General features: G+C 33.1%; 10 protein-coding genes across 12 annotated transcripts; 6 read left to right on the forward strand and 4 right to left on the reverse strand.

Annotated features, from left to right (window-relative positions):
* Window positions 1-994: 994 nt before the first annotated feature.
* Window positions 995-13,955, forward strand: LOC134238217 (sodium/glucose cotransporter 4-like). The gene is made up of 14 exons (XM_062720332.1): window positions 995-1,216; window positions 1,394-1,465; window positions 7,928-8,032; window positions 8,231-8,290; window positions 8,396-8,500; window positions 9,281-9,386; window positions 9,562-9,642; window positions 10,010-10,224; window positions 10,501-10,636; window positions 10,907-11,014; window positions 11,180-11,499; window positions 11,581-11,802; window positions 11,886-12,060; window positions 12,722-13,955. The coding sequence occupies exons 1-14, from the start codon at window positions 1,139-1,141 to the stop codon at window positions 12,931-12,933; spliced, it is 1,995 nt and encodes a 664-aa protein (XP_062576316.1). The 5' UTR covers window positions 995-1,138; the 3' UTR covers window positions 12,934-13,955.
* A 17,828-nt stretch (window positions 13,956-31,783) lies between these two features.
* Window positions 31,784-44,398, forward strand: LOC134238218 (sodium/glucose cotransporter 4-like). The gene is made up of 15 exons (XM_062720333.1): window positions 31,784-31,853; window positions 32,000-32,089; window positions 32,224-32,295; window positions 32,636-32,740; window positions 33,715-33,774; window positions 33,848-33,952; window positions 36,123-36,228; window positions 36,388-36,468; window positions 38,753-38,967; window positions 39,193-39,328; window positions 39,413-39,520; window positions 41,383-41,702; window positions 41,814-42,035; window positions 42,141-42,294; window positions 44,075-44,398. The coding sequence occupies exons 2-15, from the start codon at window positions 32,012-32,014 to the stop codon at window positions 44,281-44,283; spliced, it is 1,971 nt and encodes a 656-aa protein (XP_062576317.1). The 5' UTR covers window positions 31,784-31,853; window positions 32,000-32,011; the 3' UTR covers window positions 44,284-44,398.
* Window positions 44,399-50,046: 5,648 nt separating this feature from the next.
* Window positions 50,047-84,592, reverse strand: LOC134238219 (uncharacterized). The gene is made up of 9 exons (XM_062720334.1): window positions 84,492-84,592; window positions 82,961-83,178; window positions 78,383-78,549; window positions 53,154-53,404; window positions 52,601-53,013; window positions 52,153-52,434; window positions 51,812-52,000; window positions 50,564-50,711; window positions 50,047-50,411 (listed from the first exon to the last, which is right to left on the reverse strand). Exons 1-9 carry the CDS (start codon window positions 84,559-84,561, stop codon window positions 50,164-50,166), a joined length of 1,986 nt encoding a protein of 661 aa, XP_062576318.1. The 5' UTR covers window positions 84,562-84,592; the 3' UTR covers window positions 50,047-50,163.
* On the forward strand, window positions 64,347-66,544 carry LOC134238240 (galaxin-like). The gene is made up of 2 exons (XM_062720360.1): window positions 64,347-64,413; window positions 65,728-66,544. The coding sequence occupies exons 1-2, from the start codon at window positions 64,347-64,349 to the stop codon at window positions 66,438-66,440; spliced, it is 780 nt and encodes a 259-aa protein (XP_062576344.1). The 3' UTR covers window positions 66,441-66,544.
* LOC134238220 (uncharacterized) lies at window positions 70,864-72,554 on the reverse strand. The gene is made up of 2 exons (XM_062720335.1): window positions 72,210-72,554; window positions 70,864-71,855 (listed from the first exon to the last, which is right to left on the reverse strand). Exons 1-2 carry the CDS (start codon window positions 72,379-72,381, stop codon window positions 71,614-71,616), a joined length of 414 nt encoding a protein of 137 aa, XP_062576319.1. The 5' UTR covers window positions 72,382-72,554; the 3' UTR covers window positions 70,864-71,613.
* A 2,890-nt stretch (window positions 84,593-87,482) lies between the features above and the next one.
* On the forward strand, window positions 87,483-90,385 carry LOC134238221 (toll-like receptor 13). The gene has a single exon (XM_062720336.1). It carries the CDS (start codon window positions 87,613-87,615, stop codon window positions 89,728-89,730), a length of 2,118 nt encoding a protein of 705 aa, XP_062576320.1. The 5' UTR covers window positions 87,483-87,612; the 3' UTR covers window positions 89,731-90,385.
* A 14,089-nt stretch (window positions 90,386-104,474) lies between these two features.
* Window positions 104,475-116,813, forward strand: LOC134238231 (probable protein phosphatase 2C T23F11.1). Of its 2 annotated transcripts, none has more exons than XM_062720356.1 (10): window positions 104,475-104,587; window positions 104,818-104,927; window positions 106,667-106,750; window positions 106,954-107,019; window positions 109,207-109,272; window positions 109,393-109,466; window positions 109,846-109,987; window positions 110,271-110,354; window positions 110,849-110,994; window positions 112,580-112,778. In XM_062720356.1, the coding sequence occupies exons 2-10, from the start codon at window positions 104,825-104,827 to the stop codon at window positions 112,634-112,636; spliced, it is 822 nt and encodes a 273-aa protein (XP_062576340.1). In that variant the 5' UTR covers window positions 104,475-104,587; window positions 104,818-104,824; the 3' UTR covers window positions 112,637-112,778. The 2 variants fall into 2 exon arrangements, with proteins under 2 accessions (XP_062576340.1, XP_062576339.1); XM_062720355.1 differs by lacking the exon at window positions 112,580-112,778 and adding an exon at window positions 112,785-116,813 and having other exon boundaries at window positions 104,476-104,587.
* A 1,176-nt stretch (window positions 116,814-117,989) lies between these two features.
* LOC134238223 (GH3 domain-containing protein-like) lies at window positions 117,990-125,458 on the reverse strand. 2 transcript variants are annotated; one of them, XM_062720337.1, is made up of 7 exons: window positions 125,324-125,458; window positions 123,385-123,532; window positions 120,628-121,841; window positions 120,386-120,513; window positions 120,030-120,172; window positions 119,675-119,757; window positions 117,990-118,878 (listed from the first exon to the last, which is right to left on the reverse strand). In XM_062720337.1, exons 2-7 carry the CDS (start codon window positions 123,506-123,508, stop codon window positions 118,651-118,653), a joined length of 1,920 nt encoding a protein of 639 aa, XP_062576321.1. In that variant the 5' UTR covers window positions 123,509-123,532; window positions 125,324-125,458; the 3' UTR covers window positions 117,990-118,650. The 2 variants fall into 2 exon arrangements, with proteins under 2 accessions (XP_062576321.1, XP_062576322.1); XM_062720338.1 differs by lacking the exon at window positions 123,385-123,532 and having other exon boundaries at window positions 125,324-125,417.
* A 160-nt stretch (window positions 125,459-125,618) lies between these two features.
* On the forward strand, window positions 125,619-131,466 carry LOC134238224 (membrane-associated progesterone receptor component 1-like). The gene is made up of 3 exons (XM_062720339.1): window positions 125,619-125,946; window positions 126,590-126,745; window positions 129,071-131,466. Exons 1-3 carry the CDS (start codon window positions 125,643-125,645, stop codon window positions 129,181-129,183), a joined length of 573 nt encoding a protein of 190 aa, XP_062576323.1. The 5' UTR covers window positions 125,619-125,642; the 3' UTR covers window positions 129,184-131,466.
* Window positions 131,467-132,580: 1,114 nt separating this feature from the next.
* LOC134238225 (electron transfer flavoprotein-ubiquinone oxidoreductase, mitochondrial-like) lies at window positions 132,581-141,376 on the reverse strand. Its single transcript, XM_062720341.1, has 14 exons — window positions 141,291-141,376; window positions 140,686-140,802; window positions 139,587-139,739; window positions 139,040-139,116; window positions 138,714-138,795; window positions 138,390-138,508; window positions 138,038-138,115; window positions 137,745-137,957; window positions 136,127-136,198; window positions 135,617-135,760; window positions 135,299-135,473; window positions 134,989-135,171; window positions 133,657-133,878; window positions 132,581-133,265 (listed from the first exon to the last, which is right to left on the reverse strand). Exons 1-14 carry the CDS (start codon window positions 141,358-141,360, stop codon window positions 133,102-133,104), a joined length of 1,869 nt encoding a protein of 622 aa, XP_062576325.1. The 5' UTR covers window positions 141,361-141,376; the 3' UTR covers window positions 132,581-133,101.
* Between the last annotated feature and the right edge of the window lie 2,803 nt (window positions 141,377-144,179).

Genomic DNA, 144,179 nt, shown 5'->3' on the forward strand with positions numbered 1-144,179 from the left:
GAGAATATATACAAAATATATATAAAACAAAACATGTGGGGCAATACGCTTCAGTACTTAGAATATGCAACTGTGCACTGAAATTGCTTTTTACACATAAATCACGTTTTAAAAAGTTTTCTCTATATATTTTATTCAAATAAATCATACGACAAAAAAAACAACTACACTCTTATTCTATTTTGAATGAACATAATAAAACTTGTCGAACATGTCAAGGAGCACACGTTGTGTGGGACCGGTTGGTAGGTTATGCTATCTTCTATCACCTGATATTTTGGAGGTTCATTTTTGCTCCAACCCTATTTTGTAATGTTTTGTGGACTTTTGAGCTCGAATTCTATGCGTTATCTCCACATATTTCATCTAAAGACATTTCATAACAAAAATATAAATCCTGTCTTGTATGGAATTTCATCATGTGTATTTAACTGATTATGATTTAATTCGCATTGTGAAATTTAAATTACTTTTAAAAGAAATAAAATGATACAATATTTTGGGACTTAAAGGTTTAGAAAAAAAAAATGTCATTTTGCAAACTTTGTGAACAGTAAATACCAAGCGGCAAATTCAACAGTTACAACATGACAAAAATATCTTCTTAAATGTTCAAGACCCAAGCTCCTTAGAATCTCTCATGACATATATTCATCAGAAAAGATAAAGTGGTTATAGAGGAAAAAATATTAAAAGAAATACAATCAAATTGAAAAGCAATAGACCACTGGTTATGATCTCACCCTTTTGGTGAGCTTAAAGAAATTTGTAATACAATGTCTCCCCTAGAGTGATGTATATTACAAATACTGGTTTATACATACGAATTTATACATAATTGAAATAAGGTCTTTAGTTTGAGTATATAATTCACGATCTAAAGGCTTGATGTCTAACTGATAGTAGGTCTCCTAAACAACATATATGTATAATTTTGAGATTGAATACTGTTCGTTATCTCCATATCCTTCTTTAAACGTCACTCCACCGCAGAAATCTTTCACATTGAGTTACCTGTGGGTTTTATTTACATATTCCGGAGATCTTACCTGTTCACTTCTACAACTTAACTATTAAGAGCGTATTTTTTTACTCGTGTTCCTATTCCTACTGATCGACATAACACTTAGAACAAAGCATGGCTGAAGAACTATTCCTTGAGGATTATATTACGATTGGTGTCTATTTTGTCATTGTTCTAGCAGTCGGATTATGGGTAAAATAACCTTTACGTTTTAAAATAAGCATTGGTCGGTCAGCTGTTTATTTTTCTGAGGAAATCAAAATATCAAACTATAAGTTCATTTATCTGTTTTTGAAATACTTCATGCTTATTCTTTAAAAAATAAGAATCTAGAGTGAGATTAATTCCAACTCTTCTTCAATGTTTTAGTCGACTTTTCGACCTAACAAGGGAAATGCCAAGGGATACTTTCTGGCGGGGAAAGACATGCACTGGATACCGGTAAGGTTTGCAATAACAGACAAACGTGAATGTAGCATGTGCAATGTTGTTATTAAAAATCAGTCAAGTGTAAAACTTGGTACACAGAAGGTAAACAATAAATACCACACTGTGACATGACGAGCTAGCCTTAAGACAAATTATTTAGGCCATCAGAGGAAAATATCTATATATACAATTAAAGTACCCCAGTAACAACTATGACTTCTAATTTCTTCTTTATAAACAAAACTCTTCCCTCTTTTCACTACCATGCTGTGCATTCAAATGTCAAACACACACCAATCATGCTAAGTTTCAAAAGAGGGAGTCATATAGTTATAACGAACAGTTATGAAAGTCCATTGAACAATGCATATAGGAGCAGAGTAAACACGGACCTCCAAAACTTAAAAGGTGGGTTCAGGTGCCATGGAGGAGTGAGCATCCCCTGCCGACCGGTCACACCCGCCTTGTGATCCTTGTCATGATCGGGAAATGACAGAAAAATACGTCGTCAATTCAGTGTATAAATAATGGACTAACAATTAGGATGAAAAAGTCAGTCAGCATTTGACTTAATGATAAATTGTATTTGCTGACAAGGTCATTGTTTCGACAACAGAGCTTCCTAAATGATGACTTTAAACGAGACAATGATGACTTTAAACGAGCTGATTTTTTGTGATATCAACAAGTAACCTCGTTTAAAAATACTGGCATCATTAGGTGTAAATGAACTTCTCAGCAACAAGGGTAATCTACTGTTAATATATAAAAGGAAGAAAAGTTAAAAGGATATCAACAATCTGGTTTAAAGCCAACATTTGTCAGATTCTATGCTCAATACAATAAATTTATTTGAAATAGCTCGCAAGATTAAGTCATTTATTACAAAATGTTATGTTTTTTATCGGACTCTCCACAAATTTAATCGTTAACCCGGTCAGTACGAGTAACAAATGGTGCGAATGTGACTGGTTGACAGGAGATGCTTACCTCTTTTTCAGGGGTTTCGTGTTGGTTTTGTCACATCTAAATACTTTGAATGATTTTTGGGCTTTCCAGCTTTTCGGTCATATCGGACTTTTACAGGTACTGGAATTTTCAAAACAACAGATTGCCGACACAATCATGCTTTGCTTTATGAGTTTGATATAAATGTATAGATATTCAAAATATTCAACTAATACATAATTTTCCCGTTCATAAAATATTTTTGTAAACTATAGCATTGCAAGATTTTTTTTTTTTTTGCTAAATTCCTATTCTCATATGAAACACGAAAACAAGAGTCTGAAAACTTATTTTATTAAATTTAATATTCAAGAATTAAAAAAAGAGAATTTTTTGGATATATATGTACTTTTTATGTTAATTCATCCGCATTTAATTCAATTGTATTTACACAATTGTTTCTTTACAAAAAGCACGTTGTTTAATATTCTTTTATTCCCTAGCTCTTGTGATGTTTGCAGTAAAAATGTTAATTTAATGAGTTACTTGTAAAAAAAAATCTGAGGTAAAGTCAAATAGGTGTTTCAAATACAATGTATATAAATGTATGTAAACTTATTTAACTATGTAGACTCTTTGCACAGGTCACACAGAATACCCGAATTCGACATGGTGATTTACGTTAAGGTTCATAGACATGTTCGGAATATTAAGCAGAGAGAATATAAGGAGTTTGTGACATTGAATACATGTACAACCTAACCATTCTATTGGATTATCATTTGAAGACAAAAGTAAAAATTCATACATATGCTGAAATCCTACATCATGGTAATCTTTCAATTGGCTTGCAATTTTTTTTAAAAAGACATTTTTACTTACTTTTTTCAATCACCTAACATAAACTGCATCAGAAGTTTTACATTTGTAGGGTAAATATTTATGTTCGTTTAAAAGAATTGCAACCCTATCAACTTGATATGAAAAAGAAAACAAATAATGATATACATAAGTAATTATAAGAATCTTATGTAGAAACCAAATATTTTTACAATCAATATCTCAACATACTACCCTTTAACAATTGAAACTTAAACAATACAGTGGCCGACATAATTATTTAAATTTCGCTTGGAATACAATTAATTGTGAGAGTGCCTTTATTTTGTGTACATTCGATTCATTGATGAGGGTAAAATAAGAATGCACATGTTTCAATTTAACAATATGATTATAAATATGCTCTTTTTAAAGATTATTTATTCAAACGATTACAAATTATAATATGACCTGACAGGAGTGATTGCAATTTCGGATTTTGAGTTAACATGAGAAATGTAATTTTTGGATATAAAAAATATGTGAAATCACCGATACATAATTAGGAAACATCCATGATACAGTGTACGACCAAATAGTTTTTGTATTTGTAATCAAAGTCATTATTTCTACCTTAGAATTTTTGCAATGCTGACCTTTAACGAAATTGTTGAAATCCCTGTAACATCAAACTATTTGCCATTAGCCAGAGTTGAGTTAAGAAATGAACAATTCTGGCATATCGAATAAGTTTTGAGACACAAGACTCATATACAGGTGATAGTGGAGTATTACTAGATAAAAAAAAAAGTTAATTTTTTTACACGATATATTCGACTTTGTCTGCATTTTATTGATAGTTTTTTAGTGTTATGGTTTTGAAATGTTTGCGTAAAGCTAAGTTGAGATTACTTTTGCTTTGACAATGTCATCTTAAAATAAAATTGTATTGAACTGTGAATTTTGGAGCCTCTACTGAGACAATATAATTACTGTAGAAGACGTGGTATTAATTTATGATTACCTTGGTACTTAATGTAAACGTAAGGCAAATGGACCGAACAAACTGAATTCCTTACGTGGAAAAAAAGTTACACCTTGGGAATGATGCTTGGGAATGATACTGAATTCCTTACAAAGTTGATACGTTATCATTAGAGTACACATCTTTCACAGCGGTATGTTTACTTATATAGTGCTTTTAAGTTTGAAAAATGTTCGTTATCTCCAAATATTTCCATTTCTAATTTAGTCTTTGAAAGTTAGCTGAGTTGATATCTTGATAATTCTACCGGAATGTAAATTAGGCAGGTCGATAGGTCAGGAGCTAAGGAGGTCTAATATGCATGCAAATCTCGTGCGCATCTGGATATGTGTCTGACGATAAGGAGGCCAAATATGCATGTAAATCTCGTGCGGCTGCCTCTCTGTTTGACTTCACTGGGCGAGGACTATTAATATTGGAATTTAAATCTATGTCTACATTTTTAAAATTTAAACCTACAATTTTATTTTACAATTAATGGAAGTATAATGAATTACTGTCTAATTAGTATGGGATGCCCGGGACATCAACGATAGTGGGAAACATGGGATAATTTATGCAAAATGGAATTCGCCCGTTATGCAAATTATCCCCTGTTTCCCTATATTTTTGATGCTCTGGCATACTGTACTATATAGACACTGATTCCTTTAATATTATCCAATTATCATTAATACAGTGTGAAAGTTGATCCCTTTATTACGGTTCAATGGAATTTTTTATCAGTGAAAAATATGGCAATAACGAACAGAATTCAAGATCAAAAGTCCATGAATTAATACAGAATAGGAGCAGAGCAAAATACGGACTTCAAATGTCAAACACACGCCCATTATGCTAAGCCCATCATGCTAAGTTTTAAAAGAGGGAGTCATATAGTGATAAAAATAGTTTTGAAAGTCCATTGAACAATGCATATAGGAGCAGCTTAAACATGGACCTCCAAATCATCAGAGGTGGGATAAGGTGCCATATAAGAGTAAGCATCCCCTGCTGACCGGTCACACCCGCCTTGGTCTTCTTGTCATGATCGGAGAATAACGGAAAAATCCATCGTCAGTTCAATGTATAAATACTCGTAATGGACTAACAATTAGTATGAAAACGTCTGTCAACATTTGACTCAATGATAAATTGTATTTGCAGACAATGCAAGGTCATTGTATCGACCCTGGAACTTACGAAATGATGACTTTAAACAAGACTGCTGTAAATCTTGATTCATCAACTTCTTTGTCCAAAATTTACCTCGGTTTAGAAATTGTTCATATACGATAATCAAATACGAATATCCAAATACGAAACAGATGTGTCAGACTCTGTGGTTTCTTTTATCTCAAGTTCATGACGATATATCGTATGGACATAAGAATGGAAATAACCATTGTTAGTTGACAATACGTCGTCGATATATCTAAATGTCGAGTTGAAGGCCAAGAATTTTTTTTCTTCCTTTCACGTATAAGATTTTGGACAAATTCTACTTCATATGATTTTCGAGTTCCATTTTTTATCGAAAAAGCAGCTATCAATTATATCAAAAAATCTGGACTCTAATTTATCGTTTGGGAATTGTTGTGTAAAAGTCATTTTTTTAAGTTGTTGAGTTTGGTAAAATCTTGTGATTTTACATTGTCCAAAAGTTCCTTGGAATTTTTAAGTATCTACATCTGATTTTCACCACTTCTTGAATATATTGTTGCACAATACTCTTTAAATTTATTTTTTCTCCTATACTTCTGTTAATATCTAAGTGAGCAGTAAAGAAAGAGGCTGGTTTGAACATTTACTGGAACCCGCTATGTATCTTTGTTTGTAAGAATTTTTAAGAAGTTTAGAAATCCAATATATATATGGTAATTCAATTTCATTTTGGTTCTTTGGGATGTTAAAAAAATAAAAATTGATATATGATTTTGAAGAATTTCTTCCTAAGAAGGGGAACTATGAGTACAAGTTGAATTACTACTTGTAGAATAAAATTCAAGTTCTTCCAAAATACAATTTATTTAATGAGCCTTACAAACGAAGACAATTTTGTTACCTGTTTTGTCAGCAGGGGCCAGGACGTACTGATCATGTAATCTATATAATTCCTTTTTTTCATTTCTGGATTATTGAATACAGAAGGACAGATGATTTTCATATTGTTCCTCAATCTTTTGATAAGCGGTTGTAAGATAGAATTGAAACAGTTAAATCTTTCTGACAATGTGTCAACGTCTTCTTTTTCATATCTCGCCCATCTATAATATATATGAAATTCAGACGCCAGTTAAAGAATCGAGGTTCCCTACATTTAGGACATTTTAGAATTAGTGATCTTAGGTCCTCATTATTAACTATATATACGTCACTGTAATAACGTGTCCAGCAGGACTATAGTGATAAGGTGAAGAAGAACATAAACACGATGGAGGATTATGTTTCAGATATTTGATATCTAGGCTCTGTACATTTTTTCTAGTTATTAAAAAGTTTGGAAGCAAAACTCGATGTATATTTATAAGAAAGACAAGGCCTAGTCTTTAACTTGAAATATGGTGGAATTCAAGACTTAACCATTTTCTTATTAAGGAGAATATGGAGATAACGAACAGTATTCAATCTCAAAGTCCATAAAACAATACAAAAAAAGAGTAGAGTAAACATGGACCCCTGAAACATCAGAGGTGGGATCAGGTGCCATGGAGGAGTGAGCATCCCCTGCCGACCGGTCACAGCCGCCGTGTGCTCCTTGTCATGATTAGGAAATAACGGAAAAAATCCGTCGTCAATTTAATTCAGTGTATAAATAATGGACTAACAATTGGTATGAAAAACGTCAGTCAGCATTTGACTCAATGATAAATTGTATTTGCTGACAAGGTCATTGTATCGACCATAGAACTTACGAATTGATGACTTTAAACGAGACTGTTGATATTCTTGTTTCATCAACTTGCTTGTCAATAATTTACCTCGGTTTAGAAATTGTTCATACGTAGAGCATGCTTTTGCGTATCGAATCAACTGAGATATATATACTCCGTATGCAGGTGATGAAGGTATATTGCTGCACAAGTAAAGGAAGTTGACGATAGAAAAGTGAAATTCATCACGTTTATCATTTATCTTGGTTGTTAGATTACCATTAGTGTCTTTTTCAAGTAAAATATCCAAGTATGAAACAGAAGTGTCGGACTCTGTGGTATCTTTTATCTCAAGTTCACCAGGATATATCGAATCGACGAAGAATAATACTTATTACCGTGTCAATTCATTTTTGGCATATTGAAATTTAAGGAAAAGACTGATCGATTTAGCTGTATTTTTTTTCAGTAAAACATGGATGTTTAATACAAGCAAGAAGAATATTTTAGTTTCCCACATATAATTAACAAACCTTGATTTTTCTTTGTCTTTTTAATCAACACGCCAACCCCTAACACAAAGAAGAAATAATTTAGTTTCCTACATATTAACAAACTGTTTACTTTTTAATCAACGCCCCAAACCTTTACACCCCCTTCTTTTTTCCACGTAAAGCAATCTTCTATGTTTTACAAATAAGGACTGGAGATCCGTTTTTCCCCCTTTTGTTAATTAACTGATGCCATTTTTTTTTCTTTTTTGTGAAGGAGGCCTTTTGTTGTCTAATACACTTGTTTATTTTTGGTTAGATTGGGGCCTCTATCTATGCTAGTAACATAGGAGCTCCGATGTTCATTGGACTGGCAGGAACTGCAGCAGGATCTGGTATCGCTGTCACTATATATGAGTGGCATGTGAGTTATTTTTATCTCTGATTAAAAAAAACCCACAATATTGTATTTTAGTCCCTTAAAAAATTTCCGTGAAGATGATATTGCACCAAAATGTGTTTGTATACACTCCTTTGCTTTACTTCTTCTACTCCTTTTACAAATTGTATCCATTTGCACAATATTGGCGTAAAATAATTCTTTTGATATGGCTTCTTTCAGGCCGTGTTTTTCCTGATTTTATTAGGTTGGGTGTTTCTTCCAGTGTATGTTGCATGTGGGGTATGTATATTATATCACTTAATCCTTACAATCTTTGCTTTTCTACAAAACAAAATGGAATATATGTATGATGGTATTGGTGTGACTCAATTTTCTTATCCACAGGCATACACAATACCGGAGTGGGTAAAGAAGCGCTTTGGAGGACGTCGACTGCGCATGTATGTGTCGTTCCTTGCGCTGATTGGCTACATCCTCTTCAACATATCGGTATGTTTTATTGACTCATCAAAATGTCACTTCACGATAAAGTTTCACGACATTCGACAAAGCAAGAGCGTTGGGGCTTTGGTGTTGTTTATTTTGAATTTCTCCTCGTTAATTTTCTAACCAATTGCAAACCAAAGTTTATGATTTCAATTGTTTTATTTTACATTTTGTGGGGATTTCATGTTCACATTTTACATCGTATCATTGCTTTTGTGGGAGTCAGTATATCTTTGAAAAAATTTTAGTTTTCAATGTTTTCTCTCTAATTGCAGCTGTTTTCAATTAACAGACATTTTCATTAAAGAAGTCGAAAGCGCACATTTTAAACAACCCCTATACATTTTTTCTGTACTTTTGAGTTATATCTTTTTTCCATTTGTATAACAATGAATCATATTTACGCAATGATGCTGTTTGGCAAGAATGAATTAGTTTTCCAACTGTTTCCACAAAAAGAAAAGACGAAAGGTCTTGTTTCATTCTCTTTATTTGATAATTTTTGAAGATAAAAAAATCCTCATTAAAAGTAAAGAACTATAATGTAAAGAAATTGTTTTTTTTAAAGATATCTGCAAGATTTCAGGAGATAAATACTGTAGAAGAACAAATTTTAGTGGGCATAAAATTTCGTTGTTTTGTCATCAAAAATTGTTTCGCAGGCATTTAATTCCGTTGTTTTGAAAGTAACCCTATTCAATACATAGTCATATAAAATTTTGTGTGGGATTTAATTTCGTTAAAGATTTAGTTTACTCCTGTTTCATTGGATACCATTTTTAGGCTGAAATATATACCGGAGCAATATTTCTTCAACAAATGTTAGAATGGAACATCTACCTGTGTGTGAGCATCATTCTAGGAATAACAGCAATATATACAACAGTTGGTACGTAGATTACCAAGTTTGATTATTTCATAAAAAGTCAATATAATCAAAAGTAAAAAATATATATTAACACTTTCTTATTTATGCTGTTTCCCAGATGACTTATTAATATTAAGGTATGATATTCATGTTTAAAGTTTTAAAAATGTTAAAATTTTGACTGATTTTCTTTCAGGTGGACTGGCCTCCGTCATCTACACGGATACTCTACAAGCTGTGGTTCTTGTTATCGGAGCTACGATACTGTTTTTCATTTGTATGTATACATGTAGAAAGTTTTGCAGAATAATACCATCAAATTGTTCATAATACGTGTATAAGTAGAGGTACATGTATTTTCAATACTTCAAATAATTCGTCTATTAGTACTTCTGAAGCAATTTTAGGCTTAATACATCACTGATCCTGAAGTAAGTTTGAACGTTTTAAAGGCTCACGGCCTCACACCTCAAGTTGGTCTTAACTACTTAAGAATTATCTTTTTGTGATATTTGATTGCATGGAACAAAAGCAACGCTAATCCAACAATTTTACAAAGGATTTTGTTTTTGTAACGGAATACTTAATTAAAATTAAGGTTTGAAATTAAAATAGCGGTTTAACTAATGACAATCATTGTTCAGCGATCATTAAGGTGGGAGGATACGAAGAAATGGAAACCAAGTTCATGGCTGCCATGTCAAATGAAACTCTTCACAATCAGACCTATTTCAAATGCGGGGTTCCGCCGGCGGATTCCCTCCACATCTTCAGAGACCCTGTGACAGGTGACATCCCCTGGACTGGGGCTTTGCTGGGACTGTCCACTCTTGGACTTTACACCTGGGACCAGGACCAGGTATTCCAAGATAAATCTCTTCGTCACAATGACACTTAAGGACTTGAGTAAGAGTACAACGTTCTTAGAAATCATGTATTAGGACTTTTGTAGTTCAATATATATATATATATATATATATATATATATATATATATATATAATTGATTAGCCGTACTTGGATGGAGCTTTCTTCCAATTAGCAGTAAAGTGCCCTGGCAAATAGCAATATATTTGTTTTGTCTGATTTTAAATTTCACTCTTAATAAACTATTAGCTTCCTTTCTTTTCTCTCAGATAATTGTTCAACGCACACTATCTGCCAAAAACATGGTTCACGCCAAGGCAGGAACATTGCTAGGGGCCGCGCTGAAACTGACTGGGTTCCTTCTCTTTGTTATTCCTGGAATGAACAGTCGCATACTATTTAAGGGTAAAGGTTGTCGTTCATAAACTGTTTAATGAAAGATGTGGAGATAACGAACGGTATTCAAGCTCAAAAATCCATTATACAAACAAAATTTGGAGCAAAGGAAACACCTTTTAAAGATCAGAGGTAGGATCAGGTGCAATTAAGGAGTGAGCATCCCCTTTCGACCGATTTAGTGAGGAGTAAAGAAAGAGGTTTGGTATAACATTTTAATAGTATTTATGAACTTGTACTATTATAAAACCTTATTTCTTTCGGTATATTATTTTTCAGAGGAAGTTGCTTGTGCAGATCCAGACAAATGCATGGAATATTGTAAAAACAAGAGTGGTTGTACAAATATAGCATATCCTCTGATGGTTCTCAGGTTGCTTCCTAAAGGTTTATAAATAATTTGATTCTTGTTGGTCCTTTACTTTTTGTAAATATCTATTTAACATTATGCCTATTTATACATTAAACATATTTAAATGAATAATACAGTAAGGATTGAACAACAGGCAAGGTCTATGTTCACCTTCACCTTATATGCATATTCTTATTTAGGTCTACGTGGACTAATGCTTGCTGCTCTGCTAGCTGCGTTAATGAGTTCTCTAACCTCAATCCTGAACAGTGCTAGCTCCATCATGACTCTAGATATCTGGCACCAGTTTCGGAAGAAGGCTTCTCAATACGAATTGATGATTGTTGGACGAGTTACTGTTCTTGTCCTGATTGGCTTCAGCATTCTTTGGTTACCTATTTTACAGTTGACACAGGGAGGTAGATTCTGGTTTTACATGCAGTCTGTAAAGTCATATCTCATCCCTCCCCTGTGTATGATGTTTTTGTTGGGGTTGTTCTGGAAAAGAACCACTGAACAGGTAAAACAACTTCGTTCATTTTAATTGCACGAAGGGTAAAATACTTATAACCCATAAACACTTATTTACTCTATATTTTAGGGTGTGTTTTGGGGCCTGATGCTTAGCCTCGTTATGGGAATTGTACGTATGGTTTTAGATTTCACTTTCCTCGCACCTGCCTGTGGCAGTAATGAAGTCGACACAAGGCCTGAAATTATCTCCAAGGTGGATTTTCTACATTTTGCAACACTCCTGGCATTGTTTGCAACAATTGCTATGGTTATTATCAGTTTGGTGACACAACCCCGTCCAGAAAACAAGGTATTACATTCTTTGGTCGACTGAAAGTAGAAGTACTATTTAGTTGCTAATCGACAATACCAATAAATTAGTTGTATTTTTAGCTCCATCGTTTGACATGGTGGACTAGAAATGATGAAGAAGAGCCAGAACTATCAGATTATGAGGATGAGGATGTTCACATTTCTGCCCACGTGAAGGGCAAAGATCCTAAATCCGCCCACATGAAGGGCGAGGATCCTAAAACAATGGACATTCAGGAACCGGTGGCAGAGGAAGGTAGATCGCAATTGATATCACAAAAACAGTTACAGTTTTGTATTGTAAGATGACGACATGTCTTTATGGTGATTTTGTTGATTGGCAATAATTCGCATGTTGTTGCCAATTTAATTTAATGAAAGAACAAAAATTAGCAATTTTAATTTATTATAAACTGTAAACCAAGTTTTATTAGCGATTTTCCCCGGGGGAACAATAGTTCACGACGATTATTTTCGCGATCAAGCCTTTATTTATCTTGTGTTGATTGACAGGTTAGCAGCGAAAAATATTCGCAATGATGAGGCTCTCACGAACTTCGCGAAAAATGTTCTCATACGAATTAAAGCTGGTTTAACGTATTAAGATCAAAAATCAAAGATACTCTTGATTGAAACTTTTCTTCAAGGGAAAATCAATGAAAAAAATTTTCAATGATATATATATGATATGAAAATGTATCCTTGTAGTAAAATTTTGTGGTTTTTTGTATTCGACAAAATATCTTTCAATTATCCTCAATATGTGATATCTCTTTAAGACATGCGAGAAGACACTACAAGTGTTGGTGTTAACTTCACTCCTTACTGTTATGTTACAATGTTACATATTAATCAAATAATTTCATATCTGTAGCTTAATTGGTAATTTATATGCATAAATCAATTCATTTTTGCAGCAAGTGGACTTCGGCGAATTAAGGTCCTTTGTAAGAACTGGGTTTGTGGAATAGATGAAGATGCTAAGCATGATATTACAGCTGCTGAATTCAAAGAATTAAGGAGGAAAATGACGTCATTAGATGAAGCCTCAAGATGGAGAAAGGTTCTTAACTTTTCAGCAATAGTCATTGGTGTATTCACAGTGTTTTTATTGGGATTTTTTCATTGATATCTATTGTATTATGCTTAGTTATATACCAATCAATTTATTTGTATTTAAACGGTTTTTAAGTAATCATAATGTTATTATAGTTATGCATGGAAATATAGAGTGTATCCTGTAGAATACAGTATAAAAATTGTGAAATTGAATATTGATTGACAGAACAAAATGTTAAAAAGTTGTTTATTACAATTCTTGACATATCACCACAATACAATAATGCTTAATGGCATTGAGGACCTTATAATGATTGTAATCTTTATTATATTATAATTTTTCTCCTTTTTCGGTACGATTTCAAAGAAATGAGATTGTCTAAAATATCCTGAACTATTTTGGAAAAAATCACTTCCAATTGTGTATTTTTATGCCATTAGAAAAGAATTTATCATTGCAAGGTGTCAAAAACAGTAAGAAAATGAGAGAGTAATACTGTAAAAGCACAAATATTCATGGGGGATTAAATTTCGTTTATTTTCTTGTTAACAAAATTCAACGAAATGAAATCCCACACGAAATCTTATATGACTATATATTGAATGGGGTTAGTTTTAAAACAACGAAATTAAATACACATAAAATTATTTTTGATTACAAAACAACGAAATTTTGTGCCCACGAAAATTTGTGCATCTACAGTATGTAGTTGTCCCCTGACTTCTGCTCAAATCTTCCTGTGTTTAACCCATGAATAATGGTAATCATTTTTTTAAAATTAGAAATGTAGGTCTAACTATCGTTTCTTATCCAAATGAGATGTATTTCATTTCCTCCGTTTTTGCAATTGTTCATGTATACGTTTCACTGGGTGTATTCACTTGTTAAACACTATACACAGCACTGCATGCGGACTTACAGAACTGATGAGTTGAATTTGACATCGCACATTTTCTGAATTACAATTTTAATATATTTCATTGATACAACAAAATTGCTATCTTTCTTAAGTATTACATATAAAGTTAGAATTAATGAAAGTGTAAGGATGTGTCAATAAAACACGTTCAGAAATTCGTCCAGAAAAATAAGATTTTTATTATATTTTCGTATGAAATGCTATAGCAACATTTATCCCATGTTTAACCCTTTATCCCGTTGATATAGCTCATGTGATATCGTTTTCATATCATACACTTGTGACGTCACAATGGATTTTGCGTTAGAGTGATGAAGTAAAATGAAATGAAGTCCTGTATAAAAACAGTGTCAAACATTGTTCGTGGTGTAAAAAACCACGATTGTGTGTTGTGTGTTTTTATCCCCTCGCCAAGGCTCGGGTATAAAATCCACACAACTCGGTGGATAAAAATCATATCCAACTACAAATCATGTGAGATCCTATATATAAGTCATGAAATTATACAGAAAATTAGAGAAAATATTACCATCAAATCTGTGTCCAAGCTACTTTAAGAAATTGTGTGACATTTCCCGGTGAGCTTGAAATAAAAGATACATGGACCACGGAGTTCGACACATCACTTTCAGATTTGGATATTTTACTAGAAAAAGACGTTAATGGTATCTAACAACCAAGCTATATGATAAACGTGATTCACTGACTTTCACTTTTCAATTGTCAACTTCCCTGAATTATATAGCAATAAAAGCCCTATCACCTGCATACGGCATTTATAAGTACATGTATCTTCCAGTTGATTCGCTACCCAGGAGCATGTTCTATACATACGATCAATTTTTAAAGCCAAGGAAACTTTTAATCAACAAGTTGATGAAACATGGATATAAAAGGAACGGTCTCATTCGAAGTAATCATTCTGCGAGTTTCTTGGTCGATGCAATGATCCTATGATCATGCATATGGTTAGTGACAATCAAGCCTTATCGGACATATAGTCACCACTATTCAATTTACGTTATAATGATTGTAAGTACAACCTATCCTTTATCCATCTAATTAAGATGGCTACAAGGTGTGGCCCGTCAAAAGGGGATGCTTATATCTCCTAGGTACCTGATCCCATTTGTTTCTTCCCAAAGGTTAGTGGTTTTTCACTATTCAAAATCGCACACTTCACTTAGTAAATAAGATTAATCACTGTTGTTGTCTTATTTTAGCTTAGTTATTCTCCCTTTTCTAACTTTATATATAATTTTTAATACACCGAGCACACACTTGTTTATTTTAATTGAAGCATATTTGATTTACGAATAATCTGTTTGATTTTCTAACGTTGTTGTGAGAGCAGATACACTAATCTTAACAAAACTTTCATCAAACAATTAAGGGGTACCGACCCTCTGATATGACAGATAACTCTCAGAGACAGTCAGAGTACAAAATATGAATACTACTCACAGTTTTCTAATTTAGACCTCTAAGTAGTCAATTCGATGAAACCTAACATGTGATGGAAACATTACTTTCTATTTGTTTTGCCAATCTCTTACTAATTGTTTTATCATAATTAACAATAAAACATTTAAATCCTACTTCAAAGGCATTTTTAATTGAATAAGTTGTATTTTTTAAAAGACCATTTTAATAATGGTTTAATGTTTCAAGTACTTAATACAGAACTTTTATAAGTATGACTTTTTTTTTCATATGAAGAAATCTTTAGAAGAAAGATAACTCCTCCTCACAGATGTATTTTTTCTTACAACCACATACAACATTGTAATTTTCTGACTTAGGAAGCATCGCTTCATGATGTTTTCTGACATGATTTTCATAGGTATTATACTAAGTATTATTTTCATATACACCTCATATTTCAAATTAAATGTTATGATAATAAATCGTTACTGTTTCTGTTCTCTATGTTGAAATTTCTTCATATCATGATCTGACATAAAAATCATTTCTGAAAAAATAAGCTGCGCTTCTTACACCAAACTATTTTCGATATGGCTCTAATGTTATTGTTGTTCATGAAAATCAACATTAGAAATATTAAATTTTCTGAGTGAAATTTGATAGCAGAGGGTCGGGACCCCTTAATGATTCCTTTGAATCTCTACTTTGACTTACACCTCAAATAAAAAACAAACCTTAGAAGAATGTTTGCAGCTTTTATTGAATATTTATATTTGATTCTATAAGTATGTATGAACACTTCAAGTTGATTATTTCTATGTTAGCATCTCTTCACCAGCTACCACATTTTGTTTGCTGGTGTCTGAAAGTTGGCCCTGATCAGTCTGTTTTGTTTGGAGATCAGGGCATTCTGCATGAACTAGTTCACGGGTATACCTACATCTACCAACTGACTTGGATTTGAGCTGAATCCATCTGTAAATTACGTACATTTAACAAAAAAAAATAACCCCCATCTCAGGTTTAAAGAAAAATAATTATCATCTCCACGCGTAAAAGACGCTGTGCAACAACCATATTCATGAATACAAATTAAGTACACTTTTCAATCTTTTCAGTGCGAAAGAATTCGTAAATCATTTAAAGTAGTTATTGCCCCTGAAAGTTTATGATGTTTACGAAGAACTAAAAACTTCTTAACGGCAATTCGTAAAGACATGGGGACAACTACATGAGAGCTTTTGACCTTTGACCTTGAAAATCAGTCAAGGTCAAGGAATGAATGTAAATTGCTTTTATATGTATTTAATGACCTTGACCTTTGACCTTGCTATTTGACCTTGTTCTATGACCTTGACACTTACTCAGCTAAAAAATAATCATTATATTTAGCTAGATTCAACTTTAAGTGTTGAATTCAAGTTTAGATTTATTTATTTGAATGACTTTGACCTTTGAACGTTGACCTTTTACCTTGACCTTTCACCCAAAGGTCACAATTAAACACACAAGTGTGTTAAGGAAGTTACAACTCTCACTTTAAAAAATGCTTAGAGTAAATCAGTTTACAATCCCCACCCCTTTTCCTTTAAAAAATTAATTTCTCTTAGACGCAAACAAAACCTCGGATCAACATAAAATCAATTCTCTTTAAAGCAAACGATTATACTGATATTAAATAGTATTTAAACACCAAGCACTCAAGAAAAATAAAAAGATTTAGGTCCTTAAAAGCAATTAAGAATTCTGTGTATGTACCGAATGACATATAGACCTCATGGACAGAGTGCAAAGTGTTTATTTTCATAAATTATGTATATCAAATGCTTTGTATGCACAATAACACTATAATAAACAAATATATACTTGCTAAGTTATTTTCAATCAACCAAAACGATTTTATTTCAATAGACAAGTGGTAATTAAAATTTTATATTAATGTGTAAAATTAAAACCGGATCCTAATCTGGTCATTGGTCATGTGCAAAATTATTTTATTAAAACACATTCTGATTGTACAAACAAGTACTCTGAAGTTGACATCAAAGATTTGCTTGAGTTTCTAAATTGACAATATCTATGTAGTTTTTGGAGACCAGGTGTTCCAACAATTTATTGGAATTCCAATGGGTACCAATTGCTTATTAGGAGACCTATTTTTGTATTCATTTGAAGCAGAATTTATGCAAAATCTTATGCGTGAAAAGAAGAAAACACTTGCTGTGGCCTTCAACTCGACTTTCAGATATATCGATGACGTATTGTCAATTAATAATGGTAATTTCCATTCCTACGTTGATACGATATATCCTGGTGAGCTTGAGATAAAAGATACCACAGAGTTTGACAGATCTGTTTCATACTTGGATATTTTACTTGAAAAGACATTAATGGTAATCTAACAACCAAGCTACATGATAAAATTAATATAACAAAAATGGGGGTATACATATTCAAAAGACTGTTGTAAAAATTCTCTGGTCAGCCATAATAAAGTATGTGTTTTTGTTAACTTTAAATATAATTCTTAAAAGTTTAAAGAAAAAATGGCATCTAAACAGTTCTGATTTTGAGAATTATAAAAATAAAGAGATTTTGAGATTTCTTTCTGAAATACATGGAAAGATTTAACATCAATTTGTTAATGTTTTGCAGTAAAGATTTCAAATATTCTCTTCGCAAATGAATATTCTTTTATCTTCATGAGTTTTAATATAGATTAAATTTGATGTGATTTTGTGCATAACTAAAAAAAATATATCGCATATCTTTATGGTCAATTTTGGCTGTTGAGTTTCTAGAAGAAGGATATGGAGATAACGAACAGTATTCAATCTCAAAGTCCATTAAACAATATACAAAATAAGAGCAGAGCAAACACGGACCTCCGAAATATCAGAGGTGGGATCAGGTGCCATGGAGGAGTGAGCATCCCCTTGCCGACCGGTCACACCCGCCGTGTGCTCGTTGTCATGATCAGGAAATAACGGAAAAAATCCGTCGTCAATTTAGTGTATAAATAATGGATTAACAAATCCGTCAGCATTTGACTCAATGATAAATTGTATTTGCTGACAAGGTCATTGTATTGACCATAAAACTTACGAAATGATGACTTTAAACGAGACTGTTGATATTCTTGTTTCATCAACTTGTTTGTTATTAATTTACCTCGTTTAAGAAATTGTTCATACGTAGATCATGCTCTTGCGTATCGAATCAACTGAGATATATATACTCCGTATGCAGGTGATGAAAGTATATTGCTGCATAAGTAAGGGAAGTTGACGATAGAAAAGTTAAAGTCATCACATTTATCATATAGCTTGGTTGTTAGATTACCATTAGTGTCTTTTTCAAGGAAAATATCCAAGTATGAAGCAAAAGTGTCGGACTGTGTGGTATCTTTTATCTCAAGCTCACCAGGATATATCGTATCGACGTAGGAATGGAAATTATCATTATTAATTGACAATACGTCGTCGATATATGTAAATGTCGAGTTGAAGGCCACATCAAGTGTTTTCTTCTTTTCATGCATAAGATTTTGCATAAATTCTGCTTTATATGAATATAAAAATAAGTCTGCTAATAACGGAGCGCAATTTGTACCCATGGGAATTCAAATTGATTGTTGGAATACCTGGCCTCCAAAAACCACATAGATATTGTCAATCAGAAACTCAAGCATCTTTTTGATGTCAACTTCAGAGTACTTATGTGTGCAATCAGAATCTGTTTTAACAAAATAATTTTGCAAATGACCAATAACGAGGTAGGTAAATTTACGAGTTCCATTTTTATTGAAGAAGCAGCTGTCAATTATATAAAAAAGCCTGGATTTTAATTTGTCATGGGGAATTGTTGTGTATAAAGTTGAAAAGTGGTAAGTTTTTAAGAGCCATTCTCTGTAATGATTTGAAATTTTAAATAGGAGCTGTGGCACGCATAGTCTCAGATTTTCTCCAAACTCTCTATGATAAAAGTCATTGATACCCTAAACTGAAATCAGGCAAAAATTGGTTGCTATGTTATATAGTTACCATGGCAACATGTCTTAAATTTCGAAAAATGGCATTTTTTAACATGTTTAGAGCCCCATAGTTAACATTTGCGGCAAAGCAAACGATTGGCAATGACTGTTTCCAAAAGTATAAGGTCAGATGTCTCAAATGCATGATAAACATGTTTGGTAAATCAACTATTACATACGTTACTATGGTAACAAAGTATTCAAAAGTAAAAAAGTATTCATTGAATTTTATAAAGTCATACAGGTAAAAATAAAAAGCAATTATAGGATGAAATGTGACCAAATAATAGAAAAAAAGAGCCTTGAAACATATGCTAAGAACAAAATATGATATTTCATTTTGGTTGGCAATGGTTGCCAAGGTTTTTATACCACAGAGAGCCTTCAAAGTAACACTCTGTATGTTTAAATCTAATCCTATCTTTTAAAAAAAGCACATTCCTTATAACTAATGATCAATTTTATAAGATGTTGATTTGCTCCAAGTTTTCCCATTTGAAAAAATTCAGATTAGATTTTTTAAATAGAGCGTTGCTATGGAAATAAGCAGAAAATATATGCTTAAAAAACCTGAAAAATATTTTCTTTCCTTGGATACGTACCCTTAAATGTAGATTCCCAAAACTTTTATGATTGATATTAATTAACAGCTAACTTGACTTTTAATTTTGGCTATCATCTAATCTCTAAGTGGATGCAAGAAGTTGGCACACAGGGTTCAATATTGATATAAAGTTCACAAAATCGAACATTTTCCCTTCTTGGTAACCATAGCAACAGTGTTGTTTTATTCATCAAATTTTAGCAATATATGATATTCAACTTCAGTTCTATCAGATAAGTACTATTCAAGCTGAGTCCTTTAATTTGTTTCTTGATTAAATGGCAATTTGATTCTTAATGCAGCGAAAAATAATTCACTTTTAAGCACTGGTACTTTGTTTCCATGGTAACACTGCAAAGTAGCAATTATACCCAATTTTTCTTATGGTTTTGGTGTTGCAAGTTCCTAAGGATGCATATTTGCCAGTCTTGAATTTTCATGTTTTTCCTCAAGACAGTAGCATTAACCCAATCTTAGTTACTGGTTTTGCATGGTTACACTGTGTTACCATGGCAACCATAAAAGTTATTTATAGAATAATATTGCTTATACTTATATATAAGGTAAAACATTTTCATTGTTTTTCTTAAGTGGAATATTTGAGCATGTAACACCTACCATTAGTGAATGAGTGTTTTTCAGCATATTTCAGCATTTTAAATGTATTCCAAATGTACCCTTGGTTACCACTTACTTAGAGATATATTCTAAACAGTTTCTTTGCAGTACAAGTGACATCAAGGTGTCATGTTTTTGTGAGAATGGTTTGTTTGCTTTTTATGAGCCTTACAAACGAAGACAATGTTGTTACCTGCTTTGTCGGCAGGAACCAGTACATACTGATCGTGTAATCTATCTAATTCTTTTTTTTCACTTCTGGTTTATTGAACACAGAAGGATAGATGGTTTTCATTTTGCCCCTCAATCTTTTAATACGTGACTTTAACATGGATCTGATACATTTAATCCATTCTGACAAGGTGTCAACGTCTTCTTTTTCATATCTAGCCCATCTTCTGGCGTAATTTTCAACAGAATCCATAATATTTATGAAATTCCGACGCCAGTTAAAGGATTGGGGTTCCCTATATTTAGGACCTTTTAAAATAAGTGATCTAAGGTCCTTATTATGAACTATATTTACGTCACCTGTAATAACGTGTCCAGCAGGACTATAGTTATAGGGCGAAGAAGAACATGAACACGAAGGGGGGTTATTTTTCAGATAGTCGATATCCAAGCCATGTAAAGTGTTTTTGTAATTGAAAAGTTTGGAAGCAATGGTCGATGTATATTTGTAGGAAATACAAGGTGTAGTCTTTAACTTGAAATATGGTGGAATACAAGACTGGACCCTTTTGTGATTAAGAATATTACTTATATTAACCGCGTCAATTCCTTTATTGGCATATTGAAGTTTAAGGAAAAGACGGGTTGTTTTAGCTGCATTTTCTTCCGTGAAACGTGCGGGTTTAAAAAGCCTATGATATGCAATATCCATAATCACAGATCCGAGCCTATATTCAGGTGACGAGGAATCTAAAATTGGATGTTCCTTGGCCTTTTCAAGAAGACTATTTAAAAGTTTCAAAGGGACAGAGTAAAGTTTTCTTCGAATATGATGTAGACCTAACTGTTGATTTACATAAGGTAGTTATGAATCAAAAGAGACGTCGTGTATTGCAGGTTTATTGTACGAACGATGTCCATGACTACGCTAACGTCTCTGAGTATTGTTAAAAAGTCCTAGACACGTTGTATGAAAATTAACCTGCAAAGATATGTCTTTTATGGTAGTTTTAGTTAGTTTAAGACTTATTCAAGGTATTGAAATAAAAAAAAAATATCAGTTTGACAGAAAATTCTGAAAGTACGGACCTACCTTAAGAAAAGTTTAATCTCCACTATGTTTCAAAAACACATCTTGTTGTGATTGCATTTGTATTTGTTGCATTATTATTCTAAATAAACGCTTTTGTGCATGTGTGTTGAGTTGATGTGATGTTTTGTTGATTTTTCGATGTGATTATCTCTTTTTAAACTTTTATACTACATAGTGAATGATAGCAATATTATTCTGGTTGAATTTTTCCTTGCTCTGAAACCTGTGGGTCGTCGTCAGTAATCTTCAATGTTAAGGACAAATAACACAAACAAACTTTTTTTCCCCAGAAATCAGCAATATTTCTCATAGATTATTATTCAAGTAGTCATCTGAATGATGTTTTCCAATTAAAGTGGGAGAATGTTTTAAAGATTTTGTCTCAATGTCAAAATTGTGCGCAGAATTTTGTATGGAACTAAATAAAAACGACACAAAATCGCATATCTAAAAAAAAATGTAATTTTTCTTATGTTTTAGGGATTGATTATTTGTGCCATTTCCATTCAAAATAAGAAAAAAAAAATACATGTCAATAAGCATAAAATTTTTTGGGTTACATTTTCTTTAGTTAACATTTGTTTAATTTCAAATAGGTCAATTGCAGAATCATTTCTATATTTCTGCTAAGAATTAAATTTAAAGAACTTTAACCATGATAGCTTAGCTAAGTACATTTCATGAAATGTAGTCCTGAAACACTTCCTTAAAGACTCGATCACCTGTTTCCTTGTATGGATCTCTCATCAAGCAAAATACTTCTCCTGAGTTGATTCATTTAGTTTATAACTCATTAAACTAAAATATATAAAGGAAGTTCAATTATTTTTAGATTATATCATATCCTGAAAAATGGTTGAAATATTGACGACTTTGTGTAAAATAACAATAATCAACAACCAAACAAAATATTTAATTGATATACTTAACAAACTTACAAGGCAGTATTGAGGTGGCCGGAGGGGGTGCAAACCCTGCCTTTTTTTGACAAAGTAGTTAATTTAGTGGGACATATCAAGGCAATTTTTACCCCCTCTCCACTTTTTTCTGCCGAAAAGAGAGAGGAACTGAACACCCTCTTTTTGAAGAAATGGATTTTTCTAGTTTGAAAATCATTTTTTTTTATATCTCCCTTCTTCTAATTTGAAAGCGATAATACGTTCCAGCCAATAAATAAATGAATATTCCTTTCGTTACAAATCCAAAAACTCTTAAAATCAGTTTTTTTTTAATAATTACAATTTCATCATGTATGCTTTACTTTCGGATTTTCATTCAGCTCCAATTAAGAAATGAATTTCATTTTGAAAATTCATGAGGATATGAACTACGACGCTTTACGCCAGCATATTTATCATGAAGCGCATTAGCGCTTCATGATAAATATGCCGGTGAGGAGCATTGTAGCTCAAATTCTCATGAATCTTCAAAAATTAAATTCATTTCTTATATTTACATTATTTTCTGATGAGTTACATGTACCACAAGTACGCCTTTTAACTGTCATTTTCATAGCAAAACAGCTTGCACTATAGTTTTGACATCAAGTACGGTATTATGACGTGACAATGGAGATTTTCATGCTCACTAATGGTAGTGCATGAGAAAATGAACAAAATTTTAATCTGTAAAGAATGTTTAAGACAAATACATTGAAATGTAAATATTAAGATATGAAGTATGCGTATACGAGTTTCTATCAAGAATGCTTTACAGTATCAAATAAGCAACACCGGAAATAACAAAAAGATTATTACTTTCACCTGACGGCAAAGCAAGGAGAATGAATACTTATCAGGACCAAAATCATTCCCTTTCAAGTAATGATATTGACAAAGATTTGTAAAAACAAAAGCAACAAATGTATTACTCTAAAATCATATAAATAAATAGGATCCAGTTTTCATGGTTTGAGGAAAAAAACTATGGGTTCATGAGGATCACATTTCGTGGATAAGGAATTGATGAGTAGCTAATACTAGCTATTTTGTATGATATTTTACATTTCATGGTGGACACGAATTTATGGGTCTCTTTAAATATCGAAATGAGCAAAAATAATCCCCCGAAAATTAGTGATTTTGTTACATTAAAGTTTTATCATTCAAAGAATTTAAATATTGTTATAGTTAGTTTTGAATTCTCTGAATTCTAAAACTCTAATTTCACAATTTCACAGTAACAATTTCACCGTAATCTGTTTTCATAAGAATAGCTAGACACACACACGCCCCATCAGAATATGAATATATGAATAGGAATACCCAGCAATCTGTTAATGTTAAATTTCGTCTGGACTATAAAATGATAAGGCCTATGCGACACATGAAGCTGTAAAGTAATTTAGCAACACAAGATAATTCCATTGAGGATATTATTAAAGAAATTCTTTTTTGATTTGCTAATAGATCTCAGAAACAATGATTCAAGACTTGTAATGTTGTATTTCAGCTATCATATTGAAATCTTATGAATAGACACAGGGTACCAAAACATAGTTAGTATTCCAAAAGTAGGATTTATACGAAAAATAATCATTTTAGTCTATGGTAATTAAAAGCAAATAAAGTTATAACCAGTCTGAAAAAAGAAAATCTATTTCTCATTTTCATGAAAGCATTATGCACTCGTTGCATTAATATGTTAAATAAACGCTATTGGGCATGTGTATTGAGTTGATATTGCGCATGTATCTTGAGTTGATGTAATGTTTTAATGATTCTCCGATGTGACTAACTCTTTTTTTTTAAATTATATTACGTGGTAAATTATATATGTAGCAATATTGGTTCACCGGGGTTTATCTTCTGGGGGTGTTTTCTCCAGATTTGAAACCTGTCAGTGGTCAGTATTTTTGTATTAATTTGTAGTATTAAATATCAATTCATAATAATAAGAATAAATAACACAAAGAATTTTTTTCAGAAAATCAGCAATATTCCTCATAGAAATGTATCTAGATATGTAACCCAAATGATATTAAAGTAGGAGAAATTTTAAAGATTTTTCACAATGTAAAAAAAATACGTTGTATAGGATTTTATAGAAATCGATACAAAGTGGCATATCTAAGAACTAAAAAAGCTAAAAATTCTTTATATTTTAGGAATTGATTATTTATGTCATTTCCATTCAATATCAGTAAACAATATACATGTATATCAATTCATGTATAAACTTTTTGTTTGTTTTATGTATCAAGTTTACAGACAAGTTTAGAAAATACAAACTTAAAAGCTGAACACTTCTAAACAAGTCATTGTCTATCATATTTTTTGTTCATCGCCGCTCTATAAAAGCCACAGTCCTCTTAAATAAAAATAAATAATACAACAAACTTTTACCTACTAAAATTCTTAAAATAACAGCATCAGTCATATATATATATATATATATATATATATATATATATATATATATATATATATATATATATATATATATATATATATATATATATATATATAAGTAAAATGAATGTTTCATTTTTCATTCAAAATTTCACAGTAATGGGATTTTAAGTGAAAAGAAAGATAAGAAATTGCATATGTTAAAAAGGTTGGTTCAAGGGGATTTTTTTTCTCTAATAAGAAATTTCGATAAAAAATTCAAATACTAAGTTGGTATTCATTTGACATAATTCATTAAAAATGATAATTGGATAGCGTGATGACATTTTTATAATAAGATATATAGAAATAACGAACAGTTTTCAAGCTCAAAGTCCAAAAAACAATACAAAATAGGAGCAGAGCATACATAGACCTCTAAAACATCAGAGGTGAGATCAGGTGACATGTGGGCACCCCCTGCCGGCCAGTGTAAAGACGAATAATGACCCCCATCGAATAATGACCGGGGGGTCATTTTTCAACGACAAAAAATGACCCCCACCCGTAGAAAAAAATCATTTTTTGTAGAAAAAGGGTCCTAGGGGGTCATTATTTTATATGTTAGTCCTATAAAATAATGACCCCCATTGAAAAACGACCCCCTTTAAAGTGATTCAAAATATACACTCTTTGATATCTTTTTTACAGCGAAACTTATTTTTACATTTTCTGTAACCAGAAAAATACAAAAAGTCGTATGAAATAATTAAGAGATTCACGTAGTCTTTCAATGCTAAAATTGTGTTTGAAAAGAGATTCTTTAATTGTCAAGTAAATAAAATTTCTTTTTAATATTCCTCCTTATAATGTTTGCTTAAAGAATGATATTCCACTTGTTTTTAGAAATCAAACCATGCAAAAATCAGGTTTAAATACTCTTTAATAGAAAAAAATTAAATTTTCCGTCATTTCAACTTTTAGTTTCTTTAAATTTGGCAAATTCTATTTGACAATGAAAGAGGAGAACCCCCCCCCCCCCCCCAAAAAAAAAAAAAAAGAACATTACGTTAAATCAAAACAAAAAAATAATAATAAATGAAAATCAAAAATACAAATAAAACTCTATACCTTTCAATAATTCTGAAAGAGGCTTTAGATAAAATATTGAAATGAAGTTAAGCCTTCACACAGTACTATCATATCATAATTTACTTCGCCATGATTAAAGCATACTTTAAATGTTGTTGGAGGTTTACTTGAAAGTATTGTGGCAAAGTAACAGTTAAAAATTAGTAGAATAGTAGATTATTTTTAGCTTATTTTTAATTCCTTCTTATAGAAAAATAAAGGTATGGTGGTTTTTTTTTGCTTTTGTTCAATATCGATTTCCTCCTAAATAAGAAAGGGGGTGGGGTAAGGATAAGCCCTAAAAATATGCTCTGTAAAGCTATGGGCTAGTGTAAAATACACAGTCATTCTAATGCAAAAACTATACATGTAGACATAAACTTTTGATTTAGCACACAGTATTCATTACATTTCTTTTAACGTAGAGCATTTTTCGTATGACATCATAACTGGTAAATGTGTTAAACCTGTGCTAACCCATTCATAATTAATTCAATGCAACTTTTTCCCGTACTTGACAGCTTCAATAAAAATGGTAGAAAATATTGCATTTTGAAATTCACAGAATTCAATCATACCAACATAATCTTAATTCAATTCATATATTTTTTGGTTTATAATGCTTGATGGCAATATATTTCTGGAATAAGAGAAAATATGTAGGCACCTTTTATTTACTAGATCTAGACCTGAAGTTGACAAACCCAAGACTATCTAGTGTAATGAAATTACAATGTACATACAACTTTCGTAATAATTTGAATGGTATGTAACCATTTTGAAGGAATGCATAAATCGTAAGAAATCTTTAGTTGCCAGCTATATAGTGTAATATCTTGATGAAATGTGTCTGAGTCAAAGATGTACGTGTTGTTGATCGTTTGATCGTGTGTACATTTTTGTGATATCTATAATGAAATGATGTGCATTCGTTTTAACAATTATTTGTTACCTATTCATATTCTTGGTGTTTGATTAGAATTTTTCTATTAAATATGATCTTTTTAAAGTAAAAGTACAATTTCTGATAAATATTTAACCTGAAAGTAACCCCAAACAATCATTTAATTATAAAAACCCGTGTAAGTGCAAAAAGGTCAAGAATATGAGTATCGGTAAATAGCCTATCTTTCATTAGTTAGAGGGGAAAAGTATATATTTTAATCATTTTTTGTAATCATTTGGCTATGTTCTTCATCATATTGAAGATTGAAAACATTGTGACAAAGACTTCTAAAAAATATTTACAAATATAGGGTGCATAATTGACTAAAAATAATAGAGTTCATTTGACTATTTTTTTTTAATGGTAGACTTATCTTTTATGTTAATTGAATAAAAAAGAAATTATTCTTGATAAAATATTGTTTAATATTATTCAGTTAAAAAAGTTTATAAACGACGATGTTTGGAGAAGTATTTTTGTGATTTTTCATATTCCCTTTATGACAAGTACCCCTAAAAATATTTGAAAATGTGAAGTCGCAGTATGTAAATCCCATACCAAGTTTCACAGCCTGTTCTAGATTAAAAAACAAGGAAACATATCATGATATCTTAACTGATTGATAAGCAAGTACTAATTTATCATTTTGAAAAGTTTGAAAATCTTGTGACAAAGACTTTTCCGACATAGGTTCTACTTTAATTCTTGTTTTACTCCACCCTTTTACTCAATTCTGAGTATATTTTTCAGAGAATTTAATATGAAAATCAGAATAAACATTTTCATCGTTGTAACGTGTTCTTTATAATGTATATTAATATGAAAAGTTAATTAAAGACCATTTCTTTTTATGTCCCCGTAATCGAAGATTCGAGGGTATATAGTTTTATCGTGTTCGTCTGTATGTCCGTCTGTCTATCTGGCGGTTGGTTTGTCCGCAAAAACCTTAACCTTTACCATAACTTTTCATTTATTGGAGCTATGACTTTCATATTTAATATGTATATTCTTTGTGACAAGACCTTACTTTGGGTACCACCAAATTTGACCTTTTGACCTTTACCTTGGAGTTTGTCCCATTTTACACAAAAATGCCAAATTTTTACTTTGGCCATAATTTTTAAACGGTAGGTACTAGTACTCTCATACTTCAAATATGTAGTTTTTTGGCATTACCTTTCATTGGATACTAAAAACCTTGACCTTTTGACCTTGACCTTGGAGTTTTCCGTACTTATGATTTTTTTTTACCTTGGCCATAACTTTTGAACGGTAAGGGCTAGGGTATTCATACTTCACATATGTAATCCTTGTTACATTAAACATTTTCTTAAGAAATCATCAACTTTGACCTTTGAGTTTGACCTACCTTTCAAAAACTTATCCTTAGCCATTACTTTTGAACAAGTGGTGCTAGGGCTTTCCTATTTTGCAGTTGTATTTCTTGTGAGAAGACCCTACTTTGGGTAACAATATATTTAAATTGCATTTAAGAAAAGTTTAATCTTCGCTATGTTGCCATACAGGGGCATAGCTGTTTCACAAACACATCTTTTTATATATGAGGATTTGCGGATAAGAGATGGATACCTCAAAGCGTAACAGACGGACGGACGGACATCCCGATCACTATATACCCTCCCGCTTTTCAAGCGGAGGATATAATAATATATAATACTGCTGATTTTTTTCTGTCAGTTCGATGATTTGCACCATCAAAAAACAATGTTTACCTAACCCTTAAGGCTTGATAAATCTTTTACTCCTTTAGATTCTGAATCATTGCATTTACCTTAAAATATAGCTATAATTGTATAATGTTATGAGATCAACATATCATCAGTTTATTCCCAATAAGCTCAGGTGAGCATTTTGGCCAATATGCTTTTTTATCCAATTTTTTTTTTGCCCCCTAAAAATTTTAGCTTTAATCTGTGGGGGGTCATTTTTCTACGGGGGTCATTTTTCTTCACGTGGGTTCTGCAAATTTTTAGTGAAGTGACACTTTTTCTACGGGCAAAAGGGTCATTTTTCTACGTCGAATAATGACCGGGGGTCATTTTTCGCTGTCGAAAAATGAACCCCGGTCATTATTCGATGGGGGTCATTATTCGTCTTTACACCGGTCCAACCCGCTGTGTGCTCCTTGTGATGGTTTGGAAATAACGAAAACATTCGTCGGCAATTCAGTATGTATGGCCTAACAATTAGTATGAAAAACGTCACTCGGCATGATTATTTTTAATTATTTATAATTTTATTTGCTGACAAGGGCATTGCATCGACCATAGAACTTACGAAATGATGACTTTAAAAGAGACTATTGATATTCTTATGTCATCAACTTGTTTGTCAATAATTTACCTCGTTTTAGAGATTGTACATACGTAGAGCATGTTCATACGTAGAGAATCAAATGAGACATATGAACACCGTATGCAGGTGATGAAGGTATGTTGCTGCATAAGTAAAGCAATTGAAAAGTTAAAGTGAGCGTTTATCATAGAGCTTGGTTTTTAGATAACCATTAACGTCTTCTTCAAGTAAAATATCCAAATACGAAACAGGTGTTTTAAACTCTGTGTTATCCTTATCTCCAGCTAATCGGGATATATCGTAACGAAATAAGAATGGAAATAACAATTGTTAATTGACAACACGCCGTCTGATATATAAATATCAAGCTGAAGGCCACCGCAAGTTTTTTCTTCTTTTCACGTATAATGTTTTAGACAAATTCTGCTTCATATGAATACAAAAATAAGTCTGCTTATAACAGTTGACAATTGGTACCCATGGGAATTCCAATAGATTTTTGGAAGACCTGAGTACCAAAAACCACATAGATATTGTCAATCAGAAACGAAAGCATCTGTTTAATGAAACTTCATAGTACTGGTGTTTACAATCAGAATTTTTTTTTTAACAAAATATTTTTCCAAATGACCAATGACAAGGTAAAAAAATACGAGTTCCATTTTTATTGAAAAAGCAGCTGTAAACGATATCAAAAACCCTGGACCTTGATTTATCGTGGGGAATGGTGGTGTATAAAGTTGAAAAGTCGTAATTCTTTAAGCTTAGGGAGTAGAAGAAAGCTTTCTTCTTTTAATTTAATGAAGAGCAATTGATTTTTCATCATTTTTGAATTCAATTTAAAATACAAAGGATGTATATTCATTGACTTCTTTCTCAAGGAATCTTTTTCCTTTTAACATTTTTCGTACAAACATATCTACCATGTTCAATTCTCAGTTCATGTGCAATTATTCAAAGTTTACACAACACTTTCCTCTGTTCAAGAGATTTAAAGGCATGGCAAAGATATCCTTAGAAATGTATTAAAGTTTTCAAATGTTTGATCTTCATCAGGGTTTTTTAAGCTTTTAAGCTAGTATTAGTAAAATGATTTTTGATCAGTAATGTTCTATTCTAGACCTGAGAAACTTGCTTAGAGCCTCGAGTACCTGTTTCCTTGTATAGACATATTAAGCAAGACACTTGGTCGATTCATTTAGTTTATAACTCATTGGAAAAAATAAGTATGTATCAAGGAAATTCAATGATCTTCAGATTATATCATATCCTCAAAAATACTCTCCATCAAATTTTGCGAACCCCTGAATATGGCTATAATATTGCCGACTCAGCGAAAACATATGTGAATGATGTATAAACCTTTTATTAAAATTTTGTCTTGCTATTTTTGTAACTTCGTATTCAAAATAGATGAATGAATCCTTGTTTGGAGTTTGATTCTTATTCATTAAATGATGCATGAAAACCCTGTGAATAAAATGGTCAATTAGTAACAAAATAAAATGAAATTCATACACTGTAAACTTTAGCCAAGAATTACTTCACACTTTACTTGCCGCTGTTTATTATACAATTATGGACTCTTTTGGTGTTGAATATATACATGTATACGCCCGTTCCTCAATTTGTTTGCACACACCGTTGTAGTTATGAGACTATATCTTTAAAAAAATGATTCATTGCTTAATTACATTCAACTATCCTATTATGACGTCATCTTGTGCTATATGATATTTTCTTTAATTTTTAATATTTCTTGCTTTAGGTATAATGTACAGATAGTTTTAAAGAATATTAGTTGAGTGAAGGGGAAAATTGCAAGAAACTTTTTTTTTTAGAAATTTATTTTTTTATCTTAAGTGTAAAATATTTCAAACTAAGTTTATATATATTATAGCAAAATGTTAAAGATAACGGCGTCTGTGGAGTAATCGATAACGCGTCGGACTGACAATCTCGAGATCGATCCCCGGCATGGGCTTCGTAGTATTTCCTTCAGAAATGGAGGCCGTGCACTATTTCTGCATACTATGCTTACGCTATATAAATCCTAAGAACACTATGCGATAATATTTGGGTGTGGGTTATATTGAGACAAACTGACAGGAAGCATAATAAAGTGATATAGCTGCTTTTAATTCAAAGTGCAATATAAATTTAATTTATTTCTAAAAGTACATTGTTTGATATTCTTTTGATCTTTAATTCTTGTGGATATATATGTTAAATAAATTATTTTCTCATAAAGCATACAATGTAAAAAGTCTAAATAGGTGTATCAAATAATATTCAACTTATGTTGTTAAATTCTTTATACTTAGAGTATCAGGCCACACAGATATCATCTGATCTGTCACAATCTCTGCAGGGTTTATGATTTAAATGGACACATAATTGTTGGGTAGGTAAAGGCTTACTGAGAATGCATGTTCTGACATATACAACAAAGATAAAAGATTACGTAGAACGAAAAAAGTCAACATTGATCAGAATACCGATAATTATGCCGGTTTTTCACTTGTCTACTACAGTGTATATCATTTTCAGAAAGATAAGATCATGGCAGAAAAACTGTTTTTAGAGGACTATGCTACTATCGGGGTCTATTTTTTTATTGTTCTAGCCGTCGGATTATGGGTATGGTAACATTTACTTTTTTATTAATCTATATTGTAAGAGAATTGTTTTCATCATCAAGATTAAAATTTCGTTAAAGTTCAGAGTAGATACAAAATTTCAAACAATGTGAAATAGGTGTTCTTTTATTTCAGTCGACATTTAGACCTAACAAGGGTAATGCCAAGGGTTACTTTCTAGCTGGGAAAAACATGCACTGGATACCAGTATGAACTAACTTTATTGTATTAATCCTGCAGACAGTTATTACCAGTTATAACATGATTTATGTTTCATCTATGCAGAATGCACTGGATATCTGAATTGCAATGTTAATACTGAATGGTTTTTTAGGTTAAAAAAAAATGACTATTCAAAATCAACGATTTCCCTTCTTTCATTTAATTCTTGTTAGGTGTCATTTTTGTGTACATAGTTTGTGTTTTTTTTTTCATCTCAATGATGACGTAAGATGTAATTTTGTATTTGCACAAATGTTGTAATTATAATTATTATTGTAATTATAATTAATTGTCTGATGTTGTTTGTTTTTGGTGCGCTGGTTAGATTGGGGCCTCTATCTATGCCAGTAACATAGGAGCTCCGATGTTCATTGGGCTCGCTGGTTCCGCAGCAGGCTCTGGTATCGCCGTAACTATATACGAATGGCATGTAAGTTATCATTGTCCTTATCTTGTTTACATATTTTAGATCGATTTTGAAGATATGCATATCAGTTAATTCGGATTTTTTTAAAGGTAACAACGTTAGTTCTCCTTTTGGGATGTATTTCTCGGTTAATGTTATAGAACAATATTATTTTCTGCATACTGTAAACGTATCAAAGAACTATATACGATATATACATTGTTTTGCCTCCGCAAAAGTTATATTTCAAAACTTTTTTTTAAAATGTGCTAAATTGTTTAGTTAGTACATGAATTCTAAATTAACAAAATATATTGCACTTTCAAAGTAGGTTATTGACAATTTCTGTTTCTATGACATCACAAACAATTCGGATTTTACATGTATGTTATTTTTCAGCAAGAGAAAAAATAGACAAGTTTGTTTTTTTTTTTACTATAAGATAAAAAGAGCACAGACCTGCTCCAGAATAATGTTTTAATATTTTATTGAAATTATTATTCTACACATTATATCAAAATATTGATCAGCAGACCTGCGCTCGGTGACTTTTACTTAAAAGATCTACTTCATATAATCTTTTTATCTGAATAAATCATGAAATTTTTAAAGTTGCATCATTTTCAGTCGTCATATCTAACATATGACGTCATGGTTTATGAAAATATTAAGTGCTTTGAAGTGTGTGATTATATCCCCTGTTTTGAACATAATTAGTTATTTTTCCATCAAAGTTTGATTTTGGGGGCAAAAATTGGTCATTTCTGAATATAGTCTCTTGGCTGTGTATTTCTTTTTAGGTAAATCAAGTGCAGATGGCTTGCACATTAACAAATAGATACAGAATTAAGAAAATGGCTATTTCAAACCTACGCTAACTTAATCAAAAATTAATTTAAGCCAAATATCGTACACACTGAATATACACTTTTCAGTATATCACAATAATTTCTTTAGTTGCCTGGTTATCGTAACATCAATCGGATTTTTTTTTACAGGCGGTGTTTTTCCTGATTTTGTTAGGTTGGGTGTTTCTTCCAGTGTATGTTGCATGTGGGGTAAGTGTTTGGAATTCAAACTTTTTATCAAATTAATTTAAAAAGGATGTGTTTAACGTAACTCTTTACATAGGCATACACAATACCGGAATGGGTAAAGAAGCGCTTTGGTGGAAGACGACTGCGCATGTATGTCTCGTTCCTCGCCCTGATTGGATACATCCTCTGCAACATATCGGTTAGCAAAATAAATCAATTGTCATTTGGCTAATAATAGACAGCATGTTTCTTCCTTTAAAGTACTAACTTTCAAAATGAGAAAAATAACCATGCATATTTTATGAAACACTCCTCTCTATTCTTAATATAATGAATTCTTTGCCCAATATGAATTTAAACTTGATCACTTCAAAGGGAAATGCTACAAGCAAGTTTTAAAAGCGTTAATGGTAGACATTCCCTATTGTAAAACCGAAGTCAGCTGAGTGAAGAATTTAATTTAAATATGTTAATTGCAGCATGCATAGTAAGGCCTTAATCATAAGTGATACCATGGTGTAATGTTTAATGTTGAATGTTTAGTAAATAAAGAACTGATCACTGAAATTATTTGCTCCCAAAGCTTGAATTTGATCATTCACCATGAATAATATATTAAATGCAGCATCTAAATCATGATCACAATATGTATCGCATGATGCCATTTCTGTGAAAGATAAGTCAAAGTAGGCAATTTAATTACCTGGAAATAAACAGTGAGGCAATCACCCAGAAAGCATAATAAAAGACACAGTCAACTTGTTGTATACATCCCAAATTATAACTTCTACGCAAGACTGGCCAATGTAACGAAAAAAATGTTTTTGAATAGTCTTAATTCATGCATAACCTCAAGACTTCTATTTTTAACTATATCCTCCACCCTTCTTCCAATTTACCCATCTGGAATTCTAACGAAATAATTGATAGTAAGTGTTGAATTCTGGGTAAGAAGTTATTCCTGGTAAATTGTTTACTCTACTGCAGAGACAGTATCTCAGATTGCTGTAAAACGTAAGGCTTTCAACAACAAAAATTGCCAAGGTGTACCCACGCTGCTCAGACAGACGTCTTTTAACCCTCACAACTTTTTTTGTTTTAACCTTTAATTTATACCAGCTTCAACATATTCTAAAAGTGATGGAAATCAAATGTTGATTCTAAAAATACTCCATAGAAATTTAAGAAAATGTCTTTAATTACATTTTGTTTTTCAAAGATTAGTAGCATAAAGCGTATGACTTCTCTACACTTTGTACAACAAAATGATTTTGTTTCAAATCATTCTGATTCTACATGCGAACGTTCTGAAGTTGATATTAAAGGATGCTTTCTCAGAGTTCCTCATTTACAACATCTGTGTAGTCTTGGGAGACCAAGTGTTCCAACAAATTTATGGAATTCCGATGGGAATTAATTCTGCTCCTTACTAAGCCAACCTATTTTTGTATTCCCATGGAGCAGAATTCAGTCAACACCTTTAACATTAGGTAAAAATAAACTTGCTGTTGCCTTTCTCTCGACACTCACATATATAAACAATCAATTAAGGATGGTAACTTCCATTCATATGTCGATTCGATATATCCCAGGAACCCCAGAATAAGAGACACCACAGGGTCTACCATATCTATTTCACATTCGGATTATTGACTTTAGACGGTAGGGGCCAACTAACTTAACGACATGACAAACCTTTTCCTCATCAACGTTCCTTATTTATGCAGAAGTATCCTGCTGTCACTTGCATATGGTGTTTATGCCTTCCAACTTATTCAATACCCAAGATCATGCTCAGAATAAAAGAAATGAAAATTAAACAGGCTACAGATAAAAACGTTCATATAACAGGAATTTGAACAACCTCGTTTAAAGTTAGAATTTTTAACTTCAATGTTCATGTTTCGTTATAACGACTATGTTAGCAAGCATTAACTATCATTAGGATTTAATATTCAATAACAGTTGTTAGGCTTTTGTTTTAATACTTAATTTCCCTACGAAACCATTCAAAAAATAGAAATCATGTTTGGTTATAAAGCTATGTTAGAATTAACCATTAGGATGTAATATTCAATACAATTGAGGACGCTTACTTCGAAACCATAAAAAAATAAAAATCGTAATTTCACCTCTTGATCAAGTACAGGGTCAGTGTTTTATATTCTGTTCACAGATTTGCTTTGTTTGAGTTTTTTTAGATCATTTTTTTTTTATTGTCACTCTATTTCTAATCTAAAATTTGGAAAATGCTTCACTGATTACATATAAAAAGGTATCTACAATTTGTACATAACAAGAAAAATAATTAATGTTCACTATGTTCAATTGTTATTTGTGCTGATATTTTGTCATCCGTTATTTTATAGGGCGAAATATATACAGGGGCCATATTTCTTCAGCAGATGTTAGACTGGAATATTTACCTATGTGTTAGCATTATTTTGGGAATAACTGCAATTTATACAACTGTTGGTATGTATATTCCCGATAATTCTGAAAACATGAGCTAGTTCAGTTGTTCATTTCTTCTTTACTCTTCGATATTGCATAATCAAAATTATTAAGAAACAGAATAATACTTGTCGGTAGATTTGACAATAGTGACTATGAACATAATTTTTCATTTTTCAGGTGGATTGGCTTCAGTTATCTACACAGACACATTACAGACGGTTGTACTCGTAATCGGTGCCACCATTTTGTTTTTGATGTGTTAGTATCAATCATGAATGTGTTTTGTTTACCTTTGTTATATTTATTTAAATATTCCTCATCATTGTAATGATTTTATGTTGAGTTTCACAATTATACAAGAGACATTCATCACACACAATTATCAATAAACAGTGTTCACTGTTTTGGAAGAAGGAAGTTAACAAGTTGTTTGATCAGTTTGAATTCCTTATTTTTGAGGCTTGTCACGGGTGCATTGTTTTATGTTGGAGGCATACCATGCTTGATTATTTAAATCATTGTTTGTTTTATGGACTTTAGATTGAAGTATTGCCAAATTTAATTATTTAGATCATTCTGACGACCACAGTTAAAGTGGCTAACAATTCCTTAATATTGTAATGATTTTAAGTTGAGTTTTATTTATGAAGGTGCAAAACTTCAAGATTAACATTTGAAGTTGAGGTCAGATGGCTGAAAAAAAAACATTAACCAAGGAAGTTCGGCAACTTTTACAAGGAATTCTTATTTTTGAGGGCTGTTCAAAAAATATTGTTTCATGTTGGAGGCATACCGTACAGATATCATGTTTATTTAAATCATTCTTTTGCATTTTTGGTCAGGCGGAATGAATGGTATAACAAATTATTTGATCATTTAACGACATAGTTTCATTGTGCAGCTAACATTTTTTAGGTTGACTGCATTAAAAAATTGGATAAAGAAGGTGCAAAACTTGAAATTAAGCTTTTGTAAAAATTGTTAATAATCCCAAAGAATTATTCACTGAAATATGTAAAATTTATAAGGCAATGTCTTTTTATAGGGCAGGTATAAATTCTTGATAAAAATTCTTCAGTAAGTCATAACTGTGATATTTGCCAAAAAAATATAACAATTTATATAAGATAAATGTGCAGACCAATAATAGTTATATCGTCAAAAAATATTGATCATTCTGTTCAGTCACTTAATGGAGGAAAGTTATTATTTTGAAATCAATTGAAAATCCTCTTGACAGATTAGATAATCTGTTGTAACTAAATGTTATACAGTATAGCATTAAAGAAAATACGCATCAAAGTACTTTTACCTGCTAATCTTTTTAAAGTTCGAGGGGAAAAAAATGGATTCATTTAATATTGTATACCACTGCTAGAAATCTGTAACCATACGAGGGCTGTTCAATAAATAATGTCCTGAACTGTATGACATACAATACAGATATCGTATGACATTAGGCTGACTTTTTTTTAATCTTTCATGAATATATAACAATTTATGTGATCACTTTTCATCACATAGTTTCAACGTAAGCAGCTGGAAAACAAGGGCTTTTCGAGACATTGCATTAAAAATGAATGGTAAAGAATCGGTATACTAGATTGAAATTAAACGCTTCATTAAAGCTGTTGTAAAAATTGTTAAGAATCCCAAAGAAATATTCACTGAAATGTGTAAAATTTAGGGAAACCAATATCTGTTTTATATCGCCAGATCTTTCGCCTTTTAACTTGTTTCATTTTCCAAACTTGAAAAAAAAACACCTTTCAGAAGGACAAAACGAGTCCAGGAAATCATAAGATATTCCATTTTCCAGTAAACTAGGGGTCATACCCATAAATGAGGTCTAAAAACAATCAGAAATTGGATAAAAACATTTTACGGACATGTGTTTTAATTAAAACAAAATATTAAGTTAAATCATTCAGACTAAATCATTGAAAAGCGTCTTTTGCTTCCGAGCACTGAGTTCATTATTTATTGAACAGCCCTCGTACCTCACTATCCAATTACCATAGGATCCTTTTTTTAAAATATTTATGGAAAACATCTCCCCTGATCTTTAAAAAAAAATTCTAAAGATAACTGTGTTATCAAGCTAAAAATATTATGCCCATCATTCGTTTGATATAGGCTTGTAGCTCTTGCTAATTGTAAATAAGTTCACTACGTCTTTGACGACCGATCGTGACAAAGAGTGTACGTGTTTGTTGTCACAGCCAACAAGGGACGCTTACATCACACCTGATCTCATGTCTACTGTTCTCTTATAGGTCCGTGCTCTGCTCCCGATTTGAATTGTTTCAATTATTTTAGCCTGATTACTGTTAGTTATTTCGATATATCATTTCATTATATTTATCAATCTTTGTGCAAAGTTCTTATTTTCAATGTTTTAGTTATGCTTTTTTTTAATTTTTTATTTATTTATTTTTTTTTTAAATATTTTTTTCATTTTACCCAAGGAAAAAAAGATTTTTTAGGCTTTTAAACCAATAAAAAATAACAAAATATTTATATTGAACAATTATTCGTTTAGCAATAATTGAGGTGGGAGGATACAAAGAAATGGAAACCAAGTTCATGGCTGCCATGTCAAATGAAACCCTTCACAATCAGACCTATTACAAATGCGGGGTTCCCCCGGCGGATTCCCTCCACATCTTCAGAGACCCCGTGACAGGTGACATCCCCTGGACCGGGGCTTTGCTGGGACTGTCCACTCTTGGACTTTATGGATGGGACCAGGACCAGGTATATTAATTGTAAGAACTTGTACCAGAAATAAATCACTAAGACAATGAAACTCTAACTGAAATATGGACTACAAAGAAAAACAATGTGTTATCATTACTAAACAAAGATTACATCAAGCAATAGTGCACGTATTGGATAGCTCAAATAGTTGTATTTAAAAAAAGTGCATTGTGACCTCTCTTTATTTTTTCTTTCTTTTTAATGCTTTCCGGTATTTTGCAGATAATTGTTCAAAGAACTCTGTCTGCTCGAAATATGGTGCATGCAAAGGCAGCAGTATTGCTCGGAGCTGTGCTGAAGCTGACGGGTTTTCTATTGTTCGTCATTCCCGGCATGAACAGTCGTATTCTCTTTACAGGTAAATCCTTGTAAGACCTATTTGACGAAAAATTATCTGCCTATATCATGTATATTACCCTTCAGTTTTCTTCTTTTGTAATAGAGGAAGTCGCTTGTGCTGATCCAGAGAAATGCATGGAATACTGCAATAACAGGAGTGGCTGTACCAATATTGCATATCCACTTATGGTTTTGCGGCTACTTCCCAAAGGTTACTTAACGTTTTATTTTCGGTATTTTTTGGACGTTGAGAGTCACTTTATTCGATATCTATGTGTGTGTATGATGTGTATAACCTTTTGTTTATTTACAACTGTTGTGTTAAATTTGATAAAATCTGTGTTTTTATTGAAAGTCTTGTTATTTATATTCGAGAGCTTAATATTCTTAATATTGTTATTCATATCCTAAAAGTTGAGATTTATATTTGCTAACTGTTATTTAAATTCGGTAACTTGGAGCTCAAAATCTATCCAAACTAAAATTTGTGAACAAATAAATTAAGTGCATTTTTAAAAGAAATGTAAACTAAGAGAGAAAAATATGATGAATTTTGCAGTATTTCAGAATATATATTCATTTTTAATATTTTATTCTGGGTTGCTAAATTGCTGTCCCAATGACACATTTAACTGTATCATTGCAACTAAATATGCTACGAGTTTTCAGAGAAAATGTTTGAATTTAATACTATTCCTTGTGAAGTACCTTTCATGTACTTTGTTTCAGTCGTTGACATGTTCCGAGCATAGTGCCTTTGTTTATTTCAAAGGGGCCAAATGTTTCACATGGGTTTAAATTAAGACTGATTCCTAGTCACGTAAGGGAAGAAACTACATCGTGTTAGAAAAATGCTCTTGTATTTTTATGGAGTTACGGCACTCTACCAGAAGGATATGGAGATAATGAACAGTATTCAATATCAAAGTCCAAAAAACAATGCAAAATAGGAACAGAACAAACACGGACCTCTGAAACATCTTAAATAAATTTTTGTTATCTTCCCCTATAAAAAATTCAAAACTGAAAACATAAACGATAAGATTGTTTGCTGAGTAAAATCCAGACAAATGATTAGTATTCCAACAAAACCTGAACAATTTCTAAGACGAGGTAAATTATTGACAAGGAAGTTTATGAAACAAGAATATCAACAGTCTCGTTTAAAGTCATCATTTCGTCATCATTTTATATGGTCGATACAATGACCTTGTCAGCAAATAAAATTTTATCATTGAGTCAAATGCTGACTGACATTTTTCATACAAATTGTTAGTCTATCATTTATACACTGAATTGACGACGGATTTTTCCGTTATTTATATCATGACAAAAAGCACTCGGTGGGTGTGACCGGTCAGCAGGGGATGCTTACTCCTCCATGGCACCTAATCCCACCTGTGTTTTTTCGGAGGTCCGTGTTTGTTCTGTTCCTATTTTGTATTGTTTTATGGACTTTGATATTGAATACTGTTCATTATCTCCATATCCTTCTATGAAAATCTGTTATTCATAGTCTATAATCTTGTGATATGTATGCAATATACAACTTAAATGACAAGATTACTGCATATTAAGCACTTTTATGTAAGAATTTTGAATTATGAATAAAAAAAACTGGTAGCGTTTCCAAATGCAAATTTTTTTTTCGCACATAAATCACAAAATAATTACATATAAATCACAAAATTATCAAACTGAAAGTTTTAGAATCTGAAGATTTAACTTTTCGTATAAAATTCCAAAAATTTAGAAAATGAATTGATAGATTATAAATATGATAAAGAAGTTGTCGAAAATAAATATAATGTTCTCGAGTACGAACAATAAGTTTCATTAAATATACAGCACATAAATGCACCGGTTTACATGTTATATGCATATGTATCGGCTACAGCTTCAAATAATGATTAGTTCTCAAAAAAAGATACATGCCATATTTAAAGTCATATAATGTGTGTGTAAATAGAGTTTACAGAATTAGTATTTTTATGTTTCTTCTTAGTTTTCTATGGCCGAAATATAAATTTATCCATATTTGCATTTCTATTTATGCTTTCCGGAAATGTTTAGGTCTACGAGGGCTTATGCTTGCTGCCCTGCTGGCTGGATTAATGAGTACACTTACTTCAATACTGAACAGCGCTAGCTCCATCATGACCCTCGATATCTGGCACCAGTTTCGTAAAAAGGCCTCTCAGCATGAGTTGATGATTGTTGGAAGAGTTACTGTCATGATCCTTGTTGGAATCAGTATCCTGTGGTTACCGATTTTACAGCAGACCCAGGGAGGGCGATTCTGGTTTTATATCCAGTCTGTGAGATCATATCTTGTACCTCCTCTGTGTATGATGTTCCTTCTGGGTTTGTTCTGGAAAAGGACCACAGAACAGGTTGAAAATTTAAAGCTTGATTTAATAATGCAGAGAGAATTTAAAGCTGCAGATGAGATTATTCATGTATGTTATTGAATTTGCTTTGATTACCGGTATATTTCATTTCAGGGAGTGTTTTGGGGACTGATGCTAAGCATAGTAGTGGGGTTTGTACGCATGGTTCTAGATTTTACTTTTCCATCCCCTGCATGTGGCAGTGATGATGTGGACCCTAGACCAAAAATCATCTCAAAAGTGGATTTCCTGCATTTTGCAACACTTTTAGCGCTATTTGCAACGATTGCTATGGTTGTCATCAGTTTGTTTACGCAACCTCGCCCTGCAAATAAGGTACATTGTTCTCATTGCTTAAATTGCTTCTCATTACATTGCTTAAAATAAATCCTTCAGTGCACGTTGAATGATAGAGTAAAAATAAATCTTAGTTGTCTTTAGCTCCACCGTCTCACCTGGTGGACAAGGAATGATGATGTACAACCAGAACTCACAGATGACGAGGATGAAGATGTTCACATCTCTGTTCCCTTGAAGGAAGAAGACTCAAAATCTATAGGGATTCAGGAAAACCAGAAACTGACATCTGATGAGGGTAAGATTTATTCAAATGTAGACCATTAGAAAGAATGAAGATATCGACCAGTGACTGTTTTTAAATGAAAACGATAAACAATGCAAATCAATGAACAAAGCAAAAAGACATACCCTCTCCCTGGAAACTCCCGAGTTGAGATCTGGTTCGTAGGAGGGGTAAGTATCCCCTTTCGACCGGTCAAATCCGCCGTCAGCCATGTGTATTACTTACACGAAATATTCCCCGATCAAATTTATTATTATAACAAATACCTATTAATTTGCTTTAAAAATGTTAGTAAAACACACCTAAAGATAGGTTATATATACATGTATGCTAACAAGGATTTTATAATGACCATAGAAATACGAAATGCTAATTTCAACCTAAGTTGTTGAAGTCTCTGTAACAATAATCTATATACGTCAGTATCGGTTTGAATTGAACATGCTCAGAACAAACGCTTGAATATCAAATTAATTGGGAGACAACGCCATATGCAGCTAAAATCGAAATAATACAACATAAATAAGGAAAATTGACGATGGAAAAGCTAAAGTCGTCTCGTTTGTCAAAGACCAGTTGTTGTGATTGTCCTTATCGTCTATAGTCAGTCAAACATTTACATATGATATAGATGTGGCATATCTTCAAAAACAATGTTTAATCATGAATGTTATGCATCTGATCAAAACATTCTGATGCGTCAATTTAAACGGTAGGAAAAATGATGTATGACATTTTTATTACTTTCCTTACGAACTAAAAAACAACAGTCATAATTATATTGATATACCAAACTGTATTATTGAGTTTGTTTCAGTTCACACGAAAATTAATTATTTGATTAGATAAAAGGTGTAAAAATTATTCACAATTTTAAAGTTTATACATCGATATTTGACATTATGTAATTTATCTTTTGTATATTTTTTTCACAATTTAAATATAAAATCAAAGTGAAGAAATATAAAAAAAATCACATTGTGAACAAATATCAGAAACTCGGTAAAACCAAGATGTTCCTCCTTTTCACGAAGAGTGTAAAAAATGCAAAACACTCCCCATTTACATGTAAATATAGTGAGAGTTTAAAAAAAAAACTGACAGAATCTAAAACTAACCAAGTTTGTACATGTTTTGTCCATGTCTTATAATCTTCAATCTCACAATTGCTTAGATATGACGTATCCATATCTCAACTTAGACATGAAAACCTGTCACACTGGGTTACAAAAAGGCAGAGGCAAAGGGAAAATCCAACAAATTCAATAAACAGAAATTTAGTGATTTATTGTTAAAAATATAGAATTTATTTCACTCGTGGGATATTGGATTTTATATTTTTACCATTGTTTGTTATTTGTAAAACATACGCTGTAAATCCTGTCCAACTCGTAAAATGAACTCCATATCGATATCCAAAACATTTTATCTACGTACACATGTTATACTATTTTCGGACTTGTTTTTCAAATTTGGATTCAAAATTCATTTCTGTTGACTGATAGAAAAAAAATTCTTAATACTTTCTTATTAAATGAGGAATCTTAAAAGTTGTGATCTTATTGTTTTATCCTTCGTAAAGCTTAATCAAGAATAAAAATAAATATACATGTTACATGTATATAATTGTTGAAATTAAAATAAAAAAAACAGTAATAGATAATCCCTTTATTCAATAGGAAAAAATACATAGGCTGTTTCGAGCATTTTACACTGATTAATGTTGTCCGATTATCTTAAATTCAAATTTACAAGTTTTTTTTAATTCAAGGTATTGTCTCTGCATTTACAGGTGGTTTTAGAAGACTCTCGATCCTTTGTAAGAATTGGGTCTGTGGAATTGATGAGGATGCTAAACACACCATGACTCGAGAGGAGATAAAAGAATTAAGACAGAAGATGACGTCATTAGAGGAGGCCTCGCGGTGGAGGAAAATTTTAAACATTTCTGCCGTAATCATTGGTGTCTTTACCGTTTTCTTATTGATATTTTTTCATTAGACAGTACTGTAAATGAGATCTGGAGATTCTTACCGATGTTTTACGCAAAGAGAGATAAGCATATTTGTGATCGACTCTGTAGCCATTACCTTGCATTAAAAAAAATCAAAAATAACTTTTTTAGGCTTAATATAGTAGCTCACATGAATCATTTCAGTGGACTATTTTTAAAAATGCTAGCTGAAGACGTTATTTCGTATGACCTTTAATGACTGTTATTTTTTAAAAGAAAATTTATATTATATAACTGATAGGTAACAACCAGAAGCAGGCTCTACTCGCCTCTAAAATAGAACATTCAAATTTAATCCAACTGATACCATCACTTAGTTCTAGTGTACTCTCGAATCTGTTTCTTTTACTGACTCTTGCCATTTTTATTTTATGTGTATATGTATTTCTATAAATCTTACTATGATGAATCATTCATTGGTGCTAAAATACTATTTATAAATAGAATAATTTATATACTATAAAGGTAAAATTATTTTTATTATGTCCGCATAATAGATGATTCGGGAGAATTTTTTGTCCTATCCGTCCGTCTGTATGTCTGTTGGTTTATCTGTTGTCTAGCTTTGTATTGACAATCCCTCTGTTTGTCCGCAAAAACTTTAAACTTGCCCATAACTTCTGTGTGGGAGGATCTATGACTACTGTGTACTCACTAATTTTAGTGGGGAGGTTAATTTTCGGATCTTTCTGTTATTTCCTAATCTGCTTCATATGAACAAAGAAAATAGGTCTGCCTTATAACGGGGCACAATTGTAACCCATGGGTATTCTCCAGTTTTCTAATCCAAAATTAGACGGTATAGTATAATCAGTGATGGACTGTTTATGTGGTGGGAAATCTTTTCTATAATTCAACTTTCATAGACAAAATAGAATAATCAGGTAAATTAGAATGCTTGTATACGAGCTACTGATCCAAATTATTAATTTGAAATCTATGACCTGATATTATTGATGATAATTTTAAAACAGAAGATCTGCGTCTACTAAGGCTTAGAGTTACACCTAAAAAAACAACAACCTGAAAAGAATTTTTGCAGATTTTATTGAATATCTATCTTTGATTCCAGAAGTATTTTCAATGTATGAACACTTGAAATTGACTTTTTCTGTGTTAACATCTCTTCACCAGCTCCCACATTTTGTTTGCTGCTGTCTGGCAGCCTGTATGGTTTAGAAATCAGGGCATTCTGCATGAACGTGTTCACGGTATAACTACATCTACTGAGCGACTTGGATTTCAGCTGACTCCATCTGTAAATTACGTACAATTAATATTAACAATCTAATCCAAGCAATCTGTCGTCAGGTCCCTCAGTGGGTTTTGAACCCGCTACGAAAGGATCAGCACCTTGTTCTTTCCCCCTAGAGCAAATATTTACCACTTCGCCGCTGGGCTCAAAGTTTTAAATATACTAAGCTTAATCTTAGTAGAAGTTACGAGAGAAGGACTATCCAAGGATGATCGGAAAATGCCCCTCCCCCCTATTGCAAATATTTGAATTTAAAATATTTACTGACTGGACATATAACCAGCATCTGTGATTTTCCCTTAAAAAGAAAAGAGGTGTATCACCCCCTCCCCACACCATTTGGCTATTTCTGATGGAATATATTTCATAGATAGTTTTCAAGATGATTTTGCATGATTGAAAAGGGGTTTTCATACTGATATGCTAGAAATTGTAAAAACATCTTTGAAGATCTTTTACTTTATAACGGCTTTGGTGATAAATCTATCAACAAAACTTAATGATGACTGTGATGACTTTAACTTCCTTTATTTATGCATCATTATACCCTTTACAATTTTGAATGGGATTTATTTCTCTAAGTTTATTAGACGCGCAAGAGGATGCTATATCTATGGATAATATCGACATGTAAAACGAGGTAAACTATTGACAAAAAAGTTAATGAGAATAAAATATCATCTCGCTTTTAGATCTTACATATTGCAAATTCAATGGTCGACACAAAGATTCTGTAAGCAAGTACAAGAAAAGTATGGAGATAACGAACAGTATTCAATCTCAAATCCATAAAACAATACAAAATATGAGTAGAGCAAACACGGACCTCCGAAACATCAGAGGTGGGATCAGGTGCCATGAAGGAGTGAGCATCCCCTGCTTACCGGTCAAACCCGCCGTGTGCTCCTTGTCATGATCAGAATAACGGAAAATCCGTCGTCAATTCAGCGTATAAATAAAGGACTAACAATTAGTCTGAAAGACGTCAGTCAGCATTTGACTCAATGATAAATTGGATTTGCTGACAAGGTCATTGTATCGACAATAGAAGTTACGAAATGATGACTTTTAATGAGACTGGTGATATTCTTGTTTCATTAATTAGCGTGTCAATAATTTACCTGTTTTAGAAATTGTTCATACGTAGAGCATACTCCTTATGCAGGTGATGAAGGTATATTGCTGCATAAGTAAGGAAAGTTGGCGATAGAAAAGTTAAAGTCATCACGTTTATCAAATAGCTTGATTGTTAGATTACCATTAACGTCTTTTTCAAGTAAAATATCCAAGTATGAAACAGATGTGTCAGACTCTGTGGTATCTTTCATCTCAAGCTCTCCTGGATATATCGTATCGACGTAGGAATGGAAATTACCATTGTTAATTGACAATACGTCTTCCAAATATCTAAATGTCGAATTGAAGGCCACAACAAGTATTTTATTCTTTTCATGCATAAGATTTTCCACAAATTCTGCTTCATATTAATATAAAATAGGTGCGCTAATAACGGAGCGCAATTGATACCCATTGGAATTCCAATGGATTGTTGGAATACCTTGTCTCCAAAAACCACATAGATATTGTCAATCAGAAACTCAAGCATCTCTTTGATGTCAACTTCAGAGTACTTGTGTGTGCAATCAGAATGTGTTTTAACAAAATAATTTTGCAAATGACCAATGACCAGGAAAGTAAATTTACGAGATCCATTTTTAATGAAAAAGCAGCGTTCAGTGATATCAAAAAGCCTGGACTTTAATTTATCGTGGGGAACGGTTGTGTATAAAGTTGAAAAGTCGTAAGTTTTTAAGCTGATGATTTTGGTAAAATCTTGTGATTTCAAATTGTCCAATAGTTTTTTTGGAATTTTTGAGTATCCACATCTGATTCACACCACTTCTTGAATATATTGTTGCACAGTACTCTTGAAGTTTTTGCTTAACAACTGTCAATATCTTAGTGAGGAGTAACGAAAGAGGCTTGGTTGAACATTTACTGGAACCCGCAATCTATCTTTGTTTGTAAGGATTTTTATGAAGTTTCGGAATTTCATATATATATATAGGGTGGTTTAAATTCATTTTGGATCTATGGAATATTAAAAATAATTTATACTGACATTTGATTTTGAAGAATTTCTTCCTTAGAAAAGGAAGTATGAGTATAAGTAGGATTGCCCTTGTAGAATTTATTCCAAGTTCTTCTAAAATATAATTTATATAATGAGCCTTACAAACGAAGACAATATTGTTACCCGCTTTTTGGCAGGGACCAGTACGTACTCATGTAATCTATCTAATTATTTTTTCACTTCTGGATTATTGAACACAGAAGGATAGATGGTTTTCATATTGCCCCTCAATCTTTTAATACGCGACGTTAACATGGATCTGATACATTTAATCCATTCTGACAAGGTGTCAACTTCTTCTTTTTCATATCTGGCCCATTGTCTGGCGTAATTTTCAACAGAATCCATAATATTTATGAAATTCCGACGCCAGTTGAAGGATCGGGGTCCCTATATTTAGGACCTTTTAAAATAAGTGATCTAAGGTCCTCATTATCAACTATATTTACGTCACCTGTAATAACGTGTCCAGCAGGACTATAGTTATAGGGCGAAGAAGTACATGAACACGATGGAAGATTATGTTTCAGATACTCAGTATCCAGGCCATGTAAAGTTTTTTTGTTATTGAAATTTTTGGAAGCAATTTATCATTGATTCAAATGCTTACTGACGTTTTTTTTATATTAATTGTTAGTCCATTATTTGCACACTGCATTGACGATTTTCTGAACATGACAAGAAGCACACAGCAGGTGTGACCGGTTGGAAGGGAATGATCACTTCCGATTTCCCCCTGATTCCACTTTATGTTTTGGAGGTCAATGTTTACTCAGCTCTTAATTTTGTATTGTTGAATGGCCTTTTGAGCTTGAGTACCGTTTCTTATCTCCATATCTTTTATTCATCCATCTGTGCTAATATTTTATGTATCGCTAGCACTAGCAATGAATTTTTATTTTATATATACAAAATGGCACTCACATTAAAACTACTAAAACTTTTCTTTGAAGAGAATGAATTTAGAAATTCATAAAACGAACAAAAATTAGATTCAGTTACTATTTGTACTGAGATTTTCGACATTTGGCTATCGCTTTCAGCGATGTCGTGATTGAATCATTGCTTGGACCATCCTTGAAATGGCACAAGCTGTTGTGAAATTAAACCATAAATACATATATAGCTTTCAGGGTTATTGTGATGGCCCGATCTGTTTGTCAACATTGTCACATAATATATCATCTCCTATTATTTATAAAGGTTAACAAATTAAGAGGAAACTGTTAGTAAATAGGGTACATGAAGAAAATGTCAAGCCACATAACAGTGTGTTTAAATTAAAATACATTCTTCAACATAACCAGATGAAGATTAAAAAAATGTTAATCATGAATTTATGTAAATAAATTATTTGTGACGTCACAATACAATCATTAGCATTCAACACAATCTCTGGATTACCTGTTTTGGCCCCTCTCAGAAGGTACCATCTATTTGCAATTGACTTTGAAATGGTTCCAAAAAGATTTTACATACTGAAAGCGGTTACAAGAATGTTTCTAAAATGCCATTAATTGATAAATTATTTGGTTTAATTGTTCTTTTTTACCATATTCGATCAATTTATATATTCATTTTTTTTATTCATTTATCATACTTCAGTTTAGAAAAGTAGCCAAACAAAAGTGAAGAAAAAAAGGAGAACAACTATTTTAAAAGTTAGAAATGTTTCAGGTGGATTATGGGAAATGATATATGATAAATACCTCAGGATCACCTATATTTAATTTATTAAAACATACTTTTGTACTCAGAATTTTCTCGTTCTAACAAAAGTTAATAACTAAGAATAAACGATTTCTTATCACTAATCTTCACGTAAGACACCAGAAAATGAAACTCACTTCAGTTATATTACATTTCGAGTTTATTAGCTTTGTTTTTTCATTGAGATTTGTCATTTCAAAAAAGTCTTCATTATGAGTTAACATTTAATCACTGAACCGATAGCATGATCTCCCACGTATAAAAAACATTTTAAGTTCAGATAATCACAATCACAGTATCTGACTTTGAGGTTCATAACAAATGATTAGGTTTACAGTGTGAATATCTCGGAATATTCACTAAGATAAACAAACATTTTGTAGAAGAAACGATAAAACTATAAGATGCTAATTGTACACAATCTAGAAAATCATTAAAAAGCATTTCTTGCACTAGATAAACCTCCATGTTCATATGTTAAAACTAAACTGTAAATTTTTATCATTGTTAGAAAGTACACCTGAATAATCCGACACACTGTTAATTCTGACGTTAAATTTCTTTCCCATTTTAGTATTTTCTGTGTTTTAAACACTGTGCAATCCGACACCATGTCTATTCCGACACATAATTTGAGTCCCAGTGCATGTCGGATTAGACAGGTTTCACTGTACATGTATATGGAATAGAAGAGACAAAAACTGATTAGTTTAAAAAATAGATATAATTGCACAGTTGGCTACAGTTGCACAGTTCTGTGTTGGTTTTTTATAAGTTTTTCAGTAACAGGGTTACATAAATTACAAAGAATACAGTCATTAACACATGTTGTTGACTCGCAGCACTATTGACAGGACATCCCGTCTCTTCCTCTATAGGAGTCGTATACCTCCAGTTACCACATTTAGGAAAATTATACGGTGGTTTGGGAATCTGATTTATCTCTCCGACTTGTAGAATAATACCCATTCCAATCTCGGCGTGGAAATCAACATGGCAATGAAAGAACCAGAAACCTTATAAAAAAGCAAGAGGATAAAACCAATAAGATGATGGTATGTGTGTTTGTTATTCATGCACCTGATTAGTAATTATCCTACATACCTGAAAGAAATCTTTCTCTGATGTGTGTAGCACGTGTGAATTTAAATAAAGGAATTTATCCTACCTGGATTAGTGGCATGTATACGGAGAATGGTGTATCCGCCATTTGCAACAGTCACTGTGTCCTTTTGAACCGACATGTTTAGATTTCTGGTAATGTTTCCTGCTTCGTTAAACCTTTTCACCTCTTGGAGTGTAGTGGATCGGTTAAGCTGCGTATAGATGTAGAAACATCAGGTATTTATTGTCCATAATGCTCACATTTACGTATACATGGTTAAGATTGTCTTTAAGATTAAATAAGTTGGTTTAAGCTATAGTACATATTCTTTGATGCTGAAATGATTAGGGATTTATATTGCATATATATCTTTACATTTACTAAAAATGGAATGGTTCCTTTCACCACATTGTTGTCCTGATTAGGCATTGTTCTTAATTGGAACACGCAGATGATCAAAAATTACAAAAATATGAAAGATAAAGTGATGGTTCTCAAGAAAAGACTACAAATTTGATTTTAGCGACGAACATCAAAATCAATCATTTCATAAGCTTCACCTTATTTGAATTAGGGTAGTCCACAAATTAAAATATTTTTTTTATTTACATTTTACAAACCATTTGCTTAAACATGTTTTAATAGTTCATAAATACAACTGCAATATAGGCGCCCTGGGAATGGTTAAGCTGGAATATACTATCAAATGATAAATATACTCAAATACTTAAAATAGTTTTCTTTTTATAATGCATAAGATCTACGTTTGAAATTTTTCTAAAACGAGGAAATCAATTGACAAACATTCACTTGTAAAGTAACCATTTCAAAGTTGTTTGGTAAAAAAAAACAATGCCAGCAAATTTAATTTATCATTAAATTTTGTATGAATTTTCTGTTTTTCTCAATGACTACATCGTATTTGTTAACAGTCGGCCGGGGAGCTCACTCCTATATGGCACCTGATCCATCTTTGATGTTTTAAGGTCCGTGTTTTCTCTCTTCCTGATTTTTTATTCTTTGATTGAATACTGTTCGCTATCTCCATGTTTTTAAAAGATTAAATAAATTTTTGCAGGCGGGCTAAATTAGTCTAAATTTTTAGATACTTGTAGAATGAGATCTATAAATGCTTGGTGGGATGTTACTTAGTTTTACAAGTGATCGTAACTCTATTCTTTACAGTGCAATGTGAATTGCCACACGCCTGATACAAAATGTAAAAAATACAGGTATCAAAAGTACATATATACTTGTGGCAAAGAATTTGAATTGAAATATAAATTTGGTCTTTGATTAAGTTTCTGTTACCTTGCCCATCCCGACCACTCTGTAACTGTAGCCATGGAGATGCATGGGATGATTGGCTGCAAAGGTTTTGCCTTCGTTCACTATGATAAACTCAACTACATCGCCGAGGTTCACCTTTTTAATGTGGACACATTTGCAAAATTCGGACGAACAGTCACGACCATCATCAAAAGAATCACACATCAGTTCCTGCCAGTACAAGGGGCATTTATATATTCTTTACCAGAATGTAAATACACTTCAAAATCTCTTTCCGATCTCTTTCCTGGTGATACTTGAAAATAAATTCTAAAATTGAATAGTCGAATAAGAGGAAATCAAAATGTATTATATCTATTCACCTTGGGGATATCGTTGTATTGTGTAAGGGGTGGTGCTGGGGGCAGCATTGAAGATATATAGTTGATCTGAGGCAGGTACGCGTGGTCCACGCTCTCTATTGCAGAGGTGGGGTAGAAAAACGGATCGTTGAAATAGTAGTTGTTAATCTTGTTGAAATCCATGGACAGGTACACATTTTTATCCGGAGTTTCCGATAGAGCCTCGTCATTTTCATGAAGGGATATCAGTTTGGTTACAGGAATCAGATCTTCAGATTCTGCTTTGTCCCATGGATTAAGTTGCTTCAAAATCAATTTACAAAAATTCAGTTATATTCGGTTCCGTTTACCTTTATTTTGCAATAAGATGGGGAAGCTAAAAACAAATCCAGCATTGGGAAACAGAGTATATTGAGTTTTAAAAATGTAAAACAGATTTGATTTGTAATCTGTTTTTCATATTATGTACCTTTCCAGAACGAGGCTCTATGTCATATCCTGTAGGTAAATCTGGCAGGTTTCCTTCAGCTCCTTGATAATGAAGAATGGTCTCTTGGTGGACCTTCTTAAAAACACAGAGTGATTCACCGTGACTGCGAATCCAGTAGTTGTCAACGGACTGGGTTGCATGTAGAACAATATCGTATCGTTCACCTGCAAACACTGTTAGGGATTCCACTGTGATTGGTTTTACCGGAAAACCATCAGTAGCTATGATAACGAGGCTATGGTTGTCAATGGAGAACTGGATGGGACATTCGAGTAAACCGCTGCTAATCAGACGGATTCTGTAGCGTTTGCCTTGCTCAACAGACAGCATCTCCTGAGGTGTTTTGATCATGGTATTATCTACATTTGTAAATTCGTGGAATGTTCCTTTTTCTAAAAGTATGAACATTGAATTTTTTTACCTTGATTAACGCAAAATCATAACATTAAAGATGAACAAATAAACGTTTTTAATCAAACTGGAAGTCTAAAAAATGTTTGATTCGTAGTACAAATTAGATTTATTTTCGTACCATTAATGAGCATAGAAGCGGGAGTACTGTCGCCCCCTGCATGATTATATTTGGCAAGTCGATTTATTGCTAATTCCACCAACCAATCATTAATGACTATAGTGTGTTCCAGTAAATCGTAATCATAAAGTCCAAGATGAGGCTCGTTGTCATCCGACTGACGTATAACAAGGGCTCCAAAGACGCCATCCATTCTCTGAACCCCGGAATGGGAGTGCCAAAAGTAGGTTCCTGGGTGGTCAGGCTTAAATCTGTTAGCATTTACAAAAGTTTCTATATGTCGTCGAATTCGACTTTGTCATTTAAAATGATGCAAATCCAAGAAAGTTTAAAGGGACTTACTCTTACTTGTATCTGTCTGCCTGTCATATTTTATTGTAAACAAGTCAAAGAGGTTAACGATAGAAAAATTAAAGTCATCACTATTATCATGAAGCTTCATTGTTAGATTACCATGAATATCTTTTTATAGGAATGAATTATATGGAGATAACGAACAGTATTCAAGATCAAAGTCTATAAAACAATACAAAATAGGAGTAGAGCAAACACGGTTCCCGAAAAAAAATCAGAGCTGGGATCAGGTGCCATAAAACACTGAGCATCCTTTGCTGACCGATCACACCCGCCATGTGCTCCTTCCTGATTGCAATATTATGGGGGAAAATGGACGAACAATAAGTATGAAAAACGTCAATCAGCATTTTACTCAATGTTAAATTTTACTTGCTGACAAGGTCATTGTATCGACCATAGAACTTACGAAATGATGACTTTAAACGGGACTGCTGAGATTCCCGCCTCATTGACCTCAGTACTTCACCTCGCCTTAGAAAATGATTATACGTGGAGCATGCCCCCGCGCATCGAATCAACCGAGATTTACAAACTCCCCTCGCAGGTGATGAAGGTACACTGCCGCATAAGCAAGGGAAGTTGACGACAGAAAAGTTAAAGTAATCACGTTTATCATAGAGCTTGGTTGTTAGATTACCATTTATGTCTTTTTCAAGTCAAATATTTTTGGGGTATCTTTTATCTCAAGTTCACCAGGATATATTGTATCGACATAAGAATGGAAGTTACCATTGTTAATTGAGAATACGTCGTCGATACATCTAAATGTCTAGTTGAAGACCATAAAAATGGATTTTTTTTAATTCGATAATATCGAGGAAAAGATACTGACATTGACCTGCTTTTGCTCCTAAAATAAAACAGTCAAATGTTATCTAAATGAAATTATCATTTAGTTATATCGTTTTTTGAATTTCGAAAATTTCATTATTATTTTCTAAATTAAAAATATGAAAAGAACCAATCCTTAAGAATAGCAATGAAAGAAACGGTGTACATGTGCATGACAATTTCATGTCGATGTCACAGGATATTTATGAGACATCCTTTTCTGCAATTAATAAATGAAGTAAACTTTTTAACATAAATAATTAACATTAACTTGCATCCTTACTTGTATTGGAATGACGCATGCACAGGGATAGCACATTGAGTAACCATGGATATTCCATCCATATGTGGTGAATATCGCTGGTGAAGTCCATGCCAGTGGATCGAAAGTCCATCAGAACCTTCCAATTAGTTGTTTACATTAACTACTATCGTGTCTCCTTCGCACACCTAAAATTTATACAAAATATTAAAATGATTATAGGGTTACATTCCAACATATTTTAATTTCAATGTTTCCTTATTTTTTAATTTGAAATCCATAAAATGTTTAAAAAAGTACCGGCATGCTGTTTCTTGACATTAACCTTAAGATCCAAACTTATACATGTATTTGTTTGGCAGATATTTGCGTCAGGAAACTTTGAGATTTATCTTGAAATGCATTGCGAGCTAAAGAAATGATGAGATCAAAGTGAGATTATCACTTTATCCTTATACATCACTTCATAGGACAATGGACGTATGAGCTATTTCACAATTTTTTTTCCATCGAAAACATCTTGAAATGTGTTGAAAACAATGATGACGGAGACTTACATGGATCCCGGGGCCAGGCACCATTCTATTGACTGTGATTATCCCCCTTTTCGTCCCGTCCGCCGCCACGCAGTGTGGACGTGAACAATCCGTGACGTTGTATGGACAGTTGAAGCATGCTTTGGATAATGTGTGATAGTACTCCACGGTGAAGTTGTACTCACACGTCATCGAAATATGGCTGTCACATTTCCTGATGCATGGGTGATTCCTGTAATCTTGAAAGATAACAACAAAAGAAACTAATTAATATGACAATTTCCGAGTGGCACCTGATCCCGTGGCACCTGATCCCACCTTGAGATTTTGGAGGTCCATCTTTTGGAGCTCCGCTCCTGTTTTGTTTTGTCTTATGAACTTTTGATCTTGAATAGTGATCGTTATCTCCATATGTTTCATTCTGCAATGGCAAATTGTCAGTCATTCATACGTATTTTTGCCTTTCCGATTGTCCTTTCTAAAATTGTTTCTCCTCCTTCAATGTTTGTCCTATCTCAATAAAACTTTGCCCATAAGTATATTTTTCTACATAATTCTGTTCATTAGTTTTTTTAATAAACGGTGAACGATTTTAATATGACTATCAAAAAAATTGAAAAATTTAATGAAAGCCTTTAAACACAATATTTTTCTCTGAAGAAATATTCAGATATCATCCCATTTTGTGAATCAATTAAATATTTTTCAAAACCATGCAAATCCACAACCGAAATGCACATGTTATTTAATAATAAAGGAGCAATATATTTATATCCATGACATATATAGAGATAACGAACAGTATTTTTAGCTTAAAAGTCCATAAAACAATAAAAAGTAAGCGCTGAGTAAACGTCAGAGATGGAATTAGGTGTCATGGAGGGGTGAGCATGCCCTGCGGACAGGTCACTTCCGCCGTGTACCCCTTGTCATGATCGAGATTCGTCGTCAATATAGTGTGTATATAATGGCTAACAATAAGTATGAAAACTTCAGTCAGCATTTGCATCAATGATAAATTGTATTTGCACAGAAGGTCATTGTAATGAACAAAGAAATTACGAAATGATGACTTTAAACGAGATGATGACTAAAATCGATACTGCTGATATTCTTGTTTCATCAACTTGTTTGTCATATAGTTTACATTGTTTTAAAAATTGCATATACGTAGAGCATGCTCTTGCATATCGAATCAACTATGATACTTAAACTCAGTATGCAGATAATGAAAGTATATTGCTGTATAAGTAGGGGAAGCTGACGATTGAAAAGTCATCATGCCTCTTTTCTTTATCTTAGGCTTTCTAACGAAAGAGAAAAAAAGATGGACTGTATTTAAAGGTGAACGAGACTTTAATAATTGTCTTCGTAGTCCAGGCCTCAGGATCATGAAACAGACTTAGGCTTAAGTCAAAATTTCGATCATCTATAAAATTGTTTAAAATTCTGAAATGAAACTCTTAATAAGCAAATGGCATCAGATTGATAATACTAAATTGGAAAGCATTTTCATTTTGAACTGCTTATTTCTAAAAATATTTCAGAGCCATATACATGCACAACTTTTGAATTTAGCTTAAGATGCTTCATGATCCCTGGGCCTGGTCCTCTAACAAACTGTTCGTATTCTAACTGGCACTTATTGTGCTCTTTTATATGCTGATCTACATATTTTACATTCCTATGGAGAAAAAATTCTTTTAAACTTCTACATAATTAGAAAAAGAACACACTTGCCCTAATCATGACATTTAGATATATCGAAGATTTTGCTCTCAATTAACTTGAGTAATCTCCATTTATATATCGAAACGATATATTCTAATAAGCTTAAAATAAAAGATACCACAGAGTCTAACAGATCTGTTTCATACCTGGATTTTTTTTTTACTAGAAAAAGACGTTCATGGTGATCTAACAACAAAGCTCTATGATCATGATGGCCTTACATTTTCAATCGCGAACTTTCCTCACTTATGAGGTTTTTTAAGTGTAGTACAGAACCTAGACGGCTGTGGTCGTTTGATAGGGGATTCATACACCTCCAGGCGCCGGGATCATGAAACAGATATTGACTTACGTCAAATTTTCAATTGCCTGTAAAATGTTTATTAATTAACGAATTAATCTCAGAACTTGCAAAGAACAGCACTTTTGTGAATCAATATTTTAACATATTTTAATTTTGATCCGCTTGACTTCCACAACATTTAAGTACAACATGAAGATTTTGAATTAAGCTTAAGACGCTTCATGATCCTGGGGCCTGGGCACCTGATCCCACCTTTAGAATTTTGAGAGTACCTTTGTATACCAACTACATGTATGCGAATTTTTACTGATTCAATTTTTTAGCTGGATCATTGTTCAATATCCAAACCCCTTTCGGTGAAATCAATTATCAATGACAGATATAGTGTTATTAAATAAACAGGGCAAATCGTTGAAATTCACACTTAGTGGAAAAAAATATTTACAACCTCCACTGAAGCATCGACTGGCAACGTTTTACCTAAGGTTGTCATTTTCAACTTTTACCCCCAATACACGAATACCTTGAAATATTGTTGAAGTCACATATCATCAACTGATACATCTACAAATTTGAAATTTTGAATGATTTTAAAGTTAATGAATTTTGGACGAGGACTTTCTTCACAAAATGAACACTTTTTATTAATTTTGATCTGACAAAAACGCCAAAAATAATAATCTGATGTTAATTTGTGAATCAAATTTGATTTAATTTGATTACGAAAATTCATTAGAATTATGAATTGATTAGATTTTATAAGACTTGAAATATATTACTTACCTTGGAACAGGTGATTACATGCCACAGTAAATATATAATAGTTTAAAAAGAGCACAAATCCTTTTAGCATATTTAAACAGCTATTTTGCAGTGTATTATACTATATTTTTTAACAAGTATGGTTTTTGAGAACCCGGATTAAGTATTGATGCATAAGAATAAAAGGGACTTGTTCCCAACTTTCAGCAGACAGCTCAAATAGGACAGGGCTATTCAAGTATCGGTTCGTCAATTTGCTTTGAAAAGACATGGTTTATATTTCTCTTTTACCTGCTTACATAATAAACTGGGTTCAGTGAATATAGGCTTCCAAGCGATTTTGCAATTGTTTGTATTAAGAATGGCCTTAACAATTTTCTATAATTTTATATTTCCACACGCCAAGGTTCCCAAACAAATACGTATAGATTTCTTTTCCTTAAGGAATTGTACTTAAAAATTTACGAAAATTAAAAATCATTCAGTGAAAATTGTTGACGATGTTTACAAATATGATGAAACATATGGAGATAACGAACAGTATTCAAGATGAAAAGTTCATCAAACATTACAAAACAGGAGCAGAGCAGACACGGACCTCCAAAACATAGGTAGGATCAGATGTCATGGCATTATTTGCATAATTTGCATATAATATATTGCATAATTGCTGTAGAGGATTATCGTATAGCAAACACAGATCTCCAAAAGATCGGAAATGAGAGTGGGTGCCATGAAGGACTGAATACCCCTGTAGACCGGCAACAACCGCCGTGTTCTCCTTGTCATGATAGGGAAATAAGGGGAAAATCTGTCGTCAGTTCAGGGTACAGATTATAGCCTAACATTCAGATGTAACTATTTTTTTTTTAATTCATCGTTAATTCTTTTAATAATATGAACAGAATAGTCGTAAGTTTGGTAAAATGTAAAGGAATGTATGAATATATTTAACATAATTATGGCTAATAGCAGGCAATTCCTCCTTGTTCGAATGATTATTTAAATGCTGTGGGGAAAGTTTGTATTTAATTGCCAAAAATACAGACACCCGGAGGTGGGATCAGATGCAGAGGAGAAGAAGAGATCCCTTTTTGATCGGTCACACAAAAACCCCTTAAAATTGGCTTGAAACGTATCAGCCAAAATACGACTTAATGATAGGTTGTACATCCTTAAAACAAGTCGTTATAAGACCAATGAATTTACGAAACGCTGACTTTGAATTGGATTGTCGAAATCCATGTTAATTAAATCAAATTATCTGTCAGTAGTCTGCTGCAAAGGTTGAAATACTGATCGTTTTAAGTGTATGCTTTTGAGTTTTTACTTTGATTTTGTAGTCGCAAATAAGTTCTTTGTACACTTATCTTTTCTAACAAATAATTCTATAATCTAAAGTTACATTTTTAAAGGTATATACTTCAATAAAATTTGTACCTTTCCCAAAAACGAATCGTATCTTCAAGAATAAATATCACAGCTATCTTTATAATGATACTGGGCTAGTTTTGCGTGCTTTATATCTACATGTATGTATTTTTATGCAATGAAACACAGGAGATAATGTACACCATTCAAGATCAAAAGTCTATCAAACTATACAAAATAGGAGCAGAGCAAAAACGGACCCCCAAAACATCAGAGGCGGTATCAGGTGCCATGGAGGAGTGAGCATCCCCTGCCGACCGGTCACACTCGCAATGTGCTCCTTGTCATGATTGGGAAAGAACGGGAAAATCCGTTGTCAATTCAGTTTATAAATAATGAACTAACAATTAGTATGAAAAACACTAGTCAGCATTTGACTCCAAGATAAATTGTATTTGCTGACATCGTCATTGTATCGACCATAAAACTTACGAAATGATGACGACTTTAAATGAGACTGCTAATATTCTTGTTTCATCGTCTTCTTTGTCAATAATTCACCTCGTTTTAGAAATTGTTCATACGTACAGCAACTAACTTGACATTCACTGAAACATGCACAACTAAGTGCGCTTGAGCAACTGTTGATTACAAGCTTTAGTTCACAATTTGAGAATAGATTCTTAACCAATAACATATTGACGTTTGTCTCGTTAAAAGGGAATGAAAATTTAGACATCAGAATATTGATATTCTGTTATTTTTTATGTAATTTAATGAGATAATGTGATAACAAACAGTATTCAAGCTTAAAGTCTATTACGTAATACAGAAGGGAGTGGAGCTAACAAAGACACCCAAACTTTTACATGCACTACCAGCTTGACAATTTACAAAGCTTTCTTTTGTTACCTGATCACGCATTTCACGCGGTTTAGTAAATATGTGCTTCAAAAGTGATTTTACAATATATTTACCTGTGATTTTGCCTACAGAAAAATATTTCTTTACACCTTTCGAGTTTAAATCTGCAAAGGAGGTTGTCCGAAACAATTTTATTTCAATTCAGTATAACAAATTTTGTTTGATATCTTAAGCTTAGGAAAACAATGAAATAAACAGAGATAACGAACTGTATTCAACCTGAAAATTCCATCAAACAATTAAAAAAAAACAAAACAATCATATATATATATATATATATATATATATATATATATATATATATATATATATATATATATATATATATATATATATATATATATATATATATATATATATATATATATATATATATATATATATATATATATATATATATGAACACATTTTAAAAGTATGCAGAGTAATGCATTGGTCTTTACATCGCGGGTTCGAATCCATTATTGAACACATTTTCGGTAGATCTTTTATATATATATATATATATATATATATATATATATATATATATATATATATATATATATATATATATATATATATATATATATATATATATATATGTATGTATGCATTAGCTTTTTAGTTTAGAACACATTTTAAAAGAAGCAGGCGGTGTGTCGAATCCATCGCATTGCGGGAAAGTGCCGAGACCGGTCAAAATTTGAAGCCCTTCACCGGCATGTGACGTCTCCATATAAGTGCTCAGGGACGTTAAACAATATACAATCAATCAATCAATCGAATGAGACCTTATAAGCTCAGGTCCCTTGTCACAGTAGGAGCTGTCACGAAAAGGATCGTTCACTACTTAATGACCATGATTGCCGAATTTTATTCTAAATTTACAGCCGTCCTTCGGTAAGTGGTGGCGTCGACTCAGAATGAATAATTCTCTAAAGGAACGTTAAATAACATACAATTAAACAACAACAAAAAAGCGAACACAAGAAATATTTCGACAAATTTAATAATCATACATAGTTATCAAAAGTCTTGTTTAAAATCAACATTTTGCAAATTTTATTGTCGATAAAATGACCCTGTCAACAAATACCGGTACTAGATATCTTAAAGAGTAAATGAAGTTTAAATGAATTTTTCCTTGAAATATGGGTGCTTTCAAATCAAGAATTGTCATATTTAGTATAAAATCTTAAGACTAGATAGTATACATATTTTTAATATCACCCCCACCCACCCCACCCCCTGATTCCGACGCCTATGGATCTTTTAACAAAGAGTGTGCTAGAAAATGTTCTACTAATGTTATTGATACTGTTCAGAATACAATTTTGTGAGATTTTTTCAATGACACATATGGAGATAACGAACAGTATTCAAGATGATCTAAAGTCCATTAAACAATACAAAACAATAGAGCAAATACGGACCTCCAAAACAGAAAAGTGCAATCAGGTGCCCTGGAGGAGTGAGAATCCCCTGCTTACCAGTCACACCCGCCGTGTGCTCCTTGCCATATGCATGTTCGGGACATAACGGAAAAATCCCTCGTCAATTCAGTGTATAAAGAATGGACTAACAATTTGTATGAAAAACGTCAGTCAGCATATGACTCATTGATAAATTGTATTTGCTGACAAGGTTATTGCATGGACGATAGAACTTACGAAATGATGACTTTAAACGAGACTGCTGATGTTCTTGTTTGATCAGCTTGTTTGTCAATAATTTACCTTGTTTTAGATATTGTTCATACGTAGATCATGCCCTTGTGTTTCGAATCAACTCAGGTACATTAACTCCGTATGCAGGTGATGAACGTAAATTGCTGCATAAGTAAAGGAAGTTAACGATAGAAAAGTTAAAGTCATCACGTTTGTCATAGAGCTTAGTTGTCAGATTACCTTAACGTCTTTTTCAAGTGAAATTTCCAAGTATGAAACAGATGTGTCAGACTCTGTGGTATCTTTTTTCTCAAGCTCACCAGGATTACGATTAATTGATAATACGTCGACGATATATCTAAATATAAAGTTGAAGGCAACAAATGTTTTCTTCTTTTCACGAATTAGATTTTGCATAAATTCTGCTTTAGTAAGTAAGTCCAGTAAGTCGTAAGTTATTTAGCAGTTGAATTTGGTAAAATCTTGTGATTTCAAATTGTCCAAAAGTTCCTTGGAATTTTTAAGTATCTACATCTGATTTACTCCACTTCTTGAATATATTGTTACACAGTACTCTTAAAGTTTCTCCGTCACTACTGTTAAAATCTTAGTGAGGAGTAAAGAAAAAGGCTTGGTTGAACATTTACTGGAACCCGATATGTATCTTTGTTTGCAAGGATTCTAAGATTTGGAATCCAATTATATGGAGATAACGAATTGTATTCAAAATCAAAAGTCCATAAAACAATACAAAATAGGAGCAGAGCAAACACGGACCTCCTAAACATGAGGTTATATCAGATGCCATGGAGGAATGAGCATCCCCTGCCGAGGGGTCAAGCGAAAGAAAAAATTAATCAGTTAGAAAAATACAGTCTTTTGCAGGTCGAATGATTAGTATGTTCCTTTAACCCCTGCTGTGTGATTTTTTTTTGGAGTGGGGGGGGGGAATAAATGAACATATTCTTAGTTTTATGTCAACTACTTTCGGTATACATGTATTTAACTTCCTGAAACTTGGAGAGAAATTCAGTATTATATATATGACTTTTGTGGATATAACGAACAGTATTCAAGCTAAAAAGGTCCATTAAACATTACAAAATAGAAATGGAGCAAACACGGTCCTCCACATAAGTTAGTAATACATGTAGTTTGAAATACAATTCGAGGGAAAAATCCATTTCAAATAAAATTCCATGGATACAGCTTAATGTTTGTAAAGCCGATTACACTGTACCATTTATCTAAGCCAGATTGACCACATGAACAGATTTTGATGTTTAAGAGAATGGGTTGGTTAGTTTCTTAGACAAAACAAAATGATTGACTCATATGGAGACGCCACCACTTGCCGGTGGAGAGATTCAAATTTTGTCCTATAATCGGCACTCAGGCCCATTGAGCTGGGAGGGATCTTTTTCGTGCGAGCACCTACTGCGACACGGGACCTCGGTTTTTACGGTCTCATCCGAAGGACCGGTCTCCACGTCTCACAGCGGGATTTGAACCCGCGACGTGAGGATCAACTCCTTACTTCGCGACTCTCGAGCAGACGCTCTAACCACTGCACCACGCGTGCGACCAAAGCAAAATGAAATCAAAATTTGCAATTTTTATTAGAATTAATAATTTCAATGGAACTGGATGTGCCATTCAAGAAGGTACACAGGTAATAATGTGTCAACTATATGATATGTAACCATAATAAGCCATGCTATTTTATTTCGGGGGGTGGGGGTTGGCTGAGGGGGGAATCATTTTACAAATGTTGCAAACAGTGTGAGACCCCCACCCCCAAACACACACACCCACACCCTCTCTCTCTCTCTCTCTCACACACACACACACACACACACACACACACACACACACACACATCCTCTCTCTCACACCCTTACACGCACACACCGGGAATCGACTTTGATATAGGATTTCCGTAGAGGAAATCCTACTCTTGAGTATTACTTTGTTCGTGTGGGAAATCCTTCTCTGTAGCCAGTTATCAGCGAGGGGATATTTTGTTCTAGATCTCGAGCCAGATTTCCGCGGGGATTTTATATTGGAGAAACCCTTTTCTACAGGACTTGAATTCTCTCCAATCTGTTTCAGGGTTTATCACTGGCTTGATCTGTAAATCATTTCCTGCTTTGTCTAGAAACTGCTCGTATTCTAGTATTTGAAATTTCAGAATGCTTATAAAATAACGGCTCGTATGCCTCTTTAACATAAACTCGAAATGATTTATCTTTTTATTGAAAATATATAATACCGTACACCTGTTGTTGTTCTCATCTTAATGACTATATCATTTTTCGAAAACAAAGATTTGAAATTGGTATTCAGAGTCAGGCAAACTTTTGTGGAAATCTACCTCATCTATTGATTTTTAACAGTATTTAAAGTCCTATATCCATAAGTTAATTGACACTTGCCATTTAAGCTATTTAAAAGAAGAAATTTAACATGATTTTGTATTTTTCAATAGCTTATCTTCTGTGCTTTCAAGTTGCTGATTCATTCTATAAAAGAGGTTTGTTTCTTCTTTTATTTTTTGTAAATAATTTAATTTTATTGTCTATATATAATTGAATATTATAGTATGTTGTTTTATAGTGTGGCTGTGTTTACTCTATAGTGATATGACCATTATTTCTTTGGAAATCAGGCCAGTTAGTGCGCATACAGAATACATAGTAACTCTATTAGCACGCAAGGCTACTTTTACCAGATTTTCTTTTAAAAAATGTTCTTCTGGTGTAAAATGTACAACTCTTATTCTTTTATACACGGAATTGTCGACAGATTTTTGCCCGGTTTTCCCCGATCATAACAAGAATTTCACGGTGGCTGTGACCGGTCGACAAGAAATGCTCACTCCTCTATAGCACCTGATCCCACCTCTGATATTTTAGAGGTCTGTGTTTGCTTTGCTCCTGATTTTTGCTGTTTTAATGAAATTCTGAGAGTCTGTAAACTGCTCGTTATCGCCATATATATCACGATAATGTTTAGTTGTATGCTTTTTTCGGATATATATTTTTGAATATTTTTGATTCAAAATCTTAAATCCTAATGTTAAAGTTAATGCTAATGCTAATGTTAAATCAGATGTTAAAGGGAAAAAATGTTATGATGCTAAAAAAAATAGAGGGGGCCCCGTCACTTGCAGTTGCCTTATCCTTTTTTATTTAGAGGGTAGTGTTATCACGTAGTTATAATTAAGGATATTGGAAATAAATAATTTAGGAAATAAGAAATACTGGATCAATTGATTGTCACATCGCTATTTCAACATATCATGCTAAATGCAATGCTTCGATCTCTCTCTTGTACATGGGAATTTTCCCATCAATAGACCTGCAATTCTGCAGCTTTTTTTAACAAGGGGCCATTTAGTATTTCAGATTTCGAAGTACAGATGCCTCTTTTTACACTGTGAATTTTTAAAAAACTAAATAAACAATATTGTAGCTAGTTTGTTTACCTGTATTCGTTACACTGAATGAAGATGGACAGCTTGCATGACTATGATAACAATGGTCACCAAAAGTCAAAATAAATTTTGTTTTAAAAACATATTAATAAACAGCTCATTTATTTTCCTTATTCGGAGTTTTCCAAAAATTGTTTTGCTTACAACATTAACTACTTAATATGAGGAGTAACTTCTCCATTAATTTACTTCCAAATTTGGATATGTTTTACATAGAAGATTTTTATGAATATTGTGAATATAAGAAAACGCAAATAAAACGTCATGACTATAATAATTCTATACAAATAGACTAACCTATTACTGTTTCTACAACTAGTAGAACTAAACGTCCGTTCAATTTTTAAACAGGTATTTGTGGGAATCGAAGATATGATTATCGGATTCAACGTTGTTGTGGTGGAGTCATAACCTCAAATGCCCAAGGTACTAGTTGTTGTGGAACTAAGGCGTACGATTATCGAAATCAACGATGTTGTGGTGGAGTCATAACCTCAAATGCCCAAGGTACTAGTTGTTGTGGAACTAAGGCGTACGATTATCGAAATCAACGATGTTGTGGTGGAGTCATAACCTCAAATGCCCAAGGTACTAGTTGTTGTGGAACTAAGGCGTACGATTATCGAAATCAACGATGTTGTGGTGGAGTCATAACCTCAAATGCCCAAGGTACTAGTTGTTGTGGAACTAAGGCGTACGATTATCGAAATCAACGATGTTGTGGTGGAGTCATAACCTCAAATGCCCAAGGTACTAGTTGTTGTGGAACTAAGGCGTACGATTATCGAAATCAACGATGTTGTGGTGGAGTCATAACCTCAAATGCCCAAGGTACTAGTTGTTGTGGAACTAAGGCGTACGATTATCGAAATCAACGATGTTGTGGTGGAGTCATAACCTCAAATGCCCAAGGTACTAGTTGTTGTGGAACTAAGGCGTACGATTATCGAAATCAACGATGTTGTGGTGGAGTCATAACCTCAAATGCCCAAGGTACTAGTTGTTGTGGTACTAAGGCGTACGATTATAGATTTCAACGTTGTTGTGGTGGAGTAATTTGTTAGAGAAAGTTACTCTTTCAAGCTAGTTTTTATTCGAACTATAAATTCACTGCATGTATATTGTATTAAAATATTCATAGAAAAGCCTGATCTTAATTTGTGCTATATCATGGAAAATCGAATAAAAAGGATCAGTTTATTTTGATTCAATTTTTTTTTTCAGAAATTATAGTTAACATTTCCAATTTTAGGATAGTGTTTATTAAAAAATATTTTTCTAAACGATTTTTTTAATGAAAATCTTTTGAAATCACTCTCAAATGCTAGATTTTTAGGAAAAAAAATCATTCTAGGGGGGTCTTATTCCTCTACAAGAATTTGCCACACGTATAACTTTGAAAATTTTTACTATTAATGAAAATCAAACGATACATGTTATTGATAACATTTTTCACAATTGAGGAATTTCGTATCATTAGAACATAGATATAAATGATCCACTTAGAAAAAATAAAACAATATGGATACCATGGTAAATTTAAAGTAATTCTAAATACATTGATTCTTCGTTGCTTTCTTCATATTGATTTTAGATAACTGCTTTCTTAATAAAAAAGAAAACTAAACTGGCAATACTCTCTTGAGTTTGACTCTTAAAAAGACATCATTTGGTACATATGCACAAACTGCTTTCATAATATGTACTAGTTTGCATAATATGCTTTTTTGGAGACTCCGGGGCCATATATCTATTTTACATGAGCCTAATTTCGATCTTGGTCTAACTTTTCTTATAACTTTTTAAAAGTTAGATAGAGATAACAAAGTAAGCATGCTTAAGTTTTATGGCCCAGTTGCAAAGTCCAAGGAATATATTGGAAATTTTATTTACCCTGCTTTACAACCTATAGCTGTTTTTGTATTTTAATGAAGATGATTTTTTCAAAAAGCTACTACATCAAAAGAAAACTCAGTATGATGTAGCAGACTTACACTTAAGGGGTCCCGACCCTCTGCTATAAATTTCACTAAGAAAATTTAAAATTTCTAATATTGATTTACATGATCCATTTTTATGTTAGATCATGTTATGATTAAATTTCAACACATAGAACAGAATGAGTAACGATTTATTATCACAATATAAAATAAAAAAAAAATGAGATGTATATGTAAAAAATTACTTATAATTACACCTCATTATAATTATTCTACATAACATATAATCTGATTGGTTCTAGATTATCACGTGACCGGACCATAAAACTTCAATTTTCCCTGTCGTCGACACGCTTTTCATCATATTTCTCCTCTTCGGAAACCTAATGCATTTTCCCGTAAAATAATGTTATCGTTCGTTGATTTGTTTATTTTAAAAATTGTTTCGGTATAATAAACAATTTATAGCAAGAATATTCGGGAAACATGAAGATTTATTCAGCCAAGAAAAATCATATTCCCCGAGGGTCAGCCAAAGCCAAGAAATATCATATTACTTATGTTTCATTATTAGGAAACTGATAAAAAAAATATGAGTAGTATTCATATTTTGTACATGTACTTTGAAAGTTATCTCTCTTATCAGAGGGTGGGTACCCTTTAACAGGGTTAAAAATGTATTTCGTTTTCAAAATTTATCACATTTCTTTCCTTTATATCCTATAGTGGTAGGTCTGTAGACTCCAAAACGAACGCCTATTCAAAACTATACCTGCTGAAAAAGCAGGAAACAACACTGTCTTCGTTTTAAAGGCTCATTATTTAAATTGTATTTTAGAAGAAATTGGATTTAAATCTACAAGTGGTAATCTAAATTATATTCATACTCCCTTTCTAAGGACGAAATTCTTCAAAATCATATGTGAGTTTTGAATATATTTAATATACCAAAGAACCAAAATGAATTTGAACTACCATATATATATTGGATTCCGAAACTTCATAAGAATCCTTTAAAACAAAGGTACATAGCGGGTTCCAGTAAATGTTTAATCAATCCTCTTTCTTTACTCCTCACTAAGATTTCAACAGTAGTGACGAAGAAACTTCAAGAGTACTGTGCAACAAATATCTTTAACAATCGGTGAAAATCAGATGTGGATACTTTTGGACAATTTGAAATCACAAGATTTTACCAAAATCAACAGCTTAGATACTTTCGACTTTATACACAACCATTCCCCGCGATAAACTAAAGTCCAGGCTTTTTGATATCGTTGACTGCTGCTTTTTCATTGAAAAATGGAACTCGTAATTTTACTTACCTTGTCATTAGTCAGTTGCAAAATAATTTTTTTATAAAGATTCTGATTGTACAAACAAGTACTCTAAAGTTGACATCAAAAAGATACATGAGTTTCTGAGTGGCAATATCTATGTGAATTTTGGAGACCTGGTCTTCCATTAATTTATTGAAATCCCATGGGTACCAATTGCGCTCTGTTATTAGCAGACCTTTTTTTTATATTCCTATGAAGCAGTATTTGTGAACATTCTTATGCGTGAAAAGAGAAAAAAAACACTTGCTGTGGCCTTCAACTCGACATTTAGATATATCGACAATGTATTGTCAATTAACAATGGTAATTTCCATTTTTATGTCGATACGATATATCCTGGTGAGCTTGAGATAAAAGATACCACAGAGTCTGACACGTCTGTTTCATATTTGGATATTTTACTTGAAAAAGACGTTCATGGTAATTTAACATCCAAGCTCTATGATAAAAGTGATGGCCTTTACCTTTCTATCGTCAATTTCCCTCACTTATGCAGCAATATACCTTCACCACCTGCATACGAAGTTTATATATCTCTGTTGATTCGATACGCAAGAGCATGGTTTACGTATGAATAATTTCTAAAACGATGTAATTTATTGGACAAAAATTTAATGAAACAAGAACATTAACAGTCTCGTTTAAAGTCGTCATCATTTCATAAGCTCTATGATTGATACAATGACCTTGTCAGCAGATACAATTTATCATTGAGGCATATGCTAATTGTTAGTCCATTTTTAAACATTGAATTGACGACGGATTTTTTCATTTCCTGATAATGACAAGGAGCACACGGCTATTGTGACCGGTCGACAGGAGATGGTCACTCCTACATTACACCTGATCTCACTTCTGATTTTTTGGAGGTCAGTATTTGCTCCGCTCCTATTTTTTTTTTTTTTTTTTTACTGTTTTGTGGACTTTTGTTCTTGAGTATTGTTCGTTTTCTCCATATGTTTCGTACAATCATTCCCATGTTAAATTAAAGTCCAGGCTCTGTGACGTCATTGACGGCTGCATTTTCAATAGAAATCGAACCTGTAAATTAACTTACCTTGTCATTGGACCATAGCAAGGTTATTTTGCTAAAATACATTCTGTATACCAAATCTGAAATGATATTAGAAGAGATGCTGATAAACTCTCCAACAATTTATTGGGTTTTCTATGAATATTTTTTGGCCTCATAAGTAATAGCCATTCTCTGTAACCACTTAAACTTCTTTGCCACGTATAGTCACCGATTTTGAGGAAATTTCCCCTATTTTTGTACTTTACACAAAAATACATATTTCAGATGAAATTTGATTTCTATGGGTCTTGGCTGCCATGGTTACAGTCAGAAAATTTTGAAAAACTGAGATGTGCAGCTACTTTAAATCCTTATGTAGCTTAAATTAGAACTAGGAAAAACAAACAAATCCTTTTCCCCAAAACACGACACCTTGTTGCCACTTAAGCTAAAGAGAAACTGTAGAATATATCTCTAAGTAGTTGGTAACTATGGGTACAACACATTTTAACATCAGTCCTCTGTAAGGACCAATTCTTACTGTAGTGCTGTGGTACACACCATGAACGATATTAATGATTTTTTTTTTCAAATGTGTAATGTCTACACATAATCAACATTCAAAATCAAGGTTACTACCTTGGTTGCTATGGTAACGGGCTAACATAGATTTTTGATCCATGTACTCCCATTTTGAGCAACAAAATACGATATAATTAATTTTACGTGATTTAATCTTTAATCATCTTTATTATTCTAAGATGAATAACACATTATATGAATAGCACAAATTAAGCAGTATATTACATAAATAAAAACAAATACATGTACTATTCTACATGTCACCGTAAATTCTTCAATTGTTGGCTCCAAGATGACCAAATTCTGTTAACTTTTTTGAAAAGTAGAATGTGGATTTATATTTAGTTTTCAGTGTTTTTAACTACGAAAACTGGCATTTTGCCTTATAATATATTGTTCAAAATCTTATTTATTCACCTTATTATTTAAGAAACGACCCCCCCCCCCTCACCCCAATGTACGGGGGAAAACGTTATGCCCGTGTATTTTTTTGCTCTTTTTCTCCTAATTTTTCTGTTTCTCTCTTCTCCTCCTTTCTTTTCTTTTCTCTTTTCTTCTCTATAAAAACAACTTTCACAGATGTTTAAATGTGTATATAAATTTGTGTGTGTTTTTATGTAGGTATGAAATCTGTACAAGGCAATTATGATATATATACTTATTTGATATAAATTTAAAAGTTGAAATACACAATATAAAAAATTCTTTCCCAAACATTTCTCTCTAATAAAATAAGGCAAATCAAAAGAATAATAAATACTAGTAATTAAAAAGAATAATTATTGAGATAAAACAAAATTAATAGTCTTACTTGCCCCTTTTGAAATTTCAAAGATTCTTGAAGCAATAGATCAAGTTTGATGAAGATCTTTTTCTATTTTCACCTGTGATGCTACCTTTTGATTGCACTGTGTGCAAGTAAGGGCCTCGAAAGACTGACCACAGAAAGAATGTGATCACAGGGAATTTATTTTACGGAGTTTCAAACGAAAATACAAGTTGATGTGATAGACCTAGAAAAAAATCAAGATGGCGCCGATGTTTATATCTTGTGTATTATTAGATATTGGATAAATTTTATACAAGACAAATAAGTAACTTCAGGTGCCTCTGAAGATAAGGGTACAGTAAGTATGGTAACTGACGATAGAAAAGTTTAAGTCATCAAGTTTATCATATTTTTGTTGTTGTTAGTGTACCATTAATGTCTTTTCTAGCTTAATTCCAAATATGATATAGATGTGTCAAACCCTGTGGTATCCTGATATAATTTCAAAGAACTGACAGTGACAAATGTTAGGAAGTACATTGAACAAATATGAAGCCAGAAATCATGTTTAAAAGGAGTTATACATAAATTCTAATTTAATAAGAGGGTTACATAGAAGACACACATCACAACCATCGGTCCGAATTGTGTACTCATGGCGCTGTTTACAGGGCATGATGGTTCTTCCTCTTCATCAGCCATATACTTCCAATTTCCACATCTTGGAAAACGGTTCGGTGGTTTTGGCATCTGATTTACTTCTCCGACTTGTAGAAAAATACCCATTCCTATCTCTGCATGGAAATCAATATGGCAATGAAAGAACCAAAAACCTAAAAAGATATAAAATATCATGTTTTGCGAAGATTTTAATTCGTTTTCTGTATTTTTTCAACAAAAGTGAAAACATTTGCTTATATAGTTATTATTGTAGATGGTTTACATTATACGTGTTATATGAAGCTTAATAATATAATGTAAGCTGTAGTTCTAGTACTCTGTTGATGGAACATTTTCGAATTATCAATTTGCTCTATGGGTCCAACCCTTGATCGGTAGTGTGTATTCGTTTCTCATTTTCTGATATTTCTGATATTTTCTTAACTGAAAATAAACGTATGTACTAAACGTTTAATATATATTTCGAATTTCTTACTCTGATTATTGATGTAGCTATATTAACTAACCTGGATTTGTGGCGTGTATGCGGAGAATTGTATATCCACCATCTGGGACAGTTACCGAGTCTTTTATAACCGACATATTCAGATTCCTGGATATGCTTCCAGCGGCATCCAAGTCTTTAACCTCCTGGAGGGTTGTAGATCGATTGATCTGTGTATAGTGACAGGAAAACATTAATCTTTTTTTTTAATTGATATCCAAGCATTAATTACTTTTGCAATATTTCGAAATTGACCTCTTGATTAATGAATCTTTTATCTTACAAGGCTGGCATAAACATAAATGACATGATTGTAATCATATTTAATGTTGAGAACACATTATGCTTTCAGCGTGACCTTCTTTGATACTTTCGGTTTGCTGGCAGAGCAAAGCAGCACACTAAGGGGGTGACTTTCCCCGGTGCCTGTCTTTGGTCTGTCTGTTTGTCTGTCTGTCTGTCTATCTGTCTGTCTGATCGTCTGTTACACCCTGTATCTTTAGGACTAAAAGAGGCCTGCATGTGATTTTCTGACACATTGGTATTTTAGCTTTTGAAGTATCATGGTAATCGACTTTGTGACCCCTAAGCTTCATTTTTAAGTAACATTTCAAAAATGAGTTTTTCTGCCAATATACAGCATATTCTTAGATTTCAGAGATAGGAATATACCATTTAGTATGAAATATTGTTGAAAATATCAGTGTAATATGTACTTGACATTGACATATAACCTTCTTTGTAAAGAATTTAAAGACTGCTAATTTAACATGATATTTAGAAAGGCAGGGTTCCTACTGGCATTTACATTACATGCTTATGAAGAAGACATAAACACAACCCCTGCAAATTGCAGACCACTCTGTAACTGTAGCCATGGAGATGCATGGGGTGATTGGCGTCAAAAGTTTTACCCTCGTCCACTATAACCAACTCTACCACATCTCCCAGATCAACCTTTTTAATGTGAACACACTCACAAAATTCAGACGAGCAGTTACGGTCAACATTCATAGAATCACACAGCATTTCCTGTTAAGAATTCTAGCAAAGTCGAAATCTGCTTTTATAACTTGTTTATTTGCAATTTCGTGATACTTCTAAGTTTAAATTCCAGTACTTTATTCAAACATTTGCAAAACTTAAATGTACTTTACCTCAGGAATATCTTTATACTGTGTGAGGGGTGGTGCTGGGGGAAGCATTGTCGATATGTGGTTTATCTGTGGTAAATATAGGTGTTTGGATCTCTCCACTGCAGAAATAGGATACAGTACGGGATCGTGGAAATGGTAGTTGTCAATCTTGTTAAAGTCCATGGACATGTACACAGTTTTATCCGGAGTTCTAGACAGAGCCTCGTCATTTTCATGAAGTGACATCAGTTTGGTGACTGGAATCAGATCCTCAGTTTCTGCTTTGTTCCAGGGATTTAGTTTCTATTGAATTTGTCAATAATTTCAATTTGATAAAAGTGTTATCATATCATCCATAAATAAGGTACAGGTTATTGTTTTGATTTATTTTCAGCAAACATCATCCTTTCCTCATGATAGGTATTGTTCGTATTTGGAAGTAAAAACTGGTAGCAAGTATTTTAGTGAATATTAAAGAATTTTTATGCAATCTTTCAAGTAATATGTTATACTGTCGGATCAGGTGCCAAGGAGGACAATGCATCTGCTGTTGAGCAGTCACATCTGCCGTGAACCCCTTGAATTGATCAAAGATATATCGCGTGGTCAAATCTAGTATACAAAAGGGACAAACATTTAGTGTAAAACCATTTAACAAAATACGATCCAAGGTTATATTTGCTAACAATTTTATTACAAAGACCAAAGATCTTAAGGAATGCTAACGTAAAATGAGGTGAAACCCCTGTAACATCAACTTATCTGTTTGTAGCAATCTTGCTTTAGAAATTGATGGTACTAAGGGCAAGCTTTTGACTTCCGAATTTGTTGAGACATTATACATTAAGCAGGTGACAGTGGAATATTTCTACATTAAAATAAAAAAGTTGACAATGAAAAAGCTATAAAAGGCATCTCGTTTGTCATACATTTAGTTACTGTATTAGTTGATCCTTACTGTATTTAGACAGAAAAACATCCAAATTTGTATCATTGATTTTTTTTCTTTAATATACCTTTCCTATCCGATGCCCGGCGTCATATTCCGTTAATAACTCTAGAATTCTTTCTGCAGCTCCATGATAATGTAGAATGGCCTCTTGGTGTGCTTTTTTCACTGCGCAGTCCGCTTCACCGCGTGCACGAATCCAGTAGTTGTCAACAGACTGAGTTGCATGGAGAACAACATCATATCGTTCACCAGCAAACATGTTGAGTGATTCAACCGTGATTGGCTGCACGGGGAAACCGTCTGTAGCTATGACAACGAGGTTGTGGTTGTCTACAGAGAACTGAATTGGACAATTCATTAGCCCGTTACTGATCAGACGGATTCTGTAACGTTTGCCTTGCTCCACTTTCAAAGTCTCACGAGGTGTGTATATAGTGGAATTATATGGATTTCTAAATTCCAAGAATGTTCCTTTACCTGAAAAAAAGGATCATATATATATATATATATATATATATATATATATATATATATATATATATATATATATATATATATATATATATATAGCATTTTCGTATGGTGGTGATGGTACTGAAATGTTTGTGGATTATGTGGGTCACCCTTGCCAATATATTTTCATTTCAAAGTGTCATAAAAAATTCCTTTTTATAAGCAAAAGTTTACTGAATAGTTTCTCAGATTTAAATTCCGAGTGTGTAAATTCTGTAATGCTATTTTGTCGCAATATTTGGATTGTCTTTGTGTATCATAACTTCATAAAAGAACCCTAAGTCAAAATGACAAATTGTAGTTCCTACATAGTGTAAATCAATTGCGCATGCGTAAAAAGTATGACAACCGTATTCATTTCACTGTGTATTATGATATATACATGTACAGATTTAAATGTGATCGTACCATTAATGAGCATGGAAGCGGGTTTATTGTCACCTCCTGCGTGATGGTGATTGGCAAATCGATTGATTGCTAGTTCCACCAGCCAATCGTTTATGATTATTGTGTGTTCTGGTAAATCGTGGTCGTAGAGTCCAAAATGAGGCTCGTTGTCATCCGATTGACGTATCACAAGAGCTCCAAAGACGCCATCCATTCTCTGAAGTCCGGAATGGGAATGCCAAAAGTAGGTTCCTGGGTGGTCAGGTTTGAACCTTCAAACAGTACAAAGTTTTCATTTATCTCACCGAAATTTGAAAAATAGTATGAATTCCGTTTAAATTACGCCCGACAATGGACCAGATATGTAAGAATGGATTAAAAGTATCAGATCTATGTTGAAATCGCGTATTAAAAGATTGAGGGGTAATATGAAAACCATCTATCCTACTGTACTCAATAATCCAAAAGTGAAAAAAGAACTAGATAGATTACATGATCAGTACGTACGCACTGGTCCCTGCTGACAAAGCAGGTACATGTAACAACATTGTCTTCGTTTTTAAGGTTCATTATACAAATTGTATCTTAGAAGAACTTGTATTTAATTCTACAAGCGGTAATCCAACTTATACTCATAGTTCCCTTTCTAAGGAAGATCTTCTTCATTCCAAAACGTCATTAGAACATATTGCCGGTTTCAGTCAATGTACTATCAAGCCTCTTTCTCTACTCCTCATTAAGATATTAACAGTATACTGTGAAGGAGAAACTTCAAGAGTACTGTACAACAAAATATTCAACAAGTGCTGTGAATCAAATGCAGATACTCAAAAATTCCAAAGAACTTTTGGACAATTTAAAATCACAAGATTTTACCAAAATCAACAGCTTAAAAGCTTACGCCTTTTCAACTTCAGACACAACCATTCCTCACGATAAATTTAAGTCCTGGCTTTTTGATATCATTGACAGCTGCTTTTTCAATACAAATGGAACTCGTAAATTTACTTACCTGGTCACTGGTCATTTGCAAAATTATTTGGTTAAAACACATTCTGATTCCACACAAGTACTCTGAACTTTACATCAAAAAGAAGCTTGAGTTTCTGATAAACAATGTGATTTTTGGCGACAAGGTCTTCCAACAATGTATTTGAATCCCCATGGATACCAATTGCGGTCCGTTATTAGCAGACCTATTTTGGTATTCATATGAAGCAGAATTTGTGCAAAATTGCTTCGTGAAAGAAGAAAACACCTGCTGTGGCCTTCGACTCGACATTTAGATATATCGACGACGTGCTGTCAATTAACAATGGCAATATCCATTACTATGTCGATACGATATATCCTGGGGAGTTTGAGATAAAAGATAACCCAGAGTCTTACACATCTGTTTCATACTTGGATATTTTACTTGAAAAAGACATTAATGATAATCTAACAACCAACGTCTATGATAAACGTGATGACTTTAACTTTTCCATCGTCAACTTCCCTTACTTATGCAGCAATAGACCTTCATGACCCCCATACGGAGTTCATATCTCTCAGTTGATCAATTCGATACGCAAGAGCATGTTCTAAGTATAAACAATTTCTAAAACGAGGTTAATTTTTGACAAACAAGTTTATGAAACAAAAATATCAGCAATCTCGTTTAAAGTCATCATTTTGTAAGTTCTATGTTCGAAACAATGACCTTGTCAGCAAATACAATTTATCAATGAGTCAAATGCTGAAAGACGTTTTTCCTACTTATTGTTAGTCCATTATTTATACACTGAATTGACGACAAATTTTTCCGTTATTTCCCGATCTTTACAAGGAGCACATAACGGGTGTGACCGGTCGGCAGGGGATCCTCACTCCTCAGTGGCACCTGATCCCACCTCTGATGTTTTGGAGGTCCGTGTTTGCTCTGCTCTTTTTTTTGTATTGTTTTATGGACTTTTGATCTTGATACTGTTTGTTATCTCCATATGTTTCATTTGAATTACTAATACTGTAAACCAAGTTTTGTTCGCGTGCGAGAAAGAACTATATGCGGTATATTGCATATATTTGCCCCCACAAAAGTAAAATTTTGAAAACTTCCTGAAATGTGCTGAATGGAATAAATTGTATGAGAAATACAAATTAACAAAAAATATTATAGTGTCAAAGCAGTGTATTTACAATTTTTGTTTTTATGACGTCACAAACTAGTCCCATTTTATATCCTTTTTCAGAAAGAGGTCAAAATGGACAAAATTTCAACAATTTTAGTTTACAATTTATAGAGCGCAAGTTTGTTCAGGAACAATATTGACAAATTTCATTGATATTATCATTCTACACATTATATCAAAATATTGATCCTGAACACACATGCGCTCGGTAACTTTTACTCAAAATATCGACGAAATATGTACATTTTTCTGTAAAATTCATAAATAACTGAAATTTACGTCATGTTTGTGACGTCATTGCGTACATATGGCGTCATTACTTATGAAAATATTCAGTGCTTTGAAGTCAGCATATACTCCCCTGTTTAAGAGCTTAATTAAATATATCTCCATCAAAGTTTGATTTGGGGGGCAAATATTGGTTATTACCGAATAAAGTTCTTTTCGCTAGGTTCGCGAGAGCCTCGTCATCGCGAATATTTCCGGTCCTTAAATTCCCTGTTTCTTTTAACAAAAGATCCAAGAAAGGTTTGATCGCGAAATAATTTAAACCTGGTAAATCGCAAAATAATGTCGTCGCAAATTAAAGTTGGTTTACAGTTATGAATTTTGGAAAATCATACCAAATAAATTTGGCGCGCTGCATTAAGTTATTTTTCGCACCAAGTGATACGCCAAAAATTAACTTGCCAACATTTCTATTATGTCTGTATAGTTGTTAAAGAGAGTCTTGAAAATTAAATTTATAAAAATTTTACAAAGTATAAAATTTCAATGGCCAACTCCTGATATATAAAGAAAAATCGCCAGATATTTCCGACAACAAAATTACGAAAAATGTATGCGATATTTTCGCTGAACTGCCTTTGTCTACCTGTCTATCGGCTGTCAGTTTATAATTTACTTTGTTGCATATTTCTCTGTCCTCAAATTATCTCGAACCATTTATGAACGAACTTTTAAAAATCAGATACTTCCTCAGAAACATTTAGATACAAATAAATTTTAAAAATTAAAATAATCATTTTATTCTAACTTGTATTGAAATGACGAGTGTGCTGGGATGGCGCACTGAGTAACCATGGACACTCCATCCATGTGTGGTGTATGAAGCTGATGGAGTCCATGCCAGTGAATAGAGAGTCCATCAGAACCTTCCAGTTTGTTGTATACATTAACTACTATTGTGTCTCCTTCACATACCTAAAAAGATATCAACAATAATTAAATAATCATACGTCAACATTCAATCAAAAGATTATATTTAAGAATTCAGTTGTTTCTTTTTTTTCTTTCAATATTTAAAATCGTATGGTGCATATCGACCAATGACGACCATTCCTTTTTTAAACCATTGCACCGGTCACGGTAGCCTAGTGGTATGGTGTTCGCTTCGTAACTGTGGGGTCAAGAATAGATACCCTTTCGCAGAGTCAAAACTAAGTCATAAAGTTCCTTCGACAAGGGCAAAGGCACTAGAATTAAAGGTCAATGGTCTTTCACATGAGACTTTAAAAACTGAGGTTCTTTGTCACGGTGGGCGTTAGGAAATTTAGAGAACTCTGTGAGCACAATGGCCCTGAGTGGCGAGCATAGATGTAAAAGCCCTCAACGGTATATTGTGAATCCCGATCTTTTCAATGGATTCAGAATTTCATAAATATAATTGATTTTGTTGAAGAATACGCTATGCTATGGGAAAAGCATGGAGATGAAGACCTTGACACTTTGTCAAAATGGATTAAATACTAGTATATTATGAAGGCCTACTATCCTTCTGTGTTCATTAAATCAGAATTGAAAAAAAAAGAGAATTAGATAGATAACAGTATGTGCTAGTCCCTGTTGACAAAGCAGGTAACACCATTGCATTTGTTTGTAAGGCTCGTTATAAATAATGTATTTTAGATGAAAAGGGGTTTAATTTACTAGTTGTCATCCAACTTATATCCATAGCTCCTTTTCTAAGAAGGAAATTCTTCAAAATTATATGTCAGCTTTGAATATTTATTCTATCATTCCAAACAACCAGAATAAATTTGAGTTACCATATCTAAATTGGATTCCAAAACTTCATAAAAATCCTTAAAGACACAATAAATGTTTAATCAAGCCTCTTTCTTTACTCCTCGCTGAAATTCCAACAGTATTGAAGGAGAAACTTAAGGAGCACTGTGCAACAAAAAATTCAAGAAGTGGTGTACGTAAATCAGATGTGGATATATGAAATTCCAAGGAATGTTTGGAAAATTTGAAATCACAAACTTTTACCAAAATCAACAGCATAAATACTTCCGACTTTTCAACTTTTTGTACAACCATTCCTCACGATAAATTAAAAGTCCACGCTTTTTGATATCATTAACAGCAACTTTTTTCAATGAAAATGAAACTCGTAAATATAGTAACAGTACCATTGGTCATTTGCAAAATTATTTTGTAAAAAAACATTCTGATTGTACATACAAGTACTCTGAAGGTGATATTAAAAATGCTTGAGTTTCGGATTAACATATCTATGTGGTTTTTGGAGACCAGGTTTTCCAAAAATCTATTGGAATTACGATGAGTTAATTAGACCCGTTATTAGCAGACCTTTTTTATATTCATATGAAGAAGAATTTGTTTGAAAAATCTTCTTCGTAAAAAAAGAAAAAACTAGCTGTGGCCTTCATCTCGACATTTAAATATATAGACGACGTGCTGTCAATTAACAATGGTTCCATACGATATATCCCAGTGAGATTGAAATAAAAGATACCACATTATACAATTATCGAGGGTGACAACCCTACTCAGACCTGATAATTGGTGATGTCTCCCTTCTAAACAGTCCATAATAGTTTTATTATCCTGAAGAATAAACAATTATCAATTAGATAGAGTAGAAAATAGTAATCAAACCTCTTGTTTTCTTCTACTCTGCTCCGATTCCATACTTTCAAAACATGTCAACAGGCAACTTTGACGTCATCGTTGGAATTTATTGTTCACCGATCCCGCATATTTAGCAACTGTACTTATAATTAGGAGTTATCTCGCTAAATCACTATAGTTTCATTCAAAGGGCGACAACACAGTTGTAACCCTGCATGCCTGTTTACGCTATTTCATTGTCATCTGAAGGGAAATAACAGTTGTCACCCTGCGCGTGAGGGAGACATCACGAGTTGTCTCCCTGCACTTGACCTGCTCTAAACCAATCAGATTGACTGTCTAATTCTGAAGGATAATATATAAATATTGCATGTAGTTGAGTGTAACATTGAAAATTTTCACCCCAAGAAAACCATTGTCAACCGAGGCGCAGCCCGAGGTTGACAATGGTTTTGAGAAGGGAAAATGTGAAAATTTTCAATGTTACACTCAACTACATGCAATATTTATTATATTATACTGAATGTTTTATACAAATACATATTAGAGTGAACCGTTTGCGCATAAATTCCGCGCAGTCGCTAATTTTTTGGAATAACACCCGTCGTCAAGCAAAGTTGACTGTTGCTACGCAGGAGGGCGTGGCTTCATTATTCAGAAGTAAGTAGTGTTTTTTATCAAATGTTTCTCGACGAATCAGATTCAAGTAATTTACATGAAAGTATAATATTAATATCTGATACATCTGTTTAATATTTAGATATTTTACTTGAAAAGACGTCAATTGTTATCTAACTACCGAGCTTTATGATAAACGTGATGACCTTTACTTTTCAATTGTCAAGTTCCTTAGTTAAGCTGCAATACACCTTCATCACCTGTATACGGGGTTCATATCTCTCATTTGATTCGATACACAAGAGCATGCTCTACATATGAACAATTTCTAAAACGATGTAAATTATAAACAAATTGCTGAAACAAGAATGTCAGCAGTCTCCTTTAAAGTCATCATTTTGTAATTTCTATGGTCGATACAATGATGTCAACAATTCAATTTATCATTAAGTCAAATGCTGACTGGCGTTTTTCATACTTATTCTACTTGTTAGGCCATTATATTCACACTGAAATAACGACGGATTTTCCCGATATTTCCAGATCATGACAAGGAGCACACGGCGAGTGTGACCTGTCGATAGGGGATGCTCACTCCTCCATGGAACCTGATCTCACTTCTGATTTTTTTTCGGACATCCGTGTTTGCTCTGCTCCAATTTTTTATTGTTAAATTGACTTTGAGCTTGAATGCTGTTCGTTTTCTCCATATATTTCCATCTATTTGAGTGGAACATTGTAAAATTTGACGCAAAACAACAAACAGTTAATCAATCAACCAATTGCTGGATCCAAATTTATATTATTCTAATCAAAACCTATAAGCCGCAGTCTATTTTTTATTTTTTAATTCTGTCATACACAGCTGCACAATACCAAAATATACACCAATTCTGATTTCCATACTGGATTAATTGACGAAACCTATAATAAAGATTTTGCTATAAAAACTTTTGAACTGCGTGTGACAATTTTATATCGGAAAAGTTTGCAGTTAATGTCTTTCTTTAGTTATAAATCTAACTATATTTGTATGTAATAGATGAGTGGCCTTAATCGACACCTTTCTTTCGAGTTCAAATGTATATAAGTACATTATATCAAATCAACGAATAAAAATGAATACTTTGTATTGACAAAACTACATCGATATATCTATCCGTCAAATTGAAGGCCACTGCTTATATTCTATTCATATGAATACGAAATAACGGGGCACCATTACTACTCCTGGGTGATCCAGGAAAAGAGATATCGTCAATCAGAAACTCAAGCACTATCCGAATATACTTCGTAGCAACAAATCAGAATGACTTTTATTAAATTTATTTTGAAGATGACCAATGACAATGCATATCAATTTATATATCATATACCTAGTGGTGTATCAGCCCTGATACAGGCGTTTTGGACTACGCGCGACAGCGCCTCTTATATAATCTCGGATGGTCTCGGCCCGCGCCCTCTGGGCTTGGGCCGATACCAACCGCTCGGGCTGATACCAGGGCCGAGATCAAAACAGCAGTGTGATATTCTATATATGTTACACTTTATATGTTACATTTTTGTTGAATTTAATACAGCATAACTAGAATTTTTAGCGAGGATTTAATTTTGGCATTATTAGCGAGGGTGCCAAGATCGATAAAATTGAATATCGCTAAAAATTAATTGCGTTTTATTTGTAATAGCATCTTTAATGTGCATTTTAAAATCGCTAAAATAACATCTCGCTAAAAATAAATTACCAGTTTTTAAGGACAAATCGCTAAATTTGAGTCTCGCTAACATTTCCACTTATACGGTAATTAAGTGGTTGATACGAAGCACCAGTACTCAACCCTTTGCATAGATCGCTGGTAAGTAGTAACATAGCAAATGCTAGACTGCATCTATTTATTCATTAGACTGAGAGAGTAAACATTTTAATAAGAAATATCTGATAGCAAAAATAAATAAATGGGCCTCCTTAATTACAAGCTACGTAATGGCTTATAGAGTGTGTTCATTTTGATATAAAATATTCCTTTTCTTTGACACTGGACAGAAGACCTATTTTTAAGCTAATCTGAATAAGTTAAGCATAGTGATATTTTAAATCAGGACCACTGAGACTTACATGGATCCCGGGGCCAGGCACCATTCTATTGACTGTGATTATTCCCCTTTTTGTCCCGTCCGCCGCCACGCAGTGTGGACGTGAACAATCCGTGACGTTGTATGGACAGTTGAAGCATGCTTTGGATAATGTGTGATAGTACTCCACGGTGAAGTTGTACTCACACGTCATCGAAATATGGCTGTCACATTTCCTGATGCACGGGTGATTCCTGTAATCTACAGAGAAAATAAAAATGCATTTAATGTCATTTTTAAATTTTAAAAGCAACACAAGCCTCTAAACTATATATTAGACGTTTGATATTAGTAAGGAATTTTTTTCGTATCCTTAGCTTTTTTCACATACATGTAGTCCTTAATTTGAAACTCAGATTAATTAATTTGAATCAACTTTATATGCAGTGCATCGCTTTGATTTGTGAACAACTTTCCTTATTTCTTTATTTATTGTCTTTTGAAATGGAAATATATGTTCACGTAGTTTTCCGATCAAGAATGAAAGGAAATGGAATGCATTTACTTCTAAAGTCTTTTTGTATTTATGAATTGAGCTACTTGAGAAAAATGCATGTCAAGAAAATGTTATGTTAATTTTGATACAGTCAACCGGTTAATAATTCTAAATGTATATATATTTTGTTTATATATTTGACTTTCATGTATATGTAACACAATTTGCTTTGACATCACAGGTTTCAAATGTCTTTCTTTTTATTTTACTATTTTTTCAGAATGGGTAAAACCTTTGCTGACAAAATCAAATTTTCTGAAAAGCTATCATAAGAGTGTGTGAGAGGGAGGGTGTGTGTGTGTGTGTAAAGGGGAGGGGGTATCAAATAAATTTCTCAGTCTCACGATTCATATCATTTTAAGCTTTATCAAATTCATCCATAGGTTTTGTAAACTTTACATGAAGAAAATATTCTCCGAATGTCTTAAATTTGCATTTCAATGACAACAAATATTTACATAATTCACCTTGAATATTTAATTCATCACAATTGATAAAATAAGTGCGGAAAAGGTAAAAATCACAGTGGCCAATCTCATAAATTCATTAATTAGTACAAGTCACACACAGGGAAAAAAGCGCCCCCCCCTGAAAAACACAGATAAAACGCCTGTTTTCAAAACGTACAAATGAAAACCAATATCACTTTTATGCGAAGACTGAGATATTGAGAAAACTTGAGGATATTTGTCGGACGTGTGGTTGTTTTGTTGAAAATTCTTATGTGGTGACATTTTTTAATATTTGATAAAATTCTTTCTTTGGCAAAACATGACAGAAGCATGTAGACTTAAATTAAATTAAATTAATCAGAAATTAATTGCGTGATCATATACGAAAAATAACTCAAAAATTAACACTCTGATAAAGCATTTTTATAATGACAAGTGAATTGATATAAAAAAAAAAAACAATTTACATTATGTCTGTAGTTCTTAAACAGCGTTTGTTTTCAGATAAATATTCAATTCTGTGAAGAAGGAATTCATTTCTTAAGATTTGATAAATATTAACATACCTTCAAATTGGTGATTACATGCCACATGCAATATATAAAAACTTAAAAGACATACGCATTTTTCCAACATAATGACACGGTTAATTTGTGGTACAGATTTTTTTTTTAGATAAGGCAAATTGAAACCTCTTGGTTGAGTAATGATTGCTTCCAGACTTAATAGGATCTATTCCCTACTTGGTAGATAAAACAGCGTTACGTTTATTCAAGAACTGGTCGGCGCTTTTTTTCATGTAAACAACTGATATCTGTAAATAAACGCAGGGGATTTAATTCTCCCACCTATCAGGGTATCTCCAACCAAGCCATTTAATGCCAATAGCCCTTTTTGTTATCTGGTTATATATTGATGTTGGTCTAATGGTCACTGAATGTATTCTTAATCTTGATATCGCCATTTAACGATATTCTTGTCAACGGGTGTCTGTACTCGACTGCCCTTTACAACTTTATTTTGAATTTTTGAGAGAAGTATTACAAGAACTGGAGTTAAATAGAATGTTTATGACTCTGTATGTGTCTTTTGATATTGACTAAGATCCACCATACAACTAATTGTATCATCTTTAAAAAAAGTTTACCTCCAAAAATGATGGAATGCATCATTTTTATCAATATGACTTTTTTATTTATTTTTGAAAATCTGCGATACAGTATAAATAATTAATATTTCTTTCCTTTGGATAGGATTCCCTTGATAAAATATAATTTACTGAGCTGTGATAACTTTTATTTTAACAGGTTAAGACCCTGAATGATGCCAAAATAAAATGGTCGAGAAATCGAAAATTGAAAATCATTTGCCATGAACTGACCAATTCATTTTTTTTTTTTTTACTTGATGCTTTTGACTCTAGATAAAACCATAAAGAATGTCAAAAAACACACCACTAATCTAAAAAAAATAACTGCAGTTTTGTTTTTTCTAAAAAAAAAAAAAAAAAAAAAAAATCACATACATGTGATTGTAAGTATAAGGGCTTAAATTGATCCCCTTGCCAAATATTCAGAGTAATACATTATTTTTTTTAGACAATTGTCTATAGTTATTTTTTAAATACATTCCTTCTTTTGTGCCAGATAAAATACATGTACACTTAATTCACTTAACCTCGTATATCAAATTGTAAGAGAACATCAGCACTTATATAACTGTATAATTTCTATAAAATAATAAAATGAGAAAAACCAAGATATTGAAATTTGTCAAACATAACTTAAATATAAATTGACTCAAATTTAAGGACAGATGATACAAACAAACTTTTGTCAAAAAGTTTGAAAATAACAACTTGGGTCATGCTTTAATGAATAAAATGAATAGGTTTCACCGCGTAGTTTTTAATTTTTATTCAAAGTTGCACAAAAATGGAATTTGAAGTGAAAAATATTTGTACAGAATAGTAAGGATGGTTTCAGAAGGGTAGAATTTTGAACGTCACAGAAGGTTTACAATTTCTTTATATTCTAGAAATTTATTATTTGCATCATTTGCAATGAAAGTAGGTCAAAAAATATATACCTATCCAGACATCCATTTTTTGTTTGTATCATCTGTCCTTAATGTGGATTAATCATATTTTTTAACTTTCTGACATTAAATTTCATCAAATAAAATCTGCAACCTGACTATTTTCACCATTGCTTTTATATGATACAATGAAATTGGTTTCGAGAGGATAGAAGTAGGGAGTCGATCTTCATGTCGCGGGTTCAAAAAATAAAACAAAAAAAATCAGCTCTAGAAAAAAAAAACGAAACTAAATAGAGATCTAGTGTAACAATGAAGCTAAGCACATTCGTATTTTATCGTGAAGGGAGTTTCTTTAGCGAGTGCAATATTTGGCTTTCGCTTGCTTGATTTAATCGTATATGCCAATAATTTTGGCGCGGAGACACAGTTCATTGACTCTGTAAATGAAAGAAAGTTCATCTTTTAGATGAGTTTGGTAGGTTTAATTAATTCTACGTTTGATACCGATTCATACATATGTTTGAGTAAGACTAATACAAGATGAAATATTTATATTTAACAAAACAAACTTCTTGTAATTTTTAGAAGTCCTTTACTATTTTCTACCCATACAAAGGGTACAAAATTTAGCGATCAAAATTAAACGGAATGTTTCAAAACCGTATAAATAAGCCAAAATTAGCAACTCGCTAAAATTTCCGACTATAAGTTTTATATATGAGAAAAAGTAGCGTAGCTACTTTGTTTAAAAGTCAGATGAATCATACGCTGAAGTTAGTGAAGCTCATCAGATTAAAGCATGATAGAGGAAGTTTTAATTTCACCGCCGTTCACAGTGCATCTTAGGTAGGTTGAAAATTACTAAATTTCATCCAAATACGTTTACATTCAGTCGTGGTGGTAAATTGTAAAATTTATCTTATTTCAGTTATTTAGTCATTTTACGGACCGACTGCTTCTGCATGAAGGAAATTAAAATGCTTATTGTTGTAACTTTTTTCTTCACGACCCCATTGAGCCTTTTAGTAACAAAATTAACATATAACGTGTGTATTGATATGTCAACTGCTTCCTTCCTGTTTATGAAACCCAAATTTACAAGATTTCATAGTACTTCTCAATGAAAGAAGTTGGTCGAAAAAAAAAAGACCAATCGAAAAATGCCATGAGGTCAAACGACCATGAATGCACCCCCCAGTGCCCTACTCTGGAAGGATGGATGTTGTGAGAATTTGAGAAGTTACTACAATGAATAATTATTTGCCTGTGACATCTTCCTCAATGTTGTGAAGGAAATGGACTTTAATTCTCTCTAATATTATCCCGCCATATCCTTCCTCAATGTTGTGAAGGAAATGGACCCTAATTCTCTCTAATATTATCCCGCCATATTCTGGTCCACATTTATTCTTCCTCTCAATAGAAGGGGTCACTTGACAAATAAATGAACATACTTGGATGGTATTGGTTCGATTTGGTTCTCATGTTTCCTTATACATGTTATATTGAGCATGCTTAAAACCTAACCGCTCTATGTCTATGCATAATCAAGTAGAAATTCATTTTGTTGGTTTCAAAAACCTATGTAAGACATATCATTTTTTTTAGAAAAACGAAATGGAAATCAATTGAGAGAGATAGCTGAGGATGACTCTGGGAAGAGTTTGGCTGTGGTGTGTCCTTCTTGTGAGACTATTCGTGGTTACAGCACGCTGTGGAGACGGGTACTGCAAGTGTTCAAAGGTACGAAAGAGAGCAACATGTACCTCCAGACACAAAGAACTGAACTACATCCCCGCCCTTCCTCCTTATATCAAACAGCTAACTTACAGGGACAACTACCTACCACATCTCAACCGGAACATGGTCCGCAATTTGACTAAAATAAAGCTCGAGCAGCTTTATCTGAATGATAATGGGATTTTTAAGATAGATCCAGATACGTTCCAAGACTTGAACAGTCTAGTGAAACTTGACATCTCTCGTGAGAGCTTGCTGGAAAGCAAATTGGTTGCAAAAGCTCTTTATCATATTAGTCGTTCCTTTGAGAGACTGACTCTGCAGCATAACAGATGGGACACCATTTCTTTAAATATGTTCGATGGACTTGAAGATTCTAACATTTCATATATAGATTTATCCCATAATAACTTGCATTCATTCAACGGCACACAGGCTTTCCGACTCATTCCTAACGTCAAAACCTTAATTTTGAATAACAACCCCATATCTCACAGTGATTTTGACTTTCACAACATGGAATACATGTTTAAATTAAGTTTGGAAAATACCTACCTACAGCAGGTCCCTACTTTCTGTGATGACAAGGGAGGCAGTTTTTTACCTCGTTTACGGTCTCTTCACTTGGGCCACACTTCTTTGAGATCAGTCGCCAGGGAAGATTTTATATGCTTGCCATTCCTTTGGAAATTATCTCTTTTATTTGCAGACATAACAGTCATCCCAAACAATACTTTTGCTGCCATGCCCGTGTTGAAAACCCTCATACTAGAAAGTGACATCAGACTTAGGCGGCTCGGATATCTCGCCTTAAACTCGACTTCCTTGAAGAAACTGCAATTTGGTTATACAAAATTTAAGTTTGACGACAAAGGAAGATATAACAATGATTTGTTCAAATTTGCACCAAACATCAGAGATCTAGATCTTACTAGCAATTCGATTCCAACGGGATCAATTTTAAAAACACTTCTGTGGCACCTAGTTAATCTTGAAAAACTAAACCTCCAGGGCTGTGGACTGAATTATCTTGCACGTGGAACGTTCGACAGGATGGAAAGAATTAGTATAATTATCATGAAAGGTAACAATTTGTATGGATGGGATCCGGCCATGTTTAACAAGCTGACACATCTTCAAAAACTGTACATTTCTGGAAACAGCATCGCCGTGGTCAATAGCTCCTCTCTGGAGTTCACACGAAAAATAAGACTACGGGAGATCGACTTGTCCAACAACCCGTTTTCTTGTTCCTGTCAACTTCTCTGGTTCCGGGACTGGCTAAAATCTACCAAAAATGTAACAGTGGCGCTATATCCCAAGCGATATGTCTGTAGATCACCCCCTGCCTGGAACAAGAAGCTACTGGAATCTTTCAATTATACCGCCGAAGATTGTAGAGAGAAAAACCCTTGGATATGGATCGGCAGTATTCTTGGCTCGGGCTTTTTTCTATGCATTGTGGTAATCATACTTATATATTGGCATCTTCCTACTATTAGGAATATCATATACCTGATTCGGTTACGTAGGAAAGGCTACGTAAGATTGGTCAACTCGTCTGAATATCTGTTCGACTGCTACATCGTAAGCTGTGAATCTGACGAGAGTTGGGTGTTCCAGACGTTGGCACCTAAACTGGAGGAAGAGCTTTACTATAGTCTGTGTATACCTTCGCGAGATTTCGATCTGGGAGGCAGCATTGCTGACCAGATCATTGAGAAAATGCAGGAAAGCAAGAAAATTATCGTGGTGATGTCCAACGAGTTTGCGCAGGATGAATGGTGTCAGTTCGAGGTCGCAAGAGCACAGGAGCGGATCCGCAATCAGGGGCCGGAGGCGGTAGTGATTATCATGTTGCGTGATATTGATAACAAACATATGACATCAACCATCAAAGAACTGCTACGTAAAAATTCTTATGCAACGTACGTAACTGGTAAAATTGTGATACAACTATTCTGGAACATCGTCTTGGCAGCTATAGAGAAGCCCTTTGGAAATCCACCTGTTGCCGTTTTATGACAAAGGCGTATTCAGAAAATTGATTTCTTTCAGATATATACTTTTTAATGCATGCTGTGAATTTTTTTTTTTAAATGAATTTTTCTATTTATATTTTTTTCAAATCTTAGAATGTTCTTAAGGTTTTGACAAAGGTCAAGATGTCCATTATTTTTACAATAGCTCCAAATCTATGCGAGGTATAAAGTTAAAACTTTTACAGTTTATAAATACATCATTGATTAACAGATGGAAAGTATCACTTGAAAACAAATATTTAAAAAATATAATATATTATATATATTGGATTATTTTTTTAAAACGGTGCACCTGCTTAATTCCACAGTACTTTTAGTAAAAACCATCATTGCAGAAATGATGTAAGTTTATTAAAGAAGGGCAAGTTAGACGTGATTGGTCTCTGAAAGGCTGCTACTGAAAGCATGACATGTATAAAGACAAGACCCCTGTAGAATCCGCCATTTGCAATGTACTTTCAGTTTCAAATCTTAACATTTTGACAAAATAATCAAGGATATTACCCTCGTGTCTTTTCAGAGGCTATCGTAGTCCAACTTGCCCTTCTTTGATAAATGTAATATACTGTTTCTGCAATGATGGCTTTCTCTAAAAGTACTGAATTAAGTTTATTTGTTAAAAATATATGCATTTAAAAAAAAAAGATTTCTTCTCAATAAATATTTTTGAAGTATTTGTTATCTAGTGATACTTTCTATATGTTGATCAATGATATATTTATAGACTGTAAAAGTTTTAACTTTATAAACCACAATCATAAGTTTTGAGCTATTGTTAAAATAAATTTTTGGACATGCCGAACTTTGGCAAACCTTAAAAAGTGATAATATCGCTGTATACGATGATTTTTAGCGAGTTGCTATTTCAACATGCACTTTAAAACTAAGTATATTACTCATATGATGAGCATTTAAGAATTGTTTTTCGCAATAATTGATTTGTTGTTAAAATTGGTCTTGATTTACCACCGTTATACTTCCTGGTGTTTGGGTGTACAAAAATAAAAATAGATACATCTGACACTCTTTTATTTACATGAAACCTATTAACTTCAATTTGTTACAATTAAACTCATTTCCTAACGTTCGCTTCATCTTTTGGACTTTGCCTCCCATTCCTCTATGACTCCTTTCATGTATTCTAAATGACCAACAGGTCGGTGAGCTGTAAAAACAGAAAAAAAAATTAAATTTAATGCAGAGGATTCAATTTTCATATTAAATCTACATGACTCAGTGGTGATACGGGGATAATATAAATCCCTCTCACAGGTTTAAGTTTTCTTTATATATTTTTTTTATACATGCGCAATTAATATACGGGGTATATTGCAAACTTCTATCAAACAGGGAGATTATATTTTAGGTGTGGTCCAACAAATGCATGCTCTATTCATTGCATACTGAACGTAACCGACTGATCTGGTGTAATATTACAAAGAGAGAGAGAGAATATATATTTTAACGGATATTAAAGTCACTTTGTTTTCCTGCCTATCTGCCATTGACTGAATGAAGCTTTGTATTTTCTTTTGTTGCTCCATTTATTTTTAAGCCAATTCAATATCACTTGGTAGATTTTTCATCTTACACCGAATTTTATCAGTAAGTTGAATCAGCAAATAATTATACGAAGCCGATACCTCCTATACACACTCTTAGGAGAAGGGGTATACTGTTTTACCCTTTTTGTGTCTCTGTGTGTGAGGGTGCGTGTGTGTAGCTGTTCATAACACATTATCGTCGTATTTTTTTCAGCAACTACTCATTGCAGATGCTTAAATGAAATTTTCATACATTTTTAGGTCACCTGAGTGAACTCAGGTGACCTATTGCTATCCGTTGTTGTCCGTCTGTCGTGCGTCGTGCGTTAACATTTGAACATTTTCAGCTTCTTCTCTGAAAAAACCAATTTTGGCACACAGCATCTATGGGTGAAGGGGAACATAAATTGTGAATTTCATGGTCCCTGCCCCCCTGGGGCCTGAGGGGTGGGGCAAAAACCACTAAAATTAGTGCAATCTTTAAAAATCTTCTTCTTTGCTCCTAGACATCAAGCAGTCAAACTGTTGGCATAATTGTAATCAGCATTGAGTCCTCTACCAAAATTGTGAAATTCATGGCCCCAGGGTCAGGGGTGCTAGTGCTAGGGCGGGGCTAAATAGACTGTATAGTGAAAATGCATTGTTACTTTGAAAATCTTCTTCTCTGCTCCTGGGCATTAAAAATAGACTAACCAAGTACATAGTTATGTTGAATAAGATTGCCTCTTCCAGAATTTCATGGCCCCGGGGTCAGGGGTTCTGGTGTTAGGGCGGGGCTCTATTGATTATATAGTGAAAATGCATAAATTCTTTAAAAATCTTCTCCTCTGCACTTGGATATCTAACCAAAGAACTATGTACATAGTTATGATAAGGAAGGATGCTTCTTCCCAGTTTGTGAATTTCATGGCCCCTGGGTCAGGGGTTCAGGTGTTAGGGCGGGGATCTATTGATTATATTGTGAAAATGCGTAAATTCTTTAAAAATCTTCTCCTCTGCACTTGGATATCTAACCAAAGAACAATGTACATAGTTATAATAAGGAAGGGTGCTTCTTTCTAATTTTTGAATTTCATGGCCCCAGTGTCAGGGGTTCTGGTGTTAGGGTGGGGTTCTATTGATTATATTGTGAAAATGCATAAATTCTTTAAAAATCTTCTCCTCTGCACTTGGATATCTAACCAAAGAACTATGTACATAGTTATGATAAGGAAGGATGCTTCTTCCCAATTTGTGAATTTCATGGCCCTTGGGTCAGGGGTTCTGGTGTTGGGGTGGGGGGCTCTATTGGTTATGTAGTGACACTACATTAATTCTTTGAAAATCTTCTTCTCTGCTAAACAAACCTGGTAGTTATGATGACCAAGAATGCCTCTTCTAAAATTGCGAATTTCATAGCCCATGGGTGAGGGGTTCTGGAGTTAGGGCGGGGCTCTTTAATTGTTTATATATTGAAAATTCATTTATTCTTTAAAAAATATTCTTCTCTTCTCCTCCATATGAAATAGACTAACCAAGTACATGGTTATATTGGATAGGTCTGCCTCTTCCAAAATTATGAATTTCATGGCCCCAGGGTTAGGGGTTCTGGTGTTAGGGCGGGGCTCTGTTGATTATATAGTGAAAATGCATAAATTCTTTGAAAATCTTCTCCTATGCTCCTGGGTATAAAACCAATGAACTATGTACATAGTGATAATGAGGAAGGATGCTTCTTTCCAATTTGTGAATTTCATGACCCCTAGGTCAGGGTTTCTGGTGTTAGGGTGGGGCCCTATAATGATTATATTTGGAAATCTTTTCCTTTGCTCCTTGGTACAATGCCAATGATCTAAGTATATATTTATGATGAAGAAAGATGCCTCTTTCAAAATGGTTAATTTCAGGGCCCCTGTATTAGGGGTACTGCAGATGCAGGTGGGGGTGGGGGGGTACACAGTCTGAAAATAAAGTAATACTTTGAAATCTGCTCTTTGATATTAATCACCCATTTCTGATGAAATGAAATTTATAAAGTTTCCAAAATTTTGAAATATGTGGTCCCAGGGTCAGTGGTTCCTCTGGGTTGGTGAGCACAACTGGTGGTTATAAAGTGGAAATGCATTTTCTCTCTGTTAATCTGATCTGCCTTGGGTATTAAGTAACCAAAATAAGCATGCTAAGTGTATAGTTATGATAAACAATGGTGGTTCTTTCAAAATTGTGAATTTCAAGGCTTTTGGTTTAAAATGGTCAAACAAAATTCAGTTGTTGGAAAGTTGTTACATGTTACTCAGGTGACCTATAAGGCCCGTGGGCCTCTTGTTTTGTTTAGGTGTGTCATACGGTGGGAAACATTTCTGTACAAATCTTAAGTCAACTTTATGTTTTCTCATGTGTCTGAGGCCGATAATTACTGAACTTTGGACCACAAGAAGATGATACCAATTAGTTACTAATATTCATCTGACACATTGTATTTCATCGGAGCATATGGAAGAAGAAATAATGAAAAGACAGATATGAATCCAGCAACTAAGAGAGTCCTCAGAATAAGTGAACTAACAATGGAAATTATAAAAAACATTTTGAAATATAGCATAGATTTTATCTGAAATCCATAACAAGCAACATTGATAGCTTTGAAAAAAAAAAAAGACTGGTTCAAGTATGACGTGGATGTTAAAAGTTTTCTTGCTCATGAAGATTTTTCATAACTTTCAACATTTTACCTTATAAACAATTTATAGTTTACAGATATCACAAACAAAATCTACTTTTATTTTTTATCTTAGTAACTTACAATTGGTTATTCCTTTTCAGAAAATGTAATTTACTTCTATTCCAGCATTTCCTTTCACATTGTTTGAGACAACAAAGTTTGCGGATAAAAGATTCCAGTGAAACTCAATAAATGTGGATTCATGAAATGAATACTCATCTTAATTCATTATCTTTTTGTCTGAGAGTGGGTGATATAATTTTGGTCTGTCTGTCTATCTGTCAGTCAGTTTAGCTGTTCATTTGTAGATCTGTCTGTCTGTATTGCTTTCATTTCCACACAATAACTCAAGAAGCCTCTGAGCTTTTGCAATGAAATTTTGAATAATAATTACCCATGGCCTAAGGAAGATCCCTGTTGATTTTGAGGTCAAAAGGTCAAAGGTCAAGGTCATAAACACTTTGGTTTCCATATGATATCTCGAGAAGCCTTTGAACTTTGGCAATGAAATTTTATATCACAACTCCCTATGGCCTAAAGAAGATCCCTACTGATTTAGAGGTCAAAAGGACAAAAGTCAAGGTCGTAAATTCATATATTCTGTGAGCATGTGTGTAAACCTTCTGTTTCTGGGCAATATCTCAAGAAACTTGAGAGTTTTTTCAATTAAATTTTACACCACTACTCCCTATGGCCCTCCTGCCCTTCTAAAAGTACCCCACCACATCGACCCCCACCCCCTCCCAGGTCAGCACATTTTCTTCTTTTTCCTTCAGTGGGGGACACAGAATCTCTGATTTAGCTTGTTTAGTTTGTATGTGTTACTTACATAAATTGCTGATTCACAAGAATATCAATTTGAGATTCTAAATTTATGGGATTTGCAAGAACTTGATACTTGTGTATGGGATGTGGATAACCTTGATACTTGCTCTTATGTATGGGATGAGGATAACCTTGATACATACTTTTATGTATTGGATGAGGATAACCTTGATACTTGATGAGGATAACCTTGATCTTACTCTTATGTATTGGATGTGGATAACCTTGATACTTATACTCTTATGTATTGGATGTGGATAACCTTGATACTTATACTCTTATGTATTGGATGTGGATAACCTTGATACTTGATGTGGATAACCTTGATACTTGATGTGGATAACCTTGATACTTGATATGGATAACCTTGATACATACTATAATGTATGGGATGTGGATAAACTTAATACTTACTCTTATGAATGGGATGTGGATAACCTTGATACTTGCTCTTATGTATTGGGTGTGGATAACCCTGATACTTATACTGGATAAGGATAACCTTGATACTAACTCTTATGTATGGGATGTGCATAACCTTAATACTTGATGTGGATAACCTTGATACTTGATGTGGATAACCTTGATACTTGATATGGATAACCTTGATACATATTATAGTGTATGGGATGTGGATAAACTTAATACTTACTCTTATGAATGGGATGTGGATAACCTTTAAGCTTCAAGTAGTCTTCAGCTTGCTTAAACTACAAAATATAGATAATTAAATCAAATATTATAACAAAACAGTAAATCTGACTTTGTATTGAATCTTAAATAGATAAAACATCTCAGTTTAATCAGTTAGGAGAAAAGATAATATTTTTTTATCTAAGTCATCAGCAGGTTTTAGAAAGAGGGGTGCAAGGAAGGATCTGAAAGGGGTACTTCCTCTTCTCCTAAGATGGAAAATTCTAACAAAATTTTAACAAATTGAACCATTTTGGTGGGTTCTGGTGCATTTGGGTGCATTGTTTAAAGCCTCCTTAATGAAATGAGAGGAATTATGTTGTTGCTAGTTACCAACAGAGCCAAAAGCAGTCATTTTTAACAGAATGGCCTCAGTAGTATACCCATATCTTCATTAAGAACAAGTGGTGTTCATAAAAAGAAAATCTTGAACAGACTAGATATTTTCCTCAAGGTAAATTTTAGAACAGCTTGATGAATGAAACATAATGTTATACTTAGTATGCCAGCCTCAACGACTTTTCCAAAGCTTTTGCTTAGATACATTGTTGTTCTTCTTTAAGAAAGATCCTCACACAAAATAAAATCATGGCATTTCTAACAAGATCATATCCATCACTCAGATGCTTTACAAGGACTTCAAATAAAGGTGATCTGAGGCACAGAACTGTCAGACAGCTTCACAATCCAATCAGTGGTCAACAGGGATGTCTGCTTTTACTGCCCTGTAATTTCCACACAGATTGACTCATGAAAATCATTACCAGTCAGGCCAATAAAAGAATATCAAAAAGTCACTCCCAAGATCTTATCTTTGCAGATGACATACTGCTTTTCTATTCTAGCACAGCAACACCCAAAGCAAAACTGATGACCAAATCAAGTATAGCATGGATTAAATATTTAAACAACACAAAACTTATGAAGATAAATACAACCAGAAGTCTCTGTCGAGACTGATGCTCTACTGGTTCTTACTTATAGCAAAGGAAGAGAAAAATAACAGTAAATTTGGACTTGAAACTTTACAACAGCAATAAATAGAATAATGATCCTTGATTAAGTCTCTTTATGTTCTTAGTGTAGTCCACTTGCATGCCACATTATATTATAATCAGACTAAAACTGTATTTGGGCTGCATTCTGATAGCATTTTAAAGAAATTTCTATCTTTAGTAATTAAGGCAATAATGTTCATCGAAATCCAAAAATGATAAAAGGAATTGTGCATCTTAGTGTAGTCTACTTCTGTGCAAAAAATTATTGAAATCAGTACAAAAGTCTAGGAGGAGTAGCATTTTGAAACAATTTCACAAAATTCTATTTTTAGTAACCACGGCAACACCGTTCATCGAAATCAAAAACCGATACACAGAATTATGTATCTTAGTATAGTCTACTTGTGTGCCAAGTTATATTGAAATCAGACCAAAACTGTAGGAGGAGTAGCATTTTGAAACAATTTCAGAGAAATTCTATTTTTAGTAACCACGGCAACACCATTCATTGAAAACAAAAACTGATACACAGAATTATGTATCTTAGTATAGTCTACTTGTGTGCCAAGTTATATTGAAATCAGACTAAAAATGTAGGAGGAGTAGCATTTTTAAAAAATTGTTTACAGACAGACAGACAGACAGACGGATGCCGGACGCATTACTATCGCATAAGCTCTTCTGGTCTCTGACCAGTAGAGCTAAAAATAGATAAGGAAGTAACAGCACACAACAGATTAGAAGTAAACAATTTTATCAGTCTTAGCAAGTAGATCACAGTCAATAGAAATTCCACTGTAAACATTGAAAAGCTGGTGATACAAAACATCTGGAAGTCTTCAAATAACAGCACCAAAATAAGGATATTCCAAAAAAATACCGTATAATCCCTATTAAGCGCCCCGGGTGCTTAGAAAATTGCGAAAAAGGGGCGGTTATTTTGGTATTCTCTTTATAATATTTAATTTCATATTTTAGCTTTAAAATCTTTTGAAAAAAAATAATAAATTCAAGAACCACTAAAACAATGTCTATCTTTACTTTAAATGAGGATAATCCACCCAAATTATGCTTAATGATTCATTTTTCACCAAGAAATTGGATAGTAGACAAGTTTCATTTTCACTTTCTTCATATTTTGGCAGACTTTTGATACAATTCTAGATTATTTTAATAACTGTGCTGGGGGCCCTGATTTCCTGACAATTGTAAAAAGACCAAGGGGGCGCTTATAGGGGCAGGGGCGCTTAATAGGGATTCTACGGTACGCAAGTTTCGAGATTGTAACTCTCCTACGATGGAGGTGCAAAAAGTATCCATTTCAGCATGGAGGAGGGACAGGTTGCTTCTGTATACAAACGTGCATAAATAAATGAATGATATTTATGGCTTTTAGAATTTATTAAATCTTATAGAAAGATAATGCTATTAAGCAGTGATGCATTTGATGATTTTATCAAGCTCAACTACGCATATTTGCAATTTTACTTTGAATTATTAATAGGGTACTTGAAAACGAAAGAAACGTTGTAGTCTTTATAAAAAGTAACCAATTTTCTTAATTGTACAAACATTTTCTAAACAATTAGTGTTTTTCAAGTTATATTAAGGAAAAGAATCAATATATGTAATTTAGATTGCCGACATGCAATGATCAGATGCATGTATTTATTAGAGGTCTTTATATCTTCCCTCGTCTAAAAAGTCTCACATCCACTGATATTTTCTTTTTTGTTACGATTTTTTTGCTTTAAAAATTGATATCTTTACATCAATTCGGTTATTCTCGAGCTGTAGAGTGCATCCTGACAATCATGAAATGACGATAAACCAGTAGACTATCTGTATTGATATATCCAATATATAAATGATAAATATCTGTCCCACCTGTCTGTTTACGCGGCAACGAAACGGGAGCCAGTCAAAGCGCCCCCTAATAAAAACGTCCCGGTCAAAGCGACCCCTAATTTTAGTCAAAGCGTCCCCTGATTTTAGTCAAAGCGCCCCCTGATTTTGGTCAAAGCGCCCCCTAACATATTTTTATAGAAAAAATACCGCCCATAAATATTGGTCAAAGCGTCCCCTGATTTTAGTCAAAGTGTCCCCTGATTTTGGTCAAAGCGCCCCCTAACATATTTTTAAAATAGAAAAAAATACCGCCCCCAAATATTGGTCAAAGCGTCCCCTGATTTTAGTCAAAGCGTCCCATGATTTTGGTCAAAGCGCCCCCTAACATATTTCTACAAAAAATCCCGCCCCCAAATATTGGTCAAAGCGTCCACTGATTTTGGTCAAAGCGCCCCCTAACATATTTTCATAGAATAAATACCGCCCCCAAATATTGGTCAAAGCGTCCCCTGATTTTAGTCAAAGTGTCCCCTGATTTTGGTCAAAGCACTCCCTTATAGAAATTTTTCAAGTAACTGCCAAACAATGATAATATTATAAATACAAAACAGTTTTATTCCGTTCCATGTTTGTAAAAATATATTAGGGGTGTCTTAACCAAAATCAGGGGACGCTTTGACCATTGCTTGGGGACGGTTCACAGACGATTTTATGTAAGAAAAAAATGTAAGGGGGCGCTTTGACCAAAATCAGGGGGCGCTTTGACTAAAATCAGGGGACGCTTTGACCAATATTTGGGGGCGGTATTTTTTTCTATAAAAATATGTTAGGGGGCGCTTTGACCAACATCAGGGGGCGCTTTGACTAATATCAGGGGACGATTTGACCAATATTTTGGGGGCGGTTTTGTAATATCATTTTACTGTAAAATTCTATAAGGGGCGCTTTGGCCAAATTCAGGGGACATTTTGACCAAAATCAGGGGACGCTTTGACCAAGTCAGGGGACGTTTTGACCAAGATCAGGGGACGCTTTGACCGGGACGGTTTTATTAGGGGGCACTTTGACTGGATTTCCAACGAAACTCCCCTCCTCAACGAAAGAGTGCAACAAGGGAAATGATCTCGAAACTTGCGTATTGTTTCTAGAGTCCTGTAAGTATGAATCTGGGTCTGGAAGATATCGTACGACATCATGCAAAAACTAGACTCCTTCCAAACAAGATGCCTTTGTAGAAAACTCTGGATGATCAAGATCAGCAAGGAGCAGCAGTATGAAACATTTTACAGCTGCTTTATCTGACAATATTAAAGATGATTGAAATGGATATGGCATGCCTTGAGAATCGAAACAACATAAATACCATGGGTAGCCTTAAGATGAACTCCGCCATGAAAGTGAAATAGTGGGTGACATTGGAAAAAAAGTAGGGCTGGGACGATACAACTTTTTCTATATCAATACGTATCACGATATTTGATCCACGATACGATATGTATCACGATATGTTTTTAATTGCTTATAAAATCTGTTTTTGCATTGAAATAAACAAATTATTTCTTTGCAAATAAGAATAATTTATTCAAAATAGTTGTTTATATGCTGTAAAACAAAAATATTTTACTCAAGTGGTGTAAATTATTATTTATTTCACATCTGTATTTATATTTATCTTATTTACATTATATATTAAACCTAATATATATTAAACCCCAAATGTTAAATAAACAAAGAAAAATAGAAGTAAGATTTGGGGGGGTTACGTGTCAGAAACATTATGTGTCCAGGACTACAATATTTAAGAAGCGTGTAGAGCGCCGAGGTTTCATGAAAACATCCCGAGACGAGGCAGGAAACCTGTCGTGACAGCCCGAGACTATATAGAAAGGCTCGTAAAAACCCACAGAAGAGAGAGTTCCTACGATAGGATATAACGGACAAATTCAATGAAAATAAAGAACGGCCAATATCTAAACGAACTGTACAATTACATCTGCATAAACATGGATTCGTACGGGTTCAAAGAAAAAGCTGGTAATATATCGATGAAAAGAGAAAAGTCACTGTTGACAACTTTTGGAGAAAAGTTATATTCTCAGACAAGACTCTCGTGTGTATATTTGGAGGAAACGGGGAGAAGGTTGGAGGCCGGATTTGGTAGAGGCGCGCAAAACAAAACCATGTTACCAAGTTAATCTGGGGATGTAACCTGGCATGGATCGGCACTATTTCTGAAGTGGATGGAAATATAAATGGATAAATAAAAATCTTAGGACAATTTGTATGGGCTGGAAATTATATTTTCCAAGACGACAATGCGGCATGCACGTTCGACTCAGGATTATTTGCACAGGAACGGGATTACAACGATGAGCTGGCCAGCCCAGAGTCCAGACTTAAATATAATTGAAAATCTGTGGCTCCTTATTAAAAGAAAGCTTCAAGGAAGGATAGGGCGTGAGGTCCCAAGTATGTAGGCCTAAGTGTTATATGCTCAATACAAGAGGGAGAGGACAACTGTATATTTATATTTATCTTATTTACTTTATATTTTAAACCCCAAATGTTAAATAAACAAAGAAAAATAAAGTAAGGAATGAGATTTTTAACTTACACAATTGTTGATAACCATTTGTCATTTGTATCTGGATTTCAATCGAAAAAAAAATCTCGTAGTTCACTAGTTCACTAGTTGTGCAAATTCCAGTTGTTTATATTTTATCTATGATTTACTTACGTGATAGAGGGGGCTTATGATGGATTTTATCCCATAGGCACCAACAGCGGCCATTCCTAAGGAATAATAAGCATATTTCACCCCGAGTGCACTCATTTTTTCATCGTATTTTCAAGGAGAATTCGAACAGGAAGTTCCAACTCTGTAATAAAAGAAAGAACCAAGAGTTGACTTTTTTTGTTTCCGCGTTTCAAACGTCATATGCTGATATATATTTAGTAAGTTGTAACAAATATATTTAGTAAGTTGTATCAAAAAGTGGCGTTTTTCTTATTCTTTATCTTTAGTAAAAACATATTTTATCTATCTCTTTATATATGATTCTCCTTTAATTATTCCATTTTCAATTATTTATAGGGGGACAGATGTTGGAAGTAAATAATAGTAAAATCTGTATGCAACTGGCCAAAAAATCATTAATCTGTCCCTGATCAGTGATATTAAATTTTGTGTGTGTGTGTGTGTGTTTTGTTTTGTTTTTGTTTTTTTTGTTGTTTGTTTGTTTGTTTGTTTGTTGTTTTTTTGTTTTTTGTTTTTTGTTTTTTTTTGTGTTTTGCTTGCCACACTTTTTTCAGTGAAGAAGAAAATAAATAATCTGTCCTTCCGGGTTGATCTTATTGGAAATAACTTGAATATATAATCTATCCTTGACCGACATGAAAATAGTCTGACTCGAACCCCACCCCCCTCAGAATCGAATGGTCTTCCCCTGATTTTAGAATACGCATTCATTTCCAGTTTGATGATATACATCTGGTGATCAGGTGCCATGGAGAAGTGAGCATCCCCTGCCGACTAGTCACACCCGTCGTGTGCTCATTGTCATGATACGGAAATAACGGGAATATCCGTCGACAATTCAGTGTGTAAAGAATGACCTACATGTAACAATACGTCTGAAAAAAGTCAGACAGCATTTGACTCAATGATAAATTGTATTTGCTGACAAGGTCATTGTATCGACCATATAGAGCATATGAAATGATGACTTTAAACGACACTGCTTGAATTTTTGCTTCATCTTTAACTATTTACCTCGTTCTAGAAATTGTACATACGTAGAGCTTTGATTTCAAACTCAACGGGATATATCGTGTCGACAAAAAGAATGGAAATAACTATTGTTAACTGACAATTAACACAAAGTGGTACACATGAGAATTTCAATCGATTGTTCCAAAACCACTTGAAATTGTCAATCAGAAACTCGAGCATTATTTTAATGTCAACCTCAGAGCACTTGTGTGTACAATTAGAATGTTTTTAACTATATAATTTTGTAAATGACCAATGACAATTAAGATAAGAAAATGTACGAGTTCCATTTTTATTGGAAAAGCAGCTGTCAATATCAAAAAGCCTGGACTTTAATTTATCGCGGGGAACGGTTGTGTATAAAGTTGAAAAGTCATTAGTTTTTAAGCTCTTGATTTTGGTATGATCTGGTGATTTCATTTTTTCCAAATGCTCCTTAGAATTTTTATGTATCCACATCCACATGCAGCTGACGTTACTTATCTTTCTTTTAATAAAAAAAATATACCCCCTTCCTTTTAATACAAGATACACATCGACGCCATCTTGAATTTTTTAGGTCGGTCACACCCACTTGTATTTTCAACTGAAACTCCGTAAAATAAATTCCCTATAACCATATTATTAATTCTTTCTGTGGTCAGTCTTTCGAGGTCTAAACTTACGGACACTACAACCAGAAGGCCGTGTCACACTTGCAAATACACATACATGTATCAAAATGTAATATTACGAAGGGCGTACGTATAATTTTTTTTATTAAAAAGCGCCGTGGTTTGAAATATTGAAAATATTCAAAACTGACATTTCGATTTTGAAGAATTCCTTCTTTATAGAAAGGGAACTATGAGTATATAAATTGTATTTCCACTTGTAGAATTAAATCCAAGTTCCTCTGAATTACATTTTATATAACGAGTCTTTCAAACAAAGACAATGTTGTTACCTGCTTTGTCAGCAGGGACCAGTACGTACTGATCATGTAATATATCCAATTCTTTTTTTACACCTCTGGATTATTGAATACAGAAGGATAGATGGTTTTCATGTTACCCCTTCATCTTTTAATTAATACGCAATTTTAACATACATCTTATACATTTGATCCATTCTGACAAAGTGTCAACGTCTTCTTTTTCATATATGGCCCATCGCCCGGCGTAATCTTCTACAGAATCCATATTTATAAAATTCAGCATTTGAACTAATAACTTCACCAAGTTTTCTTTGTATACAGTTTTACTTACATGTTTTTCCATTTCCTAATAGTTTTTCATCCTCTAAATACGCATGTTGTATGTAAAATCAAGTTTTTATAGAAACAATTAGATTTCTGTAATCTGTAATTCTGAAAATAATGGGAAGTGCAAAAAATATACTCTAATTTGGAAGCGTTATTATGGACCCCTAAAAGTTTTTTTTTTTTTTTAAAGATGAAATGTGATTTTTTTTCAAACGGAGTTTAATTTTAATTGTCAAAGTCTTTTTTTCCTTTTATTAACACTTAACTAAATTGAGCTTAAATTTCTAGTGAGAAAAATTGGTAATTTTGATTTGATTGTAAAATATGCTTTCCTTGCTCTACCTGCTAATTTCTCACATTCAATTTACCATTATTTTTAGGACAACACCTTATAATACATATGTATTTATATTCAACAACAAAAGGAATAAATGAACATCTTCTTTAAACGTCATTGTTTTATAACAAAAGGAATAAATGAACATCTTCTTTAAACGTCATTGTTTTATAACTCGGATTTTTAAGTCTTTACCAGAAAATACCATAGCGTTAGTTTTTTTTATGTACATCTAACTTCCACAACCAACTGTGGTTCAGTTGACTGAACAGGGCATGTTTTTGAAAAATCTTAATATTTTGTAAAATCATCGATAAATATGTTAAAAGTGACGGACTCAAATTATCTCCAATTTTTACTCCACGATTTGTAGGGGGGGGGGGGGGTCATTTCCAACAGAAAATTAATTTGAGGGACAATAATGTCTATTATAACCTACAGATTTTGTCAATATAAAGATCGTTTGAGTAATTAAAAAATGTATCACAGACGTAGCATAGTTATTTTAAATTGAAAGGCTTAATTACCATTCGTTGATTTTTTCCCCCAATTATGGAAATATAAAATTTGATCGAATCACTCATGGACCGAATTATCATAGATTACAATTTTCTGCTTTCAGGATTACTCCGCATAGGCCGTTTTAGATTGTAAAATCATTTTCGACGGAAAATTACTTTGTTATATTTTATAGAAAAATGCAATTTTTGCAAATTTCATCCATATGAAATCAACTAAGTAATTGCTCAATATCAAATTGTAGATCTACACGAACATACTTTTAATCGCGGAAGCATTGTTTTTGTTTATTATGTAATGTGGCTAAATCGTAATCAAAGTAATTTCATGACATTGGCTTAATCATCAGTAGTTAATTTGGTAAGAAGAACAGCCAAACATTACTTTACCCGTAGAATGATTTGCACTGCCAATTTTATTTGTTTACACGCCTGTTTATAGTAGGGAAGATAAATTGTCATGGCAATTACGATTTGACACCGTTTCGAATTTCCTCCGTTTATTTTTCTATGTGAATACCTTACTGTAAAGGAAATTGCGTATAAATCGATACTTTAAAATTATGTTATAATTATTGAAATCTTTTACAGATTGGGAATGGGTCAGACTTTGTCTGAACCAGTGACAACGAAGGAAACTTCTAAATGTCAGAACAACTTTGTTAAAGTTGGGTCATCATGTATGCAAGGATGGCGAATAAGTATCCTTAAAAATACATAATGGACAAATATGCGTTTAAAGGGATAAGACTGTAGTATTATTTGTTTGTTCTATTGTATGGCAAGCTCGATATGACAGGCTAGCTAGACAGCTAGAGGGTGTCCACACTATGGCTCGAACCTTCAACCCTCAAATTTAAAATCCGATGTTCTACCTACTAAGCTAAAGGGTTAACCCACTAGTAGAGTGGAGGCCTTACTATATATACAACTCAAAGCCACTTTTTCAACTCTGTTACAGCCAGTTGCAGAACTCCTCCTTTTTTCCCTAAAATGAATTGCATAATGTTCAATTTTAGAATTCAGAAATTTGCAAAAAGCTAACTTGATCCAAATTTGTGAAAAAAATGCTAAGGTATGGAAATTTGATCAAACATTTAGGAAACTTGGATAAAAATGTTATAATTGATCATTTTTCTTGATTATACTTCTCAATAATCACGTAAGACATTAATTTCACTCATCATAAGTGTTTATTTCTTGAAAAACTTGCAATGAAATTTCCTAACAGTGAAAGAATGTCATTAGATTCCCCATTCCAAGGACCTGGACCCCATTCCCAATATGGGCTCCAAGTCATGGGTACAGGTGGACTCTGAGTCATGTATACAAGTGGGCTCCGAGATATGTGTACAGGTGGGCTCTGAGTAATGCACACAAGTACATACAGGTGGGCTCCCAGTCATGTGTACAGGTGGACACTGATTCATGGGTACAGGTGGACTCTGAGTCATGGGTACAGGTGGGCTTTGAATCATGGGTTTAATACAAAATATACTGTATAGGGGGAAAATAACTCGCGGTGTTAATATTCGCTATATTCACGGTGATAATAAATCCGTGAATTCAAGAAACAGTGAATAATTTTTCAATAATCTCTATGTTTTATTTGAAACTTTGAGAATAGACTACGATAGATTTAAATAGATGTACCACAGTACATGGTCATTTCAATAATTACGAGTAGTACTCAGCATTCAATTATTTTAATTAGCATGCTTTACGTTAATTCAAATCAACAGATAATAACCTGTATTTGTTAAAAGGCTTTTCAATAACCAACGCTACATGTTTCATCAATCAAAACACGTGGGCCATGAGTTTTGATTACCAGTGCGTAACTAATGTTAACACGCACGGTGTGTGCATTACCTGCATTATCATGCATATTATAGTTTTTATCGACATTTTGATTTTTAAAAAAAATAATTCAAATAACTATCAAACTTACTGAAGATTTTGAAGGATATTATTTCGTCGACCTACATGAACACAATTATTACCGTCCAGTGGTTTTTTGCCGCGATGTATTAAAGATCTTGGGGTGTACATGCACTCATCGTAATAGAATATAGGAAAGTTATTTGACGTTTATAGTCAAGGGCTTTTGATAACTGCACCTGTTTTAATTAATCGTCAATTATTTATTAAGTCTAACTTTTTTATATTAACCTACCCTGTTGTTCGTGAAATAAAGACATAACAGTGGTGAATGTCGTTTACATGTAGCTATGGATTAAACGGATATAGACAAGGGAGGTAACTTCAATAACATAATTCCGCGAATTCAAGAAACCGTGATCGTGTCCGATTAGAGAAACTGTGAAAATTACAACCCGTGAAATTAATCCCCTATACAGTAAAGCAATCAATTATAGAGTTTAAAGAATAAGGATCACAACAGAATATGAGTAAATCAGTCAACCTTGACCAATATCAGCTATGGAGGATGCCCACATACATCTGCTGTCCCTCCCTAATGATAAGGACACCTGCTTCTTTGGGGTTTTTGATGGCCATGGAGGTATGACTGAATCTTTCTCCAAAGATTATATTTACCAAGACAAATAAATATGACGGAGTAAATTATTATATTACAGAATCTATGTTGTGAGATAAAGGTGGATTACTATGAAACAATTAATGAATTATTTTGTAAGGGAAATTAATTTTCATTGAAATTACGTAAATGCAGTCTATACATATGTATGAATGTATATATTTCAGGCTCAAAAGTTGCTCAGTATGCCGGTGAACATTTGCATAAGAAAGTGATATCCAGGCCAGAATATTGTAAGTATTGAACATAACCTCATTATATCATGTATATTGGTATTAATGAACAGAGTATTGAAAGTATTGAACAGAATATGGTAAGTATTGAACATTATATTGTTAGTATTGAAGAGAATATTGAACAAAATATTTAGGGTGAATTCACCATGCATCGGACACCCTTGTACTTCAACAAGTTCTTGTGATATCGCTACCAACGGAAAACTATCAAAATGGAGCTTAACATTTAGTATGTGATTAAAATATAAATTTTGGACACAATTATATGCTTTTTATTTGGGAAATATTATAAAAAATCGAGTTTTTAAAAATAAACCAGAATTCACCATGGATCGGACGTTGTTTACCATGCATCGGACAGACGGTATTTGAATTGGGAAAATATACCTTTATTACAGTGCTTTAAATTCCTTGATATGGATAAACTTTCACCTTTTATCTAAGAAATAACCCTCAACTTAGATATAATTGGCGATATCGTTGCACAAATGTAGAACGATACAAGATGCCTCACTTTGTCTTAGAAATGCTTAAAATGCTTGTAATGCGGTAATTCGCACCTTTCTCTCATGGGTTATCATACTCTGGTTTGTAGAAATAAATTGAGTCAGATTCTAGACCTCATATATATATAATTTGTATTTTGTCTGAAAATATAGAGTTTTTATACCCCCCGCAAACGAAGTTTGGGGGGGGTATATAGGAATCACCTTGTCCGTCTGTCTAGCTGTCGGTCTGTCTGTGCAAACGTGTCCGGTCCATATCTTTCTTATGGAGGGACATTAGAATCTACTACTCCACACAAAGATTGCCCATGACCTAAGGGTGTGTCATGACCTTGACCCAAGGTGATTTGGGGAAGTTCAAGGTCACTGGAAGAAAAAGTTCATAATTCGTGTTCGGTCCATATCTTTCTTATGGATAAACTTGGTAGGTTTTCATTTCACACAAAGATTGCCCATGACCCAAGGGTGTGTCATGACTTTGACCCAAGGTCATTTTGGGAAGTTCAAGGTCACTGGAATAAAAATTTCATAATTCGTGTCCGGTCTAAATCTTTTTTATGGATAAACTTGGGAGGTTCTCATTTCATGCAAAGATTGCCCATGACCCAAAGGTGTGTCTGACCTTGACCCAAGGTCACTTGAGGAAGTTCAAGGTCACTGGAAGAAAAAGTTCATAATTTGTGTCCGGTCCATATCTTTCTTATGGATAAACTTGGTAGGTTCTCATTTCATGCAAAGATTGTCCATGACCTAAGGGTGTGTCATGGCCATGACCCAAGGTCATTTGGGGAAGTTCAAGGTCACTGGAAGAAAATTTTCATAATTTGTGTCCGGTCCATATCTTTCTTGAAAGAGAGTTTATTGCTTAAAGTTGTCCGAAGCAAGGTATGTGTCCGATTCATGGTGAATTCACCCTAATTAGAGAACAAAATACTGTAAGCATGGTAAGTATTAAAAATAATTTTGTAAGTATTGAAAAAAAAATAAAAGCATAAGAAGTCACATTAATAATAATAATAATTGAAATGAATAAGACCAAATGTTTGTTTTCTGTTCACATCTAAAGACCATGCATCAAAATACTGTAAAGTATTGACTTAAGTTTATGTTAACTTCTGAATTAAAATGTCACAATGAGGTTGATGACCATTGTTAAGTTCATCTTCATTGTTAAGCAACTTACCGGTAGCTTGAGCATACAACAAAGTGCCATAAGTTCACCCAGGACATGAAAATAAGTAGGTTTTTCTCAACTTAGAAGTATTTTGATTTAAGAACTTGAAAGAAGAGACAGCTTGGGAAAAAGAAATAAAAAGGATTTTGATTAAATAATCGGGAATAAAGTGTATAGGAAGAAAAGTCTGTTTTCTGGAATTTCTTTTAGGAATGAGAGTTTGCAAAAAAAAAAAAACCCTCTAAAATACTGTAAATCCTTTTTATTCATGAGAACTTTATTTTCCCATAATTACGAGAGACATTGTGCTCATGAATCTTTCATTCTTTTATTTAAAATATTTAGTATTACAATTATATGGAACAATAACCACAATTCGTGAAAATTTTGTCTCGCTAACATTCAGTTAAATACCATCTCGGGAAAATAAGGTGTTGCGAAAATTTATTGATCTAGTCTACAGTAAACAATTCAACTTCGTTATTACTGTGATTTTCTTTTCAGCCGAGGGAAGAATATCTGATGCTCTCAAACAAGGATTTCTGGATTTGGATGAAGATATGATAAAAGGTATGCAAGTCTTTTTTAGAGACAAGAAGTTAAATCTTGTAAAATATAACTTACCAATATTTAGAGGAAATGCCTGTATATGTGTATAATCAAGTGTAGTGGAGGCTTATGTACTTACAGATAACGACATGAAGGATGAGCTAGCCGGGACAACAGCCAATGTAGTTCTACTCAAGGGAAACAAAATCTTCTGTGTGAGTTGTCTTAAAGGCTCTGACAATTAACATATAAATCCAGATTCTAAATTATGCACCATATAGTTATACATCATCATCGTGGTTCCTGTTGGTTCCTGGTGGAACATAGGACCTCGGCAACCACATACAGTAGACCATCAATTTAAAAAAATAAAACAATGATATAAATTCAAAGTACATCTCCTAGTGTTGCTTGATCAAGATGGTTTAGAGCTTCATCAGGTAGCCTCATGCTGTATGGAAGTGTAGGATAGCATTTTTTTTTAATTGAAATATAATTATATGTCTCTTTTGTAAATAAAATCATTAATTTTATTTAGATAAAAGGCTTCTCTTTTGATAAAATGATAGATATTTTGCCTTATGCATTCTATAGGGCAATGTTGGAGATTCAAGGTGTGTTGCAAGTGTCCGTGGTCAGGTTGAGCAGCTATCGTACGACCACAAGCCAGGAAATGAAGCAGAAACCAAGCGAATCATTTCTGCCGGAGGTTGGGTGGAATTTAACAGAGTTAATGGTAAGAAATTTTGCAAGATACTCGTCATGTACCCGTATTTCCAACATGTACCTATTGCAAAAACTCTGGAACCTCGGCTGGTTTTGAGAGTGTTTTGACCTGAAGTTGAGCAATAAAGAGAAAATTGAACATTGATTTTTTTTCTTCACTTTTTAAAACCTTTTGCTGACCTGAATTACAAGTTGATCTATCTGGAAATGTTTAAACCTCTCATTGATGATATTAGTATTGAAACTAATATCAAAATCAATAAACACAATCTGTGTTTTTTATTTATTCACAGGAAACCTAGCATTGTCTCGAGCATTGGGTGATTTTGTCTTTAAGAAAAATGATAAAAAGGACTCAAAAGACCAGATAGTAACTGGTAAGTATTGGACCTGACCAAAGCAGCAAATGGATGTCTTGCTATTTTGTACAAATTTAATTCTGCATGGTGTCATGTGAATATTTTGATAATTCAAAGGATTAGCTGTTATCACATGTTTATCCTGGTACTGTAAACAGGGTTATTTTTGCCCTTTTACACTTGCTTACAAATTTGCCCCATTTTAAATTCGCTCAGCCCCAGTTCTGTATAAGAGTTTATACTGTGTTCTTTGAATTCGCCCCGTTTTAAATTCACCCACTTGTGACAAGGGTGGAAGGGGTGAAAATAAAATAGGGGCAAAAATTTCCCTGCATACAGTATTATAATCTCAGGGAGATGGGTAGAGACTGAAATTTTGGTCTCACGTCTTCTACCCTTAGAAGACGTCAGAGCAAAATTTCAGTCTCTACCCATCTCGCTGAGATTAACAGTATTAATATCGTTGAATCATTTTGGCATACCCTGATATTATTATCATTGAATCATTTCAGCCTACCCTGATGTGCTAGAGAAACAGATCACTCCGGACCATGAGTTCCTGGTTCTGGCCTGTGACGGTATCTGGGATGTTTTAACCAATCAGGAGGTAGTAGACTTTGTGCGAGCTCGAATCGCTCACGGAATGGAACCAGAAACAGTAAGACCAGTAATCATGTAAAGGCTGGTTTGGTTTAGTAATTATTTGTATTGTACATCTGTATGTAAATACCATGTTGTGTCTTTGTTTCATTTTAATGTTTTCTTTTAATTGACCTCATTCACTCATCAGGTGGCCTATTTCTACACTTTTTCTTATTTTGTCTTTCACACCCCTACTATTGTTATTGTGATTTAAATTCAAGACACGTGATTTAGGTTTACCTATTCAAAGATTATAGGGTAGAACCGGTTTTATAAATAAAATTGGCAGTAAACAGGAAATTGCTATAGTCCGTTTAATTCTTTTGAAAACATGTCCTGTGAAAAATGTGTTTCCAGACTTTTCTGAAAGATTTTCATGATTTTCACCAGAAAAGGGTGGCTAAAGGGATGGGGGGGGGTTTAAATAAAAAGTTAAAAATATTATTTTATCATAGTTTACGGCAAAAATCAGAGTTCACTAGCGACTGATACGCTGGTAAAAAAAAAGTGCAATATCATTACACTGACAAACCTTTGTTTGCCTTATATGGCTATTGTTATTAATGCGCACAGAGGATGTAACCACGAACAACTGACCATTTGTTGATTGAATACATTTACGCCAAATGCACATTTACATTTCACTTCGAACACGTCTTTCAGGTTAATCTAGGATCATGTCAATGGAGTGCAAAATAAAAAAAATGTTCTAGTGAACAAAATGCAAAGATCAGAAACTATGAAAAATGTCATGGGCGTTTTTAATTCGTTTTCAACTAGAAAAAATATGTTTAATAAAATGTATATGTAGTTAGTGTCAAGTTCAGAATACCAGCACTTCAAGGGTAAGTAAAACGGGCAGCTTTTCGTATGCATTTAAATGGACAAAACATTTTTTACATAACCACACTCATGGTCACGTGTTTTGGCCAGAGAATCCACCTGACAATTGTATTCACCGATAGTACAATAAAGGAATTTATCTAGCATAAAATTCCTGTAGTATTCGTAGTAACCCATGATGCAATTCTCATTCAGCTGATTGGTCAGTTAAAGTTACATTGGTGCCTCTGCTAATCTGATGCCAAAAAAATAAAGTCCCGGTTCCCATGCAAAAACATTTGTCAAAAAAGAAATTTTAATTCATGATAGCAGAAAATTGTATCATAGATAATACTTATAATTTAAATTTGAATGAATTCAAGAGAGATCAATTGAAGTACATTTCTACAGAATGATATTATAGGGTGGTGAAAACTAAAACGCAACATAACTTTTCTGTTTACCATGTCTCCACGTGCTAGTCACTTCCTAGCCACATTTCTGTGAATAATTTACCATATCTCGCTGTAGTCTCGCGAACTCTCGCCAGAGCCACTGCCAGAGCTACTCCGAACTCATTGGGTTTTATAATTTGTAGAACACCGAAAAATAAAAGGTTCCGAACACATTAGGTGTATCATTGTTCATCATTTATCATAAGTCAAGCATTGCTCCTGATAGGTTTTTAACATTGTAAATCTGTAAGAAACTGATGACTTATTTTTTGTGCTAGTTGTAGATCTGTGAGGAGCTGATGATGTGTAATGTATTTATTGTAGATTTGTGAGGAGCTGATGATGTGTCATTGTGTTTATTGTAGATTTGTGAGGAAGTGATGATGTGTCATTGTGTTTATTGTAGATCTGTGAGGAGCTGATGATGTGTAACTGTGTTAACTGTAGATTTGTGAGGAGCTGATGATGTGTAATTGTGTTCATTGTAGATCTGTGAGGAGCTGATGATGTGTAAATGTGTTTATTGTAGATTTGTGAGGAGTTGATGATGAGATGTCTCGCCCCGGACTGTCAGATGGGAGGGCTAGGCTGTGACAACATGACTGTTATACTTGTGTGTTTCTTACTTGGGGGGAGCTATGATGATCTCACACGGAAATGTTCACGGGGTGGAGGACAGAGACTAGGGGGCTATTGATCCACACCTCACTGTAAGAAAAAATTAGATCCACCACTTCTCTCTGTCTGACCATGTGCAGATATTCCATCCATAATACAGTGTGCGGATAAAAATGACTTCAGTGTTATCCAAGAGTATAGCTATTTACATATTGTTATGAAATTTTATCAATCTTTATATTATGTGTGTGTATTTATATGTGTGAGTGAGAGTATTCATGTGGAATGATGAAGCTAACTGTTATATGCTGTTAATTCTACAAATTTTAACATGGTACATATTATTTTACAAATGGATAGTCAGTTATACATGTACATTGATACACATTCGGGTTTTTGGTAAAGGAATAAACAGGCAGCTCCTCCTGTGATTGAATTTCAAAATAAATCAGGCAGGCACATAGTGTGTACATCAATTCTGTATATTTATTATAATATTTTTTCTAATAAACATTACCTTATTTATTTCAAAAAATGATTTTGAGTAGATTTTTTTTTTAAGTCCTAGAAATATTAAAATATACAAATTACTCATATACATGTAAACACAAAAACATACATACATACCTAGTCCTATATATTGAAGATTTTAAATAATACAAACAGTATTAATTTATGTTTTATCTGTGATAGTTAAATATAAGTGAGAGTTGTTGCTGTTGTCACGGTTGGTTATGTACTTAGTCATCAATAACGGGATTCAATATCAGAATTCTCTGAAAATCTACAAATTAAGGTAGTCATAGGAGAGGATTAATGGAGGCAATGCTCCGAAATTCTAGCATATTGTATTGTTAATTGAGTTAAATATAAAAACTATCATAAATGCTCAGGACAAATATTTATGCAGCCACTTAATTTACTACATAATAAACATGATATTAATTTTAAATGTACATTATGGATACAATGTACTTTATAGTTATACACTTATACTACTACATATTTATTATATTCGATGAAAAAGTTTTGAAACTACTGTATATTTGTTATTGTTTATTTATACAGTAAACTATCACATACATGTATCTAAAATTCTGGAAGACCACTAAACAATAGATAGATCTATAACTAAAATCTACATTTCAAAGAGAAACATGCTGGATGAATGATTGTGAATAATATTCGATAAAATTCATATCAGGGAAATTACATTTACAGAAGGTTGTCATTCGAGCTTCATATCTCCTGTGTGAAAAAAGCCAAAACTGACAAAATACTTGAGTGGGGTTATTTACTAAGAGCTGCTTTCAATTACACCCTCTTCTTTTAAGGATATTAACTAGTCCATGTATTATGCAGGCTTGACAGACCTACATGTACAGTACATATAAATTCTATACGATAATGACTGTGTCACTTGAATCTTAGTATATCAATAAGTTGGTCCTTCATGTAGCTAGCTCATTTGTTATTGGGTATTGATCTTTTTTAAAAAAATTAATTATTTCACTTGTTGCCAAAGAGTCTGTTGTACATCTCATATTTTAAATTCTATGATAATCTTAATGCTGGTCCAATGTTATTTATTATATGTATATATTACATAATATGTTTGATTTTGGTGTGATTTATTAGATTTTTCCATGTACCCATCTTCTTTTCTGTGATGTTTGTTTCATGTGTTAAACAGCAAATAATTTGACTAAAATATTATCCATACTTGTATATAAAAAATACATTCTTTATTTGTTGAACTCTTCAATTGAATTACCAAGTGTGGACATAGAATTTGATAAAATTACCAAATTATTTTGTTGATTTGTTTTGACCTTCACACTACAATGTTGTTAGATATATTGTATACCAAAACAAAGAGCAAGGTTCATCTGTGTGAATGCAATCTCAAATACCACAAGTGTGACTGTTCATCTTTAAATTGAGTTTGTTAAATCATTGAATGAGTGGCTAAAATATTTTTTTTAAGTTCTGGCTTCATTTCTTACACAACTGCAAAGGAGATGGGCAAACAAAGTAAAATGCACACGTGTATTTTACGAAAATCAACCCCCCAAAAATTATATCTTAATAAAGACAAATTTTAACATTTACATGTATTAAAATATAAAAAATATCCACAAATAGCAACAATCTCACAAATATAGAAATTATTTGTCTATGAAACAGCTACCTGTGTAGATCAAAGAAGACAAAAATGAACAATTCTTAAGCCACTGTGTCTAAAAAAGGCATTTGTGTCTTTCTGAGCATTGTTTGAAATTTGAACATGATCACAGACAATATTTATGCCCCCCTTCGAAGAAGGGAGAGCATATTGCTTTGCTGCTGTCTGTCAGTCGGTCTACTTAGTTTCTGTTCATTTTCTTCACAACTATTGCACATACTGAAATGAAATTTAGTTTACAGATTTATCAGATGAATATCTAGGTCAAGTTCTGTTTTGGGTACGATCGCGCCATTTTGACAGAGTTATGCACTTTTGGACTTGGAAAAATTCTAATGTGGGGGGAGGGGGGCATAAGTGTTTTACAAACACCTCTTTTTGTTTGTGTGGTATAGAGTAGTTATAGTGTTTAGTGAAAGACGTGAAAATTGACACTAAGGATTCTTATTGCTTTGGTTTTAATTCCAAGAAAACCATTTTTTTTTAGAATTATCATTTCAGTATGATTTTTGTCTAAAGAATTTTCTACATGAAAAGTTTTGTCCTCATTTTCATACCTTTCAATGATAAAATCTTCAAATATGTAATACAAACTGAATATGATTTTATACATTGATGTTGTAGGCATTTTGCCCACCTTGTTTGCCCATCTCCTTATATATTGTGTAGATTCTAATCCTTTCTGTCCTTCAGAGAACGGAGGGCATATTGCTTTGCTGCTCTCTGTCGGTCGGTATGTCGGTCCATTTAGTTTCTGTTCATTTTCTTCACAACCGTTGCAAATACTGAAATGAAATTTAGTATACAGATTTATCAGATGAATATCTAGGACAAATTTTGTTTTGGGTATGATTGCACCATTTTTGACAGTTATGCCCCTTGGACTTGGAAAAATTCCAATGTGGGGGGAGGGGGCACAAGTGTTCTACAAACATCTCTTGTTTTAATTGTATTATGTGTGGTGTTAAGAGACAATAAAAATGTTCTTTGAAATACATGTAGATATGTGTGAATTTAGATGTAAATCTGTCTTTTCTTTATTAGTTAATTAGTTTAGTTTTCACAAGTTAAGTGTTGTCAGTAAATCCGTGTCACTTACTTGTTTATTACCAGGCATGTACTTATAAGTAAGTAATCATTGTTTATTTCCTGGTGTGTACTTATAAGTAAGTACATGTATAGATGAAGCATTACTGTTTGAAATGATTGCAGTGGCTACAGTGACCTTATATCAGCTTCACATTAAGATATTTTACAAATTTACAATGTACGTCCATCCTTGGAAAGAGACACTTTGTTGTTTAAGGTTATGGAAGAGACAGATTGATTTTTTTCAAGAAGGTTATAAAATTGTGATTGCATTCTACTTGATTTTTAAATAACTTACAGCTGATTTTCAAAATAAATCAATATCCTGGTGATTTTATATGAAAGAAATATTTATAGACCATTCTAAGGAAGCTTTGAAGTATAGACAAGATCATTGTCACCCATTTTCTCTCAGAAGTCAAGTCATAAAGGTTAACTATGGAGAAAGCATATCTTCAGTTTAATATTGTGCTAGATTTTTATGAAATTGTTACTAAATGAATGTCTCCTTACAAACTCTGTATACTGAGGCATTAGTACAATGGTACACATCTGGGTTTCCTGCAGAATGTGCCAAAATGAGAACAGTTCAGTACTTATGTACTTAAGTGTGAAATAAATGTTCTGCTGTTTGACATTAAATGAATCAATAAATTTTAGATCAAAGTGCCCATCTTTTGTCTTATATTACTAAGTGATTCCCTGAACCAGATTTATGTTTTATAAAGTTGTATGTGAGTATATACCATTTAATCCCCATTAACCGCCCCTGCCCCTATAAGCGCCCCCTTAGATCTTTTTCAATGTCAGGAAATAATGGCCCCCTGTACATTGATTAAAATCATCTAGAATCATATGAAAAGTCTGCCAAAATTGAAGAAAGTGAAAATGAAACCTGTCTGGAAAATGAATCATTTAGCTTAATTTGGGTAGATTGTCTTCATTTAAAGTAAAGTTAACCATTATTTTAGTGGTTCTTTGAATTTATTTCCTTTTTTCAAATATTTCTTGGAATTAAAATATGACATTACATATTATAAAGAGAATACTAAAATAACCACCCCCTTTTGCAATTTTCTAAGCGCCCTGGGCGGTTAATAGGGATTGTTTGGTATTAACAGTAATCAAGGTTTATAATAGATATTCTCAGGGCTATACGTATGCCAAAAGACTTGGATGATATCCCCTGTTTTGAACTATTGCTACAATACTTAAGACTCCTATATTCTTTACAAGCCATGTAGGGTTTTCTGTGCATTTAACAATTTATGGGAAACAGGATTTGGACTTTCAAAACCTTGCTCTCATCATCAGACTGCACTGTTACTGTATATTTTACAGGAGACCAGATCTTGACATAGGAAAATTTAGCTTAAATATATAGTTCAGAGCATAGTACAGCATTTTCTTTTGCAAGAGTTGAAACTATCAATTCCTGCACAAAGAAAGCATTTTCTTTTCAACTTAAAAGGCTGCACTCACTGTACAGTAAAACTCGGTTGTAACGAAGTCACGGGGAACTATTAATTTACTTCCCTATTATATCTGTAATTTGTTATATCCATATAAGGAATACGTTAAATTTATATAGCTGGGGATAAAAAAAACTTCACTATAACTGTGAATTCGCTATATCTGTGTTCGTACTATACAAATTTTGCTTTATTGTTGAAGATTCCTAAGCAGGGTTTTACAAGGTCAATCTAAAATGGAGTCTCACCGATTTTTAATTGGGGAGGGGGTGTTAAAGTTCTTTTTTTCTTTTTGGTCATAAACAAAGTTGAAATCTTTAAAGATACAGTACCTAAAATGATGGGGAAAAAACAAATACAATACAGGGTACCCTGTACTTAAAACAGATTTTATTATAGTCCCATATTTGAGACTTCTGGAGTAATACAGTGGACCTTCAGATATCTGGACGCCAGATATCCAGTTGCTTCAGTATTCGGACAACTTTTCATTGAAACAGAATTTTTTAACATTATTTTGTCTTGTTTAACTGGTAATTCATATATCCGGATGATTCACATGTCCGGACAAATTGACTACATTGTAGGAACCAAAGCGTCCAGATAAATGAGGCTCCACTGTACCAGTTTATAACTGTACAACATTATTTGGAAATATATATATTCATTTCTAATTTATGTACCTTTATAAACTCTGTATCAGACTCGAATTTACAGGTATATTTAGATTAATTTTTCTAGCTTTAAAAGCACATCATCTACTAACTTATAGTCAAATAGAAATATTAACATTTGTGAACATCAGATTCAAAAATCACAAATAAGTCCTTACAAAGGTACTTTGTCATCAGTAAAATTAAATACTGGAATAATAACTTTTATATTTTAACTAAGAATTTGTCTTTTAATAATATTAAACACCAGAACAATAAATATATTTATATTTTATACTGGATATTTAATCTCTCTCTAGCTATCTCTTTGTTTATGTTTGTTCCTGTGCACCGTTTGATGGGGGAAGGGGTCACAACTTATTTACCATCCAGAACATTTTTCAAGAGAACATTGACTGCCTCCTTAGTTTTTAGAACCCTTGGGACTTTGTACTGATTTGCTGAGGCCTGAGTGTTGTCGATGATAAATTTACGCAGTTCTTCAAATGTCCCCGATTTTACTTGATGTACTCTGACAGGCTGAATGCTGCCTTTGTTTCTAAATGACTGATACACATAGGATCGAGAACACAATTCTTTGTCAACCTGAAAATAAACAAAAGGCTCAAGGACTAAAATAGTCACCTAAGTTTAATGCAACAGAAGATCAATAAAACAACTGATAGATATGTTGTCTAAAATAATAAGAAATAAAATGGTCTGGGATCAACAGTTTAGTATTCACTTAACAAATAGAAAAACAGATCTATTCACTTGTCTGTACTTGTCAGTGGTAAAAGTAAATACACTCCTTATAAAATTTCAATCATTCCATCATCTGGAGAAGTCTGGGAGTGTCCATCCTTTAATGCAGGTTTTGTCATTTACATTACCGGGTCTATACATGTAACTATAGAGCTACACCAAAACATTATTCTGGTCACTCATCTGGAGAAAGTAGGTCAGATCTAGCATCCAAAGCAAGTGTGATAAGGTTCATCCCTACATCCATCATCCATGCAAGTTTAGTCAAAGTAGGGCCCAAAGTTACTTTGGAATAGACCTACTCCTAAAACTTAACTGGGATATAGCAAGATTCAGCTTTATCTCGACTTTGTCGAGTTGAAGTAAAAATTAATCTAACAGAAGAAAAGAATTCACTTTTTGATTCCCAACCAAAATACTGTAAACGTATTATGTTTGGCTGCGTATTCTTTTTAGCAGCTTTGGCGGATTGCAGCAACCGCTAAACCAAGTACATAGCTAAATGTCTTGCACGTATACACATAAATAACAATATGAAGAAATGTGCTATATCAAATCTACGCTAACCTATTCAAAAGTCAATTTCCGCCAAATATCATACACGCTAAATATAATACATTTACAGTAAATCATTTACCATTTCTCGTTGTCCTTGTGTTAAGAGTTTAGAATCATCCTCCAGTTCTAGGAACAGGTGATAGAAAGGGGCATAACTGTTTCCTGAAAAAAAAAAATTAGGAACTTTAATGGAAAAACTGCCAAGAAAAATGTACATGCATTAGGACTGGATTTTTCTACATATATGTATTTTTTTCATTCCCCTAATTTTTAACAAAGCCAACACCCAATGGAAGTATATTTAATTTGAATTTTAGAGCAAATAATAAATTAAACTGTTTTCATGGTTTTTAAAGATAGGTAAAGAGCACTTTCTCTAATTAGCAGATACATATTACCAAAGAAGTCTTGGCTAGAAATGAGACAAATGTTACCCTTGTCATCAATCAACAGACTCTCTACACAGCAGTAGTTTACAAGTTTCTGTGGAAACCAGGCAAACTCCGCTTCCACCAGGGCTTGATAAAAGAGGGACTCGGAAGTCTTCTCCCCTCGTACATTCAAAAACTGACCCTTTCTAATGAGAAATTTAGTTTAAAATCTCTATGGTAGGTACTTATAATGTTTCGGTACTAAAAAACTTTTTATTAATGTATAACTTATTGTTGGATTACATCATAATATTTGAATTCAATATCAATGATATCCTTATTTAAACTACTTAAGTGCCAGAAAAAGTAACTTGTCATCAGAACTGCTGAATTATGAATACATTTGAATTTTAGCTCACCTGTGCTGAAATTCTATGACAGGACACTGATAGTAGAAATCAACCACTTTGACGATGTCACCAAAGCGATATCGACACAGGCCACTGGCATTAGTTATAACAAGTTCATACTCCTTTCCTTTCTCAACCTGGAAATTTTACATAAATCATCTTAGGCAAATAAAATCATGTCCAAGACTTAAAGACTTAAAAAAGAAATAAAGTTCAAAATTGTTTTATCAGAAATCAGTTCATGTACTCACCTCGTCCATAAAGAGGGTCTTAGGCTGGTCCTCATTTGAAAGCTCTACAGGGATAAACTCAAAGAACATGGACTGAGGGGTCAGCACATACTGGCTGGGGTGTTTCTTTGGCCAGATGTTTAGTCCCAGGAGGCCCTCAGAAGCCGCATACAGAGGAGAGTAAATGGGAATCCCTTTACAATAGGTCTCCCTCAATACCTTGGCAGGGAGATCAAAACTTCCCGAGTCTGCAGCTAAAACAAGATTACAATCAGGCCATAACAGTTTACCAATCCCTACTTTACTTCCCGTTTTCATTATCTCTCGTATTTCTTTGGCCCTTTGTGGGTCTGGCTTTAAACAAGAGTTTAGTTCCTCTCTGATTGATTCCTCAATGTTGAGTTTTGGATTCACTTCCCCTCGCTCAATATCGTCAGCAATGTCGGACCAGTTCTGATACAGAGCATCAAACGAGGACAGGATAATGGAGGAAAAATTGGCTTCTAGCATACCCAAACTTTTATCTCTCAATCCAAACAACAGATGTACATATAATGCCTCCGGCTCACTAAGAATTTCAAACCCAGCTTTTGGTGTAGAGTATATATTGAGGAGATGTTTGGAGTTAGTCGGTGATGAGGAATTCGGGCCTATTAGAATACCACACTCTGATTTCCTCCATTGTGGTGTGTAGAAAAATTTCAATGTTTTCTGAAGATTGTTATTTTCTGGAAATTCTTTCAGCAAGCTGTGATAAGCCACTGAGATGCCCTGAATAAAGAACAACAACCTCTGTTTTCCTGTCATTGGTAGAATACTGGATTTCCCAGAAGTCCCTGAGGTGACAGCAAATATGACTGGTGGTCGAGTAGTGAGTATTTTCTGCTCTCCCTTCATCATTTGTTGAATGTACGGTTCATAGTGGGATATGTAGGTCAGTGGAAGCTGCTTAACATAGTCCTCTCTGCTGTGTATATCAGAAAATCCATACTTCCTACCATACTGCGTCTCAGCATTCTCTTTCAGATGACTTTGGAGAAGACTGTTCTGCGTTCCTATAACATCTTTACAGGATTTATCCATTTTCCTTCTGGCAAACCAACCCATCCAGGATAAACCAGTAATGGCAACATATTGGTCAAACTTGCTGCGGTTTGTGTGGAAGGTGGAAGATTTCCGTCGTGCCACGTCAAAGCACACTATAGCTGACACTCCACATACCGGAGCAAGCAGTCCTGTAATGGACATATGACCTAATTAATGTGATATAGAACTGTTGTCAGAGGGTCAGAAATAATCATCAGAAAGCTGATAAACAGAAATGGCATATTCTATTTGTCTCTTGCCAATATGGAATTAATATGATTTTAGTGTTTAAAACTTGCATGCACCAATGTGAAACACTGCTTTCTACTTTCTACAAGTTTGACATCATTCTACAAGTTTGAAATCATTCAAATACATTTACTCATGAGTTAATGACATTAGGCTGAACAGCTGCCGTTAATGAATTACTTCATTTAGTTTAAATGAAAAAACACAAAATACAAGAGCACACAGTGAAAAACTTTATGTTAAGAATGAGCTTTTTTTCTCTTCAGTTAAGTACTTTACTACTAAGGTATTAGATAGAACACATCAAAATTAGTCTGAAATGTAATTAATCTTAGCAACCCTTACCTGCTGACATGCATATTATCGGTACATAAATATAAATGATGAAACACAGGACCATGTGAATAAAATCATATTTTAAAGTACAAATATTTACATTAGATTTTGCCTGCTTTGGCTACATTTGACCTTATCTGTTCTCAAATTTCCTTTTTCCTGAGAATATAGTTTTAGCAGAGCTAAAGGAAATATGGAGTGAGGCATGTCATACAAACTCATCCAAAAGCAATTTACAAACATTTAATGTTTCAAAAAATCAAAAAATAAAAATCATGTTAAGGATATCCGATCCTCAGTCAGGAAAGATAACTCCAAAAATTAATATTTAATTTGAAATACATCAAAATGAAGCTTGAAAATGATTTTTTTTCATGCAACAATTTTCATTCTATTTATCTATATAAGATTCAACGTTTTTGGAATTCTCAGAAAAGGTCTTATAAAAGTTGACATTTGTACCCTACAAAAGGGAATAAAATTAATACAGTTTAAGAGAAATAAGATTTTCTTGAATCCAGCCTTAGATACCAATGCTTAATAGCATGATATGAAATTAGAAGTGATTTGTGGTGTCTTGCAATGATACCAAAAGCCTTTTATACTATGAATTATAGAATACACGATGGAAATAAAAGAAAAAAAATACCAAATAAGTGTAAAAATCATGACAGTATCTCTGAATGCCTGGATACCTATCGTTTTTTAACCTAAAATATATTTGTTGATCAATTTGCAATTAGAAAATGCATTGCTGATATTCCAATTCTCTTTTTCTGCAAAAATATTGGAATTTTGACAATTTTTCCTAAATGATATGATTAACTTAAACCTTTAACTTTAAAGAAATACTGTGGATAAATTTACATAACTTTGTGGATTCAGAGATACTTTTATGAGTATTTCTAATCACTTAACAGCTAATTTTATAAACCTGAGGATCGGACTACCTTAATATCAATTTACAAGGATACCAAGGATTAAAGATCCCAATAATAAATTCCTTTTCAATATGTGAAGTTATATACCTACAAAATATATCAAAAGCTTAAAAGCCAAGCTATTTATGTAAGATTTGATGCAGTCAGCATTGTAAGAGTTTCTCACCAGCCCAGAGCTTAGTGAAGATTGAGTGACAGGGAACATCAAATATAATGTGGTTAAGGAGGTAAAGAACAAGGAAAGACAGGAGAGTTCCACACCAAACCTTCCAGTCTCCGAGATTGGGCATCTCAACAACCAACAATCACTTTACCTATTAAAAAAAATAAGTAAATCAATTAAAGTTGAAACAGTATAAACAAGAAGCCCATGGGCCATAAAGCTCACCTAAGTAACTATGACCCTACCCTACGTTCTTTGATCATCACCAGATTCTTATTTCTACATTTCTTATGGAAACTTTCAGTTTGATAACATTTAAATACCCCACCCCTACCCAAGTAGGTAATGATTTGAACATATTTTAATATACATTGCCTGATGATGCTTCCATATAAATATGACTAAACATTAATTTGCTGTTCTCAAGGACTTTTCAAGATTTTTCCTTTGTATGCTGATTACTTTTGATTCCCAATTGTTGTCCCACTGTCCTCTAATGTAAAAGATTAGTTCTCCTGTTGTTACCCTGTCCTATCCCAGGGTCATGATTTAAATTTAAATCTAAACTACCTGAAGATGTTTCTTCTAGCTAATATGACTTATCACGGCTTTGCTGTTCTTGAGAAAAAGATTTGTAAAAATAATTCTTTTCTCTTCTGTAAAGCATTGATTCCTGTTGTGGGCCCACCCTAGGCCTCGAATCATGATTCAAATATGGAAATACAGTATATAATAGCGAGTGAAGCAAAGCATCACTCGTCACTGCAAGCTCTAAAAACAATGCCTGGGCAAAGAGAAAATTTGATCTATACTGCACATGCACTCAATAGAATTTTTCTTCCGCATTAACTTTAGACCCACAATGCATTGCTTGTTAAAGCTTTGTTCTCGCAAGAATATACCAACAAAAAAATTCAACAAAAATTAAACTTGCCTTGGTTAACATGGTTAACAGATATATTGCAGCTAAATAGTAAATAAAACATTCTTCATTAAATTCAGCACTGTTAGGCTTCAATTTGGTAATGCAACTTACATACATCATCATGTGACTTCAGAGTCTACAGATGTAGCAAATGTCACATGCGGTTTGGCATGCCCAATCTTAAATAAAATGGAATAGATATCTTAGCTTGCCCTAACGATTGCACTGTCATGCAGATGTATAAAAGTTTTAACATCAGTTTTTTAAAAGGTGCCACCAAATGGTTACAATCAGGTCCAGCACAATACCCTGATAAAGGTATATAGCTTGATAAAGCTATATAGCTTTATCAAGCTATTACAAATACCTTGATCAAGGTATTTTAATTTATGTAATGAAAATTCAAAAAAAATTCTTAAAATATTAAATACTGAAAGTCAAGTTCAAAGTTGTTGTCAGTAAATTCACTCATGCATGTAAAGTACTCAAACACAAAAAATCAGCATAACAGCATGTTGTGTGAGGAGACATTCTTTTATGCTGTCTTTTTGATACCAGAGTGCTTTTCATGCACGAGTGGACACACTGACCACAACTCATAATTCAACTTTTAAATATAATTTTTTTAGAATTTTTTTTGTATTTTCTTTACATAAAATACCTTGATCAAGGTATTTGTAATACCTTGATAAAGCTATATACCTTTATCAGGGTATTAATTGTGCTGGACCTGACAATTATATATCCCCTTTCACAGTGGGTGTCACTCTTCCTGTAAAGAAACTCAAATATCCTTCACCCAAGTATAATTTGTGGCAAGTGTGGTTCTGGAGAAGAAGTTGAAAAATGTGAAAGTTTACAGACAACAAACAGAATGTTAGACTGACAGACACCATGGGCTTTTTCAATAGAAATTCAGCTCAGGTGAGCTAAATATGTAAGGCAATCAAGAAATATACTCCTCTTGGCAACTTTAGAAATTCCTGTAAATTAGCATTATCTTATGAAATCCCTAACCTTTAACAACAAGTTTCCTCATTAATCTGTCTTCTTTCACGTTGTGTAATCAATCATTCCATTTGGCCTAACTAAAAAGTGAAAGTAGAAATCACTTTTCGACCTTCAACGGTTAGTGTATAGAATTCCGAAATAAATTTTACCAATTTTAAAGCCTAAAATATAATGCAAAAATTTACTTCCATAGAGTTTCATTATTTGTTTGTGTGGTTTTAACTCGATAAATTAAACAGATACTTTTTTATGTTTGCATTTTACACAGAATTTCCTTTTTCCTTTTCCCTTTTCTCACTTTTTCGTCACTTCCTGTTAAAAAAAAATGGCGGAGAATGATAGTGCAAGTGATGGTGGTTTTCTTTCTAGAGTATTTACTGAACTGTTTAGTAGTCCATTGAATATTGGATTACTTTGTATTTGTGGATTTTTATTATATAAAATAATAAAAGGTAGAGGGAACAATGATCCTCCCCCCAAAAAGCCAGAATTACCAAAAATGAAAAAGAGGGATTTCACATTAGAACAATTGCGTGAATTCGATGGTAAAGGCCCAGAAGGAAGAATTCTAATAGCTGTCAATGGAAAGGTTTTCGATGTAACTCGTGGGAAAAGATTTTATGGGCCAGGTAAACTTTGATTTTCAATTTGAGAGTAGAATATGGGTTCATTATGTGGGATGTTGATAGAAGAACAATTATCAGGTTCAGCGTGTTCGGTGCAATCTCTTGTTCTCCTGATTTTGCTTGATGTAGCTATATTAAGCTTATATTAAGCTATTAAAGTCCGATAAATCTAATATGTTTGATGATGAAACCATTCGGGCGACCACAGATAGTTAATAATTAGTTTTAGTTTTAATTTAGATCAGGCTCATTAAACTACTCATGCCATTTGCTACAAATACACTCAAACATCACATGATGTCATATGTATGTTGCATTACCAAATCAAAGTATGAACAGTGTGAATTTTAATCAAAAACGCTTTATGCACTATTCATCTGCTATATATTTCTATTTAAGTTCAGGCGAATTTATTTTTTCTTGCAACATCTTGTTTTAAGTACTTTGAATTCACCCCATTTTAAATTTGCCCACTTGTGACAAGGGTGAAAATAAAATGGGGCGAAAATTTCCCTGTAGTGTCTACAGTATACATGAAAGAGGATTATTGCTGCCCAAATTGAAAATGTGAATTGATTCTCAAAATGAATTAAAAAACTAAGTGATAAGAAGCAATGAAAATAATAGACTGACAAATTGTTTCCAGGTTCTCCATATGGAGTATTTGCTGGACGTGATGCATCCAGAGGATTGGCAACATTCTCTCTGACAGAAGATGTCTTAAAAGATGAGTTTGATGACCTTTCTGACCTAACCAGCATGCAGATGGAAAGTGTCAGAGAGTGGGAGATGCAGTTTACAGGTAACACATTGAACAAGCAGAAAATAACATGAACAATTAGAATAAAATTTGAATGGAAATAACACAATGTGATTGAGTGACAAGAAAGCTATGCTGCAGCTACACTATTAAGGCTTGCCCTGAACCCAGATATACAATTTCTATTTAAAGGATGTTGTATCCCCCATATAAGTCAGAACACTTTGATTTTAGCCAAAAACAGTTTGTGATAATGAACAAGTTTGTGACCTTGATCTTTGACCATTTCACTCGGAAACAATTGGGATCATTGTGTTAAAACATAGAGACTGACAGTACTGATGCAAATCGGAAAACCATTTTTACCGTATATACAAATTTATGAATTTCATTTTGACCTCAAAATCAGTATGGAATGGGGTAAGAAAGATGATCATAACCTTTAGTTTCATTTCAAAAGCTGACAGGAAAGCAATACTTAGGCCAAAATAAAAAATAGTCTTGTTTCCTGCTACCCGACCTACCCTATTTTTTTGCACCCGACCCTAAAGTTTTTTTTAGCTTTTGGGGAAAAAATTCAAAATTTCAGAAATTTCATGTTTCAAAAGTGAAAAAATTTATATATTCTCAAGTTGTATTTAATGAAATATATGTTTAAAATATGGACTCGTAAAATTCCACTTGAGTTGTGCATCTAAAGACATGGAATTTCATTTTGAAAGATGATATTGACCTTAGCTATCTAAGCTATGATATGTTCAATTTGGTTTTGTAGTAGTTCATGTCCAAAAAGATACCGTTGGAAAAAATAAAATAAAATTAAAAAATAAAATAATTTTCCTACCTACCTACCCTATTTTTTTCTGGCTGGTAGCAGGAAACAAGACTATTATTTTTAGCTCTACTGGTCAGAGACCAGAAGAGCTTATGCGATAGTAATGCGTCCGTCGTCCGTCCGTCCGTCCGTCCGTCCGTCTGTCTGTCTGTAAACAATTTTTCAAAATGCTACTCCTCCTACAGTTTTGGTCCGATTTCAATATAACTTGGCACACAAGTAGGCTACACTAAGATACATAATTTTGTGCATCGGTTTTTGATTTCGATGAACGGTGTTGCCGTGGTTACTAAAAATAGAAATTTCTGTGAAATTCATTCAAAATGCTACTCCTCCTACAGTTTTGGTCTGATTTCAATATAACTTGGCACAAAAGTAGACTACACTAAGATACATAATTCTGTGCATCGGTTTTTGATTTCGATGAACGGTGTTGCCATGGTTACTAAAAATAGAAATTTCTTTGAAATTCTTTCAAAATGCTACTCCTCCTACAGTTTTGGTCCAATTTCAATATTACTTGGCACACAAGTAGACTACACTAAAATACATAATTCTGTATATCGGTTTTTGATTTCGATGAATGGTGTTGCTGTGGTTACTAAAAATAGAAATTTCTTTGAAATTCTTTCAAAATGCTACTCCTCCTACAGATTTGGTCCGATTTCAGTATAACTTGGCACACAAGTAGACTACTCTAAGATACATAATTCTGTGCATCGGTTTTTGATTTCGATAAACGGTGTTGCCGTGGTTACTAAAAATAGAAATTTCTGTGAAATTCTTTCAAAATGCTACTCCTCCTACAGTTTTGGTCCAATTTCATTATAACTTGGCACACAAGTAGACTATACTAAGATACATAATTCTGTGCATTGGTTTTTATTTTGATGAGTGGCAAGGATCATTTTTCTATTTATTGCTGATTTAAAGTCTCAAGTCCCAACTGCTACTTTTCTCTTCCTTTGTTTTAAGTATAAACCAGTAGAGCTACAGTCTCGACTGAGACTTCTGGTTTTTTGGCCTTATCATCTGGACGCCCTTTCTTTGCAATACATCATAATTATATTTTTGTGACCTTGAAGATTCATAAAATTGATTCATTTATTTTCAATATTTTGAATCAATTTTGAAGTTTAAAATAAAAAAAAATTCTTTGGAAAAAATTTTAAAATTCTGCATTTTGCAGCTGGGGCATTGATTAATTAAAGCTGTTGAGACATTTGCTTACACCAAATTACTAACTTAAACATCAAGATCACTGTTAATTAAACTACATGTAATAGGATTTTGGTAAAAAAAAAAATAGTAGCACTAAATACATACCAGGACCCAGTGATATAATGATGAGGAATTAATTCAGACTGTGTTATTGGCTAAAATATGGTTAAGGACGGTTTATGGTGATTTTATTAACTTCATCAATCTTGATTGAGAAATAATGACCCCAGCTGTATTTTGATGCCAATAATATTATTAGATGTTGGTTTTTAAATAAATTATTAAGATTTTTGATTAAACTTTTTTTGTAGAAAAATATGATTATATTGGTCAACTGTTAAAACCTGGAGAGATACCACATGACTACACCGACACAGAAGACGAGAGTGCGGAAAAGTCAGAGGCGGAGAAGAAGTCGGACTGAAATGCTGGTGTGGCATCTCTGCCATTTTATGATTGGCCTAGCTCATTTCTGGAGCAATTTTTTTTGGCATTATTTTTCACATTGCCATATTTTTTTGTTTAGTAATGTAAAGGATATATAATCATAACAAAGTCCTATTGCCATGTACATGTGGTCAATAATGCATGTTCATGTAGACATAAACATGAAGTTTCTTTGGATGTTTGGAATGATTTTTGTCAGCCTCGCACACTATTATACAGCTACAAACCATTGAAGTATTAGATTTAGTTGTGGTATTTAATGCATGGATGCTGAGATTGCTAAATTAAACTTCACTGATAATTCATTCCATGTGTTTCTTAAGTATTGGGAATCACCAAAATTGCCTCTTACTATGATAATTTTCTGCTTTTTAAGGACAATTTTCTAGATTTCATCTTGCTTGAAATTCTACTGAAATGATTAGTCTTGGATGTTCAGTAAATAAAAATATTCAGAAAACTAATTATTGCCATGCCTTTAATGGCAAAATTAATAAATATTAGTGTAATGTTATTTATCATTATATATAAAATAGGCAAGAACATGTAAATGATGAGCACATGGTGCTAAATTGTTATATATAGAAACTGCTTGTAGTAAGTACATGCATGTTGTCAAAAATGTTGTAAATATACACTCATCATTTACAATAACTGTTATTGTGTTTATTGTAGGTTAGATATTGTTTTGTAATTATACATGCCTATTTATATCCGAGACATTTTAAGAAAGGGGAACAAATAAAGTACACAATGTGCAAATGGTAATTGAGACTTGAAGGCAATAGAGGATTTAGCACAAGAAGCATTATATATGTTACAGTTTTAAATACCAAGCAATAGAATTTTGATAATATATGCACCAATTAACTTTATATTGTTCATTTTGTTTTGAAATAGTGTCAAGCACTAAGATTTGAAATGCTTTGATTCTTACTTTAATATAGTTAAACTGTATTTTTGTAAAATAGGCCCTAAGTTTTAAAATTACTGAACAGCTAGCATTAAAGAGTACATTTTTTATTCCGAATGCACCTTATTTTTGTATTTAATGCTTTATAAGGAGACAAATGTATGTTTATTTGTTCAAGGTTCATCTTAATCTTTTGTTCATTTAAGATATTTTTCAATGCCAGGACTCCTCCTTCAATACTAGTCAGATAATTAGTTGTAGATATTCAAACTGATACAGATCAGTGATCACGTTGAAATTTCAAGAAAAATTTAATATTTATACTTTTTAAAACATATTCTTTCTTCCAAATAGGTTTTCTATTAAGGATACAGATGGCTGACATTTTAGTAGGGACATTCCTCACACATAGGAATCATTTTACATCTAAAATAAATATTAAAAGTACAGTCAGAGTTGCATCTTGTCAAACAATGCGTGTGTCAATCAGTACATTTTACCTTCACTACAGTGTTGTATCATTAATGCATTGCATTTACTGGTAGATTCAATTCCTGTAATAACTATTGGTGTTGAAGAGCTGATTTAGAGAGTGGGGTCTTAAATTAATCTTGTATCACTGTTCTACCGATAAATTTGAAGATTCAAAGAAACCTAGTGACTAGCCCTGTAAAGAGGCTGTCTACATTGAACTCCATATGCCTGTGGTATCTCCTTATTGCATTGAAAAGCTCATGTATCTAGGCATTGGCTATTTTTTTTTATCTGATTTGTAAACCATCTGTATTTTTTATTTGAATAAACACATATGATGTTGTTGAAGTTTCATGAAAATTGGTTTACTGTTTTTATTTGTATATATCCATTCTAGAGCTATCTTCCTACTTCCGATGTTTTACCAAAGGATTAAAATTCATTTAAAATTCAAAATACACATGTACCAGCATAAAATATTTTATAACTTGTTTAAAAAATGACCCTCTTTCAGAAACCCGGTAATGGTAATTGGTAATTACACATGAGTACTATTGTTTTAATTGTAGAAGACCAGACACTGTAAGAAGCAAGGTTCTCAAAAAATAAAGAGCTGTCATGCCAAAATCTAGAGTTGTATATACTTTCATGAAAATGTTGATTATGTTATGTGTAATTTTTTTTACTTTCTTTTCCTAGCTTTCTGTCCTTTTTTCAAAGAATGTACATATATCAGATTTTTAGCAGAATAGTTTGTACAAATTACTGATGTTTTTTTCTTTATTTCACTGTTGCTTAGTTGATGAATACCATTCAGTCAAATGTACATGTACTTTATACATTTGATTGTGTTCAATAAATATATTTTTGAAACATTTTCATCGTGGATCAAATGCAGGTTGTAGCACAGTTATTTCCCTTGTTTCAGAGCAGAACAAATACATGTATCTGCAGTTATTTCCCTTTATACAAACCAGCTTTGGGCTTTTATCCAAACTGACTACTAAAACATTTATGATGCATCATGAATGGAGGAAAATTAATTTTTTTCAATTGAAAGACTTAGAGAATTGCAGCATGAAAAATTGATTTTTTGGTCTTGAGACTGAAGGAGTGAATGGTACAAAATAATTTGTAAAATCTATCCTCCTAGATGCTAGTATCTAGCTGACAAAGTGAGATCTTATCAAAGAAATTCAAGTCTTATAGGCCCAAGGTTCAGGCATTGGAAAAGGGATGAATGGTGAAGTATTCAAAATACATTATACCAGTTCCTTCCTTCATTAATACAGTGTATAAGCAATGTTGTAAAATAATTATACCAGAGATCCAAGGGTCAGGAATGCTTTTCTGATAAATTGTACAGCCATGCCATGCGCACTTCTAACAAGCTTCTTTTGGCTCCATTTTGGGAAATGAACTATTCAAGTACTTCAACATGTTCAACATTTTTAACCTTTCTTAAATTTATTTGAAGCCAAATCTTAAAGAAACTGTTCAAAATATTTGTTGCAAACCTTATATCCTGATACACACTGATGAGATCTATTCAAATTCATCAACACTTTGACCTTGACCTTTCCTTCATTTTTCTTCAATTTTCTTTAGCAGAATTTTTAGTGGATTCAATCCTGGCATTAAAAGTGAGGGTTTTTCAATCAATTCAATATCGCCAACAATTTATTCTGTATCAATCAATGATTCTTGGCATTATTTTAACTAAATTACTTTCTGCTGAAATACTTCTGGGAGGGGGGATAAATTGCTAAATTTGTGCCATGCTAAAAATTCCACTTATACAGTACCTTCCGACTTATATGCAGTATATCCTTGTCTGAAAATATTAATTTACAGAAACTCAATCCAGCAAGAAAATACATTTTTCTTGAATATTAGTGAATACATGTATTGAGTTTCTTAGAAATAAATAACCCTGATTTTACTTTCCTAAATGAGAACATTGTAACACTGAATACATTTCAACAACTTTTAATACATTATAACTTAATTTAATAGTTAAAATATTCAAAACCAAGTTTAAAAATAATAAGTATATACATAAAAAAATAGGATATATCAATTTAAATTAAGTTTACAGAATTCTAAATTTGGAAAACTGATTTACATGTACATGCCTTTTGCCAAGAGATTCAATATCACTTCAGTTTATGCAAAAGCCTTTTTCATTTCAAATCTTACATACAAGAATGCACAGAATTACAGAAATAAAGGACAAACTGTTTTATGATTATCAACAGTTATATGTATTGGATGAAAACAATGATAACATCTTCAGTTTCAGAGAAGCTTAGAATAATACAGTTACTGTTTTGAGTCTGTGAAAAGCATCCCTCCCTGAGTATGTTTGCAGATGAAAGCAAATATTTCATTCTATCACATCAGGCAATTGCAGAGGTGCATAAAAAGTGGGAACACATGACTGGTGTCCACCTCGAGACACAAAATGAGGTCACAGCAATGATTTCCCAGGAAGACACCCTTATTTGTTCACATGCCATTGTAAGCGGGTCCCTCGCCTCCTTGAGGGCACACCCAGTTTATATTCTGACTAGGGTCCTTGATATCACAGGTTTTACAGTGTATACAGTTCTGAGCGTTAATTTGTAGTCTTTTACCACTGCCATCCTCCAACTCCACATACTCATACACACCTGTAAATTAAAGATTTTACCATTATCTGTGGTGTGCACACAAAAAAAATGAATCTTTAAGTAGTTCTTAACAATCCATGGAGCATCTGCTTATCATGTATACTAATGGTAGATCTGGCTTTAGCAGTGGACATCGGCCTGTTTAGCTTCGTGGTTAGAGACCAGAAAAGTGATACAAGGGCCCCGGATTCAATGCCCAACATATACATGTATGTCACAGTTGATTTATAATTCAATATTTTGTTTATACTGGTGATCTACACTTGATCAGTGTACATTACTGTTAAAACTGTAAAGAGAACCTGTTTTGAGACATGGTCATATGATCATAACTGTTATGGGGGTTTATCCTGAGGCACAATTAGATTATTATAACTAGTAGAAAACATACCTGCTGGACAAAATCTTTGTTCAGGACCATCATAAATGGCCAGATTATGATTGACAGGAACACTGTCATCAAGTAATGTCAAGTGGGCTGGCTGATCATGATCGTGATTGGTTCCTGCCAAGGCCACTGAGGTCAAAAGGTCAAAACTCACAACCCCATCAGGCTTAGGGTACTCAATAATTGGACATTCCTTAGCTGGTTTTAGTTTTGCATTATCAGGTCCTAAAATAAGCAGCAAATACAATATACAAATAAATATATACGTGTACCCCGGTATCTGTCGAAAATGGTCCTCTTGATCAATTAATGGTTATAGCATCTGCACTCTAAACTAACACTATATGTTTTATAGGAATCATAATTCTATTAAATGTACTTATATGTCACTTAACGAGGCCCAATCTAGTTGGATATTACGAAAACGGAATGATAAAAAAATTTTGATTAATATTGGAAATAAATCTGTATGTATTATGCTAAGAAAAATTAGAAATTTTGTTACCTTGCCTTTATTGTAGTCAAATGGGGGCACTTTCAAGATATGGACCATTTTTCGTGTTTTTATACATAATTACATACTAAAACTCCGCAATAAACAAAGGAATTGACAAATAAAAAAAATAAATGATGAAATGTTTTGATTTTCACATATATCATGCAATTCACATCCCTCTTTTTAGAATTGAAAAGAAAATCGGAGGTAGCCTTTATTGCAGTGAAAAGGGGGCATATCAAAACACAAAAATAGGACTTATTTCATCCAACTATGTGCTAGTATTTTATAAGTTGCAATAGGTTTACTTTACATTACATCAACAAACGATTGTAATAATGTATAAGTTTCTGAAAATTAAATTATTCTTTCATTAATATGACATAATTTTCTCTTTATGCTCAATAAGAAATGGTGAGTATAAACACTTCAATGTTTGAGGAGAAAGACTAAAATCATTTACTTTTGGTTGCAGTGGGATTTTTTTCTAACTCACAAATTGGAATAAAACAAGATAAAATTTATGAATCAGTTCCAACAAATTGATACCTCAAATAAATTATGTTTCAAAGTTGTTTATTAATCTAAAAAAATATTTTCGAAAAACATGTAAGTAAATAAAAAAAAAAGCCAGAATGAGCCAGCTTTCATCAAGCAGTCTATAGAGCAAGATCCGCAAAACATTTTTGCGCAATTTGACGTCAATTTAATTGTGATGTTATTGTATTCAATTGTGACGGCAGTCCAGGTACTGTGACGTGCCTGAGTCGACGTTGCGTTAAAATGTATGCACAGATCAACTAGATCGGGCCTCGTTAAGTACTCCGATATAAACTGACCTCCATGATGAAGAGTCCATGGCTCCTTTCCTCTCATTATCCAGTAAAACAGACCAGTATACAGTACGCCTCCAAAGGTTCCTAAACTCGTGTTAAAGGAAGGCCTAACATTGCGGACAGCATAAAGCTCCTTCCACAACCAGCTGTTCTTCAGATTCTCCTCGTACTTCACTGGCTCTAATCCTGTTAGAGAAGATGTTTCATACATGAAACTGAATTTCTCATACAGATATCAATGACTATCATGTTGAAGCTAACAAGATTCTTAAACTCTCTTCTGTAAAACCCATCCTTTCTCCATTACATGTACCTGTTGTTGGTGACTGTGAAACTTTTTCCTCATCAGTAACGAGTTCAAACACTGACTCGGCAGCCAAGATGCCGCTCTTCATGGCGTTGTGGGTTCCCTTGATTTTGGGTACATTCATGAAGCCCGGGCTACACCCAATCAGACATCCTCCAGGAAAAGACAGCTTGGGGATGGACTACAGTAAATAAATGTTTATTAGTGAGTTTATAGGCCTATTTATGGTCTGAATCATGAAATTCCTCTAATAACATTTACACTATAACTCTGTATCTACATTTATATAAGTAATACATTTATTTGACTGTATTATCACATTACCTGAACACCTCCCTCATTAAGTGCACGTGCACCGTATCCTATCCTTTTACCAGAGCGGAATAGAGGTTCAATAGAGGGATGGTGTTTGAATCGCTGGAATTCCCTGAATGGACTTAAATAAGGATTTCTGTAGTCAAGTCCAACCTGTAAAAAACAGTTATTTTACTATGGAAGAACAGTCCATTGCAAAGCAACACAGACAAATTTACTGGTAGTACATGAAAATAAATACATATGTACTCTTCTCATAACTGGGCTTGACATTCCTAAATGTCAACGATGGAATTTGCAATATTGACAGTATGATTATTTTTTTTTAAAGTCATTTATAATTATATGAATTACAGAAGATGAAATGATAGATAACTATAATGCACACTTGAATAAATATTTTTAGTACAGTATTATTTTCATCATAGAATTCCTTCTATTCAATTTGAATAATGTTAAAAAAGTGAATCTAATTGATACACATGAGGCTAGAAAAAACCTCGGTTCATGTGTACTTACCACAATCCCGACAACAATAAGGGGACCTTCATCTAAATGATACAGAAATGTCCCTCCATATGTCCTGTTATCCTGAAACATTAAAAATAACTTATTAACCCAAACAACATCACTTGTAAGTTAAAAATACATTTAATAGATATAAATATTTTGATGGCAAGAGCTCATTTCGGATTATACCCAGGTGTCAAAAAATTTTGTTGCAACAAAAAAAAATCTAGCCCTGTAAAGGACAACGTCAAACTTGATAAACATGTTACTGATCATACATCTGTATTCCATTACAATGGCATCAAAGAAATGAATGCATTTGTCAACCATGAGATATCAAATAATAAATGTTCTGGGAAAAAGATTTTTTTTAACCTGTGTAAAAAGGTTTTGATTTGTTTCAAGTGATGTCATAAGTTACAGACAGAATTTTACTGTAGAAATATTTTCAGAAATCCTTAAGCGTAAGTATGGCATTTGCATCATACAATACAATGTATTTCTATCCTAAAATGGCTAAAAAATGTGTATGTGTATCCCAGCATAGAGATATAGTATATCTTATTATATTCTCCCAAGCGGGATGATGCACTGATATTGAAAGCCAGAAGTAAGTATCTTCTGTAAGCTGCCAGTTATTAGCTGGTGGTGTGGCAAAAATAAATCAGATAAAGACTGCTGAGTATGAACTTCTTTATCATGTTTATACTTGCTGATGGTCTGGCACTAATGACTGGTAACTCTGTACAATTGATGTTGAAATTTCTATAATATAAGTAATAGATACATTTTTTTTTTGTAAATGATTACATATATGTAGCTCTAGAGAAAAAATAAACAGTGATCCACACTGTTTTAATACAACTTGCTTTATTCACTCTACACATATTTTCCTGCCTAGTAGTGTCTACTAATGTGATGAATTTTAGTGACATACATATCGCTATAACTGGAAACTGAGCAGCAAAAGTTTATGGCTTAGAAGTGGCCCAGGTCTACCTTTATATCCCGGGTGGCTCTGTGGCCAGGTCACTTTAGAGAAATACATTTAAGAAAAAAGCTTCTGAAAGCCGCTGAAGGACTTGTTGAAGCTTTGAGACTTCTGGACAGTTGTCAGAGCAAGCATCTGCTAACATGAAGACAGAAGGGGACATGGGGCTTATAGCAATCTCCTGGTTTAAGCAATATAGTAAAAGTAAAGATTGGCTGTTTGTGTTGTCTTTTCAAAATGTTTCTGCATTTTAATAAATGGTCTCAAAAACCCTTCTTCGAATTCAACAATGTAAAATATTCACCGTGGTTATGAGCTGAAAAAAAAGATGCATTATACTTTTCATTCTAATAGTGACATTCTTACAACCAAATCAAGGCTTTCTGGAAAGTCAAACTTGTGTGTGTAAAGAGGAAGAGATAGAGAATTTTATACCCAATTTGCAGTTGTGATATACATGTACATGTAACATAAACGTTTTGAAGTCATACAAATATGACAGAATGTCTTTTAACCTTGTTTTACATGTCTGTTAATTATTCTATTTCTAATTTAAAAAGTACCTTTCTTAATAATTTTAGCAGAAATTTGAGAATCAAGATGCATTTTGATGTTGTTGCAGAGAAGGAAACTTACAAAGGGCCATCCCACTGTGTGCTCTACTCGCCCAGGCTGATGAAGTGCCGGGTCTATTTCCCACAATTCTTTGAAGCCTATCCCATAAGTCTGTGGTTCACAATCTTTCCTGAGATCAAAGGTTTTGTACAACTGTTTTGCTAAATGTCCATGACATCCTTCACTGAATATTGTCACTTTAGCATGGAGTTCCATACCTCTTTCAAAAGTTTCCTAAAATTAGTTGAAAACATTATCAGGAATGCTTTACAAACAGTTTGATGTTTTGCAATGTTGACAGTCTGTAAATTTACCTTTGGAGATCCATCTTTATGTATTCCTACATCATTCGTGGCTATTCCTTTCACACTACCATCTTCATGAAATAACACCTAGATGTAACACAAGTTATGCATCAATATCAATTCTAGATGACATTATAAATAAGGTACAGTTCTTTAACCAATGATAAATGTCAGACAGATATTCATATCAGTTAACATCCTACATACACTGCTCTATTAAGCATTCAAATTTTGGTACTAAAATGAGATAGAATTTCATAATGTACGATATTTATTTATGAGGTAAAGATAGCCTCTCTTTTTGTTTACATGTACATGTATATATAGATACGCAAGCTACACCACATTCTCAGTTTCCTACCTCACTGGCAGCATAGCCCGGGTAAATCTCCACACCTAATGCCTCGGCCTGTTCTCCAAGCCATCTGACAACATTGCCCAGCCTCACTATGTAATTCCCATGGTTACTCATCGGCATTCCTATAATTTATTTTTAATTGTATTTTACTCTACAGTGCAGTGATTCAATGTATGTGTTGAATAAATAATGTTATGTACATGACTGGATGTTTGGAAATGAAATGGACATTTCCAAATTGAGTTATTTTTGCAGGATATAACAATCATTTCATTTCATCATTACACATTTCCATGATAACAATAATTACAGGTACTCCTCCTATACCTGGTAATACTGGGATAGGGATCCTTCCCTTCTCAGTCAGAAAAGCAAACTTGTCTTCTTTCACCTCAGTCTTCAGTGGTGCCTGTCAATAAAAGTAACAAACGTACAGAACATTGTGGTGAGAATAACCGTGAGATCAGAGTGAACATTTTATGGGGATTTAAGTAAATTTCTGGCTAAGATTTCATTAGGAATTTAATTAAAGTACTGGTATAAAATGTTGTCACAAATTAACAGAATTTAATCTAAAACTAATATATCTGCATTTACAGTAGATCATGCAAGCTCTTGCTTATTGTTTTTTTTTTTTTAAACTATTTACATACTCCCATTTCTCTCCAGTTTGGAAACAATTCCTCCAGAGATCTTGGTTCAATGCAAGCACCTGATAAGGTATGGCCACCTGTATTAAAATAAAACATGCAGCTTAAGTAGAACTTCTAAAATGTCTATCAAATAGACAAAAATATGCTGTAACTAGCTTTGTTACATTTAATTTACACAACAATATAACGAGAGGAATGCATATGTACTTTATACAATGTACAAAATGACTGTCTGTTCAGTATATCTAATTACTTTCTAATTACTAATTTACTTATATCACCCAGTATATCTGTTTGCAAAACACAACTGTCAAATGCAATTTCATCAACATAATCAATATACATATAAATTTATAATAAATCACACTATCTGTATATTAATCATATAGATAAATGTGATACAATTACTGCAGTAGAATATTCAGATATTTCAATGGTGCAATTAAATCACATAGGTTAGATTGATTCACAGTAATTTTCATATACACATGTAATTATTATTACATGTAATATTATATAACCACCAGACTACAGATACATGTATTACCGATCTCAGCTGCTTTCTCTACCAAGCACACCCTCAGTTCCTTCCCCTGTTCATTAGCCATGAGTTTGAGTTTACATGCGGCTGACAGCCCCGCTGGACCTCCACCGACGATGAGTACATCAGCTTCATCTGCAAACCTCTCCATATCCACATCTAACAAATATCCACATGTAACATAAAACGTAGATTACATGGCATTCTTTGAAGTACTTAAATCAAATGTACAGATATATAAAAAATAAATATACTGACAGTCTGTATACTAGTCACAAAATTTTCGTTTTGTGGGAAAGTAATTAGGTATTCACAAGAGAGACAATATTTTAACTAGCCATATAAGGGGCCATTTGGTCACAGTGCTCACCTAAATTACTTTAGCCATGCTATTCTTTAGAAAGGTTTTCAAAGATTTTGATTTCCTTGCTAAACTTTGATTGCTGAGTGTATCCCATCTTACCCCCAGAATGTCATGAATTGAAGAAACTTGAATTGACATTATCTGAGGATGCCTCCATTAAATATGATGAGTCATGGCTTTCCTATTCTTGGAAAGATTTTTGCTATTTATACTAACATCTCATCATTTTGAATACTGATATGTTGAAGTGATTTTTTAATAGTCCCAAACACTTATTTTTGAAGTATATCACCCTGGTCATCTAAAAGCATTGAATAAGTTTTTCTTTTTCTAATGAGTGTTCCTTGAGATATTAATGAGGGTTTATTGCATCTTCCTTTGGAAGAGGGTCCTTCATTTCGTCTTGGTTTAACACTGGCAATCTTTCTACCATTATCATGATTAAGGAAATGGTATATATTATTTCACAAGTTTTTTGTTATATTCAGCTGAATAAATAATCAAAATGTTATAGTCAACTGCAGATAACTTTAAATGTCTGGTTTAAATAGGGAAGATTAAAAGGAAAAGATATCTTTCTTTCATTTATTAATTTTTCCTGTACAACTGAGTTTATTGAATTTCAACTTATTTTCCTGAGATTACATTGCACTTGCTCCAAGCAACAGGAAAACAACTGCACCCAGTATCTCTAGAAGAAATGAGTTCAAACATTTCAGTTTAATCTATCAATAAATATACCTTTCCAGCGAGGATCATTTTCTCTTGGATGAACTGTGTAATGTGTTGTAATTTTAGGTGTTGCTACGCTGCTGCAATATTTTTCTCCATAGCGATACAGACACCTTATCCTCTTACCTAAAATATAAAGTTAAATATCAATAACCAGAACCATAGAATAACTCCACAAAAAAACATTTTGTGTAAATGACCACGGGTAGACTACTAACACTAAAAAAAGCAATTCAAGGGAGATAACTCACTATAAACTGTTTATGTAACTTTGGTTGTGTAACATGATTTCACCTATTTACTAATTTAGTCACTTTTCCAAGTCTTTCATTATTATTTTTATTCATGTATGAAAACTGATATATAGTTTATTTATAAGACTGATGAAAAATAATTAACATTTACATTTAACATTTACCGTATTTTCTAGTTTCTCCTATCAAAATATAGAGAACTGTTCGGACTTTGACCTGCGCTTTTTTCAGAGTCATGATTGCAAACATTTGTGCTGCTTTTGGTTGATAAATGCATAAAAGTAGAATTAAAATGTCTAATCTGTTTTCAAAAACATACGATTTCATATAAAAGTACTTGCATTATTTAGATATACTTACTTAATCGAGTGCCCTTCGAAAATACATTCACGAGCGTCGCCATCGCTGAAAGAATATTGACTTTTGGCATGTCGTAAATAGTTAAATAACATAGATTTAGCATTTTTTGATAAATTGATTTCGAGGTCGTACTTGCTATCAATAAATGTCAGAATATAGGAATAGAGTTTTGTTTTATGAAAGACTTTTTTGGTCTGCATTGAAAATATGTTGTCGTAAATTCGTGAGGAGAAAATGAAAGTAGGACAGTGCGCGACGGCGCCTCAGCTCACCTGAACCGAAGGCTAAAGAACTGCGAACGATAGTATTGTTCTCCCGCCTACCTCCAAGTCAATTTTCAAAGTTAACATATTTGGTGAATTTTAATATTTTTTTTATAGATATTTATATGGATTCTTAAACCATTACATATTTGGGAAAACAAAGAGATATAACTCTAAAATTTGGGTAAAACTCATGTTTTTCACTATAGAAATCAGGAAAATATTTTTAAAACATCCCCCCCCCCCCCCGAGACACAAAAATTCCTTTTTACAGGTAATAAGGACTGTTATTTTACAAATTCATACCAAAGCTTTTTGTATGTCACGGAGGGGGGGGGGGGGTGTTTATTGACAACAAACGACAAAATGCTTATTTTTCACCAATTTCAAAGCGATTTAAGAGCCATTCTCTGTAATGATTTGAAATTTTATACAGGAGCTGTGGCACGTATAGTCTCAGAATTTCTCCAAACTCTCTATAATAAAAGTCTTTGATACCCTAAACTGAAATCAGGCAAAAATTGGTTGCTATGTTTTATAGTTACCATGGCAACATGTCTTAAAGTTCGAAAAATGGCTTTTTTTAACATGTTTAGAGCCCCATACTTAACATTTGCGGCAAAGCAAACAATTGGCAATGACTGTTTCCAAAAGTTGAAGGTCAGATGTCTCAAATGCATGATAAACATGTTTGGTAAATCAACTATTACATACGTCACTATGGTAACAAAGTATTCAAAAGTAAAAATAATATTCATTGAATTTTATAAAGTCATACACGTAAAAATAAAAAGCAATTATAGGATGAAATGTGACCAAATAATAGAAAAAAGAGCCTTGAAACATATACCAAGAACAAAATATGATATTTCATTTTGATTGACAATGGTTGCCAAGGTTTTTATACCACAGAGAGTCTTCAAAGTAACACTCTGTATGTTTAAATTTAATCCTATCTTTTAAAAAAGCACATTTCCTCATAACTAATGATCAATTTTTAAAGATGTTGGTGTGCTCCTATTTTTCCCATTTGAAAAAATTCAGATTAGATTCTTTAAATAGAGCATTGCTATGGAAATAAGCAGAAAATATATGCTTAAAAACCTGAAAAATATTTTCTTTCCTTGGATACGTACCCTTAAATGTAGATTCCCAAAACTTTTATAATTGATATTTCTTACCAGCTAACCTGACTTTTAATTTTGACTATCATCCAATCTCTAAGTGGATGCAAGAAGTTGGCACACAGGGTTTAATATTGATATAAAGTTAAAAAAATCGAACATTTTCCCTTCTTAGTAACCATAGAAACAGTGTTGTTTTCTTCATCAAATTTCATCAATATATGATATTCAACTTCAGTTCTCACAGATAAGTACTATTCAAGCTGAGTCCTTTAATTTGTTTCTTGATTAAATGGCAATTTAATTCTTAATGCAGCGAAAAAAAATCACTTTTATGCACTGGTACTTTGTTTCCATGGTAACACTGCAAAGTAGCAATTATACCCAATTTTTCTTCTGGTTTTGGTGTTGCAAGGTCCTAAGGATGCATAATTGCCAGTCTTGAATTTTCATGTTTTTCCTCAAGACAGTAGCATTAACCCAATCTTAGTTACTGGTTTTGCATGGTTACACTGTGTTACCATGGCAACCATAAAAGTTATTTATAGAATAATATTGCTTATGCTTATATACTTAAGGTCAAACATTTTCATTGTTTTTCTTAAGTCGTTGATTGAGTTTGAGCATGTAACACATACCATTAGTGAATACGGAGTGTTTTTCAGCATATTTCAGCATTTTAAATGTATTCCAAATGTACCCTTGGTTACCACTTACTTAGAAATATATTCTAAACAGTTTCTTTACAGTATAAGTGACATCAAGGTGTCATGTTTTTGTTAGAATGGTTTGTTTGCTTTTTCTAGTTTTTATCAAGCCACAGTCAAGATTTAAAATGACTGAAAATCTTGATTTTTCAAACTTTTCTGGCTGTTGCCATAGCAACCGAGACACATAGCAACGGAATTTTGTTTGATATTTGTTTCTGGTGTCAAGTACTAAGCATGGTGGAAGTTTAATCAAAATCGGTGACCGTGCGTGGCAACGAAGTTTAAGTGGTTACAGAGAATGGCTATTAAAACCGAAACATTATATTTTATTTACAAATTTATGTTTTATTTATTTGCCTAGATTATAAGAACAGATATAAGTAAATTTAATAATATCCAAAACTATTTCAAAATATGGTGATGCTTGAAAGTCTGATTTCAATGGAAAATATCGTCTACCCCCCTTTTTTTTTCAAGAGCTGGAGTTCATCAATTACCACTGAACTTTTCTTTGTATTAAACAAATATTTTATGGCCAAATAGCCATTTATTTAAGGAATGAATTTAATAGCTACCCATTATATACGGTATAAACTGGGTTGGGACAGTTTACGCTTTATAAACCGCGAAGCGGTTTATAAATAAAAAAGCGTAAACTGTTCCAACCCAGTTTATACCGTATAAAATGGGTAGCTATTAAATTCATTGCTTATAATTTAATTTTCATTCATTTGATGTAAGATAAAAAGATGATTGTTCTAACAAAATGACTTCAATTTTGAATGTAACGTC

The sequence above is a fragment of the Saccostrea cucullata genome, unplaced genomic scaffold (genome assembly GCF_032062105.1).
Source record: "Saccostrea cucullata isolate Sc308-1 unplaced genomic scaffold, CSIRO_AGI_Scuc_v1 ctg570, whole genome shotgun sequence".
NCBI lineage: Eukaryota > Metazoa > Mollusca > Bivalvia > Ostreida > Ostreidae > Saccostrea > Saccostrea cuccullata.

Coding starts and splice junctions, on each gene's coding strand:
- LOC134238217 (XM_062720332.1), top strand. CDS start 1,139: ATGGCTGAAGAACTATTCCTTGAGGATTATATTACGATTGGTGTCTAT. Junction 1,466..7,927: donor AAGACATGCACTGGATACCG/GTAAGGTTTGCA, acceptor ATTTTTGGTTAG/ATTGGGGCCTCTATCTATGC. Junction 11,015..11,179: donor TCTCAGGTTGCTTCCTAAAG/GTTTATAAATAA, acceptor ATTCTTATTTAG/GTCTACGTGGACTAATGCTT.
- LOC134238218 (XM_062720333.1), top strand. CDS start 32,012: ATGGCAGAAAAACTGTTTTTAGAGGACTATGCTACTATCGGGGTCTAT. Junction 36,229..36,387: donor TGCAATTTATACAACTGTTG/GTATGTATATTC, acceptor TTCATTTTTCAG/GTGGATTGGCTTCAGTTATC. Junction 38,968..39,192: donor ATGGATGGGACCAGGACCAG/GTATATTAATTG, acceptor GGTATTTTGCAG/ATAATTGTTCAAAGAACTCT.
- LOC134238240 (XM_062720360.1), top strand. CDS start 64,347: ATGATTTTGTATTTTTCAATAGCTTATCTTCTGTGCTTTCAAGTTGCT. Junction 64,414..65,727: donor TGATTCATTCTATAAAAGAG/GTTTGTTTCTTC, acceptor ATTTTTAAACAG/GTATTTGTGGGAATCGAAGA.
- LOC134238220 (XM_062720335.1), bottom strand. CDS start 72,381: ATGTTTTCCTGTCACTATACACAGATCAATCGATCTACAACCCTCCAG. Junction 71,856..72,209: donor CATACACGCCACAAATCCAG/GTTAGTTAATAT, acceptor ATATCTTTTTAG/GTTTTTGGTTCTTTCATTGC.
- LOC134238219 (XM_062720334.1), bottom strand. CDS start 84,561: ATGTTGGAAAAATGCGTATGTCTTTTAAGTTTTTATATATTGCATGTG. Junction 78,550..82,960: donor TGCCTGGCCCCGGGATCCAT/GTAAGTCTCAGT, acceptor ATATCTTTTTAG/GTATGTGAAGGAGACACAAT. Junction 52,001..52,152: donor AATACAACGATATCCCCAAG/GTGAATAGATAT, acceptor TTGTACTGGCAG/GAACTGATGTGTGATTCTTT.
- LOC134238221 (XM_062720336.1), top strand. CDS start 87,613: ATGACTCTGGGAAGAGTTTGGCTGTGGTGTGTCCTTCTTGTGAGACTA.
- LOC134238231 (XM_062720355.1), top strand. CDS start 104,825: ATGGGTCAGACTTTGTCTGAACCAGTGACAACGAAGGAAACTTCTAAA. Junction 104,928..106,666: donor TATGCAAGGATGGCGAATAA/GTATCCTTAAAA, acceptor GACCAATATCAG/CTATGGAGGATGCCCACATA. Junction 109,467..109,845: donor AGGGAAACAAAATCTTCTGT/GTGAGTTGTCTT, acceptor TGCATTCTATAG/GGCAATGTTGGAGATTCAAG.
- LOC134238223 (XM_062720337.1), bottom strand. CDS start 123,508: ATGCCCAATCTCGGAGACTGGAAGGTTTGGTGTGGAACTCTCCTGTCT. Junction 121,842..123,384: donor CTTCACTAAGCTCTGGGCTG/GTGAGAAACTCT, acceptor TGTCCATTACAG/GACTGCTTGCTCCGGTATGT. Junction 119,758..120,029: donor TCTGTTGATTGATGACAAGG/GTAACATTTGTC, acceptor TTTTTTTTTCAG/GAAACAGTTATGCCCCTTTC.
- LOC134238224 (XM_062720339.1), top strand. CDS start 125,643: ATGGCGGAGAATGATAGTGCAAGTGATGGTGGTTTTCTTTCTAGAGTA. Junction 125,947..126,589: donor GAAAAGATTTTATGGGCCAG/GTAAACTTTGAT, acceptor AATTGTTTCCAG/GTTCTCCATATGGAGTATTT. Junction 126,746..129,070: donor GTGGGAGATGCAGTTTACAG/GTAACACATTGA, acceptor CTTTTTTTGTAG/AAAAATATGATTATATTGGT.
- LOC134238225 (XM_062720341.1), bottom strand. CDS start 141,360: ATGCCAAAAGTCAATATTCTTTCAGCGATGGCGACGCTCGTGAATGTA. Junction 139,117..139,586: donor AGAGAAAGCAGCTGAGATCG/GTAATACATGTA, acceptor ATTTTAATACAG/GTGGCCATACCTTATCAGGT. Junction 135,761..136,126: donor TTATTGTTGTCGGGATTGTG/GTAAGTACACAT, acceptor TGTTTTTTACAG/GTTGGACTTGACTACAGAAA.